Source organism: Adiantum capillus-veneris, chromosome 1, assembly GCF_014529385.1.
Source record: "Adiantum capillus-veneris isolate H3 chromosome 1, ASM1452938v2, whole genome shotgun sequence".
Lineage (NCBI taxonomy): Eukaryota > Viridiplantae > Streptophyta > Polypodiopsida > Polypodiales > Pteridaceae > Adiantum > Adiantum capillus-veneris.
Window position 1 is genome coordinate 58,304,819 of NC_140931.1, and position 144,179 is coordinate 58,448,997.

At 41.7% G+C, this 144,179-nt stretch overlaps 1 protein-coding gene across 1 annotated transcript; it reads right to left on the bottom strand.

Moving 5' to 3' along the window:
* Nucleotides 1-26,480: 26,480 nt before the first annotated feature.
* LOC147464856 (uncharacterized) lies at nucleotides 26,481-28,377 on the bottom strand. The gene has a single exon (XM_086516924.1). The coding sequence runs from the start codon at nucleotides 28,289-28,291 to the stop codon at nucleotides 27,008-27,010; it is 1,284 nt and encodes a 427-aa protein (XP_086373050.1). The 5' UTR covers nucleotides 28,292-28,377; the 3' UTR covers nucleotides 26,481-27,007.
* Between the last annotated feature and the right edge of the window lie 115,802 nt (nucleotides 28,378-144,179).

The following is a 144,179-nucleotide window of genomic DNA, read 5'->3' on the forward strand; positions in this document are numbered from 1 at the left end:
ATCCAATATTTCTTGATTCAGCAGAGCATTATTATACTCAGTCACCTTGTCCTGCAGATCACTCTGCATACTTTCCATCAAAGACTTCAAATTTTCAACTAGCTGGATTTAGAATTTCAGCCAAGCTGTTATAAATGTATTTGTCAGTAAGAGAAGCCTTCAGAGCTGTATGGTGAATGAACAAGGAGTTGAATTCAACTCTCTTCATTTTCAGCATTGTTTCAGCCCGTTCTGCAGCTCTCAGTGCTTCATTCCTTTGATTCTTGATGATCATTATCTCAGATTCAGCCTTAGCTAGCTTCTTGTTTAATAGCTCAATAACCCTCTCTGAATGAGCTTCCAGTACCCGATGTTGTATATTATGCTCATCTCATGTTTTCTGAAGCTTCTGAATCTGGTCTTCAGCTTCCTTCAAGTCAGCTTTAGTCTTTTTCACTTCATCTTTTGACCCAGCAGCCTCCAACAGTTGTCCCATACAGTTGACAATAGTATTCCAAGAAGACTGTATGAGGACTGAGCATTTGTCCTTTACTGTAGCTGGATCAGAATCAGTAGGCTCATAGACTGTTACTGGAGCCATGTAAGGTAAAGTTGCATAATCAGCTTTTCGTAGAAGAAGATGCCCTTTTAGTGGATGGGTCTGCATTTGCTGCAACCTGTCCTGTTTTACCAGGTGCAAAACTTGTTCAGTATTTGGAATAGAGACTCCACCCGGCAGAGTTGAAGAAGCTGGGCCTTTGCCTTTGTCCATCGACTGCTCTGCTTCCTTCTCAGAAGCTGTTGCCTTGGCCTGATCTTTTCCGCAACCAGTAGATAGCAACTGCACCTACTGACTGGTTAGGCACAATATTCTGAGCAGGTTGCTTCTCAGTTTGGCTCACTATAGCTTTTTCAGTATTCACAGTCTTGACTTGGCTCTCGATCTACCTCAGGAATTCACTGCTCTTTGTCAGTGTAGTCTTTGGCTTCTTCAAACTGCCAGCCTGTTCTTCAGTGGCTTTCCCTTTCAGATCTATTGAAGTAGTATGTCTATCCGTTGCTTCATCGTCTGAGGAAAAATCAATGTTCTTGGGCTCAGAAACCGGCTTCTCACTCCAAGCTTTTTTTATCTGCTCATGAGCATCTGCAGCAGTGGCCCAATACAAAAATTTCCAAACATACCAAGCTTTAAAAACATTCTGGGATTTTAACTTGGCAGTTTGCTAGAGCACATTGTGTGATAGGATTTGACAAAGGTTAATAGAAACCTTTGGATCCAATGTCTTGGCCAACATCATAGCAAAGAGTTTCTCAGATACATACGTTGGATTGTTCTTAAGGCTTACTGCTTCAGCCACAAACCTGTAAGCAGTGGAAGCTGTCAGTCCTTCTACTGGAACACCTTGACCACTTGCCTTGCGCTTACACTTAGCCGCCTCATCCTCCTTTAGGGCTATACTTATCTGTTGTGGAGTTGCACAGATGGTTTGGGCTCATTGGGCATCCGGAATGCAAAATCTATAGACTCTGATGTAACCGACACCTTTTTACCATTCACCATGGCACTTCCATCTTTAGCATCGAAAGAATCAAGAACCTGCTTTATGATGTCTGCGTCAAAAGAAATTCTTGTGGCTTGCAGAACAACTCAGAGATCCCATAGTTGCAGCAAAGCCATTGCTTGGTCAATTAATACATAGCGCTGAATTTTAATGTACGGTATGATGGGAAGGCTTGCCTTTGCAGCAGCAACTATGGCTTGGGTTTCCTCAAGAGACTCATGCATCTTGTCTGAGCGTTTTCTTCTACCCATACACTGTGAAGACGATGTAACAGGCGAAGGAGAAGAAGACTTACTTGATGCGTCAAAGCCGTACCGTGGTGTCGCTGGCAAAGCTAGCTGACAGTCAACTGTCTCTTCAGAGATGAGGTCTGCGGCTATAGCGAAGAAACCTCGGAGCTTGGCGATGGCAAATGAATAACGGGAGGAAAGCGTCACGCAGGGGATTTGTGAGGAAAAATGCCGACTCTTCTGACTGTTATACGTGTTCGTGCCATAAAAGCTCCACCACTCACCGCTCCTAGACTTGTGTGCATCGCTGCTGTCGTGGCAGACATGCATTGGACAAGACTGCTACCCATCCTCGAAATGATTACTATTGGCGTGCCATCTGATCGTTGGGCGCTTAAAAATTGAAAAGTGTGTTCCCACCGATACTGGGCTGGTTTCCAGTCTGGCTTGATCATACTGGTACTGATTCTAAGATCAGTCTGGTCTGGTTCTATTGGTGCTGGTTCTGAAATTGGGACTGGTTGCACATGAAAAAGCCCAAAAATATCTTATTCTGGTATCTCTTGCTTAGCAGTTCCCAGTTCCTTAGTACCTTGTTCTTGCCCATTCTCTCTAGCTTCTGAATAATAAAGCTTGATCTTTGCACCATTATATACTCCTGGAAACAATAATCCAGATAAATATTTCAGTCTGACTGTACCATTGGAGAAGACCCAGTCTACCTCAAATGGTCCTGCCCAAGCAATCTTCAGGTTTGGCTTCTTTGGACCCAGTCTAGACTGATATAGAAGCACCAAATCTCCTTTCTGAAATTCCTGAACCTTAATTCGGCGATCATGCCAGTGCTTCCTTCGTTGTTGAACAATTTCTTGTTCCAGCAAAGCCCGTTGCCTGAGTTCATCTAGCCGCATCATTTCATCTAGGCGCTTTTTCAGATTGTGGTTGAAGTCTAAGCCATACTTCACAGCCATTCTCAGACTTGGGATCACAAACTCCATAAGAACCACAGCTGTAGTGCCATACACCATTCTGAATGGTGTCATCCCAGTAGTGACCTTATAAGTTGTCCTATACGCCCATAGAGCAGTCTGGAGTTTCAAATCCCACTGCTCTGGTTTCTTTTGCACCACCTTAGTGAGAATAGTTTTGATTGTCTTGTTGCTACTTTCAGCCTGTCCATTGCATCTGGGATAGTAAGGAGTAGATTTCCGATGCTTGACTGAGAGCATATCCAATAGAATTTCCATAGTGTCATTGATAAAATGTGTTCCTTGATTTGACACAATCTCTACTGGACATCCATATCGGCAGACAATATTCTCAAATAGAAACCTTGCAGTTGACTTGGCTGTGTTGTCAGGAAGAGCCTTAGCTTCAACCCACTTAGTTACTTAACAAGTAGCCATTACTATGTACTTGTTCTTCCTGGGGATAACCTTCTTAAAAGGTCCCATAAAATTTAATCCCCATTTCATGAACACACCCAGTGGTTGTACTGGCGTCAAAGGAGTCATATCTGCAGCTATTGGTAGACCCATTCTTTGGCATATGTCACAAGTTTTACAAAAAATTCTGACATCAGCAATCAGTGTTTGCCACCACAGACCAGCTAGCAGAATCTTTTTGTAGGTTACTTCATTGGAAAAGTGTCCACCATATTCACCAATATGTGCTTCTGAAATCACTTGCATTCTTCCTTCCATAGGGACACAACGTCGAAGTATACCATCCACACCCAGTCGATAGAGTAATCCTCCGATGATAGTAAATTTCAAGCTTTTTATGATCAAAGCTTTCTTCAGGTTCTGCTTCCAGTCCTTTGGAAAAGCACCTTGGGAAAGAAATTGATAAACATCATACCATTCAGGATCCTATAGTCGACACAAACTCTCAATTTCCCATTCTACTTGGGAACGAAGACTATGGGGAATAGCCAATCACTACTAGCCACCTCTGTGATGAACCCGGCCTTGAGAATATTATCAATCTCCTCTTTGAACTTCTTTGCATAGTTGGGGTTCATTCGGTATCTTTGCAGTCGTACTGGCCTAGCACTCTAGCTTTAACGGTGTTCGGTGCTGACATACTTCAGGATCCACTCCCTTCAGGTCTATGGACTATAGGAATAAGTGGAACTTCATCATCTTGGATGGCCGTCAAGTCCACTATTCTAGCCTCCGCCTCAGCTTTCTTGCGCTATCCGATAAAGTTGGCCACTTTAGGCAAGGTTAGTCTGATATCCTTCAACTCTATAGTCAACTTCTGAATTCTATCACAAATTTTCACATGAATTTCTTCTCTCTCTTGGTCAGACTGATTGTCAGAGCTCGAAGAACTGGTATCTTCACACTACCATTCCTCTTTTGCAGCGCTTCCACTCCTTCCATCAACTCTCAGTTCATCATCTAGTCCTTGTACCGTAGCCAACATGGTCTCAGGTATGGCCGGTACTGGCTGATCCTTATCAGTTGATTGGGCTGGTATCCTCTGAATGACTCTAGCTTCAGAACTTTCTGGCTGCTCTGGTAGCTTCTTGGCCAAATCCTCCGTGATTTTAGCCGCTAGTTCCCTCTGCTCTTGCCATTCATCTACCACCTTCTCTTTACCTTTGGCCTTCCAAATTTCTCTTTGTTGAGTCCACTTGCTGCTGGTAGTATTGATTGGTGTTTCTGAAGTATCTGGAATTTCTTCAATAACTACACCCTTGTTTCTTGTGACTACCCTTACTGGGACTGGCTCTGGTGCCTTAGCCTCAATAGTAGTAGTTGCAGGTGCGTCTGGGCATTGGGCTGCAAAATGGCCATACTTCCCACAAGTGTAGCAATTCATACTCCTATTCTGGTAGTTGCCACGCCCTCTGCCTCGGCCCATACCTGTTTGGAACCGGCCACGTCCCTGACCAGTACCATTGGTACCTGGCCTCTCCTCTTGAGATACTTTGGTGAGTTCTACCTTCATTGGTTCAGTGTAGGCGGCCACTGATAGATCTCTGCCCTTCTTAAAGTGATGAATTCTGATGCCACAATTGTTCCATAGATGACCAAAAGCCTTACAGTAGGTACATTGTGGACATTCGTTGGAGATATGGTCCTTGGATTTTCATTTCGAACACCAAGTCTCCATCTTACGAACTGGCTGTCTTGTGTGGCTAATTTCAGCAATCTGTCTATCCACTTCTTCAATTTTCTTGGTCCAAGATCCCTTCTTTGACTTCTCCTTGGATCGTTCATTAGAGCTGCTTTCGGAGCTGCTGGACACCTCACTGGAATCATAACTTTCAGTAGTAGAGCTACTGCTATTGGACCGTCGCTTTTTGTGGCTCTTTTCCTTCTTGACCTACTGTTCCAGCTTCAGTGCCCGTTGGACCAAATCATTGAATTTCTTGGTAGGAGCTGGTACCTCCTACTCTCTTAGCTTCTTGCTTTTGAAACCATTCAGAAACCATGCCCTCAACCTCTTCTCAGATGGCAGTTCCTGTAAGTGCCTGGTTAACTCCTTGATCTTTTCCACATAAATTTGGACTAATAGATTCCGTTGTTTGATCTTATCTAGTTCACAGAGGATATCTTCATCCCCTCTGTTGTCGAAATATTCCAACCTGAAGGCTTTAAGAAACTTGTTGTATGATCTGAGCTGGCAGGCGGGGTAATGGTAATACCATTTCCTCGCTGCCTCCTTCAAGGTTTGCGAGAAATACTCCCCCCAACCATCTTCATCAATATTTTTCAGTTCAGCATACTGCTCAAAAGCCTATATGTGAATGTCTGGATCATCCTTCTTATCTCCCTTGAATATTGGAAAAAAAAAATTCAGGGAAGTTGTGTAATCATTCCAATTACCATTGATCCTGCCACTTCTCTTCTTGGATTCAGAAGAGTGCTTAGAAGGCTTCTTGCAATTGTCAGTGTCAGCATCCCAATCAAACTCTGTCTCTGTCTCAGTGTCAGTGTCTTCTTTGGTCTGTCACTAGAAGTACGGTGACTGCCTTTACTTCCCTTGGTACCCTCATCCCCCTGTCGGGACCGAGAACTCTTGGCTTTCCGTGCTTCCCTCTCTACCCGTCGGCGTCGAGAATGACTGGACTACTGTGAGTCCTGTGCCTCATCAGTCTGACTCTGCTCCTCCTGAGCCTCAGTGTCAGTCATCTTCTCTTGCTTAGGGTCAGACTCTCTTCCTGACTCCTCAGGAATAGGATCAACACGAATGGTGGATTTCCGGCCACGACTGGATTTAGGTGCCATTGCTGAAAACTTCCAATTGGGAGAAGAATCTTTCAGTCAACGAGCTTCAGCTCGAGCCACCGTGATCACCAAAATGGAATTGGAGCTGATCTCTTGAGACAGGTAATTCCAGTGTTAGAAGATTTCAGCTACTAGTGTGAGAAGATTCCAGACAGTAGACTGGACAGAAATCAGAAACTAGAGTGGAATTTGGATACTGGAATAAGAATCAGACTTATGTACTGGAAATAATGTTCAGATTCAGATTCAGATTTAGAGTACTGGACAAGAAGTAAGTGTGATTGGAATATCTGTCATGATTGGGATTACATTATGATATGATTTACAGAGAGAGAGTACAGCCGACAACAACTGTCAACGATTCTCATGTACAAGTGTAGCCAAAGTGCTAACCCAAATGATAACAATTGCCAACCCGATTGCAATGTAATGGGCCCTATTTATACACTTTGGATTTACTGTAGTAATTACCATAGTAATTACTAAGTAATTTGTTGTCCGTCTCATAAGAGAACGTTCCCACTTAGTGAAACTATCCAGCTGTCTACAGATAGGGAAGCAAAGGGCAGTGAGGCTGCCTTGAGCGTGCCCTCAAATTTTTTTATGCACCATACCAAATGAGACCAAATGAAAGACGTGCATCGCAAGGCATATGAGGATAGGAATAAGAAAAACAAGGAGATCTCTTATGAAGAAAACATGCCCAACGAGAAGGCAAGTCCCTGAAGAAAATAGGAACGTGCGGCCTATGAGGTTGAGTTACAATTGAAAGTATGCTTTTGAAATTTCAATGGCTACACCCATGGAATGCGAGGGTTGGCATAGATGAACTAGCAAGCAAAGCTGATGTTGTACTTCTTGTTGAAACTTGGGAGCATGATACACAAAGGATTAACATGTTGGAGGATTGCAATGTACATTCATTGAAATGGTCAAAGAATCTCAAACAACAAAGAAAGCAAGGAGGGCTAGCATGTATGATTAACAAAGGATTGGAAGATTTTGTATCAATTGTGAAAGATGACAAGCACAAATATTATGTATGGCTAAAAATTATGACACCAAAAAGAGCACCCATTTTTGTAGCCGGTTGTTACATTCTTTGTCATAATTACCCTTTTTATGCTTGCATGGATAGAGATCAACCATTTGTGTATTTAGAGGAGGACATTGATTATTTTGAAGGCAAAGAGGGTGTTATTGTCTTTGGGGATATGAATGCTCACACAAAAATATTGCAACATGATACTCAACAATTTGATATGCCAAACATTTCAAAAAAGTTGGAGAAAGTTCACTTATATGATCATACTTCAATGGATGAAAAAGAGCCAGGTCACTATGAAAAGTTACTTTTTACACATACGCAAGATCATGGGTATGCTCATTGCCAATGGTGTAGCTTTATGGAGTGGAACCGATGGATTTACATCTAGAAAACACAATGGGCACTGTGTGATTAACTATATGCTACTATCTGAAGCCATCATGTATCATAAAAAGTGTTTTACTTGGCCAATGGAGCCCCTAAATCAAACTATCAGACCTTATGTATTGACTTTACATATGGAGAAACAACTAAGCATGATAATTTTAGCCAAAGAAAAGATAAGTTGTCTCTTTGTATGAATTTTCAAACGGGCATCAATGTATATTGGAATGGTTGAGCAAAAGTTATGGATGACAAAGCTTCAATATGACGCACCATCAAAAACTAAATGGGAAGCTTTCAAGAAAATTATTTGTTCTTGTGCCAAAGATTTCTTTTCCATAAAGCATTTCCATGGTATCGACAAAGTTAGATCATGCAAAAGGTAGTTCGATAAAGAATGTCAAGATACTTGAAAGTCCTTGATAAAGATAATGTGAAGACAACTATCAAAGTCATTTGTATACATACAAAGCATTGATTCAAAAGAAGAGAACATGGGAAGTCAAACATCAAATTTCTTTAAGTCTAAGGAAAGGCACATGCACACAGAAGAGTTTGGTGAAACTTGAAGGGTAAGTGGCTTGAGAGTTTTGATAACTTGAGTCTTATGAATATATACGCACATTGTAGGCAACTATATGAGCAACCAAATGTTGAAAAGATGTCATTTTATGGTTCACTCCCATGTATGCCCTCTTTTTTTACGATTGAGGATGTGTGGGGCAGGCTCGAAAAGTTTGCCACCTGTAAAGCAAGAGATCTTTAAGATATCAAGCTGGAAATGATTAAATGGATATGAGATTTCACACATGATTGGATGTGTGATATGTTCAACCTTTCACTCAACATGGTATGCCTTGTGTTTGGAGCACTAAATGGGTCAAGCCTTCGCATAAAGGAGGGGATATAAAGAATGTAAATAACTACCAAACTATAATGATTGGGTTTCCTATAGCAAAGTTATTTGGGTGCATAATGGAGATAAAATTGAGTGATTGAGTTGAAAAAAATAGCAGGCGTGGAAAAGGACGAGTAGGTTTCCATCAAATGTCATAGCACCATTGACCATCTTGTCACTCTTCGTGTTCTCATGAAAGAAAGTCAGTTGAAAGGTAGTGATTGTATTGTTACTTTGTGAACTTTAAGAAAACCTTTGATACGATTCCACATAATAATTCGTGAAGAAGGATTGAATAACTTCAAGTGCCAAGTGAGTTTATGTTTGCAGTTTTTCGAATCTATGAGAAGGTGATATATCAATTATGCATGGTAAGATAAATTTTAAAAAAAATTGCAATCATTATTGGGGTTAAACAAAGATTTTCATCGTCGCCAACTCTCTTTGGTATATGCATCAGTCAATTGGAACAAATGATACTTTACTTTATGCAAGAAGAGGGCATTGAAGAGGTCACTATTTGCAATGCGGTAATCATGCTTTTGTTGTATGCAGATGGTATATAGGGCTTCTAGCACACACTTTAGAGGATGCACAAACGCTTATGGTTGTCCTTGAGAACTCTTGCTTGCATAGTGGACTGACTGTGAATGAATCCAAAAAAAAGGTTATGCTTGTGAAAACCAACCATAAGGAGAAGTCATGCATTGTGTTCAACAATGAGACACTTGAAGTTGTTGAGAAATTTCAAGTACCTTGGCCTTGAGTTTTCAGTCAATCACAATTGGTATGAATATGCTATGCATCGTTTGGAAGTTGAGCGTACTATACATTTGAGACATCCCATTGGGGCAATGGAGAAGAGTCAAGTTGATTGTGCACATTATGCTCTTTGCAAGTTCGAGAGTGTGAGTACCACACACTACTAGAGTGCTCAGCTTTTGGTCACATCCGAACTTGCTTCCTGTGAGGTCCCCACCCCGTCGTCTAAAACGGTGGATCTGATGGTAAACCTGGTGGCCACTAGATCTATAGCGGAAGCAAACAAAGTGCTTCAGGGTTCATCTAGCGGATGATCTCTCATCACAAAGTGAGTCGAGTTCGAGCCTACTAGCAATGAGATCTAGCTCCACCTCGCAGGAGAAGCGTACTTAACTTATCTAGCGATTCTAACACCCACCTTCCAAGAGGAGAGAAATCCCGAGTGCCTTTTTTCCCATGTTTCAGAGGCATGTACAGTTGAGACCTCGCCGCTCTTGGGGCAATGAGTACTACTAGTGTCGAGTTATAACACTATGGAGACGGAGAGTTCCCGACCAATCGGGACCACCCTTCTCATAGACATTTGGCAACCTGAGCCAAGTCCCCACTTTCCACCCCCACACTCACACTTCCTTTGTGTGTCTTAATTACTACCACAATGGTTGTTCAACATAAAATTCCTTGATTAAATTTCCGATTCACAAGGTTCGTTAAGACAGCCCTTCAACCAATATTGCAAAGTGGCACCAAGACAGAGTTCTAGTCAAAATTCTACTCAAACTTATTCATTAAAATTCCAATGTTCTGGAGGTACAACATCCCCCCTCCAGCGAGAGTTTACTCCTCCCGTTGTCGCCTAGCTGTCATACAACTAGGTATGTCCACCGCATAGAAAGCACGACATGGACATTTCCACTGCATAGAAAGCAAAACGTGGTTTCCCACCGCATAGAAAGCAAGTCGTGGGTAAAGGCCCTAAGCTAGTAACTCTAGATACTGCGAAATCGTCGCGAGCCGCCCCCTGTGATGAGTAGGGGGCCAGGACTAGTTCAACATTGGAAATAGAATGAACATGCCGAGCTAAATTTTCCCTAGTAGACATTCTTTCCTATTGCAAACAGTATATCCATCAACCATTCTTTCCTACTTAGACTTTAATATACAATTGAATTCAAATGCCGAGGTTTCCGTCGGATTTTCTCCAACATGTTTAGGGATATGTTCTTTCCTAGCTAAACGTATGCAATGATAAATTAAACAACTTGAATAAAATTGTGACCTACCTCCTCCATTTCTGCGTCAATGGCCCGTGAGAGGGCCGGTCCTTGGTCGTCCATGGGAGCTTTTCCTTTTCCATTCACATTGCTCGTTCTCGCCTCGCGGTCGTGGGCACCACCGAAGCGAGTTCTCTTTACCGAGGCCATTTTATACTCACTACTTAAATGATAAACTTGGAGAAAAGAGCTAATGTTCGAGAGCATCATAACAATCCAAATGACAAATTAGAATCATTGAACAATCCCTCTTATACGAGGGGGTTAGATTTTCCTTCGAGACATAGTAATTTTATGGATAATACTTTACTTGTCCTATGGGAACCGGCTCTAAAGTTAATCACTTGGCTTAGATGATTATAATTTCAGAATTTTACTAATTAAATTAAAAGAGAGATGAATTAAGCAAGCTCAATCACTTTCCTAATGCAATTAGAAAGATGTAGAATTACTGCATGCATAGGTGAGAGAAAATTCTCTTCTTAGTGGCTTAATGATGGATTAATTTTACCTTAATCACATCTTAATGTATGAGAAAATTGAATCTAACTTAGTTACACCAATTTTGTGTGGTAAAAGAATGAATTTCATCAAATCTACATCATTACCGGCTTAACAATTAATTACTATGCTGCCTAGAGAGAGAATTCTCTTCTAGTCATGTATTAATCATTGATTAAGAGTGATGAATGGCTGTATAATTAGCTATTGGATGATGATTATGTAATGGAATATAGATATGGAGAATTAGAGAGCAACTATTGGGAAACATAGCTAAGATTAAGCATAGTAGATGAGGAATTAAGAGAATGATGAAGAGGTTTACAGAAGAGCATAAATTAAATCATGATTATCGTGATTAGGGGCTCAAATCCTCCTGATTTTCTGATCCAAATGATTTCTCAAGACAAGAATCAGGCAGCACTTCCCTCCTTCGCTTCTCCTCCAAAAACTGTGTGTGCCGGCAGCACCTCCCCAAGGTGTGTGTGTGTGAGAGTACTGGGTGTGTGTGTGTGTGAGAGCATGTGTGTCTGTGTGTGTGTGAGCACACTCTTAAATAGGCTCCTTCAAGCTGAAAATCGACCAGCCTTGCTATTTGCATCTGGGTGAGCTCTCACATCATGCATAGCAAGTCTAGTTTCCTGCCTACCAAGTGTCCAGTTACCTAGTCTAACTGGCTCTCACACTCACTCTCAAGCTTGGAAACTCTCCCACAACTCCCACAAGACAAGAGGGCGCCCCCTAGCTACTAAAGCTGTCTTTGAGTGGCGTGGAACCTGTTCCCACACAGCCTCGAGCCCCGGTGCCTCCTCGCACAACTTTAAGAAAAAATTGGTTTTAGGCTAAAACGTCCCATACGAGTCGGAATTTAATGACGTAAATTTCTATACTAAGCTCTAACCAAGACGTACTGGTCCGAGTACATTCCATATTTAGCAGCCCCCGGGATCCAAAAATGCATTTTTTTCAAATTCGAGATACAAGTGCAATTTTTCAAGACGGTCAAAACTAAACAGGTCGGGCGACCAAAAACTTACTATTTTTGAAAATTATTTTACAAAAATTATTTTAATTTACATTTCGAAACTTTAAAACATTCTAAACATCATGGCATTGACAGAATTCAAAAAACTGCTAGAAATAGTAACTTTTTTCCAATATGTTCATTCCATGATACAAGGGTGCTCTTTTTGGTCGGGTCATAGACCTTACAACCTCCCCAACATGAAGAATTTGAGATGTCCTCATCGCAAGAATGTGTATGGGTAATCTTTTATGAGCGTTGGTTCGTCCTCCCAAGTTGCATCTTCTTCAGGGTAATCCTTCCACTTTACTAGATGCTCTGTGATAGTTCTGTTGCGTAACTTCCTTTCCCTTGTTTCAAGTACATAGTCAGGTTGGAGCTCGAGAACTCCTTGTGTTGGCATGACTATCTGATCGTAATCCAAGAATTGATCAGAATTAGGGATGTAGGGTTTGAGTAAGCTGACGTGGAAGACATCATGAACCTTCAAGTTTGCAGGTAACTTTAGCTTGTAGGCCTGGTCACTCACAACCTTAACAATCTCAAATGGTCCACAATACCTTGGGCTTAGTTTCTTGTATCTGCCTAGAGATAAGTTGCTTTTCTTTGGTCGGTCTCGCAGAAAAACCTTATCTCCTTCTTTGAAAGTTCTTTCCGAACGGTTCTTATTTTCTTATCTGCATAGTGCTTCTCTCTATCCTGAGTGGCCTGAATGTCTTGGCGAATAGATCTAGTCTGAGCTTCCATTTCTTCTAGCATCTTCCTAGAGGCTTCTACCCTGCTGGTTCGATACGAGAAGTTCAGTGGTGCTAAACAGTCCTGTCCATAAAGAGCTTTGAAGGGTGACATTCCAATGCTTCTGTGTTTGAAAGAATTATAAGCATACTCCACCAAAGGTAGATATTGTAACCACTTCTTTGGCTCTTGCGAACAATAGGCTCTGAGAATGTCCTCTATGACTTCATTAACTCTCTCAGTTTGCCCATCTGTCTGCGGATGATACGCTGTACTGAAGGCTAATTGTGACCCAATAGATTGGAAAAGAGAAGTCCAAAATTTTGATGTAAACTTGGCATCTCTATCACTAACGATACGCTTGGGTAGACCATGTAACTTAAAGATCTCCTTGATGAATACCCAGCTAATATCTGAAGCAGTAAAGGTTGTCTTTACGGGTATTAGATGAGCCACTTTTGTGAGCATATCAACAACCACGAAAACAGAGTCATAACCTCCTATAGAAGGTAATCCTATAACGAAGTCCATACTGATGCATTCCCATTTCATCTGGGGTATGTCAAGAGGTTGAAGTTGCCCTGGTAACTTGATCCTTTCAGCTTTTATCCATTGACAAGAAAGACATTGCCTCACATAGCGAAGTATGTCTCCTTTCACTCCAGACCAAAAATAACTCCTCCTGACAGCATGAAGAGTCTTAGCATAGCCTGGATGACCAGATGTAGGGCTATCGTGTGCTTCATACAGAATAGCCTTGTTTAAAGCGGGGTCTCTAGGTACACAGAGTCTATGTCTGTAGTAAAGACATCCTCCCATAAGAGAGTAATCTTTAGCTTCAGGTATCTTATTCTGTTGGACCAATGATACTATACGTTGGTATTCTGGATCTACCAAAGATGCTTCTTTGATTTTGTCCCAGATAGAGTTATTTCGAATAGAGATAGCTTCGAGAAAAGATTTTCGGCTAAGTCCATCTACAACTGCATTTTCCTTCCCTGGTCTATACTTTATGTCAAGGTCATATTCTTGTAAAAGCTCTATCCATCGCCGTTGTCGCATATTGAGAATAGGTTGAGTAAAAATTTAAGCTCTTGTGGTCTATCACTAGCTGAAACTTGCGCTCGAGAAGATAATGTCTCCATAACTTTAGCGCATGTATAGCCGCTAAAAGTTCCAAATCATGAGTAGGATAATTCTTCTCATGATCCCTCAGCTTTCGCGAAGTATACGCCACCGGTCTTCCTTCTTGAGTAAGAACTCCACCTAGAGCAAATTTGCTAGCATCGGTCGCTACTTCAAATTCCTTACTGAAATCTGGAAGCTTTAAAATAGGAGCTGAGACCAAGAATTCTTTTAGCTTAGCAAATCTAGACTCGTGCTCGGTCTTCTATTTGATCCCCATTCCTTTCTTCAGGAGTTCCATCAAAGGTGCAGCAATACGTGCATAATCCTTGACAAAAATCATGTACCATCCCGTTATCCCAAGAAATCCTCTTACTTCGCTGACGGTAGATGGTTGAGGCCAATCAACGATATCCTTGACTTTATCTGGGTCCACTGAAATCCCTTCGGCCGATATGAAAAATCCAAGATAATTGACCTTTGGTGAGCAAAAGGTACACTTGCTCTCTTTAGCATAAAGTTGGTGTTCTCGAAGAAGATCAAGTACTTTGCAAACATGTTCTTCATAATCTGTCTCGTTCTTAGAATAGATCAGAATGTCATCAAAGAAAACCAAGACAAAATCATCCAGATAAGGTTTGAAAATATCCTACATAAGTCGATTGAAGCTTGCAGGCATTTGTTAGACCAAAAGACATTACTGTGAATTCGTAGTGTCCATACCTAGTGTTGAAAGCTGTCTTTGGAATATCTGATTCTTTGATCCTGATTTGGTAATATTCTGACCTTAGATCAATCTTTGTAAACATTTTGGCGCTGTGTAGCCTGTCCAAGAGTTCGTCAATCCTTGGAATTGGATACTTGTTCTTGACAGTTACCCGGTTCAGTCCACGGTAATCTATGCATAGCCTTAAGGTTCCATCCTTCTTCTTCTGAAAAAGAACCGGTGCACCCCAAGGAGAAGTACTGGGTCGAATGAATCCTTGCTCAATGAGTTGCCTAAGTTGTTCCTTGAGTTCGATGGCCTCTGGAAGTGACATTTTATAAGGTCGCTTTGAGATAGGTTCACATCCAGGGATAGTCTCAATCTCGTGATCTACCTCTCTATGTGGCAGAAGATTGGTAAGGTCTTCAGGGAATACATCATCATACTCCCTCAACCAGTTTGGTCAAAGTGAGGTATCTGATTGGTCCACCTTGTTGAGCTTTACCGCATAAATTTGTTGCCCCTTTCTTAGTCCCATCAAAAGTCTGTTGGCCTTAACTAGAGTAGCCCTAGGTCTCCCGTTGTCCCCCTGGATTAAGGCTTCATTACCCAAGTTATCTGTAAAGGTAAAGTTTCCTTGTGCACAATGGATGTGGGCCTTATTTTGCTTTAACTAGTCCATCCCTAGTATCCCATCAAAGAATCCTAAGGGTAGGGTTTGAAATTGGGCAGAGGTTGGGTGTCCCCCTAAATCAAAGTCGATTTTTCCTGCAGAATGTTGAGATACTACTGCCTTGCCGTTTGCTAATTCTACGACTAGTTTGCTTGTTGGATACTTATCTAGCTTTAGCTTCCTCATGCATCTGGGTGAAAGAAATGAAAGAGTACTACCACAATCTATAAGGAAATTAACTTGTTCACCTCTGAGAGATCCTGGCGTATGAATGACTGCATATTGCTCGCAACCATTGGGGTTGTCAATTGTAGCATGCAAGGTTGCTCTCTCCACTGCTTCATCACCCACAGTTGGTTGTACCACCGTCGAATTCACTCTGGTGGTAGCTCCACGCCCTCGCCCTCTGTTCATCCTTCCACGTCCTCCTCTTCCATTAGATTGGCCACGCCCATGGGCATTCAAGGGTATGGCATTGGCGCTGGTTGCCTGAGTGTTCCTGGGGCACTTGGATCTGTAATGTCCAAACTCGCCGCAACCATAGCATTGAACATCTGGGAACTCCATGGTTGTGGTGGTAGCCACAATAGGGCGCTAGTCATATGCTTGGTTGACTGGTCTGTTATTCCAAACATTTGTCATTGCCCTCTTTGCCCAATGATTCCTCCTATTCTGATTAACTTTTTGTACTTCAAGAGTTACAGGTTTGGCCCTCAACAAGGCATCCTATAGTGTTGTCGGCCTGAGAGCTTCCAACCGAGTATTCAAAGGCTCAATTAGCCCTTGGCAGAACCTTGCTACGTGTTGTTCCAAAGTCATCTTAGGAGCATATCTCCGAAGAGTGACAAACTTTGCATAATACTCTTCGACAAATGAAGTTAGCTGCCGAAGTGAAAAGAACTCGTTCATCTTCAAGGTTTTATAGGCGGGTGGTAAGTAATGTCCCATTATTGCAGCTTTGATGTCTTCCCAAGATTGGGAAGATCCTTAATATCCAGGTCCCTGCAATGTTGCTTCCACCATATCTTGGCATCGCAAGCATGGTTTGATTCACGGGTTGGGTTCCCGCAGCTTCAAAGTAGTCGTCCATTGCTTCCATCCACACTTCCGCATCTCTCTCCACATTTGCCCCCTCGCCCTTAAAGAGTGGAGGTTGGGCTTGTTTAAGGAGGAGCTTCTTCTCTTGCGTTTTCGAGTAGAGAGCAGCTTCTGGCGGTGCCTACATGGATTATACGAGATTCTTGATACCATTAGTCGGATTTCAAAATAGACACAAGACTTTAAATAAAATTCAAGATCCCACTTTATCAAGAGACAGAGATTCAGAGACAAAAAGCACTTTATTGATGAAAAATTATTACAATCGAAAACCCTCAAGGTTTAGGATAACTGATGATCAATTTATTACATGGCTTTTTGGATTGCATATAAGATACGCCTAGCAAGTTGTGTTCACATGATACTCTACTTTATTCGTGAAGTAGTTCCTGTGAGTGGATAGTAAACTATGGTGTCGAGCCGGGATTCTTCTTTTGGTACTCCAAAAGTTCTGACTCTGTTTGCTGGGATTACATTGGTGACCTTCTCCAAAAGCCACTCGTTGAGGGTTTGATTGGTGTCGTCAGAGACAGTCAGGTCCAATCATGTAGGCAGCAAGTAGAATATCTCCACCACCCTCAACTCTTCTCCCCAACGTATCTTCTTCAAATCGGTAGCCAGGCATCCTAGCTTTCGAGCGTTGATGTAGTAAACCCCTCCTGCAAGTGTCCAATCAAGTCCCCATCCTCTATCGATGCGAGTGGAGTGTGGCGTATGAGCCTTCATCAGTATCTCCATGATATATCGCCTGAATAGGTAAACTGGGGATCGTCAAGCTTGATTGTAAATGAGCTCAAACACTTGGAACTTCCGATATTCTAGTACGGGGTCTTCCTGCAACACCAATGCAAGGAATTCGGATCAGCTACCTATATATTTTTAGTTTCTTATAAATATTCAAACAATACGACTTTATTTCTCTAACCTTGGCTCTGATACCAGGTGTGAGGTCCCCACCCCGCCGTCTCAAACAGCGGATCTGATGGTAAACCTGGTGGCCACTAGATCTATAGCGAAAGCAAACAAAGTGGTTCAGGGTTCATCTAGCGGACGATCTCTCATCACAAAGTGAGTCGAGTTCGAGCCTACTAGCAATGAGATCTATCTCCATCTCGCAGGGGAAGCGTACTTAACTTATCTAGTGATCCTAAGACCCACCTTCCAAGAGGAGAGAAATTCCGAGTGCCTTTTTCCCCATGTTTCAGAGGCACGTACACTTGAAACCTCGCCGCTCTTGGGGCAATGAGTATTACTAGTGTCGAGTTATAACACTATGGGGACGGAGAGTTCCCGACCAATCGGGACCACCCTTCTCATAGGCATTTGGCAACCTGAGTCAAGCAACCACTTTCCACCCCCACACTCACACTTCCTTTGTGTGTCTTAATTACTACCACAATGGTTGTTCAACATAAAATTCCTTGATTAAATTTCCGATTCACAAGGTTCGTTAAGACAGCCCTTCAACCAATATTGCAAAGCGGCACCAAGACAAAGTGTAAAGAATGAGGATGCAAGAGAGCTACACAAGACAAGCACAAAGCACACAGAGATGGAAAGCTTCTTCTTCTTCTTTACAGAAAAGAGAGTACAAAATGACTAAGTGCTAAAGCTGAAAAATAGCACATATGTACATGCGGTCACTAAGTGTGAACTCGCTAGAAGCGTACTAGGCTGGCACTATAAGTGTAGTCCAGCTGTAGAATCACTGGCAGAGATCCTCCGTGTCGGTCACCTAACGCACCAGTGAGTAAATGCCGTAAGCGGCCAAGACCCGTAGTGGATGCCAGCTCAAGGTGTAGAGCTCGACATCTCAACACTCCCCCTCGAGCTCTGCATGTTGCAGAGTCCAAGCATAGTCCGGAAACGTCGAAGCTTCTCAGCTCCGAGGGCCTTGGTAAAGATATCCGCTATCTGCTTCTCTGTGCTGACGTAGACCAAGTCGATGTCGCCCGCCAACACTCGCTCTCGAACGTAGTGGTAATGGACCTCTATGTGTTTGGTCCTGGCATGGAACACTGGGTTCCTAGCCAATTGCATGCTGCTGAGGTTGTCACAATGGATGAAAATTTGCTGGTCCACCTGCACTCCCAAGTCCTCAAGTAATGTGCGTAGCGAAGCTACCTCGCACGCCGCAACTGCTGCACCTCTGTACTCGGCCTCTGTGCTCGATAAAGCAACCGTAGGCTGCTTTTTGCTGCTCCAAGTAATAGCAACACTCCCAAAAGAGAACATGAAGCCACTCGTAGATCTCCTATTAACATGAATGCTAATGGTGCATCTGCTGCATAGAACAATGCGTAGTCAAGAGTACCTTGCACATACCTAAGTGTGCGTCGTACTCCATCCAAATGTGGCTTCCTCGGAAGCTGCATGAACTGACTCTCCAAGCCTACTGTGTAGCTCAAGTCTGGCCTTGTGATAGTCAAGTAGATTAGACTACCCACAATCTTCCTGTACATGTTGACATCCTCAACAACATCACCCTTCTCTGCACTCAGCTTTGCATTCACATCCAAGGGAATAGAAATTGGCTTACAATCAGCCATACCATACTTTGACAACATGTCCAAAGCATACTGTCTCTGTGATAGCCATACACCCTCTGGAGTCCTGATCACCTCAATGCCAAGAAAGTAGCGCAACTCGCCTAAATCTTTCATTTCAAACTCCTGTTTGAGAAGACCCTTCACATGGTCAATCTCCATAGCATTGTCACCAACAATAATAAGGTCATCTACATATATGGTAATGACCACAATCCCCACATCACTCTCACGTACATAGAGTGAATGATCAGCATGAGCTCTCCTAAAACCAATACTGACAAGATACTTGGCAATCCTATCATACCATGCTCTAGAGCCCTGCTTCAAACCATACAAAGCTTTGAGAAGTCTACATACATAATCTGGGTAACCTGGATCGACATAACCAGGTGGCTGATCCATATACACTTCCTCTTGCAACTCACCATTCAAGAAGGCATTCTTTACATCCATTTGATGCATAATCCATCCTCTAGATGCAGCCACTGCTATGACAGCTCTCACAGTCGTCATCTTTGCCACTGGAGCAAAGGTCTCCTCATAGTCTATGCCATACGTCTGTGCATAACCCTTTGCGACCAGCCTTGCCTTGTGACGCTCAATGTTACCATCAGCCTTATGCTTGGTTTTATACACCCATTTGCAGCCAATAGCTTTCTTGCCACTTGGCAATGGCACCAACTCCCATGTGTCATTTGCTTCCAATGCAGCCATCTCTTCATTCATTGCATCATCCCAATGCACATTTCCAACTGCATCCTCAAAACATGTGGGCTCCACATCCTGTATCACCTTAGCCATGTAGGCTTGGTGATGCGCTAGATACCCATCATAAGTCAATTTTTCTGAACTGGATTTCTGACTCTATTAGATCTGCGCGGTCCTAGGTCACTCCTTTGCCCTCTAGCATCTTCTTGTACTTTCCTTACACCAGGTGTCCTGACAGCCGGAATTCCAAATTCCTCATCAAGACTTTGTTCAGAACCATCTGAATCCATGTCTACATGTGAAAAACCTGATGATGCATCAGCCATAAAGGGAGGTTCATCAACCTTTTCCTTTCCTTTTCGTGATACATTCCCTGTACCTGTTGGTGGAGTAACCTGCGTATGTAGTCTACCATTCCATGGTTTCTCAACAGAGCCACGAGAAGAGGACTCTTGTGGTCCACTCAAAACCTGTGACTGTGGCCTCACATTTTGTACAACCACATCATCTTTTACATCAGCCCCAATAGTGCCATGTGCATTACTGTACCAGCTGCTCATCTCATCAAAGACTACATCTCTGCTCACTCGTAATTCTCGTGTAGTAGGATTGTAGCACCTGTACCCCTTTTGTTCAAGGGAATATCCCACAAGAATACATTTCTCTGCTTTAGGATCCAATTTCCTACGCAACTCATCTGGTACATGCACGTAAGCTATGCAGCCAAACACTTTCAAGTGTGTCAAATCAAGCTTTGTACCTGTAAACTTTTCTTCAGGTGTTACATCATGCACCGCAGCTGTAGGTGTCCTGTTCATAATGTACACAGCTGTATTTACAGCTTCAGCCCAGAAATGATGAGGCATGTTCTTCTCATTCATCAATGCACGTGCAACCTCTGCAATGTGCCTGTTTTTCCTTTCTGCGACCCCATTCTGCTGTGGAGTATATCTGCATGTAAACTGCCTGTGTATACCATGCATTCGCAGAAAATCTGAAAAATCATTGGAGAAGTACTCTCCCCCTCCATCTGACCTCAATGTCTTGATTTGCATATCTGTCTCCTTCTCAATCATGACTTTGAAGTTTTGAAAGTGACCAAACACTTCACTTTTGTTACGCATGAAGTAGACCCATACTTTCCTTGTATGGTCATCAATGAAAGAGACATAATACCTGCAACCATGTATACTTGTAGTATCGGTTGGACCCCAAACATCTGTGTGCACCACCTCAAGTGGCTTTTTACATACATTGCGCTCATGTGGAAATGAGCCCTTTGACTGTTTTCCAAACTGGCATGCTGCACACACTTTATGCATACCATCCACCTTGAATTTGGGCAAACCTTTTACAATCTGTTTTGATTGCATGCTGCGCAATCTCTGCTCATTGACATGGCCAATGCGTTTGTGCCAAATGTCAACATCAGCCACAACACCTGTGCCCTGTGCAAATAATGCAGCTTTTACCTCAGGCATGTCTACATTCAGCGTAAACATTCTACCCACACATTTTCCCTCTATGATCAGCTTACAGCCATTCTGGAAATCTTCTACATAACAGCCATTTGGATTGAAGCGAACCTGCAAACCCTGCTCAACCATTTGTCCAACAGAAACAAGATTCTTTGTAATGTTTGGGACATGAAGTACATCTGCTAAGTACTTTGATTTTCCATTCTTCGTATTTAGAGGTATGTCCCCTACATGAGCAATGGGGTGAGTTGTGTCATCTCCTATCTGCACATATCCTGACACATCTGGTTTGCGCATATCTCTAAACCACTCTCCACGAGACGTCATGTGATTAGAGGCACCTGAATCCACATACCAAACATCATCTTGGGAGGAATTCTTTGCAGCCATTATATTCATTACATGCTGCATAACAAACATGCGCTCGTTTTTGCTGTCATCTGCATCTCTGCTAGTAGATGCATAGTTGCCCTGTTCTCTCTTTCTACTTGCTTTTCCCTTTGGACAGTCACGTGACATGTGACCTCTTTCACCACAAGTCCAACATTCTCTACTATCTGGAGTATGTTGCTGCCTGCTTGATCCTGCACCACGACCTCTTTGACTCCCCTTGCCTTGAGACTGGTTTCCCCTGCCACCTGTATTGTTTTGATTTGATTGACCTTCCAGAAATTGGCCCCTGCAACCCCTTGGGCCTCGACCACGACCTCTACCTCTACCTCTGTTGGAGTTAGAATAGAAGGCCTGTTCACAATTATTTCTGCCATGAGAAGAAGATGTGTCAAGGTTCTTCTCCTCAAGAATAAGCATAGAAATCAAATCTTGGAACACGGGGATGTCGTCTCTTGTATTCATGGAAGACCTAAAATGTACATACTCATCTCCTAGACCATCCAAGCATGCACGGACAATGTCATCGTCTTCCACTGAGACTTTAATAGATTCAAGAGCCTCAATGATACTCTTGATCTTCAAAGCATAATCATTGATGGAGAGGTTGTTCCTCTTAACCTGATTTAGCTCCGACTTTAGTTGAAGCTTCGTGGCCTTGGTGTTCACCTCGAACACTCTGCCTAAGTTTTTCCATGCAATGGCGGGGGTTTCAGCATCCTGTAGATAGCCCATCATGCCATATGTGATGCTCATAGAAAGCCAATACATCACTTTGCTCTAGCCTTGTTGCCAGTCCCTCAAAGCTTTCCTTTGTTCTGTTGTAGCATTTGCCTCGGGAATCTCTGGTTCCTTTTCATTGTCTCCTTCTACATAGTCCCAATAACCTTTTCCTTTTAGGAAATTTGTTATTCTGAACTTCCATGCAGGGTAGTTATTTTTCTCAAGCTTCTCAGTAACAATCTGACTGAAACCGTCAGACATCTTGAAGCACCAAGACAAAATAGCTGCAATCTGCAAAAACCTGCAAATCTGTTGAACCTGCTATCGTGGTTCCTGTAACGCTTTCTACACTCAACGAGTGTCCACAATCAAGCGTTTCACAACCACTGTACTTGTACAGTAAATCTCTGTATACTGCACTTTGGAGACCTATTCAGAAACTTGTGCGAACGAAGGGATTGTGATGCTCTTGCTCTCTTAGCCTCTCTTGCCTGCACCATGCTCTGATACCATGTAAAGAATGAGGATGCAAGAGAGCTACACAAGACAAGCACAAAGCACACAGAGATGGAAAGCTTCTTCTTCTTCTTTACAGAAAATAGAGTACAAAATGACTAAGTACTAAAGCTGAAAAATAGCACATATGTACATGCGGTCACTAAGTGTGAACTCGCTAGAAGCGTACTAGGCTGGCACTATAAGTATAGTCCAGCTGTAGAATCACTGGCAGAGATCCTCCGTGTCGATCACCTAACGCGCCAGTGAGTAAATGCCGTAAGCGGCCAAGATCCGTAGTGGATGCCAGCTCAAGGTGTAGAGCTCGACATCTCAACACAAAGTTCTAGTCAAAATTCTACTCAAACTTATTCATTAAAATTCCAATGTTCTGGAGATACAACATCCCCCCTCCAGCGAGAGTTTACTCCTCCCGTTGTCGCTTAGCTGCCCATACAACTAGGTATGTTCACAGCATAGAAAGCACAACATGGACATTCCCACCGTATAGAAAGCAAGACGTGGTTTCCCATCGCATAGAAAGCAAGTCGTGGGTAAAGGCCCTAAGCTAGTAACTCTAGCTACTGCGAAATCGTCGCGAGCCACCCCTTGTGATCAGTAGGGGGATCAGGACTAGTTCAACATTGGAAATAGAATAAACATACAGAGCTAAATTTTCCCTAGTAGACATTCTTTCCTATTGCAAACAGTATATCCATCAACCATTCTTTCCTACTTAGACTTTAATATACAATTGAATTCAAATGCCGAGGTTTCTGTCGGATTTTCTCCAACATGTTTAGGGATATGTTCTTTCCTAACTAAATATATGCAATGTTAAATTAAACAACTTGAATAAAATTGTGACCTGCCTCCTCCATTTCATCGTCAATGGCCCATGAGATGGCCGGTACTTGGTCGTCCATGGGAGCTTTTCCTTTCCCATTCACATTGCTTGTTCCCGCCTCGCGGTCGTGGGCACCACCGAAGCGAGTTCTTTTTACCGGAGCCATTTTATACTCACTACTTAAATGATAAACTTGGAGAAAAGAGCTAATTTCCGAGAGCATCATAACAATCCAAATGAAAAATTAGAATCACTGAACAATCCCTCTTATACGAGGGGGTTAGATTTTCCTTCGAGACATAGTAATTTTATGGATAATACTTTACTTGTCCTATGGGAACCGGCTCTAAAGTTAATCACTTGACTTAAATGATTATAATTTCAGAATTTTACTAATTAAATTACAAAAGAGATGAATTAAACAAACTCAATCACTTTCTTAATGCAATTAGAAAGATGCAAAATTACCGCATGCATAGGTGAGAGAAAATTCTCTTCTTAGTGGCTTAATGATGGATTAATTTTATCTTAATCACATCTTAATGTATGAGAAAATTGAATTTGACTTAGTTACACCAATATTGTGTGATAAAAGAATGAATTTCATCAAATCTACATCATTACCGGCTTAACAATTAATTACTATGCTGCCTAGAGAGAGAATTCTCTTCTAATCATGTATTAATCATTGATTAAGAGTGATGAATGACTGCATAATTAGCTATTGAATGATGATTATGTAATGGAATATAGATATGGAGATTTAGAGAGCAGCTATTGGGAAACATCGCTAAGATTAAGCATAGTAGATGAGGAATTAACAGAATGATGAAGAGGTTTACAGAAGAGCATAAATTAAATCATGATTATCGTGATTAGGGGCTCAAATCCTCTCGATTTTCTGATCCAAATGAGTTCTCAAGACAAGAATCCGGGCACACTTTCCTCCTTTGCTTCTCCTCCAAAAACTGTGTGTGCCGGCAGCACCTCCCCAAGGTGTGTGTGTGTGTAGGTGTGTGTGTGTGTGTGTGTGCGTACTAGGTGTGTGTGTGTGAGAGAGAGCATGTGTCTGTGTGTCTGTGAGCACACTCTTAAATAGGCTCCTTCAAGCTGAAAATCGATCAGCCTTGCTATTTGCATCTGGGTGAGCTCTCACATCATGCATGACAAGTTTAGTTTCCTGCCTACCAAGTGTCCAGTTACATAGTCTAAGTGGCTCTCACACTCACTCTCAAGCTTGGAAACTCTCCCACAACTCCCACAAGACAAAAGGGCGCCCCCTAACTTCTAAAGCTGTCTCTGAGTGGCCTGGGACCTGTTCCCACACAGCCTCGAGTCCCGGTGCCTCCCCACACAACTTTAAGAAAAAATTGGTTTTAGGTTAAAACGTACCATACGAGTCGGAATTTAATGCCGTAAATTGCTATATTAAGCTCTAACCAAAACGTACTGGTCCGAGTACCTTTCATATTTAACAGCCCCTAGGATCCAAAAATGCATTTTTTTCAAATTCGAGATACGGGTGTAATTTTTCGAGACGGTCAAAACTAAACAGATCGGGTGATCAAAAACTTACTATTTTTAAAAATTATTTTACAAAAATTATTTTAATTTACATTTCGAAGCTTTAAAACATTCTAAACATCATGGCATTGACAAAATTCAAAAAACTGCTAAAAATAGTAACTTTTTTTCAATATGTTCATTCCACGATACAAGGGTGCTCTTTTTGGTCGGATCAGAGACCTTACACTTCCCTCGCATTTTTAGCCATGACTTAAACCTACACCCTTTCCACTCCCAGCAACAGTGTGGGCTCTCGGCTGCAACTCTCATCACCACAATTTTAAAGCATCGAGAATCACTTAGGAGCCATGCATACTACATCATATGTAACTTTGGTCCCATAGGTCATATTTGACCTCCGAGGACAATAATAAAATTTCAATCTCTCTCGCTCTGTGTATGTGTGTGTGTGTGTCACTCCAAAGACGAGACAGACTGGCCAAAGCATATAGAGTTCTCTCTCGTGCATGCATTGGTTGCTGGGAAGAAGTTGGGGTCTTGTGTACCATTTTGTGTGTGCTTGTCTTAGAGATAAGGCAAGGTATCTTTCTCCATATATTTGGCATGTTAGAGCATGCCTTGGAGAACAAGGAGAAATGGGTACAAATCTTTGAATCCAAGTGTGTAAACAGACCTTTCAAATCTTGAATCCAAGTTTTTAGTATGTAAATGGATCCTGTCAGTGAGGAGCCAGAGCATCTTTTTGTTCTAGAAAAGCCTTTGTTTAGTTTGTAAATGGTCCCTTCATATACGCTTAAGACTTTTAGTTTCCAATTTTTTAATTTAAAATGCCAACATGAGACTTCAGATTGTTTGTGATATGTAATTTGTGTGAGCACTTTTTAAACCTGGATACCACTATAACTTTTAAACAAAAGGAAACTCAGCTCTAAAACAAAACTGCTTTTAGAAAATACACAAAAGGGAATTGGGTCTCTACTTAGAAAAATGAGTTTTCTCAAGCACTGCCAAGATGCCTGAAGCTAGCTACACCCGAAAGCCAATCTTGTGGTTAGAGATTAGTGCCATTCATAATGAAATAATCAAGACCAATAAAAATAACTTAGTAGTAGGTAATAATGTAGAGAGGATGCACCAGAGTTTGATGAGCATTGAAATTTCCATACAAGAGAGCTCCTTGAAAGGATCGAGAGGAGCTAGAAGACAATTTGTGTGGCAAAACTCACCTAAATGACATGTGCATGTAGAGTTTCAGGACAAGCACGCCCATCAAACAGCAACATACTGTACATGTCTTTGACCATGCACATAGTAGATGCTCTATGTGCAATGACATGGCTAAGCATTCCAACAGAAAGGACAATCGACGCTCCCGACCTTATAAGAATAGGCAGTAGCATCTACTATGTACTCTACTACCAAACTGTATCTGATTCCCCCCCCCCCCCCCCCCCCCCCCCCCCCCCAACCACAAAAAAGAGAAAAGATCAAATGCAAAACATTTTGAACCATGCTCAAGTATATCTTTTCCAAAACGCTTTGCCATAGACTTCTTGCAGCAATAAAATATAAACAACTTTTCAAACACACAGCTCGATAGAGCATCATATCATGACCAACTAGGGCCAGACACTCTTTTCTTACAAAACAGAACTCAAAAGTATGATCCGAGAGAGAGAGAGAGTTGGCTTTTACTCGAGTAAAGGCACTCAACTCCAACCCCATGAAGTATATAGAACATTCATGATGCTCTCTCATCTTCCACCAAAGTGGAGCTCCTCCTAGGCAGAACCATTACATAAAAACTTGGATACATTTGTTTGTGACATCTTGCTGATGCACAGAGATCTCCAACTTCGTGATACGGGATCGCAAAGCACCCATAGTACTGTATTGTGTGCGGGAAAAAACATACAAAAAAGTTTTTCGGACAGCATTACAAAAAAGTTTTTTGGACAGCATTACAAAGCTTAGTTATACTGTCTCCATCTCAGTCACCTATGCTACGAGCACCTTTCTGTCGTACCTCTTCTATTCATTCCTAAAGCATTCAGTTGTTATTCGTACGCGGAACTATAAAGAAGCTCCCAGACTGTTCTATTTGCTGAGCCTGCTTGTTCACATTGGTGATTATGGTTTGCAAATGCTTGCTGCCTTCCTCCTTGATATGATGTCCTCCTTGCTTGATCTGTTGGCTAATGCCTTTGAATTGCTCTTTAAAATGGTCACGGCGCCGCCGTCGCCGCCCTCCAAGATGCGAGTCATTATGGCCAAGGCTGTGCTCGTGTGTGTAAGTGTCGTCGTCATCGGGGAACGATTCTACTATAGGCTCCGAATGATACGTCTCTATCAATGCCGTATCGCCGCCCATGTTAGTGATTGCATCAGCATCACCATTTTGAGCACCTTCATGATTGGCATCTGCATTGACGAGACCTGGAGTAGAATAGGAGGTTTCCAAGGTAACTGATGATGCATTATGTGTAGGATTATCCACACCCAAGGTATCTGCCAAAGGGGCGTATTCCGATGCCGCAAGTGGAAGGCTTTCATCAGGCGGCGGCCCATGGCCATGATGTGAGCTGCTATGGCCATGATGTGAGCTATCATGCCCATTATGTGAGTGCTTATGCTCATGGTGAAAAGGGCCATGGCCATGATATGAGCTGCTGTGACCATGGTGTGAATCATCATGCTCATCATGTGAAGCAACATGCTCGGGATGCGAATTACCAACGTCTTCATGTGAAGGGACATCATTCTGCTGTGAAGCCTCATTTCCTGTAGGGTAGATGTGAGGGGAGGGATGATACTGACCTGCTGTATAGCCATAGCCGGTTCCAAAAGGAGCTGGGGTCATCGGAGACTGAAGATGTATGAGACCTGATGTCGAAAAGGAGATGTCATTGATGAAGGGGACACGCAGAGGAAGCTCAGGGAGTGTTGTGCTTTTGTTAATCTCCTCTTCTTCGTGAGGACAAGCTCCCATATTGCTCGAAGGTGGGCTGGAGACCGGGGGTGCGATGACAATTTCAGAGACAGGTTTGCCTTCGTCCTCTGCAATGACTGGGCTTTCGAGGTCGCTTCTCGAGTGTAAAGGAGGCTGAGGATCCTTACTTTTGTCAGAGGTGGGTAGATCTTGGCCGTGAAGAGGTGCCGCAGCTGAGCTTTGAGTGCATTCATTTGGATCTGGGGATGGCAATGCCTCCTTAGCTTGTCCTGCAGCAACAGTACAAGTAGTGGTTGAGCTAGAGGGGCGAGGCGGTGATGGAGGAGAAATTTGAAAGAATGGAAGACACTGCAGACAGCTTCTGCAAGGAGCAAGCAGATCCATAGCTGGAGTGGGTGCGTCAGTAACAAAGAATGTGTGCGTGAGTGAGAGGGTGTGAAAGATGTGCCAGCAAGAGGCGAGGACAGATAAAAGAGGGTGGGATCTGGATCCGAAATCGTGTTTTCGCGGGCAGGCGACCGTGTTGGAGCTTTGTGCGTGTCCGTCCGTGTGGCCGTTTCTGTGTGCGCGTGTGTTGTGGTGGGTTCTTTTGAAGGTGGTCAAGAGAGAGAGGAGATAAGGAACACTTTCCTCTCTCCCATGTTTTTGTTTTTGGAGTCGGGTAGGGCACGTCCAGTCGCTCTCCTCACACACCAAAAAAGTGAACAAGAAGAACGACCAGGACTATGCACCCAGAAACTGAAGGCAGACGCTTTTGTCACTAGTTTCCTCTGGACTGCGAGAGACCAGAATTATGTACACTCTTAGGGCGATGACTGTTCCCTTAAGAGACCCATTTCGCCAACTTGATTTGGGCGTGACAAGGACCAAGTACCTCTGTTCAAAGGCCCAGGCTGCGGAACTTGCTTTCCTCTCTCCCATGCAACTTGTTGCCGCTTGTGTGACTTTCTCTCTCCCCCCCCCCCTCCCTCGCATAACGTAAAAGCGGAGGTTGTGCATGGAAACCGCTTTTTGTTGCTTTTGAATGGAGAACTTGAGTGTGAACGGCGTTAAAGGTGATAGGTTTCGAGTCCATAGCATGGAGAGCATATCAAGCGTGCAAGTCTAAGAGCATATAAGTGGGATGCATGTGTTGTAGGGACATTGAGAATAGCGGAATTAAGAGAACTATAGTGAGCATTTTTATGAGACTACTTTGAGAACATAGAGGGTGAACTTAATTAGCGGTAGCAACATAACCATTATACTTAATTAACTTGGCATGAACAATACTTTTGCAAGAGAAAGAATTAGAGAACTTGACAACAGGTGATGATCGAATTTATGTGGAGCAGATCGTCCTTCCAAAAGGCTTTTGTATTATAATCTATCCCATAGAGAGAGACTTGATACAATACAAGCTTTGTGTTCCTTAAGGCCTTGATGGTGCAATGAAGATAGAGAGCTTCATTCACCACAATTATGCACGTAACTTAGCTAAATGAAAGCATTAAATTATCTCCGGTCTCAGTCCCAAGACCTCAAACACCTTCAAAGGTGGAGAGAGCTAGCAGGAAATGAGGGTAGGGAAGAGGAATAAGAAACATTCATATGAAAAGAAATAGTTCTTCACTTATCATCACTCTTCTTGCTTAGCATAGCATAATAGCATAGTAATGAAGATGGAGAAGATGGCAAGCTTAAGCATTGAAGCATGGATATTGGTTGGATTTGCATTCTAGCCAAGAGTGTTGGTGTAGGCTCTCAACAAGCTTGGAGAAGGAGATGGAGTTCTTGCACTTTCACCAAGTGAGAATTAGCATGTGTGTGTGTGTGTGTGTGTGTGTGTGTGTGTGTGTGTGTGAGACAGAGAGAGAGAGAGTATACCCCCCAAGCACACCCCCAGCTTGCTTTGGTCAATCCATCCTTGTAGCTCATGCTTGCATTTGATTGGACCCATGTAATCCTAGCCAATCACATGCATAAAGGGCTTGAAAAATGCTTTAAACAAATACTTAAATAACTAAATTGTCATTGGACCCCTTTAGAGGTCAACCAAAACGCTTTAGGCACCGTATGAGGGCAACATGGGGAGAAACTTCACATGTGTCCTTGTTGCCTCTTTAGACTTGGCTTGCATGGAGTGAGTGTGTGTGTGTGTGTGTGTGTGTTCTCTCTCATGCCCCTACTTGTAGGGCTCGCCCCCCCTTGTATAGGGATGTGTTTGATTTTTTGGAACACCTCAAGCCGGGGGATATTTCCAGGCGAGCAAAGGGCTTTTTAGGAATCAAGTGAGCAGATTCCTAAAAATATTCTCTCTTCCTCCTTGTCAACTCTTTCGCCTTTTTCATATCTTTATCTCAGAGAGAGAGAGAGAGAGAGAGAGAGAGAGAGAGAGAGAGAGAGAGAGAGAGAGAGAGAGAGAGAGAGGTATTAGGGAGGTTGAGACATAGACAAAGATTTAGGGTTTAGGGTAGTGAAAACAATAACATCCATTAATAACAGAAAGTTACATTTTATTGCACTTGCATTACATAGGCAAGAAGAGTTCATCTTCTAGAAGGCCCGGTTTTAGGAGTAGATGTGTTGCATTCTTCAAGTGGCAAAAGAAGATTCACCACATTCCCTAGCTGCTGCGTCATTTCGTCCTCATCCTCCTCTGTGATGAGCCCAATCTTCTTTCAGCAAGAGAAAGCGAATTGTCCCTTCTCGACCAAGCTGAGTAATTAAGCTCCGCATATTGAGTTCCTTGCAGCAATGATAGAGGCGATACACATTGATTGTTGCCTTTAGAGCCTCCCTAAACTAGTCGGCTCCATACAACGCCTCTCCGTTGGGAATGGCTTCCATGGCATCCCACGCAGACTTGATTTTATTCTCAAGATAGTCGGCCATCGTGAAAAGTAATAGAGGTGTGCAATGGAAGCTACTGGAAGCTTTCACAAAAATAGATCCAAGCAATGGTAATTTATAGACATTGTGCAAATATTATATTACTTTATTCACAATTTGACAAATAAACAACCATTTCCCAAATTTGAAAAAAATTGCAAATCAATGTACCAAAATGTGGCCATCATAAGATAAAATTAGAAACTAGTACAGTTGTTCATTTTGTGAAGCATACTAAGAAAAAGTGAGAATTGACAAATGCTATGCATCCATGCCTGGATAGGTCCGCGTTCAGCTAAGTGCCCTGAAGATATCATCATCTGCCAGAATTGGTTCATGGATAAACATGTTCTCATTTTGGCTTAACCCTAGCACACGCAGATAAATAAAATACAAATGTTTGCATGCAAGATATGGTTTTTGCTTTGACACCCGTTCCATGAAGTCTGGATATGTGCATGATGGTTGGTTGCAAATACAAACTTTGTACATCCCAACATGACCATCTACATTTTGGTGTCTACTTTGAAGACCTCATTAACACCATCTGCTGCACATATCTCTTCTACGACCTTCGCTCTCAGGGCTAGTGCTAAACTGATCTTGCGAGCAGCATCCTCGAAAATGGAAGTCCGATATCGTACACGCACACCATCTTGCACTGCGGCTCTTGCACTGCCTTCAGGAGTGGATGTATCTTTTGACTTGAAAGGAGAGTTGGTCATATTTTGTGCAGGAGCAACCGGAGTTACATTAGATGTTCCTTCTTTGCTGAGCTCCACTTGATACCCCCCTTCATGCAATATTTGCACCTCATCCTCCGATAGGTTGGTGCCCACATGCACAGCCAAGTGTGTAGTGGATGCTGAGGCTGCGGCTCAATGTTCTGATCTACTATATGGCAATGCAAGACATGATCCGGACAAAACCAAAACCATTGACGCACCACAACATTTGGATTCTTTCGATATCCTTCAAAATATGGGGCCGGTATACCAAGGCTAGAACATGCAATACTGCATCCACACCTTCGTCCTCCTCTTAGCGTGTCGCTACATGTGACCCTACTACCTTGTGGAGTTCGATGTATGGCCCACATTGCCTCATTGACCCTGCACTCAACTACATACTGCCCACCAGAACCTATACTTCGTTTTGGGGTTTGTGATATCCCTTCTTCTGCAAAGTTGATCTTACGTGGTCTTCCACACTTCTTGCGATCTTTGGTGACCGACACTACAAGAGGTACTTAATATTAGCGATGCTCGCAGTGCGACGCTCAAATGTGAAAAACCACGGCGTCGCTATGAGTGTCGCTAAGTTACAAGTAACTTAGCGATGCTCATAGCAATGCCTATAGCGACGCCATCAGGGGTTTAAAAAATAACCGAGAGCGTCCGAAAACTCAGATCTCAGATCTGAGTTCTGAGATCTGAGTTTTCGGCGCGCGCTCAAGCAAGCAAGGTAACACATGCTCTCCCTCTCTCTCTCTTTCTTCTCCACACACACACACACACACACACACACACACACACACACGAGGAGAGGAAGGAGAGCTAGGTATGCTCCTTCCTTCCCCTCTTTCTCTCTCCCTCTCTCTCTCTCTCTCTCACACACACACACATTGTGTTTGAGAGAGAGAGAGAGAGAGAGAGAGAGAGCACATGCATAAACAAAAAATGCACACACACATGCATAAACAAAGAATGCACACACACATTGAGAGAGGAAAAGAGAGAGAGAGAGCATGCATAAACCAAAAATGCACACACACATGCATAAACAAAGACGTTAAAGATTAGGTTAGATGTAGACTTAGGTTAAATTATATTTAGGTTTATTTAAGTTAAATTAAATTAGATTTAGGTTTATTTTTAGTTAGATTTAGGTTTATTTACGTTAGATTTAGATTTACGTTATATTAGATTAGATTTAGGTTTATTTAGGTTTATTTACGTTAGATTTAGATTACGTTATATTAAATTAGATTTAGGTTTATTTACGTTATTTACCTGCTATTGAAGAGGGAAATGGCATAACCAATCTACCACACTTGGGTGATAGAAAGGTTATACCATTTTCCTCTTTTTATTGTTTAAGATAAGGTTAGATTTAGATTTATGTTAGATTAGATTTAGGTTTATTTTGAGTACACCGAAGGATTATACTGCCTACGCATTTGAGAGTGGCCGGAGTCTCAGCCACTGCGTCGGATATGCTTAAGAGTGACTCGAACACTGCGTCGGGGTCATCTAGAGGCCTGGATGATGAGCATTCATTGGACAGGGTTGCTATAGTTCATGGGAGGGACATGCCAAAGAGATACGTCTACCTCATCAATCGTATGTCCGATGAGACCATTATGATCCCTAAGGGGAAGCAAGTGATGGGCCGCATACAACAGTTGTGTAAACAGGTTTTTTGACACACTGTAGTCTGTCATGGTCTCTTGGAGGGATCAGGATAAAGCCTCTAAGATTATCTTATTGCGACGTTGCATCGGGGATAATCCCTTCTTGATGCAAACTCTTGCTGCGTCACTTTGCTGCCATCACCTGTCTGGATTGGTCTTCCTCTCCTCCCTGATACCAGAGACGATGCTTGGATGAGACGCATGCACGACGACATAAGGAGAGGAGTGGAGGGGTATCAGGGAGGAGAGGACGACCAATCCAGATAGGCGGTGGCAACAAAGTAACGCAGCAAGAGTTTGCATCAAGACGGGATTATCCCATCACCTGGGGAGTGGTGGTTGGGCTAGCTTCGAGGAGGATTTTGTCCCATCACTTGCGTCATGGATCGACGGGGTGGAGAGGTGAGAGTATTAAACTCTTGCATTGAAGTATTTGTATATGTGAGGCCCATTCACATCTACACAGCTAGTAGCCCCATTGGTATATCTTTTACCCTTCAATGGAGCGAATCACCACATGTTCAATTAGGTTAGATTTAATATTGAGTTTTTATATTAGAGTCTACCTTTGAGATTACAGTAAAATTAGATTTAGACGAACGGTGAAAAGATCTACTGTGAAAAGATGTTAAGATGCTGTGAAATGCTACAGCTAGAAAAGAGGCAAAGGGGTTTTGTCCACTACATGCAGTATCATGTAGACGTGGATGTGTAGATTTCTTGTACCCACAAATATAGGCATTGACCAATAAAGACGAGATTATAACCCGGTGGTTCTCATGTCCGTTCAGCTCTAGACCGAGGTGTGCGGGGATTAGACATGACTAGAGAATGTGAGGTAGTTTACAGTGTGAACAAAGAGAGAGAGAGAGAGAGAGAGAGAGAGAGAGAGAGAGAGATAAAAGACGAAGAATGCCAATAGAAGATTAAATTTGTTGTCCAGGTTATAAGATTTTTACCCTCATTATGAGTAGTGACGAGGATGTGGGGCCGTCCAATCGAAACACCTATCTCTCAAGGAGGGTCTTATGTCCTTGTAATCATTGCAAGCATGTTGTGCGACGGACAAGACACGTTTCTTTGCAGCACGTTCACGAATTTGGCGAGTTCGATCCATCTATTATAGATCGATTTGTTGCCAATTATAACTCGTCGGACTCTGGCGCTGGCCAACAGGCAACAATCTTGCAACCCAATAGACGTGTTTGCAGGCGCTTTGGTCAAGCAGCATATGTGAGGCCACAAGATGTAGCCTCTAATAGCTCGAGGGATGATCATGCAGACCACATTCCCAACGAGGTAATGTTTGAGCCTGAGATTGATGAAATGATCAAGACGATCATGGATTCAGAAAGGCTTATCTATGATGATATGAAAAGTGAAGCCGATACACCATAGTATAATGGAGCACGTGTGTCTAGGATGAAAGTGCTCCTGGTTCTTCTCAACATGTAGGCAAAGTTTGGATGGAGTGACACTAGCATCACAACGCTTTTCAGGTGATCTATTACAATTAGTTTACTTTAATAAAACTTTAAATGTATAATGATCAGATAGATTTTTACACAATTGTACCATTTTTTATATTGTGTAGATTGCTCAAAGAGCACATACTACCAGCTGATAATGTGATGCCAGATTCCTGAGAGGAAGCAAGAGAGATTTTGCGAAACTTGGGGATGGATCACAATTTGATCCACGCTTGTCCTAATGACTCCATTCTTTTCAGAGCGGAATACATAGACATGGAGAAGTGTCTGAAATGTGATTCCGAGAGATATCGAGAGATCTCCATGGAACAAAAATTCCGTAAAAGGTTTTGCGATATTTTTCTCTGCTTCCTTGCATCAAGAATTTCTTCGAATGTAAGTCCATGGCCGCCCTAGCATCATGGCATGAGGAGAATAAATCTTCGGATGGTGTGCTACGGATTCCTGCAGATTGCGCAGCCTGGAAACATATAGATGGAACATGGTCGGATTTTTCCAGGGAAGCTCGAAATTTGCGCTTAGGCCTTGCTATAGATGGCGTAAATCCATTTGTTCAAAGATCAACATCTTACAGTGTATGGCCCGTTGTCATCGTCAACTACAACATTCCCCCTTGGTTGACTATGAAGAAGGGGCACCTATGGCTAAGCTTGATTGTGCCGGGGTGATATAAAGTGAAGAATATGGATGTGTATCTTCGTCCACTATTGGAAGAGCTACAACAATTTGTGGATTGGCATAGAAGTGGTGGATATGAGCCGACACATAGGTCGACGGAATGCTTTGATCATAGGCATTCTAATGTGGACCATGCATGACTATCCCGGACTAACAGAATGCTCAGGTGATCTATTTACACTCCTCACTCTGACACTGTAAATCTTGGTTTTTCTCAAGCTGATCTATTATCATGTGTATACATGCAAGGCTTCAAACAAGCGGATACAGAGCATGTGTCACATATGGACCTAGACTGAATGCACGTAGGGCGCCCTCATTGAAGAAGCAAATCTACGAAGGTCATCAAGCATATCTTCCAGAGAATCATGTGTTACGCGACGGATTTTTGGGAAGAGAGCCACCAAGGATGTCTGCACAAGCATGGTTAGAGCAGAAGGAGATGTGTGATGACGGATTGCCCCCAGGGATGAAGAGACTATCTCTATGGTACGAGTTACCATACTGGCCCCGACTCATGATCAATCACTTGCTCAATCCAATGCACATATTCAAGAATGTGGGTAATCTACTATGGGACCATCTGACCGGCAAGAAAGATACTTTGGGAGCCAGAGTTGACCTTAGAAATGTGGATCGTATGGAGCAATATTGGCCGCAAACAGCGTCCGATGGATCGATAAAACTCTCTAAAGCACCATGGATTTTCACAGGAGCCCAAGAACGCAAAGTAAAAGAGACCATTCGATCTTTGCGGACCCCCACTGGCATAATGCACTCTCTCCGAACGTGTTTTACTAAAGAAGGAAAGCCTACCGGTTTGAAGTCACACGACTGGCATAAAATGTGTCAGGTATGTTCATAGTGGAAATTGTGTAACAAATTCGTGTGTGGACTTTAATATCATTGCTGCACGTGTTTTGCAGTTTATTTTACCGGTTGCCATTGAGGGATATTTGTCTCTTGACATCCGTAACACAATCTACAAACTTGCGAAGTTGGTGCAATGGATCTCACAAAAGGAGATCAACGTAGACTCCATACCATTCTCCAAACTAAACGCTGCGGAGGTTGTGTGCATGTTGAGAAACATTTTCCTACTACCATGCTAACCATTCAGGTGCATCTTCTTGTTCACATAGTTGATGAGGTGGAAATAGTTGGCACAGTACATTCTAGATGGATGTTCTTTTTAGAACGTTTCATGAAAACGCTCAAGGGATATGTGCGTCAGAAGGCACGTCCGGAGGGTAGCATGGCAGAAGGTTGGCTGGTATCAGAGTCCCTAGTGTACATTGGAGAGTGGCTAGACGAATTTGATAAAGCCCGGGACACGCTATGGCGAACCATAGATGATGAGCGCATATTTGGGATTTTCAGGTGCAATCTCGATGTTGAGAAGAAGATGACGGAAGATCTAGAGGCTAAAATCAACCGATTTTGCATGCTTCACAATCCAATGATGCAAAAGTGGATTTCACAATATGAGGATGCAAAGCAAGAGTGACAAAGGGCACGAATCGAGTGGAGATGGGGAAGACGACCACCGATGCACTATCCGACGGGTCTGGAGAGCCTACCAACATTCATGAGCTTAAGATGGTTGCACAACCAATTGAAAAGCGCACAATAGTGCGGTGAAGAAGTGGCTGAGGAAGAGTGGGAGTACTCTCGAGGTTGCGCGACCAAGGTAAGTTTGCAATGTACGACTAGTGACTTTCTAGATGTTTGAACGGCCACTCATAATCTTTGTTGGTTGTAGTATAAGTCATACACAGCAGCATGGTGTAAAGGTCGACATTTTAGGATGGAACGGATCAACAAAAAGCGTTTTACTCAAGATTGTGGAATCATGGAAAAATTTGAATAGTCTAGTTGACGACGGTCCTTTGATGTAGATCCTGTGGTGGTGGAACTCACTTACTTCAGCACGCTACAAGAGATTTTGAGGATCGATTATATAGGATTTTTTGTCGACTTGTTCGACGTGCAATGGTTCACAACGCTACTGTGCGTAGAGAAGAGTCTGGTTTTCTTGAGGTGGATTCAACTAAGAAATGGACTGACCTAAGAGACACTTTCGTACTACCGAGCATTGTGAGCAAGTAAGTATGTAAATAGTTAACATCCCATTTTAGAATTTATGTGCTTGGAAGCTCTCATGTAAGTTATGTGGCTCTGGCAGGTGATATTTCATCCTACAAAGTCTGCATCAAATTGGTGGTACGTCATAGAGGTAGCCCCTCGTAGTGCACGGACGTATGAAGGCTACCATGTGCCAATCACAACGGCATCAATGGAGGAGATCGGAGAAGATGCTCAGTCAGAAACCGTTGAGGTGGTGCCAGACGAACATCAAGCTGCTACTCTCTATGGGGTGCATGCAGAGGATCTACAAAATGAAACGGAGGACATCTGTTTAAACGGAGAGCTCTATATAGATATAGGAAGTTATGCTGAGCTATGTGAGGATGAGAGAGAGATCTCTTAAAGCCATAAATATTGTATTTGAACAATTTTGCTCCGTTTTGTAAAAACTCTGGCTCTCTAAGTACCTTCCATGTTGTATAACGCTCTTTTGATTTTGCGCTCACATCCTGGGAAATCCATGGCCACATGCAGCTCCAACACCTGGTTTTTCGACTACAAGATTTGATTGTGCTCTCTCTCTCTCTCTCTCTCTCTCTCTCTCTCTCTCTCTCTCTCTCTCTCTCTCTCTCTCTCTCTCTCTCTCTCTCTTTCGATTGAAAATTCTGAGTTATCGACTTACCTCTTCCATCACTCAAGTTGAATAGAAGAAGAACGCGTCATTGCGTCATTGTATTTATATGCGTCATTGCATCCACTCCAGGTACGTATGCTCTAGGTATGTTCTCACAAGCAGGGACGACGAGCACCTCCTCCTCCTCCTCTCTCTCTCTCTCTCTCTATCTCTCTCTCTATTTACTTGTCCATGTTTTCTACTCCATTCATTCAATATTAAGTTTAAATGTTCATGTGTTTAATGCAGGTATGGATGATGAGGAGTTTCTTTCTTCTTTGTCACCCCAGCAGAGACAATGGTACGTGGAGCGTCATCGCTCTGGCGCACCATCGCGCATTCCTACTCCATCTGTATCTCCCTCTGTTTCGGATCATTCAGCGTGCTCTGAAGCTTCGGTGTTGACGAGACGATCTTCACACTCATCTAGGCACCGACGCTCTAGTGGTGGCGGTGGTGGTTGTTATGGGGATGTCCCCGCCGATGCTTCGACACCGCCTCGTGTTCGATGAGGCTCTTTACCCTCCCCTTCTTTGCTCGCCCCAACACCAGCCACGACATCGCCATTGACACTAGGTTTTGCGTGGCTGACTGCGTTCCTAGCGGCTACACACCACTAGCTACTCCTCCAGGAGTCGCTCCAGTGGGGACACTCCTCGCTTCGGGGCTCAGACTCCAATGGAGACACCTGACATCTGTACCCCCATCGACACGCCGCTAGAGACCCCTACCGGGACACCCAGGTTCACGCGTCAGCGGCGAGAGGGCTTGCCTTACTCCGTCGACTTTAGCAGCGGTATCATCTTGGATGATGAAGGCAAGAAGGTGATTTCGCGCATGCGCGGTCTTTGCTCTCAGGTATTTAAACACTACATACTAAACAGCTGGAGTGAAGTACCGAATGATTTAAAAGACAGAGTCATCAGTATTCTTCATGACTAGTTTCCTGTTCCAACATGGGATGAGCGCTTCAATGAAGATGTGATGAAGGTTCGAATGCGCGAATACTGCAAGCACAAGCGTTCCGAAGTGCAAAAAGCAATCAAGCATGGGTGGAACATACCACATTGGCTGGCCAAAGAATATTGAAAGAATGCAAAGAAAGCAGCACGCGAGAATCTCGACAAGTGGAAGCAACAAAAGGAGGCAGCCAGAGCGCGAGTAGAGGCAGGGAGCTCGCACCACTTGGGAAGCGGCTGGTGGGCATCAGTTGAGGCCGATTTTGTACGTGTTTTTGCATTGCTCTCTATGTTTGATAGTTTAGGGTTTATGGGTTTTTAAATTCTAACATAATGGATTCTTTGTATGTTTTGACAGTGGTCGATGACAGGATGTGATCCCACACCGTACGAGCGCAAGTACGCAGGCAGGAAGGGCTTAAACGCCCTGATGGACATTCTGAGTTCTCACAGCGGCATGGTTAGTATTAGGGTTTACTCTTTTCTATTTGTTGTATTGTTTTATAAACGTCGCTATATGTTTATACTTACAAAAAGCTGTCTTATTGTTTTTTTTTGCAGAATCCGACAGATACGCCGCTTGGACGCGATGAGATGTCTGATTAGATGACGTCAGTTTAGCCGTAGCTAGATAGCATTAGTTTCTTTTTGTCATAGCTTACATATCATGAGACGACTTTTATACGTCTTTTTGAAAACCATGTATATTTTTTCAATAATGACAATGGTTTGTAACTATTACATTTGCAAAGTTTAACAATCAAGTGATTTTGCCTATGTGTACAATTGTCATTGATTTACTTTCATCAATTCAAGCTTATCAATTTTGTATCTTTATTTTGCAAACAATACTTACTATGGATGATGGAGTTAATTGTCTTGTGGGTGACTATTTTGAGTCTATATCTACTTTTGCATTTTTTTTCAAAGGTGAATCAATTAATGAAACATTCAATATGGTTGATGGGTGAATGCCCTGCCACCAAAAAAATTTCCTCTCGGGCGTCGCTATGAACGTCGCTATATCAGGCTCTGCAGCATCAGTATAAATGTCACTATAGATGGCCTTCAAACGTCGCTATAATCGTCGCTATATAGCGACACTTATAGCGACGTTCCCGTGTCGACGTTGTTGGCGATGCTCTTAGCGACGCCGGGGGTTATAAAAACCCAATGTATTTCCGTCGCTAAAAGCGTCACAAGAGCACACAACCTCTTGTAGTGTGAGTTGTACGCAGGCCTATGCCATGCATCACCTTCCACGTTGATAACCTCATTTGGCTTGCGTTTTTTCCTTGATGTCTCCTTATCTCCTGTCAATGGAGTTGGTTGTTTATACATTGGAGTGCCCTCATAGCCGCATTCACTGCTCTTATCACTTGGCTGGGACGTTTTTCATGGTGTTCCACAAGCTTTTGTATTGATGGACCCTTCCCAATGTGTTTTCCATGGCTGTATGAAATGGCCTTTGTGCTCTGTAAGATGGAACGTGCAAGGTAAGTTGTACATGCATCATAAAATGAAATGCGTTTATAAAAACCCTCCCCTGCTAGCCAACTGCCATGGTTGCTCTCCACAAGGTTAGTGTGTGGAGTGTTTGGTCCATTAGAGCTACTTTCTATGCATGTCATAATGCCACCCCAATGTGCAATACGAATTTCCCACCAACTAAGCCATGAATTCATGTATGGAATGTTACGGTCTATGCAATGACCGTTACACCACCATTGGCGTATCAGACGAGCCTCTGTTGCTACAGCCTCTTTTGTTGGTGCTTGCCTCCACTTCTCACACATTTCTTTGTGTGTGTGTGTTGAGAAGCTTGCACCACATACTTCATTGTGTGTTGATTCAAGCTTTGCTTCCAATGGAAAAGACAAAAACGCTCTCGACCGCTCATTGTATTGGTCTTGTCACCACCATTGAAAACAATTCGAACTGCATTCCAATTTGCTTGAGCTTCATCCGCCATGAAGCCAAAGAAATTAGCTTTGTCACACCCACACGATTACATTACTCATTGAGGCACTCCCAAATTTTTTTTTTACATTTCCATGTCTTCCTGTTTCATTTCACAAGTTGCAATAGTCAAAAGATCCTGCATGTTGCAGACAAATTGTTTTAGAGAGAGTCAAAGGCAACCCACAAAGCTGTTAAGGTGCACCATGTACCTTGGATCATAGACATGACAGGCCATAGTCACCCATTCGTTAACACGTCTGGTGTGATCAAACTGGATCCAAGCACGTCGAAGATCTTCATCCCGATCTTGTCTCATTCAGTTCACCAAGTCCACACCGGATGCTGGACCAATTGTGGACATTTTGAAGACATAACATTTCTCCCCCTCCGTACCTTGACCAGGAAACTGGCTTCCATGGAAAAATTCATATGTGCAATCTCGCTTCAGCTTTAGGAGTGCATCAATGCCGAAAGATTCTTTGTCAACCCCTCTATGTAAAATAGATACTGACCTTCGAAACCTAACAATGTTCAAAGTGTTTAGATAAAAAATAATTAGGCATAGATTTTTGCATCAAAATAAGAATCTAGGAAATGCTCATACCAATTATCTTACACCAATGGCCCTAGCTCCTCAGCGATTGCAAATAGTTGTTGCTCGCCTAAAATTTCTTCGTTGGTGTTGTTGCGAAGAAGTGTTGTACTTATAATTTCTTTTGCCAGACACATTTGAACCTTCCTGGCTCGTGCGTGTGGGTCAAGAGTCAAAATCCTTCGCACCATCACCTTGGTGTTGTCCGTTAGTGTTTTGGATGTGCCGCCACGCACATCGTGTCGATGTGTGCCACGATGAATCATGACTCTAGTGGCAGTCTCATCGGATGGCATGACATAGTATACTACACAATCACATGTTGCAATACAGAAAGCAATTGCCTTACAAAAGTGGCATGTAAGGCTCTTATCTCCAATCTTACAATATTGTCTGGGTGCAGCTGCCTTTTGTATGTACCCGTTGAAATGAATTGTATTGGGAATATGATAATTAACCAAGCGGGCACATTGTTCATTCATGCACTTAAGAGATCCTATGCAATGACTAAGACGCACTACACCTGAAAAAGCAATATTGGACGTTTGTGGCTTCGACCACAAATGAGGATCATACTTATGCTCCATTGCATCCATATGGTGCAACTTTCCAATGGTAGGTGGAAATTCTAAAACAAGATCACCATTGTAAGACCTTGAAATCTCTGTAACTTGTTCCACTTGTTGTATTTTGCATTAAAAGCTTTGTCAATGTGTTTTCTTTTTAGCCTATAAGAGTTTTTGTCTTGTACTCCTTTTGAAGCTATTTGAGAGCAAAACTCGCGGGGGGGGGGGGGGGGGGGGGGGGGGGGGGTGCATAGATCTATTAACTCCTTTTGATCAAATTGCACCTGTGAGAGGGACTATCCACAATGGCAATGGAAGTCGTGCTAGGTGAGCCTAGATATTGTATTTGATGGGATACGTTGACTTTGTATTTACGTGAAAGTTGTTCATCCAGTACATAGATAAATTCACCCAAATTGTTGAGCGTCCTCTCAAGAGGCAAATTCATTTCAATATCACCAACTTCGATGACTGCATCTAAAGTTGTAAATTGCATTGGAGAAATTAATTCTAAAAGAAATGATTCAGATATTATAAATTTACCATTGTAAAAAAGATAAGAAAACTCTTTACCCAAGAAAAATAAAGAGCAAGCCATAATAATATGCTAAACAAATAATTAAGCACAAGATCACATTGTATAAACTAACAAATTGCTTATATACTCACGTCTAATAATATAGCCGCTATAAATTTTAAATTAATATTATTTTATTATTTTAATAAATTAATATAAAAATATACAAAATATTTTATTTAAAAAATATTTGTTATAAAATAGAAAAATCTTATTATGTGTATTTTGATTGAGTCCTTGGCAAATGATAGGAAGAGTTCGATGCTATGTATAGTAGTAAAACGGAAGGGCTGCCATCAAAAGGGAGTTTTGACTACGAGTTGGCACCTGACGTATACGAGGAAAGAATCAATCTAGTGCTATTTCAGACGGAGCAATATTTTACGCGCAAAGGGCTTGAGATAGCCACCATTGCAAATCCAGAGAATGGCAACGAATTTTTTCAGAAATGTATATCATTTATAGGTTGGGACGAGAAGACCACCAAAATGACACCCTCGAGAGTGGCAGAGGTTGCGCGTGCACGCATTAGCCCGAAAGAGTAAGTAAATATCATTTAAATCATTCGATATCTTTCTCTTTTTATTATGTAGCAATGAAAAATAAGTCTCGCTTTTCCTTTGCTAGAAAGTGCCGCTTGCTTGATTTACTCCAAGGTGGTGATGCATCCTTGAAGGAGAATGGCATACGGTTGACGGAGAAGGCCTGGATTCAGTGGCTTCGATATCACGTGTATTGGTGGCAATTGGAAAGGTCAGATTTGGTGATTATGTGCACCAGCTAGCAATTTGTTGATAATCTAACTTGTGACTTATTATTTGCTGCAGGAGAGTGCTTGAGATGGCCGAGAAAATGGAGGTCAAGAATCATAATGTTGTTATCCAACACGAGAAGACTGAAGGTAGGCATGGTTGCACACTTGCCCACACATTACTGACATACAGACACAAGCACTTTGACAAGGCCTTCAAGAAGTGGAGTGCCCGGATCAAGTCCACACATGATCTCGAAGAGCAACCCCACTTTTCTTGCACGGCACGACACTTGTTGTACAGGTTTGACATCTTTAATGGACAAATTAAGAATGTAGTAGGATACACCAATCTTGTTCTTGGTGGCTCAAAACATTGTGGTTTGTCTTGTAGATGGTGGAGAGATGCTCTTGTCTTTCCCATTCCGGAGCACCCAGTGATGCATGGTGCATGTCAGAGAGAGAGGAGACGGGCTTATATCCTGACGAGTGGATAGACGACTTGCGGCCAAACGGAGCGTGGCTCAAGTGTCCTTGGTGGCTGGACTACCCGAACAAGGAGTACCCACCCAAAGAGGAAGCCCTATACATAGGTATCATTCTATATAGTTTTTACCTTTGCCATGCAGCAATACAACATGAGCTCAATAACTGTTCTTTTTTAATTAATAGCGGAGCATACTGCGTCACGAAAGAAAGTAGTTGTGATAGAGGATGCTCTATCTCCAAACACATCAAAGAAACCGGACACAAAGAAACATGCCTCAAAGAAAGACTCGCAAGCACCGTTGGCTGACCGGCAAGGTGGGAAGAGAAAGAAGAGGGTTGTTGTTTCCAGTGATAGTGAGAGTGAGCATGTGGTTGAGGAGTATTCTATAGAAGTCAGCGATAATGCTCATAGCCTTGGTGCTATGAGCCACAGTGGACCGACACTTTCCTTCACTCCAAGACCAGTAGGGGGCATCCATGAGTCCCCTCTATGTTCACCGTCACATGGCAGAGCTGCAGAGGACCTATCAGACATGGCCAGAGTTGTGGGAGATAACCATCTAGATACGTGAAAATGGTTACTGTTGTGTTGTTCTCTTTAGCATTGCTTGAAAGATATATTTGATCTTATGTTGCTACATACATATATGCATGTAGAGCCACGCCACCTTGTAGTGCATGCTAGTGTCAAGTGCTTGGAAAAAGCTATTCCAGATGTGTTGTGCAATGATAGGTAAGCCACGCTAATTTACAATCAAAGTTATGTCCACAATTTTAGTGCTAACAAAGATTGCGTGCAGTTCTATGCAGTCACTACATAGATTCTTGGGCTCTCTATCAGGAATAGGGGAGATGAACCCCAACTTGAGATTGGGTGGTGTACGTCTGATGTACATAGCCTTTCCCTTACACACTAGGCCGCATGCAGCTAGCACGGGTGGGATTCCTTTATGGAACCAATGGGATAGTGAGCTTGTGGATGCTGCATTCCTTCTGGCAACCGAGTTTCTTTTGGTTGATGGCATGGTTGTGGTGACATGTCATGCAGAACATCTGTCCATTGTCACTTTGAAGGCAGATAGAGCTCGTTTCCAGTTGTTGAGGATATTGTACATACGGCTGTCGGAGTCTAGCTGCACGACTATTCAGGACTATTTAGAGGGGGTATGTTATTTTTTGTTTTGATACTGAATAGTAACTTCAATGTTTACATTTCAAAATAATAACGTTTTACTGTTATTCGTAGGTTGGTACTTTGTTGCTGGTCATTTTTTCACCCCCTAGAACCGGTGGGTGTCGGTTTTCGAGGTATGATCGAGCGGATAGAGAGATTGCAGTAAATGTATGTGGCTTCTCTGCAGATGACGACATGTTGTGAGAGAAGCTACCAGGTGCAGATTCCACACAGTGACGCTTGATCGTATGGGCAGGCCTTATCATAGAGGTGTTGAGAGGAGTCCAACGTTTGCCAGGTGGTAGAAACTCTTTGGAAGTTTTTCTTCATGTTCCTATGAAATTATAGGTATAACAAATCTAAAGATTACTTTTTTTTTTGTAGATGGCTACTAGGTACCTTCATAGACATGGGAGATGCTGTGTTGGATTGTTTTGCAGGAGTGGGGACATTGGCAGCACAATGTTTACTACTACGTAGGCATTGTATCAGTTGTGAGAAGGATTGGTCAGTTTTCAGTGCTTGTCTAGAGCTCGACATTGATGTTTCATAGGAGTGTCAGAGCTCAGGTAGCTGAGCAACCGAAGCAGGTGACATAGCAGCTTCATTAGCTGGAGCCACCTTTCCCGACACCACTCAGTAGTCAGAGCGGGGCAGTATAGTAGCTCCGTATCCCACTTTCACAGCCCCAGTTTTGGCATGGTATGCAGCTGGACCGTCTCCCAATACATTCATTGCCTCCACATCTGAGGCCCCACTCGGAGTTGATCCATTGCCTCTTTTACTACCTACAGCCCCCCCCACATATAGTTCGTACCCTCTGCCATTTGGAGGAGTTCCCCCATCATTTGGTGCACTGCCCCTGTTGGCACGACCTTTGTTTCCTCCCAGAGCATATGGCCCCCCACCGCCCTTCTTTCATCCACCTCACCCATGATGTATCCCCCCCATAATATTTACTTTTGATGCAATGGAACACATAGATTTGGGGTTTGCTATATGAAATAGACCATAACTGTGTGTAAGGAACTTTTGTTTGTCTTATTAATAATGTATTGAATGCATCCATGGTGTTTTTTGTTTGAATGTAAGTTGGCCGTGAAACGACAATCAAATTTTAGTTGAAAAGAGAGAGAGAGAGAGAGAGAGAGAGAGAGTCGAAACAAAAGAGAGAGATAGATGGGTAGATTATCCCTTCCTTTGGAAATCCGCTTGCCCGATTCTTAAAAAGCGCTCGCCAGAAATTGCTCACTCAAAAATTGCGCCCCCTCAAGCACCTTAAGCACCTTAGTCAGCAAGCACGACAAGCACCTCAAGCTTGGATTGGGTTCCCACCTCAAGCACAACCCTAGCTTGCCTAAGGTCCTAGGTCTAAGGAAATTTAACACTAACCTTTAGAGGTCTTTAATGAAGCTAACCCTAAGGTTGAAATCATAGTCGTCCTCGACTATGAGGTAGTGGAGATAAAGCCTTAGTCATCAGTCTATGTTTCTTAGCGGGTAAAGCATCCATTTTTACCATACGACATCATTCCAAGATGGATGATTAATCCATTTGGGGCTTGGGAGACTTAGCTGCTGCAAGCATGTCTACTCTTGAGTCCATTTCATTCTCCCAAAGTAGAATGACAAATTCTCCTTGGTGTTTGAGGGATGTCGTCATCACAAACATGATTCTAAGCATGCATACTACTTAAATTTGTGCACAAGAAAAAGAGAATTTAGTCTTATAAGACAAAAACATTGATCATTTAAAAGAAACATGTACATTTGCTTACTCTAATGTAGCATTGTAAGCATTGACAAGGTTCATACTATCCTTAAGTTGTATTCCTTGCATCCATCTAGCATCTTCAAAAGGATAATTTTTGAAATTAATAAAATACCATCGAACGGATAATCTTACCTTGTCCTCATGCCGAAGGATAACTTCGGGTTGTAGCACCTCTTGTTGATATTCGATCTCTAGTGGGTCTTCAATAATTGGTTCATAGAATCTGGTAATTCAATGGCGTACTAGGTGACTTGTTAATGATATGTACTACTATCAATACTGCCTCTGTCCAAAAACCTTGAGTCATATTTTCATATAAAGCATAGCTATGAATCACTCTTGAATCGTTTGATTCATCCTTTTTGCAACTCCATTCTAATTGGATGTGTAAGGATCAATAATCTACCTCTTGATACCTCTCTTGCTACATAAATCCTCAAACTCCTTGGAGATATACTCTCCATCATTATCAATCATCAAGCTTTTAGCTTTGTGCCAAGCTAATTACAAATGCTAAGAATTTCTCAAAAGTAGTTATCATTATGACGCAAAGGATAACCCCACACCTTCCTAGTGGAATCGTACATAAAGGTCACAAAATAGCTAGCTTCCCTTAGAGATTTGGTCGACATAGGAAACGTCGCTATGAACAAGTTCTAGTGGCTAACACTTCGTATACAATGGTGATGAAGTATCCCTAGTCTGTTTTCCATAGATGCAATCTTCACACATAGAAAAGTTTTAAAAAAAAAACATTGGTAAGTAATCAAAACAAGCCAATGTTTTCATTCTCTTTTGGCTCATATGGCCTAGCCAGTTGTGCCACAACTCAGTAAACGGCAGCTCGACTATGGATATACAATCCTCTTTTACACACGAGACAAACATAGAATAGAGTGTTCCATGCTTTTGACCTCTAAGGATAATAAGGTTTCCCTTCCTAGTCAACCAAGAACCACTCCCAAAGGTTGTCGTGTAACCCAAGTCATCAAGATGACCAACACATATTAAACTCTTTGCTAACTTGGGGACATTTTTGGCATTCTTGATTATGTAGGACCAGCTTAATGTCTCTAACACCATGTATGTCAAGGTCATAATCATCACCAAGCTTCACTATGGAATGTGTATGTGCATGAGACTCTCTATGAGGTGTCACATGAAAGCTAGCTTCAAAGTCTATAACCCAATTTTAATCAAAGTTGGCATCTTTTGCAACAAGAGTAATTGGGCTAAGTTCTAATGTAAAGACTAGATTATATGTGGAAGCTAGGACCTCAGGCATATCCGGAGCCTTAGAAGACTCTACCATATTGAGCTCCTCAATCTTAGCTTTGCCTTTTCATCATTGTCAGATTTCTTGCTATTCTGAGACTTTTTCTTGTCTCTTTGCCATGCATAAGAGTCTTTGTTTAAATGCTCTTTCTTCTTGCAATGATAGCACCCAACATTTTGCACAGAACCTCTAGATTTTCTATGAGATTTTTTATGATCCTTGCTTTTCGCATAGTGTATGAGGGCAACCCCTTTTTCCTTTTCCACTAGCAACATACACATCCCCTTGCTGTTAGCATAGTGTATGAGGGCGACCCCTTTTCCCTTTGCCTCTAGCATCATACGCATCACCTTGCTTGGCAGGCTCTATAGACTTCCTACGAATGTCTTCACTGAGCAGACTAGCAGCTCATCATCATAAACCAATTTTCCCTTCGGTGTAGAGTTGCTTATGGATGTACAAAAAAATGTCCCATGAGGAAGGTAGAGGGCACAACAAGAAGAAGGACAACACCTCTTCGTCAAAGTCGAGTCCTTGTGACGTCAATTGGCTAAAAAGTACATAGAATGCATTAAGTGTTCATAAACTATGTCATCTTCTTTCATGCAAAACTCAAATAGCTTCTTCATCAAGTAAAATTTGTTACTTATGCTGATGCTTTTCTACATATTGCACAACTTTTTCCATAAGGATTTAGCGTAGCCTCACCCACAATAGTGAAGTACACAGACTTACAAGGTGTAGATGAATAGAAAACCTAGCTTTGACACCAATCATTTCCATTGTGTACCCATGTAGCCATCACCCTTTGGGGGCTCAAAGAATGGCTCTAATTTATGATTTTAGATTAAAACATCTTAAATCTCTTTCCGTATGGAACAGTTCATGTCATTGAAGTTCCTTATGTTGCAAATAACTTTCTCAAAAGAAGAGGCCACAACTGCAAGACTTGAACACTATGGCAAGAAAACCAAGAAACTATGGCGAATAACATGGGGAAGGAAGAATATCCTCTGTAATAGGAGAAAAATCTCAATTCAGAATTGTAGCAAAAAAGGTTATCAATGCATGAACTAGAGTCGCAGGAAAAATTGTGCAGTCTCCTTTGTACGGGGAGCCAAAACTCAACCCAAAATGTGCATAAAATCAATCATCAGCTGGCAAGAAGGTAAAATGTGCATAAATCAAGTCAAAGTGGACCAAATAGACCATCAACATGGCATCAAAGGCATATGTCCCTCTCTATACATAACCTATGGTGAGGCCTCATAAAAGGGGATCTCCAACTACCTTTATCATTGAAGGTATCTCAACATTCGAAAATACCTCAGCTCAAAGAAAACTTCACCAATGACCCTCCAAAAGTCTCAGTATACATGACAACTATAGTCCAGTATTAGAAAGGACTATCTTTCGAATTGAGTCTCAGAAATAGTCCAGTAACTTCCTAAACAACAAGCCAAAATTGGCTCCACAATTTCGTACAAAGGCACCGTCGGGAACTCAATGTACATGAGAGAACCATGCACAAATAGGCATCAAATGAAATGCGAGGACTAAACTCACAATCCCTATAGGAAATTCGTTATGAAAAGAGAACATTTCACAAATCCATGCCTCTAAACCCATAGACCATGAATAGAACTCCTATCGGAACTAAAAGCTCCTATAAAATCTATCACATGTAAAAGAGAAATCAAAGAAAATCGTATCCAACAAAACTTGTAAACCTATGCTTGTAATCAGCCAACTAGGTTGTATGCTTGAGAATCGGAGATTGAATCTTTGGACGAGTAACCACAAGTGCATACATAACCAGAAACATGGCAAATAAATGTCAAATCTATCAAACCCATAGAAAAACACCACTTAAATTCTCCACATATAGTGTCGTTGCCAAAAAAAAAAACACCTTTGCTGGAAAAACATTCTTGGCCAATTATCCAGAGTGATCCAAAACATTCTTGGCCAATTATCCAGAGTGATCCAATGCTCACCACCAGTAATGTTGCAAAAACTATGCCTCTAAGCTAGTGTGTGCTTGGAACCGTTGATGCTGAAACAAAGCCAATGCCAAAGAAAAATGTCAAAAGCCAGGCTTGTCGATGCCGAGAGCCGAATAAAAAACCAAAGAAGAACGCTTTGTCCAAGAGAACCTCTCTCAATCAAGATGTTTGTAGCTCTCCAATGTTGAGAGCTGAGAAGTTGATGGCGAAGTCAAGGGCCGAATGTCAAGATCCACCGCCATTATTGCAATCCAAAAGCCACTTTACAATTTCTTGCTGAGTGCAAAAGTGTGAGACGTGTGTGCGTGTCAAAATCACACACTCTCCTCTCTATTTACATAGCTCAAAGATGTGTGTGTGCACGTGTGTGTGTGTGTGTGGGTATGTGGTGATCCCTTCTACCGCTCCTCTGTCACGCGACTCTGCCTTGAGAAATCTCTACATTGCGCAGGCCCTACAGAGTGTGTCGATGACTGCAGATAGCTCTCGCCTACATGCGGCCCATCAGGCGGTTTGTGAGAGGTGTGTGTGTGTGCACGCGTGCGTGCGTCTGCATGTGTGTGTGTGTGTGTGTGTGTGTGTGTGTAGCATGAAGGTTCTCAAAGAGTGTGTACAATAGATCTTTTCCAAAAACATTTCTACAGCAGGAGCAAGGTTTATTTGTTTTTTTTTATACTAGGTCTCCTGAAATTAAAAAAAAGAGCGCGCGCGCGCGTGTGTGTGTGTTTTCTGGAGCGGATGGATTTTGGCAATTAGTGTATCTACAAGCACTAAAAATCTTTGGAGAATCAGGCTATGGATACTTTCTCTTATCAAAGATTGTATTCATGAGGATTTCAAAGATGCACGCCGAGCATGGGAAGGGTAAGGTCCTATCATGGAAGTGTATATTCCCATCCACGAGCTCATGGATCTTGTTGCTCAACATTCCCTTAATGCAGTGATTCTCTTCTTCTCGGCAAAATGCTTACTGCTCAGGATGTAGGCCAATGGGTTGATTCTTTACTCAAGAGGCAAGCAGCGTGAGGAGTTTAATTTGATGCGAGAGGGTTTTATGAAGTGCTACTCATAGACATGGATGCTCGAGATGCATTGCTTGAAATGTCTCCTCTCTTCTTCAATACACAAATAACTCATGTTTTGCCATGGGCTCTCACCAAAGACTATCAGAGTCTTATTCGTCTCATAAGTGTCCAATTTGGGTTGAGGTGGTGGATTTTCCCCGCCCTTGGCATCACTTTCTTTCCTTGTTGGCTGCTTAGCTGGGTAAGGTCGTTTGTTCTCCTAAGTTGGAGGCGAACACTAATTGTTTCTGCATCCTGCGGGACATGAAAATCCCCACTCTAGTAGGTATTTTGATTGATTCTACGGATTCGGTGGCCAAAAACGCCCTTTCAAGCTTGGACAAGTTGTGTTCTCCCAAGCGCCTTGGCGGGTTGAATACTTTGGATTTGCGCACTCATGTTCTGGCTAGGAAAGCTATGTTGTTACCAATCTTGGTGCAATAGCAACAACCCTGCACACTTATGGCGTCACATATGTGTGAGCATATTGCTACACCATCATTTGGTCATTGGTAGGTGACATATTGGGAGGTTATTTTTGGGCAGCTTCAAAAACACATTCCAGGATGCCCCTGTACTTCTTCTCTCATTATGGACTGGAAGGTTTTCACCTGGCATATGCAATGGCATGGTTGTTACCAATCTTGGTGCAATAGCAACAACCCTGGGTTGCACACTTATGGCGTCACATATGTGTGAGCATATTGCTACACCATCATTTGGTCATTGGTAGGTGACATATTGGGAGGTTATTTTTGGGCAGCTTCAAGAACACATTCGAGGATGCCCCTTTACTTCTTCTCTCATTATGGACTGGAAGGTTTTCACCTGGCATATGCAATGGCATGGTTGACCACACCTTCTTGGCAATTCCCTTCGATTGAAGAGTTTGCATTGGAGCAAGGCTTTCTCCTCGACTTTGGTTGAGCAGTCTCCTCGCCAAACCTATTTCCTTTTGCAAAAAGGAATATGCCAGGTGCATCAAGTGATAGATGATACTAGACATGTTCTTTCATCTCGTAATGCGGCAACTCACTTTTGCTTGGGGCATCATTACTCTTCTCTCTAGCAGGAGATTCAGAGGATGCTTGCTGTTTTTCCCTTATTCCTCCTTTGAATGTGAACTCACATTTCTTTTATTGGAATCTTGCTGACTTGAGGCTAGACTGCATTTCTGCTGCCAATGTTTCTGCTTTATTACAATCTGATGTATGGATTGTGCGGCATGGTAATCATCTATGGTCTCCAAATCAGCCTTGTGGTGCAGGAAAATCTTGGCTAGTATCTGGCAGAATCATCTACCTTTGAAGGAACGTATTTTCTTATGGTGTTGCTTGGTGGGAGTTTTACCTATTGGCAGCTTGTTGAGTGCTCGGCATATTGCATCTTCTCATTGTCTCAGATGTCATGATGTTGAGGGTACTGTGCCACACTTATTGTGGGTTGTCGGTGCTTCTGGTACTTCATTCGACAGGTGTCGAGCTGCTCTTCGATTGCGTTTTCCCTCTACCACAAACGGTTTTGGCTTTTTGGGGAGCTTCAATCTCTATAGTCTCAGTTTACAATCTTTTTTGAATGGGTCAGATTTTGGGTTTTGTAGACCATTTGGCACCATCGCAACTCTTTGATGTTTCACGGAATTTTTGTTGACTCACTTCCCTACTTCAAATTTTTGTTGGGTCACGCATTGCATTTTTCCTATGATGTTGGGGACATCACTCTTGATGCCTATATGATTTATTTTGATTGTTTATAGCCCTTGGAGCCCCATGCTGCTCCACTTTTTGTATCTTTTCTGCTTGGTGGGTTTCCTTGCTTTGAGGTTTCCCACTTGCAATTTGAATCAACAAGATTTTTTTTAAAAAAAGGGGTGTGTGTGTGTGTGCACGCGCGCATGCTTCCATACACTCCCTTCTTGCATTTTTCAAAGGATAGCGCTACTATGCTTTGTGCGTGTGTGTGTGTGTGTGTGTGGTACACATACCACATCTTACAAACTTCTTTCCCTTGCTATAACTTATTTTATTTATTTATAGCAAAATTCACAATTGTGAGTGAATTATATTGATCATCCCAAAAAATTACAAGAACTAGCCATGCTCGTGCCGAGCCATGACATCATCCAGAGACCATAATTACATCGGCTATCTGGGGAGCCACCCCTAACGACCTGCCCCCTTGCCCTTGATACACAAGGTTAATTATCATGTTCTTCACAAATCTTATGTTTTCCAATGGCGAAGATTTTCCCCTTTCCTAAGCATTCCGTTGACAACAAGGCACAGTAGTTCTAGACCAATCATTTAGATATTTCACTTTATATGCAAGGATGACAAGATAGTCAGACGTGGTCAGAATCCATTAGTAAATGCAAGCAATATAGTGAATCAAACTGTAATAGGTAATTCACATTTCAATTATAAAGTTCACACTAGCTGGCATGATGGCTTCACATACTATGCAACATACATTGGCTCAACTATTTCAAATGCATGTTTTAAACCCTGAAATACACATCAATATCTTGTAAATCCTAAGATTATGTCAACAATTCCTTAAAAATTGCAATAACAAAAAGAATTCATGAACCCCATGTCATCCAGGTCTCTTTCATATATACAAATAACCTGAGTGAAGAGAGACACCATTGGTACATCTGAAGTACCTATGGAAATAGTTTTCGTAAAGTATACAAGTAACTTTGGACATTATAAGTGAAGAGGGACACCATAGGTACATCTGAAGTACCTATGGAAATAGTTCCTGTAAAGTATATAAGTAACTCTAGACATTATAAGCAATCATGAAGTACCTATGGAGGTCAACAAAAGTACTTATGGGCATTATAGGCTCTCCTGAAGTACCTATGGATAGAAAAAAAAGTATATGTGAACATTATAGACAATTTTGGAGTACATATGGTAGCTCTTAAAGATACCCTATAGAAGTACCTATGTACCTATGCAATACCTATGCAGGTAGAAAAGTACCTTTGACACCACATTGTATTGTAGTGGCTATGGACACCCTATGTACTCTTGCATATCATAGGCACACCCAAGGGGCTCCAATAGAGTAGACAAGTAACTATGTGTTGGGGTAAAGGCATGTGGCCGCTTGCCCATGATTAAGACCCTCCACCTATTAACTCACATACAACATTTTACCCTTCTCATTTATAAAATAAAGGCAACACACTCTCTCTCCTTCTAGCGTGTTGTTTCCCCCAATTACTCTTTCCTTATTCTTCCCCTTCTCACACACATGAAGCTTGGAAGAAATAGGGGAATTTTGAACCTTTGCAATGCTAAGGCTTGGAGAATTAAGCATTGTTGGACTTCAACCTTAGGAAATTAAAGCTTGAAATACTAAAGCTTGGAGAAATTAAACAGAGCTAGAAATTGTAGGGCATTTTTTTCTTGCAAGGGTGAAAGTTGTGCGCGCACGCACACACACACATACACACAATCTATGGAACACATGCTGACAAACATTCTAGGATATCACACACCCAGGCCTACAAGGTGAACCCCTTGCTCTATGTTCGACAATTTATGCCCCAAATTTTTAGATCAGCTCCTTGCTTGCCATACTCAACTCAATGCTTGCATATTTAAGGTATGAACACATCTTTCGGCACGCGCACACACACACACACACACACACACACACACACACACACACACACACACACACACACGCACAAACACACAATACATGGAGCACAAGATGCAAGGCGTCAAACACTTGATGATATTAAGGACATACAACCACACAACACACACGGGCTTACACATTATAAAAAAAAGACGTAAGTTTTACTAACAGTTTTTACTAAAAATGACACAGGAAACAACATCATTGGCGGAGGAGTGAGGATGCATACAAAACGGACAAGATAATGGATTTTCAAGCCGGAAATCCCCTCTTTTGTTTTGCTTTTATTCTGGCATAGATAAGCCCCTTATTTTGTACCTGTTCTCCAGATGCATGTTAGCATCCTTGAATTTATCAAGTTTTGATTAATATTGAATGTAAAAACACTACATAAACCCAAATAACTGGTTTTTAGCCACTTAAGTAATGAGCACACGGACACAAAGGTAAAACGAGCATGGTTACGATATACTGGTTAAAAGTGTGCACTCTATGGTAAGTGACGCATGTGTACCTTGAGTTTATCGAGGTCTCACTGGCATGGTGTCTTCCAAATCCCAAGTAATTGGTTTTTTTACAACGGGAACACCTACAAATTTAAAAGTACTATTTAGCAGTTCATTTATGCAAAATCTTCTTACCTACTATAGTTACAAATAGATAACTGGCCATTATACATAAAAAAGAGGTTTTTATAATTAATAAAAGCTTAACAGCTTGCATAGCCTCTAACTCAGGCACATTGTATACTTGCTAAAACTAGGGGATAGACATACTAGTTTCACTGAATGCCAGCGCTGGCAAAACAAGCTACAAATGGTGTTAAAAAAGTAGCCTATAAGGCACCGCTCGAAGCTCCCTATAAAGCAGGGGCAGCGCAAGGCTTGCTAAACACACACGGTATTGAAACGCATGCTGCATACACAGAGAGGGTAGATAATACACACTTGACACAGAGACACACACACACAGTGTGGCGCAATTGCCATAGGCAATTGTCTGGCAAGTCACGGCCCACACACCACACAATGGCGCATATAAGGTGAAAGGCGTGGTTATACGGAATCGTTATGCCATCAAGCCACACGAGGCATCGTCTTCTCCCACACAAAGGTGCAACTCTCAGACTGCAGTAGAGTACAATACAGTAGAATGCATTTTTTTCTTGCAAGGGTGAAAGTTGTACGCGCACGTGCACACACACACACACACACAATTTCTTGTGTGCAGGCTTCACAACGCTAAAGGAGTGCAGCAAAATGAGCACATAGTGTGGGTAGCATGCATGCGCGTGCACACACACACACACACACACACACACACACACAATTTCTTGTGTGTATGGGTTTTGCATTGGCAAAGAAGTGCGAATGTAAGACACACACACACACACACACACACATACACACACACATGATCAAATTTCAAGCGTCGACATCGCTTGAGAGAGAGAGAGAGAGAGAGAGAGAGAGAGAGAGAGAGAGAGAGAGAGAGAGAGAGAGAGAGAGAGAGAGAGAGAGAGAGAGAGAGAGAGGGAGAGGTTGAGATACCGTTGGTGATACAAGTTGTTGGAGTTCTTGATTATGGTATTCTCGCCATAGGTTATGTATCTGATGGGATATTTTTCTTGATGCCACGTATGGTAGTTGCTTGTTAGTGATAGTTGATAGTTCATGCCTAGCTTTACTCTTTTGAGTTGATTTTATGCATTTTATGTGTCCTTTGTGTCAAGTTTTCACTCCTCGAACAAAGGAGACTCTGCCAAAAAAAAATTGCGAGTCTATTTATGAGTTTCATGAGGCTTTGAGCTCTGTTTGGGCTTGAGATTTTACTCTCATTATAAAGAAGGTTCTATCAAAATCTTGCCAGGTTTTCTCGCCATAACTTTTGGCAATTTTGTCATAGTGCGCAAGTCTTCCTAAAATGACATCGAAGGACATTTACAATATTAGAGAGTTCAATGGTGCAAATTTCTCTATATGGAAATAACGAATCCAAGATGTGATGATCCAAAAAGGTCGATTTGAGCTAATCTTTGAGTGTGGAGAGAGAGATGGTTGTACAAAAGTGCAATGGAAGATGCTAGATGCAAAATCCAAGTCCACTATTTGCTTACACTTAGCTGAATCTGTACATTTCACCATAATGGGTGAAGCTAAATCCTTGTGAGAAGCTATGCAACACGAATGAGAGCAAAAGCGCAAGTAACAAAGTGTACTTGATGAAGAATCTTTTCGAGCTTCGCATGAAAGAAGGTGACACAACTTTTGAACACTAGAATGGGTTCAATGTACTTTTCAATCAATTGGCATCATAGGTACTAGAAATTGACAACAAAGTGCAGTCCATATTCTTATTGTGCTCTTTATCCTCTTTATGGGACATATTTTGCATAACGATTAGCAACTTTGCACTTAAGAGCAAGTTTTCCTACGATGTTGTAGGTTACAGTCTACTCAAGCAAGGTGATGCATATGTTGCCAGTGGTAATGGTCAAAGAGATCACACTCATAACCGTGCCAAAAGTAAAGATTGCAAGAATTCTTGAAGAAAATCTAGAGTTTTTTTGCGCAATGTTGAGTGCTACCATTGCCATAAGAAAGGATACTTAAAGGAAGATTTTTGTCTATGGCAAAGACACAAGAAAATGTCTCAAGATAACAAAAATTCTGACAATGATGGCAAGGGAAAAGCTAAGATTGAGGAGCTCAATGTGCTAGAGTCTCCTAAGATTGTAGATATGCATAAGTCCATAGTTCCTCAGATGTTCTAGTCTTTATAGCATATCTTAGTTCAACTGCTCTTACTGCAGAAGATGTTAGTTTTGATCAGAATTGGGTCATAAATTCTAGAGCCTGTTTCCATGTGACACCTCATGAGAGTGGTTCTCTACGTATGCACACACTCGTGGAAAAGTGAAGCTCAGTGATGCCAATGAGCTTGAGATACATGGTGTTGGAGACATCAAGCTAGTCGTGCATAATGGCATGTAATTCATAGTCAAGAATGTCATACATGTTTCGAAGTTGGCAAAGAGTTTGATATCTATTGGTTAGCTTGACGATTTGGGTTACATGACCACCTTTGGGAATGGTTCATAGTCAATCAAGAAGGGAAGTCGTGTGATTCTCAGGGGTCAAAAACATGGAACTCTTTACTCTATGTTTGTTTCGTGTCTAAAAGAAGATTGTATATCCACAGCCGAGTTTCCATCTATTTTTTATGCCAAGGGTAGGACCGGGAAAGTCCAAGGGCCAGGATGGACATGCAGTCAAGGGGGTCTCTATGTTTAGCATGCCAAGGGCCTATATAGAGCATGGTTGGGTGGAGATTAGCATGTTCTAGTCCTCTCTGCCTTTCACTGGTATTATAGCTCAGGGGAAGGGAGAAGCTATGGAGGAGGGAAGGAGAAGGAAGATCGTGGCTTTGCATGTGTATTATCTCTTTCTCTCTCTCTCTCTCTCTCTCTCTCTCTCTTTCCACTTCTCTCTCTTGGTCTCTCGCCTATGCAAGGCTATGGAGATTTTTTTTTCTCTCTCTCAGCACGGCCATGGGCAAGCTCCATGAGGAAAAACCTATTCTCGATATTGTAAGGCAGGCATGGCCCCTTGAGTGGAGAAAGAGTATCTCGGCTACCCGCATGGGAGGGGCCGCCAAGCAAGGACGGGCCCAACAATCAACCAACACCAAACACGGCACTGTGGAGCTCAGTAGGGTCGCACAGGCCATGGGATGCACTTTCGGTTCTGCTTGAAGGGTCAAAGCGGGTTGTAGCGCATGCTCGGAGTGGATTTTCCCCTGTGCTACCTATGACCTGATGCCGCCATAGCTTTTGGTGAGCTTTCACATGTTGGGCATCCAATTGCAAGGGGTTTGGGCCAAACACCCTTACAAGGGAGCTTTCCCACATGCAAGCAAACCGTGTCCGGTTGTCATGGCATGCATAAACATGCAAGGGCCTCCGCAAAGGAACCATATTTGCATGGCCAAGTGCAGCAGGGACTTATATGAACTCAGCACTATCAGATTTGTAGGCAACCGGAATTCAAAATTGAGAATTCAAGGGAAACTTTCCAAGGCAATCACGGCAAAGCTCCACCTTGTTGTACACAATTTCTAGAACATGTGAAGGCACGGCCTTGGTCTCGGCTTTATTTGCGGTGACAACAGCTTGCCGTCATGTCCAGAAAGTGCCACTATACATGTTTAAGCTCTCAAGGAGGGCGAACCTTGAAGAAGAAAGAAATTTTAACTTACCACCAATGGCAATTCCGTAACTCATGCAACGCATGGTGTTGGTTGTGGATCATGATAGACATGCAAGTCGCAACCAAGCAAGTATAACCTTCACTGATTTGCAAATTGGGCAAGGCCCTTGGCAGACGGAAATAGGAAATCCTATTAACCAAGCACACGTATCCGACAAAACATTTATAGATTCTTTTCTGGATTGAGATACCTTTGAGTATTACGATGGCATGGCAAGTCAGTATAAGGAATTCTTAAGGTATGCATGGATTTCAATTTGTTTGGCAAATTTTTCATAATATGCTGCATAGCCTATCATGCAATATGGTGAGTGCACTTTAATATGCACTCCAAGCTAACTATTTTTACACATCCGTCAATCAAGGAAAATCTATATGGTCAGGGACAAGCCAAGCAGGTATGAGGTACATACCTTGCAAGTTTTTTTCTGCTTTTTAAATATGTTGCACAATCTGACAAGGTCGATTATCTATGAATGCTCGACACAGTCGACTTTCTCTTGCTATGCCATTGTAAATCGGCAAGAGTATCCGGTAGTTATGCACACTAGAACTACATGAGTTCTTTTGTGAAGCAAGGCTTCCCTTTTGGTATTTTGCATTGCAATTTTCATAGTTTGGAATATGCTCTTATCATAAGAACTTGGGAAAACTTGCCAAGATGTTGCAGGTTTTTACATCCCATGCGGGTGTATATGATACATACATTCACTCACTCGAGCAGATTCGAGCACACTACCAGAAACCTGGCCACAAGTGGGCGACAAGGTTAGTCAACTTTCACGTTATGTTTGTTTTTGTCTATGCTTTACTTTTCATTTTTGAAAAGATCACTCTACTGTGCAAAGAAAAGTGCTTGGGCAGACTCCATAAGAAGCCACTGTATAAAGCAAAGTGCTTTGCCTGTCTTCATGTGAAGCACTGCTTCTCTTCTGTGCCAAGGTATTCTCGATTGAATTCATATCGATGATAATGACACACATCTTTAGCACTCCATTTATATAAGATCATAGGCAACGTTGCACTATGATGTATCCATTCCAGCATAATCGTGCATGACACGGTTACCAACGGCTCATATGGCTGAAGCTATCATTGAATCCAAGGGCTTATTATTCAATTTTTTTCTTTGTATGCATGGCATACTAGAACAATGGCCGTATAACAGCCATCATTGCATACGCTTCCGCTGTAGCACTAGCTACTCTGTCAAGGACGAGCTCAGTTGTTGTTGTTTTCAAACATTTTGTTTTTATTCACAGGCAACGTACCATACAAATGTATCCTGATACAGTCCCAATCACATACAAGGTAAGTGGGTCAAGACGTGACTTATGGTACCTATCTCTATGAGGGCGTGATACAAGTACACAGTTGGATGCTCATAGGATAAGCAAAACCTCTATCTACGAGGGTGTGTAGTTGTACGCTTATAGGATAAGCTAAGACACAGACATGGTCTGCACGGGATCATCTGCAAGGGGCATACAACACATTCAAATAAGGGGTTTTCCTCAACCCAACATTCTCTCTCTCTCTCTCTCCCTCTCTCTCTCTCTCTCTCTCTCTCTCTCTCTCTCTCCAACTTCTATGCGGGAAAGGTGAAACTAGGCATGATTTTATTGAAATCTTTCTATGTCAATACGGTAATAGGAAGGGCTAGGAGCCAACAAAAAGGACTAAGAGCCATCTATTACCACCTATTTTGGCATGGCTAAACGCCATCTGTTTGTAATCCATAGATGATTGATTTCAATATCGAACAATCCTATCCAGTTAAGTACCCATCGATTTTAATGAACAAGCAAGAGTCTTGCCATTACTAACTTTTTGGGTGTTATTTTAACACTACACACTTTGAGTGTAAACATCAAGTTGAGTTTTTGAACATCTTAAACTCGTAAGGGCTTATCTCTACCAAGGTGTGTAGATGAACCAGCATTTTCAACAGCACGACTGTTCACAAAAACCTAAGATTATGGATTTTTGGGTCCAAAAAAGATCCAGTTGTGAATACGACTCCCACTTCAGTGGCGCTCCTATTAGCACTAAGAGTGCCTACATGAGTACAGTTTTGGGGTAAGACCCAGCTCGTGATTACTAAATCACTTAGTAAGGGTTGATGGTCAATTTTTGGAACTTTCACACTTGCACTTTCAAGGAAAGAAGCCCACAAGCTGCCAAGGGGTAGTGGACAAATTTCAACTTTTCAAGTTGATTTGAAGTTTCTTTTTACACGGTCGACTGTATTGGTCACCGTTCTCTACTAGTTGAGCAGTTTCTATATAGGGTCTCACCAAGGGCATTGACAATGTAGATTCTAACCAAGGGGTTTGGATTGCAAAGGCAACAACCATGGTCACATATGCAATACTACTTGAATTTTACTAATTAGTGCTCCCAGGTCTTTGCAAGCGAGACATTTGGGTAGGTGCTGAGGCGGTCTGGGGCGGGCAACAAGAAGAGTGGCCTCCAAGCACTCTTCTAGGCTCCCATGCTGCTCAATTGGGTTGGGGTTGGAAAAAACAACAAACACACACACAAACCCGCAACCTAACCCTACACAAATTTGGGGCACCACCTAGTTTTGGATGCGAACTAGGACGCGTAGAGAGAGAGAGAGAGAGAGAGAGAGAGAGAGAGAGAGAGAGAGAGAGAGAGAGAGAGAGAGAGAGAGAGAGAGAGAGAGAGAGAGTGCTCGCACTGCTTTGAAACGTATCGGCAATGATCAAGCAAACACAACTATATATTTAAGAAAGAGAGAGAAAGGGGGAGGGGGTGCTTGTTGCATTAATACCTTCTTACAAATCTGTCATGACAAATCAAAGCGAGATTAGTATTTGTTCAACATAGCTTGCGTAAATTTCACCACAACACATTACAAGAAAAGCCACCCCAATCACTACCTTAAGGCCAAGGGAGTCCTCTCCACCCTGTCGCCCTCTTACAGTATGTGGGATTTATGGCTAGATTGATGACAACACCAGAGACAAGCTATCAAGAACTTAACAAAAAACACCAAGACACTTACGCATCATTGTTGTCCATTACCTCACGTTGGAAGGGAGACAAAGTATCCAAGCTTAATCCAAATCCACCCTCCTTGATTCAGCAAACGTTGGGCTTACACTAGTAGGAGAAATGATAGATTTCCTACTCTCAATTGAATGATCACTCTCTCTCTTACAATGGCATAGAGTTCCCTTGCTAATCCCCTATCACAACACATGCACATGCATAAGACAATGAGATTCCACTCAAGAGCTCCTTCTAGAGAGGTTGAGCTTGGCTTCTCAAGCTATAGCATAGTGCTCTTGCTTATGGCTCCCCCCTTTTTGTGCTAGCTACACCCTCCTTTTATAGCAATTTTGAAAGCTAGGGTTACTCCTCTAACCATGGTTGGGTTAGATTTTCAGCAATTTATCTAATTTCTTTCGCTTGGAATTATCAAGAAGTTGGTGGGGAAAGAGAGAGGAGAGAAATGGAGGTGATAGGACTTTTCATAGTGGGTTAGTGTTAGTAGAGTTAGTATTAATTTACAAATGGAATTGGATATTTACAATGGGAGTATCCATGTAGGATACAAATAAGGAAGAAAAACTCTTAAGAGGTAAGAAAAGGTGGATTTCTTACAAGGTTGATGCTCCAAGTGTCTTGAGTAGGGCCAATTTTGACGCTTGTTGACGGTCCACTAGCTTTGACGGTACATTTTTTCTCCACTCTTGACCTTCCTTGAGAGACAAGGTAATTGAAGCTGAGTAATCAACCACCATGATGCTGTCTTTTAAGAGAAGAGGCTGAATTTTGTGGTTTTTTTGATAGATATGGGTAATTTGGAGGAGGAAAAATGAGACTAGGTGGTCAATTTTGGAATGGAATTGTGTGTGGGAGGTATGAGTTCACCATGGTTTCTCTTATTCTTCAAGGTTGAGGAGAAGGTGAGTAGGGTGCAGAGAGGAGTGGTGAGAGAGGTGGGGATGATGAGTGGAGAAGTGTGTGTGAAAGAGGAAAATGATAAAGTGGAAGAGAGAGTGTGGCTGCATAGCATGGGAAAACTGGGGTCCACTAATAAAATCATAGCTCACAGCTCGTAGCTCAAAAAAATATGAAAAAATTTGAGGCAAAAGTTCAGCCCACGAGCTACAACTTTTGTTTGTATCCCTTTTCAAATTCGGAGAGCAAGTGAACTTTAAAAATTCAGCAAAACCGACCGTTGTTTTCCACTGCACAAGGTCCTTGTGGGGTCTTTCTTTGGATGATTCTTTTGAATACCTCCAAGAGTGAGCCCTCCATAGTGCATGTATGCATGCCACCTACCCTTGACCTTATTTGGTAGGTCTATAATTGAGATTATGATATAAGTGAATAGTACAACTAAGAAAATCAAATATTGAGGGGTCTAAAAAATATGTACATGTCAAATATAAATAATATAAATGGAAAAAATATAAAGGGGTCAAAAGAAATCTCTCTCATCATAAAAAGATAAATATTTTTGGTGTTCTATTTTTTTAGAAAAAAAAACAAAATAGATGTAGGAAGGGAAAAATCACAATAGTGAAGAAATATACACATAAATAAAACTAGTTTTTTTTGGATTTTTGTTGGGGTAGAGTTACACCAAATATAAGAGAAGCTTACATGAAAATATTTCTATATGGAATAAAGAGTATGAAAAATGGTAAGAAAAATTGTGGTAATGGTGAGGCAATGTACAGAGCATAAATAACACACACCTAGGTAAAAATATTTAAATAAATACCAAAATAATTATGAAAAATCTTTTATTTAGGCCCTATATACAAAGAAATATTTACATACGCATGGGCCATACTATACTTATATTTTTTATATTTTTGGCTCAACTAGCCCAATGACTAGCTAATTGAGGGTTTTTTATTTCAGTAAGGAGATATGGGAAAAGTCCCCTAACTCACACACACCTATATACAATGAAAGGGTGAGGGTAACCACAGTGTTTGAGTGATTTGATAGGGTGAGATAACTCACTATGGCAATTACAGAGAGCCGAAAAACGGCTATCATTAGCCCTCCCCTAGGATGATGGTATATTCATGTACCATCATAAAGAATATTTTCCAAAGAGAGTGCTTCAGAGTCCTTGACAAGATCTTCATTGTTTGGCCCCTTGGAATTTTGGTTTGTGTTACACTCATGCTTCATGGAACAATACTTACATGGGATAGTTGCCTTTTGCTCTGGTAGATCCTTTGGTAGAAGGCAACTCAAGTAAGGCTTCAAGCGATAGCCATTTACCTTCCTGGAGTGCTCTTTCCCATTCAAGTCCATAAGTTGATAGTAACTTGAATTGAAAGCCTTCTTGACTATGTATGGCCCCTGCCATCTTGTTTCAAATTTGGCATCAAAACGATTATCGAGTCGATTGTCATACCTTAGCACAAGATCTCCTTCATTGATGCCTTTGTCCTTCAGTTTCTTGTCAAGCTTCTCCTTTGTCTGTGTGGCTTTCCTCTTATAGCACTCGTATGCTGCTTCTCTTTTCCACTCAAGCTCAACTAAGGTAAGAAGTCGATCCATCCATGCTTCTTGATCATCTTGTGCTGATTTTCCATGAAGTCGCATTGTTGGAATGTTTAGTTCAATTGGCTGTAAAGCCTCTTGACCATAGACCAAGTGAAATGGTGTGAACTCCGTGGCTTCCCTATATGTGGTTCGATACACCCACAAGGCACCATCCAAGAAGTCATCCCACAACTTGTCTTGTTTGTCACCATCTTTCTAATGATGCCTGCAATGACACCATTAGCTTTTTCTACCAAACCATTTGATTGGGGATAGTAGGGTGTACTGTGACAATGTAGAATGTGAAGTTCTTCACAGACTTCTGTGAGCAATCCCTTTCTAAACCCTGGACCATTATCAGAAACAATCTCCAAAGGTGTGCCAAATCTACAACAAATGTGAGTGTAGACGAATTTGCTCACTGTCCTCTCATTTACCTTTGCCACACTTTGTGCTTCCACCCACCTAGTCATATAGTCTACAGCCACTAGAATGTAGAGTTTACCATTTTTTGTCCTAAGCAGAGGACCCATAGCATCAATGCCCCACTTTTCAAAGGGTCCATTTGCAAGCACAATTTGCCTTGGACCATAAATCAATCTTCTATTCCCATCTACCCGACAATTGTGACAACTTTTACACCAATGTTGGACATCCACATGCAGACTTGGCCAAACATACCCCGCAAGCAAAATCTTCTTCACAGTTAATTCTTGGGAAAAATGACCACCACATGCCTCTTCATGCAAACCTTTTAGAATGGCTGGAATTTCCGCGATAGTTGGTACTCTTCTGCACACTTTATCCTTCCCTCTTTGATAGAGGGAGCCTTCTAGGAAGAGATACATGCTTGCCTTCTTCATGAGTCTCCTCTTCTGAGCTTTTGTGAAGTCTGGTAGAAACTCACCCTCCAAAATGTAGCCAATGATGGGAGCCAATGACTCCAATCCCTGGTACCTCGGCTGCTTCATAGCAGCCGCCACCATGATGACCTGCACTTCTTTCTTTACACATGCAACGGCTTGTTGTGCAAGTAAATCAGCATCTTCATTTTGTTTCCTAGGAATATGATATAATTGCACCTCCTCAAATTGATTAAATAGCCTCCGAATGGCATGAACTTTTGTCCTTAAGCTTTCATTCTTGCATGCCCAAATGCCTAAAATCTGTTTAACAATGAGAAGTGCATCTCCTTTTACCATGAGACGTTGTATCCCTTGGCCAATGCACATCTTCAAACCATGAAGTAGAGTGTCATATTCTGCTTCATTGTTGCTAGCTGAACTTGGTAGATTGAACTTCTCTTTCATGACCACCTCTCCACTTGGGTTGAGCAACACTAGCCCTCCCCCTGCTTTTCCTGTGGCTCGACAAAAAGCTCCATCAAAGAACAAGGTAAAAGCATTAGGAATAATTTTTGGTGGTGGCAATGGTAGGGTCTTTACTTCAGGCACCTTAATCTCCTTTTCATGCACCCTATAAGTGAGAATCCCTGCCAATTGTGCACGCACACTATCTTCTACCTTGAAAGAGTATTGAAACTCTTGCAACTCCATAATCCACTTTGAGATCCTAGTACTAAGATTCATTTGAGATGACACCCAAGGGAACAAATTCTCTGCGGTGAGGATTACAAAAGGTTTTGGGAGCAAGTAGGATCTAAACTTCCTTATCGCAAACATGAGAGAAAGCATCATGAGTTCTGCCTCCGTGTAGCCTCTCTCTAAAGCATTTATGACCCTACTAGCAAAGTAGATGGGTCGCATCCTTGTAGTGTGGGGATCTTGTTGTAGCAACACAAAACCAATTGTTTCCCTTCCAACACTAGAGCTAACAAAGAATGTGTACTCCCAACAAGGAGGCATGAGTGTTGGTAGCTCTGACAAAATGACTTTAATGTTACAAAAATACTCTTCAAGCTCATCAAACCATGCAAATTCTACTTGTTGTGTCAACTTTTGCAAAGGATGAAGCAACTCCGAGGCTAAGTGAATGAAGCGTGACATATACTTCACCTTCTGAATGAAAGAGATGACCTCCTTAAGACTCTTCGGTGATGGGAGCTCAATAAGAGCCTTTGCCTTTGAAGGATCCACCTCAATGCCTTTATAGGAAACCTTGTGACCGAGCAAGATCACTTCATCCTCACCTATGTGGCACTTGTCGGGGTTGAGTTGACCTCCCATGTCGTAGAGCTTCTTTAAACCTTCTTCTACCCTTTGTAGATGCAATGATTTTGAGCTATAAATGCAGAAATCATCAATGAACACCCTAATTGACTTTCCAAAGAATGCTTGAAACACCATGTTCATGAAACGTTGGAATGTTGCAGGAGCATTTGTCAGACCAAATGGCATGACTCTAAAAGCATAACAACCCGAAGGAGTGATAAAGGTTGTTTTCAATTGATCCTCCAATGCAATCCCTATTTGAAAGTAACCTGAGTAACCATTGCACACATTGTACTTCTCATGACCAGCTACCTCATTTAGTATCTCATCCTGGAATGGGAGGGGAAAGTGATCTCTTTTTGTTGCCTCATTGAGGGGACGGTAATACACACACACCCTCCACTTGCCATTTTTCTTAGGAGTAAAAACAACAGGAGAGACCCACTCTGAATTCTCCATTGGATAAATGAAACCTGCTGCTAGAAGCTTTCTTACCTCCTTGAGTAGAGCCTGCTCCTTTATAACTCCTGGCCTTCGTAGCTTCTGAGCTTTAGGTGTGGCTTCAGGCTTTAACTCAATCTTGTGTTGAACAACATCTACCCCACGCACGTCGGTGTAGTCTTTAGCAAAAAGCCTAGGAAACTTCCTTAGCACACATTTGAACTCCTCTCTTTCATCCTTTGTAAGTGTTGTTGATAGCATACCTTCCAGCATCCCTTCATCTTGAACACCTTCGTTCTCTTGAGGACCTACCTCCTCCAAGCCTTGACAAGAGGTCTCTTGGTTGCTTGGCTTAAACCTTACCCCCATGACTTCGATGGAAGACTCCTCTTCAGTAATGCTGCCGCTACTTTCTTCTTCTGAAGTGCTATCGGTCCAACCTTTTTCCGTCTCACTTTGAGATGATTCTTCATGGAGCTCCTCTTGGCGTTTCTCCTTCATGTCAAAGACAACCTTCTTATGATTGTCATTCCTGCAAATTAATTTCCCACTCTCCCAATCTTGCAAAGCTCACATTTTCATTAGCCATGGTCTTCCTAGGATAAATGGATAACCACTTCCCTTGGTCGACATAACATAAAAATCCACCGCTTTCTTAATGCCAAAGGCCTCTACAAAAACATTTTTACAAATGCCTACGCACCTAGCCTTGCTATTGTTTGCCATCTTGACCTTAATTTCAGGTGTCTCATGGATGTGCATGCCTAGTTTTTGCATGAGTCCCTCTGTCATGATGCAAATTTATGCACCCCCATCCACTAGACCTTTCCTAACCAATCTTCCTTTGATGTAACAGTGTAATGTCCTCATTCATTTCAGCTTGTGCAATTTTTACAACAGGCACACTCTCTTTTACCTTTCTCCTAGTGCTAACTGCCCTTGTTAAATCCCTCCTAACTTGTGGACATAATGCAAGAAATTGAGGCCATGAAATATCAGGACCCTTACCTCTCATGTCTTCCAACAAGTTGTACGGAGCCATACCATGTCCAAGAGGGAAGTCTTGGAGGTTGATACGACGTCGAGTCCTCTTGGTTTCCTTGGTCTCCTTTGCCTTTTTTCCTTGTCCATGGTCACTCTGTGATGTGACTCCTTCTTTCTCTTTACCTTTCCCTCGGCCACGCTTAATGCCATTGGCTTCCATGTCAACCTCATTTGAATTTGTCACCTCTACCACATGCACATTTGGATCTGGAAAAGGTGGAACTCCTTCTACCCCTTGTGGAGGTGGTCTTGGTCCATTTGGCCTTTGTAGAAGCCTTGGTTGTTGACCAGCTCCTTCTCCTGCATTCATCACTGGGTAATTCAAGTTAGGTCTTCCTGGCTCTCCACGGGGCCAAGGACAATTATACATCCCATGTCCAGACTCTCCGCAATTCCAACATTGCAAGACTCTCCTAGTTCGTGGCTCTCGCTCTTCAGACTTCTTTGCTTGTCCCTTTGGACCTACAGCTTGTGCAAGGTGAATTGACAAGCTGCTTAAAGATTCATTTAACTTCTCAATCACTTCCGCCGTTACCTCAGGAAGCTCCTTAGATGTTGATGCTTGTGACTTACCTTTGGGTCTAAGACCTTCTATTGGAACCTCCCCCCTTAAGCACTTGAGTTTCCTATATTTCTCAGCAGCCCTAGTTTCAGCTGCATCAAAGGTAGCAGGTGCACCCGCCTCAACTTTTACCTTAAGGTCAGGAGAGAGTCCCGCTATGAACCTCTCCTTCTTTAGAAATTCTGCACCATCACCAGGGTTAGCAACATTTCGTATCCATAGAGCCCAAAGACGTAGGAACTCTTGCTTGTACAAGTAGTAGTCATCTAAGTCTTTTTGCTTATGAGAAACAATGTCTTGCCATAATTTCTGAGTGTTTTGGGGATCAAAGAAGTATTTCTTGAAACGATTCAAAACTTCCGTGTAATTCCCTTTAACTTCCTCAGGCAAAGAGTCAAACCAAGTGCTAGCATCTTTCCTAAGGACCACCTCAAACATTTCTACACGTTCTTGATCAGTTACTATCCTCTTGATACGGCAAGACATCTTGAAATTCGCTAGAAATAATTCTGCATCCTCTCCAGGCTCTCCAAAGAAAAGAGGATATCCAGACATTTGGCGTTGGCTCTCCATTGAATTGATTTCAAAGTGACGCGTTTTTGTTTTTTCTTTCTTTAAAAGATTTACACAATAATATTTTCTAAATTGCAATCTATTCTACAACAAAATAAAAATATTCACATCAAATGACCTATGATTATCAATAAGAGGTAGAATGACAGGGTTTGTTGACGCGAGAATTTCTCCTACTCTTTGGGCACCAAACATGAATACCATACGTTGTTGAAAATGGATTTTTCTACTAATTGCAATGTTTAGCGTAATGTGTGGAGTGAAATGAAAGGGAAAAACCTGTATTCCTCGGCCATTATCCATGGTCTATGCATGACCTAATTCTTAAAACAAAACAAAAATATAGACGTCCAAACTAAGGTCGTACCTAATGAGAGGCAAAATAAAAGGATTTACTGATGCGTTTATCTCTACCAACCTAAGAGGACCTAAAATTCTACGAATTACTCGCTGAAATTGTAACTTAGTACTAACAATTATGTGTACCTTTTGCCTTGCAATGGGAATGAAGGGATCATACAAATTCTCGTGATTCATGCAAGCTACTTGATTATGCTAAAGGTTGAGCCTTCACAAAACATACACAAGCCTGTTCCTCAGTGGGGGCACCAATTTGAGGCGGTTTGGGGCGGGCAACAAGAAGAGTGACCTCCAAGCACTCTTCTAGGCTCGCATGCTGCTCAATTGGGTTGGGGTTGGAAAAAACAACAAACACACACACAAACCTGCAATCTAACCCTACACAAATTTGGAGCACCACCTAGTTTTGGATGCGAACTAGGACGCGTAGAGAGAGAGAGAGAGAGAGAGAGAGAGAGAGAGAGAGAGAGAGAGTGCTCGGGCTGCTTTGAAACGTATCGGCAATGATCAAGCAAACACAACTATATATTTAAGAAAGAGAGAGAAAGGGGGAGGGGGTGCTTGTTGCATTAATACCTTCTTACAAATCTGTCATGACAAATCAAAGCGAGATTAGTATTTGTTCAACATAGCTTGCGTAAATTTCACCACAACACATTACAAGAAAAGCCACCCCAATCACTACCTTAAGGCCAAGGGAGTCCTCTCCACCCTGTCGCCCTCTTACAGTATGTGGGATTTATGGCTAGATTGATGACAACACCAGAGACAAGCTATCAAGAACTTAACAAAAAACACCAAGACACTTACGCATCATTGTTGTCCATTACCTCACGTTGGAAGGGAGACAAAGTATCCAAGCTTAATCCAAATCCACCCTCCTTGATTCAGCAAACGTTGGGCTTACACTAGTAGGAGAAATGATAGATTTCCTACTCTCAATTGAATGATCACTCTCTCTCTTACAATGGCATAGAGTTCCCTTGCTAATCCCCTATCCCAACACATGCACATGCATAAGACAATGAGCTTCCACTCAAGAGCTCCTTCTAGAGAGGTTGAGCTTGGGTTCTCAAGCTATAGCATAGTGCTCTTGCTTATGGCTCCCCCCTTTTTGTGCTAGCTACACCCTCCTTTTATAGCAATTTTGAAAGCTAGGGTTACTCCTCTAACCATGGTTGGGTTAGATTTTCAGCAATTTATCTAATTTCTTTCGCTTGGAATTATCAAGAAGTTGGTGGGGAAAGAGAGAGGAGAGAAATGGAGGTGATAGGACTTTTCATAGTGGGTTAGTGTTAGTAGAGTTAGTATTAATTTACAAATGGAATTGGATATTTACAATGGGAGTATCCATGTAGGATACAAATAAGGAAGAAAAACTCTTAAGAGGTAAGAAAAGGTGGATTTCTTACAAGGTTGATGCTCCAAGTGTCTTGAGTAGGGCCAATTTTGACGCTTGTTGACGGTCCACTAGCTTTGACGGTACATTTTTTCTCCACTCTTGACCTTCCTTGAGAGACAAGGTAATTGAAGCTGAGTAATCAACCACCATGATGCTGTCTTTTAAGAGAAGAGGCTGAATTTTGTGGTTTTTTTGATAGATATGGGTAATTTGGAGGAGGAAAAATGAGACTAGGTGGTCAATTTTGGAATGGAATTGTGTGTGGGAGGTATGAGTTCACCATGGTTTCTCTTATTCTTCAAGGTTGAGGAGAAGGTGAGTAGGGTGCAGAGAGGAGTGGTGAGAGAGGTGGGGATGATGAGTGGAGAAGTGTGTGTGAAAGAGGAAAATGATAAAGTGGAAGAGAGAGTGTGGCTGCATAGCATGGGAAAACTGGGGTCCACTAATAAAATCATAGCTCACAGCTCGTAGCTCAAAAAAATATGAAAAAATTTGAGGCAAAAGTTCAGCCCACGAGCTACAACTTTTGTTTGTATCCCCTTTTCAAATTCGGAGAGCAAGTGAACTTTAAAAATTCAGCAAAACCGACCGTTGTTTTCCACTGCACAAGGTCCTTGTGGGGTCTTTCTTTGGATGATTCTTTTGAATACCTCCAAGAGTGAGCCCTCCATAGTGCATGTATGCATGCCACCTACCCTTGACCTTATTTGGTAGGTCTATAATTGAGATTATGATATAAGTGAATAGTACAACTAAGAAAATCAAATATTGAGGGGTCTAAAAAATATGTACATGTCAAATATAAATAATATAAATGGAAAAAATATAAAGGGGTCAAAAGAAATCTCTCTCATCATAAAAAGATAAATATTTTTGGTGTTCTATTTTTTTAGAAAAAAAACAAAATAGATGTAGGAAGGGAAAAATCACAATAGTGAAGAAATATACACATAAATAAAACTAGTTTTTTTTGGATTTTTGTTGGGGTAGAGTTACACCAAATATAAGAGAAGCTTACATGAAAATATTTCTATATGGAATAAAGAGTATGAAAAATGGTAAGAAAAATTGTGGTAATGGTGAGGCAATGTACAGAGCATAAATAACACACACCTAGGTAAAAATATTTAAATAAATACCAAAATAATTATGAAAAATCTTTTATTTAGGCCCTATATACAAAGAAATATTTACATACGCATGGGCCATACTATACTTATATTTTTTATATTTTTGGCTCAACTAGCCCAATGACTAGCTAATTGAGGGTTTTTTATTTCAGTAAGGAGATATGGGAAAAGTCCCCTAACTCACACACACCTATATACAATGAAAGGGTGAGGGTAACCACAGTGTTTGAGTGATTTGATAGGGTGAGATAACTCACTATGGCAATTACAGAGAGCCGAAAAACGGCTATCAGTGCTTTTCATTACGGATAAGTGAACCCTATGTTCAACCTTTAGGTACGCATCTGATTTGGTTTTGTTTCTTTTTGTTTGATTTTTCCTTGTAGGATGCACAAACTATGTTATCATCCATTTTTACTCTTAAGGGACATGGTAAGGTCATGTAAGAGCCAAGAAATTTGGGTTGTAGTGTCCAAAATATGTTTCTACCTTATGCATTTATAGACCCACTTGTAGGGTTTATTTGACAGATGTCACATGGGCTACAACATGGTCTAGGAACTCAAGGAGTTCGGTTTAGCCAGTGTGGAGCAAGGCTAATGAGGGTCCCTCTCACTCCCGTCGTAGAGTTTTGCAGTTACCTCCACGCATAAGTACATTTTGTACTTGAAAGATGTTCTTTTTTCAGACATTCTTTACATGAGACATATTCCACATGTGGAGAATATGAGTCTCTGGGACTGACAGTGGCGCCAATTATTTCAAGTATGTGTCACAAAAAAGTCCCTAGGTGCTGGCTGAATCTGTTTTATCAGCTGTTTTTAGTACGACGTGTCAGGAACAATTTCAGTGGCTAGAAATTTTCAGATACTCAGAATGACTTGTTAAAAGTACAAGTGCTGCTAAACAACATAAATGGATGGTTGTTTATACATATACCAAGGCTATGAGTTGTTAATTAAAAAGTTTCATTGTTTGTACTTAGAAGTGACTTATGTTTCACCTTTTATTATGGTTCAAACGTTTTAGCAAGGCTTGCAAATGATTGCAATAGAACGTATTTAGTTTCTTTTTGGAACTATTTACACTTCTCTTTCATGTGTGCTAGGAGCATCACATTCGCCATAAGTATTGGCACGGATGATCGTCGATATACAGGTTTGGGATCTGTTTTTTGCTAAATGCATACATACTAGGTGTTATGGGTCCTAGTGTTTAGCAAATGCTGATTTGGAGTGGCATGCACATTCATCAAATTGGTGCTATGAAGCATTTTGCACTCTATGTGTAGTATCTCTCCAAGATTAATTTTAGATCTACCAATCACCAATAGAGGTCATGACTCGGTTTGGGTGCCTGTGGATCTTTCCAATTAACCAAGATGGTTATGCATGTCATTGTTGATTCCTCAACAATATTATACAACATTGTGATCCGCGTTTACCAGTCATCTGGGAAGACTATCTGTAAATCGTGGGGAAAAACACCTCAGTACTATCAAGTTATCCAAGGGGATAGGTAGATTCAAAGTGTAATCTTGTGCTAAAGGATATGAAAAGTGCATATCTTAGCACCAAGCAATCCAATTAGTAAGAATTTATTGTTCTACTTGGAGTTTGCTTACCATAAGTTAAAGCATGTTTGCGACTAGGTTTAATCTCTTCATGTATACAGGTTCTCAACCTTGAACACTAGTTATGGTGGGGTTGTTTACTGATTGATGAAATTTGAGAACAAGTCAAGGACTTCAACTTGGTTGATGAGTTATGTCAGCAAGTTACTTCAATGGAAAGTGAAAAGAGGTACTCTTTCGGGTACAAGTTTATTGTGATAACTCGTTTAGCATGCTCATGTACGTTCTAAATGGAGTCTACACACTATGATTGGATAGGAATCGGTAACACAAGATGGTTGCAAAGGGACAACAATGTGGAAAATCAAGGTGTTACTCTTGGTTTCATTGAACCTCCTACTGAACCGTGTTCTAGACAAGCAAACAACTGGATCCATGAAGGATGGCACTGTGGAAAACATTAGTGTATCATCACTCTTGTTTTTGAGGACGAAAACGCTTCTCCAAGAGGGGAGTAATGTCATTCCAAGGGTAGGACCGGGCAGGGCCAAGGGCCAGGACGGACATGCAGTCAAGGGGGTCTCTATGTTTAGTAGGCCAAGGGCCTATATAGAGCATGGTTGGGTGGAGATTAGCATGTTTCAATCTCCTCTGCCTTTCACTATTGAGTTGTGGCATAGCCGGCTAGGCCATATGAGTCAAAAGGGAATGAAAACTCTAGCTCGTTTTGGTTACTTGTCTATGTTAAGTTATTCCAATTTTTCTATGTGTGAGCATTGTATCTATGGAAAAAAAAACTTGCCTGTGTTAATTTATTCCAATTTTTCTATGTGTGAGCATTATATCTATGGTGAAAAAGATGGAGACCACCTCATTGCCATTAAATAGGAAGCATTTGCAGCCACTAGAGCTTTTCTATAGTGACTTTTGTGGACCTATGCCAATCAAGTGAGCTAGCTATTTTGTGATCTTCATAGATGATTCCACTTGGAAGGTGTGGGTTTATCCTTTGCGACATAAGGATCATGTCCTCTACTTTTGGTTGACAATTCTTAGCACTAGTAAAAAATCAGTCTAGCAAGAAGATCAAAAGCTTGAGGATTGTGATAATGATGGACAATACGTCTCCAAAGAATTTGAGAATTTATTTAACAAGAGAGTACAAGTCTAGACATTGCATTTGCAGTGGAAGTAATTAATCAGCATATGACTAATCTTGGCAAGCAGCATTAGATAGAATTGAAACACATCCTTAGATACTTGAAGGGTATGTTGAGAAAGTGTTTATGCTTTGATAACAATGATACATCTATTGTTGATTACACACATGTAGATTATGCGGGTTGCAAAGACAATAGAAGATCTATGTCTGGCTACATTTTCATATTTGCAAGATGATCCATTTCTTGGATCGTCTTCAGCTACAGAGGCTGAGTAGATTTCAATATTAAATTCTAGCAAGGAGGCTATATGGTTGCCATGTTTAGTGGGAGATTTAGACATTCATGGGATTCCAATTTTGCATTGTGATAGTTAGAGTGATATTGCTTTGACAAGGAATCCCGTGTTTCACTCCAAGTCAAAACACATTGAGGTGAGGTATCATATCATTGGAGATGCATTGATGGTGCTTTGAGCTTGTCAAGGTCCACACTAATGGAAACTAGCAAATTCTCTTACAAAGAGCCTAGCTACGAAGTGGTTTTAACATTGCATCATTGCGTTAATCGGTGTAGGGTGAACACAATTGTACAAAGGTGAAGTTGTCATGCTTCATGGATGTACATACTAGCTTTATTCATAGACACTTATGGCCACATTGGCCTTGAAGTGGGAGTTTTTTGGGTAAAGGCATGTGGCCACCTACCTATGATTAACACTCTTCACCTACTAACTCACTAACCCTACATTAACCTTCTCATATATACAATAAAGGCAGCACATACTCTCTCCTTCTAATGTGTTGTTTCTCCCAATTACTCTTACCTTCTTCTTCCCCTTCCTACATGCACACGCAAGGGCACACTGTCTCCCTCACACTATGGACATTATAGGCACTCTTTCAGTACCGTGGAGGTCAACAAAAGTACATATGGAAATCATAAAAACTACATATGGGCATTGTAGGCACTCATGTAGTACCTATGGAGATCAAAAACATCTCTTGAGGACATCCTATAAAATTACCTATGTACCTATGGAGTACCTACTATGAAGGTTGATGTGCCAACGGACATAATATATAATCATGCACATTATAGGCGCCAAAGGAGTTCCTATAAAGTACACAAGTACCTATGGACATTATAAGCACTCTTGGAGTACCATTGGCGGTTAATAAAATACCTATGGAAATTATATAATCTCTTTAGGTACCTACAAAAATAAAAAAAAGTACATGTGGACATTATAGGCACTCTTGGATATCCTTCAACAACAACTCTTGAGGATGCCATATAAAAGTACCTATGTAACTAAAGACCACTTATGAGGGTAGAAGAGTACTTTGACACCACATTGTATTACAATCACGATAGACACCATATGTACTTATACACATCAAAGAAGTTCCTATGAAGTAGATAAGTACATATGGACCTTATAGGCACTTGGAGCACCTATGGAAATCAACAACTCTTGAGGACACCCTGTAAAAGTACCTATGTACCTAAGGAGTATCTATGAATGTTATCACTATTACAAAATTTGGATATTTATCAATTTTTGTTTATGTTTTATTCTCAAAAACCATTCAAAATAAGCAACGTAAATAGAAATCTCATATACCGACTTTTTTGAGAGTTTAAGTGAAAAAAGACCACTTCTATTTTTGGGGGCACACATGCAAGGATGAAGAGAGGAAGAGAATCTCATTTTATCATTTTTTCTTATGTTTAATTCTCAAATACCATTCAAAAGAAGCAATGTAAATAGAACTATCCTTTACCTAATTTTACTAAGAGTTTAACAACTACCTCTATTTTTGGGTGCATGCATGCACAAAGAAAAGAGAGAAAGAGAATCTTGAAATCGTGTCTTTGTGTACACCACACTTTTTCAATAGGAATCATCTTCTTGACCTCCATAAGGAACATTAGTGCTCCAAAAGTAGTACAAGCAAGTGATCTGCAATTTTACCCCCTTTTGAAGCTAATGGAGCCATCAAAATCTCCATCAGATCAAAGTTACAGAAGATAAATTTTTGTCCACTTTTATGCTGATTTTCTCTCTTAATCATTGCATACACTATCTTGATCGCATAGCTCATGCTCTCTTATCTTTCATATGTTTATCTTATTGTAATTCATTCTCCACAAGATGAATAAAGAGGTAGAAGGTATTTACTCAATCATAATGATTGAGGGGGATGGTTGGTACCAAGTGTGGTATCCTGTGTTTTGAATCTTTTTTATGTTGTTCTATTTATATATTGTGATTAATCAATCAATTGTTTTGTTGGATGTAATTTGATTCAATAAAATGAAGTTGTGTTGAAAGTGATGGAAATATATCAAGAGGTTAACATCAAATTGAGATCTTATTAAATTGTGGTTTAATTAAGCAAAGTAGTTCACCTTTTGGTGCAACAGTTCTCTTAGCCAAAAAGAAAAATGATACTTATCATTTGTGCATTGACTATAGAGTACTTAAAAACTCATAGCAAAGAATTGTTTTTGTGCTCATGTTGATGACTTGCTTGATAAGTTAAGTGGTGCATCCATTTTTAGTAAGATGAATCTTAAATTTGGATATCATCAAAAGTGCATATGATGGAAAGTGATGTTCATAATATTGCATTTCAAACATGATTGATCATTATGAGTTCCTTGTAATGCTTTTGGTTTTAATTAACACTAGACGAGTAACATGACACTTTTATGTCTATTAAGTGACCATTTTGCTTGAATTATTTGAAGAGATTAAAAACTAATTTTTAGGTTCTATATATCCACAAATTTGCCTTATGAGTTGAAAAAAACTTGACATTTTTTTGGAATATCGATCTCACCATTAACCTTACTCTTGCACAACATTTCTGAACCTAAACTGTGTGAAAAAATGGGGTTCAATTTTTGGTTTTTTTTCAAAGTGTTTTGCAACTATACCGCTCTAAAATTCATGCTTGTGAGGTTTAGATTTCTAGAGGATAAGCCTTAGTAGTTCTCAACATGTTCTGATGCTTCTAGGGAGAATTAAGTGTTAAACTTGAAAGCTATGACCAAATTACAAGAATTGCCGAATCCCGTTCTTTGGCCAAATTTAGCACTTTTATGATTTTTTTGGTGGCTTTCTTGATATTCAAATGCAATTTTGATTGTGTAAGTGACAATGTAACATAAAGCTAATCTTTGTTGAGTTTTGGGGCACCTAATACGCTATATAGCATACTATATGATGATGGTTGAGTTTTTCAATTGCAAGAAGAATATAAGACATTCTAGTGTAGCAAGTTTAGCTTTCTCAATATTGCTAGTTTCTCAAGCCAATTGTGTGTATTATGTACATACTAGTAACCATATCTAATCATATACTACAAATTTGGCTAGATATTGAGTAGTTTCTATGGGATTCTAGCGGTCATAATGCTAAACCCAGTTTTTCCATATTTGTTGTATTTAGCACCTCATCGTTGTTTGCAAGGTTCCACTTAGTAAGAGATCCATTATTCTTTTGACATGCTCCATGGCTCCTTTTGAATCCAAAGGCCCAAAGGGAACTAAGAAAACATGTATATAGTATCTGTATTGAGCATGACTATAGAAACTTTGATGATAGGTCCACAGTATGGCAAAAATGCAACTTTTTTGTACCTATTTTTTTAACCCAAAAACAATAGTGCTAGTAAATGTGGAAGCATAGAGACAAAGGGTGGTTTATCCAGGAAAATTGAGTCACTTTCAATAATCATGGGTACATGTTCTTGTTATATGGAAAGATTTAGAGCATGAAAAGTAGACTAAGAAATAATTGTAACCCAAGCAAACATTGAAAACTCCCCTTGCAACAGTCAATCACCAATATGTGATCATAATGTAGTGCTTATGGTGGATGTGTGGTATATAAAGAAGTGGAATCTCTCATATTTCACTTACATCTACAAAAAATAAGAATAACAAAATGAAATTTCACATCAATTTCCTTTGTACAAATCTCCCCAATGTGCTCAAGGTTCTAATAGATAGGTTTTGCTAAAGTTAGAAGAGTTTAGCTAATTAATGGTGTTTCTCATATTGGAATAGGTGAGCATAAGTCCATTAGATTGCTAATTGGTGGACCAGGGTAGAGCCCACAGGGTAGAGCCCAACACTCACACAAAGTGCATTGTGAGATGAGAGCACAAATCCTCAATGATGAAAAGCCTCTTAAAGGGGAAGTAGCTCGTAAAGCTTTCTTAGAATGCCTTAATAGATAGACCTACTTTGAGTCTTGATAAGTATCCATAAATTTTCTCTTTTGCACATCATATTGTTCTCAATGCTTTTTTAGCGTATTCATATATCGATGTCCCAAAATTGGATGTATAAATTTGACACTCTTTGGTGCGCCACCTACGCACTCACCATGCAGGACGACTCAACCATGTCAATGGCTCAACTTCAAGATCAACAACAAAGCTATCAACTACCAGTTCCATCTCAATAACCTCATAATTCAAGGCCCCATTACCCAAAATGCCTTTCCAATATCTCTACCACAATGGGAGCCTTCTACTTAGGCCTCTTAGCTTTAATACATCCTTTTTGGCTACTTTCAAGCCTATCCTCTAAATTGAGCTATCAAATACCACTTCCATCTCAATAACCTCATAATTCAAGGCCCCATTACTTAAAACGCCTTTCCAATATCTCTACGACAATGGGAGCCTTCTACTCAAGCCTCTTGGCTTTTTCACATCCTTTTTGTCTACGTTCTTGTCTTTCAAGCCTATCCTCTAAATTGAGCCTTCTCCAACTTGTTCTTATCATGTAATCAACTTCCTTTAAAGTACATTATATAAGGATCCCATGTGTAAACACCTCGTGTATACCAAGGTCCCTTGTTTTCCCATAGATTTTTCCCCCTTGGTCATTCAAGAATTTAGACCTTAATCAAAATTTGCTAATCAAATAAACCATTTTCAACTTATCCATAATAATAAAACCAAGCCTCTCCAAGCCATATGATACTAGAGTTCACAAGCTCTACACTATTACTTCTCAAATTCCCTTTAAAAAAATTGTAACAACTTTACAACATCAACACATTCAGCTCCCTCACAATGAGGAGCAAACAAAAAAATTTCTTCAACATAATACTCTTCTTGATGGAAATCCACCACTCAATAGCAAACATCAACTAGATTTGTGCAAACCTTTTGCAATAGTGCTTGAGGATGTGAACTTTTTAGAAAGGGGGGGTTGTGTAGTGATTTTCACACACTACACATTTGCAAGCTACAGTGGTCAAAGTGGTCGGATTGGAGTAGAATCACAATAGGTATCTACAAAATTATGTTTTCAAATAATATTTCTCATGCGATTTTTGCAATATTTGTGTTGTGGAATGTAGAACAAGCTCATTGATGAGTTCCAAGTTAAAAGAGCATGCGATTAGCAACCTTAGGTGAATGGTTATGTGATTGGTGTGCTCATTAGTTTTGAGCACCCCCACCCAAACAATGCATATTGTAGACTAAGTATAGAAGACTATTTGTGACTTGAGAAGAACCAAGAATCTTGAGAGCTTGGCTATGGAGTTTCTTGATCTTCTTCCTCACTCTTCCTCTCTACTAGAATTCTATGTTTTGCTCACATTCTTTGTGCGTTTAAGCATACTTTGTTTGCATCTTTTGTGTTTGCTTGTTGAGAATTCTTGATGTGTTTTTCATGCTTGTGGTTTATCTACACATACAAGTCCACTCATCTCCATGCACATGTGCATGTTGAGTAGTAGTGTAGATGTGCATGTGTGCTTACCTTGCTATGCATTGCATACTACATCATTCCATGTGTGTGTGTGTGTGTGTGTAAAGAGAGTGTATGTAGGTAGATAGCAAGTTTGCAAATATATTATGTGTGAGAGAGGTTGAAAGTGTGGTTGAGAGGAAGTAAGAGATTTCCTTGCCATTGCACCTCTCCAATAGCTTCTCCTCTCTAATAGGTGAAGCTTCCCATTCCAACCAAAGAGACCTGTGACATTTGTGAGATGTTCTCACACCTAGAAACATGCTTCTACAATTGACAATTTAGAGCATGTGTGTCCTAAGAATGACACACTATAGCGATAACACATCCACATGTTTGGTTAGCATGAACAACAAAACAAGCCTGGGATAGACTAGTTCTTTGTATGCAAATCCCAATTTGGCAAAAATTGCTTACATATGTAAGGAGTTAGAGTTTAAGTTTAGGCATGGTGAGGATGATATGGATGTTTTACTTGTAGAGACTAAAGATATCAATGAGCAATTAATCTATATTGACAAGGCCATCCTTCACATTACTCTTATGCCGATAGCTTTGCTAGATTCTTATCAGACTCTTGCCTCCACCTTTAGGCTTGTGATAGAGAATAAACCTCATGATGTGAAATGATGGGCTTGTATCTATGGTGGCCCAATCCAAAAAAAACAAAGCTAACCTGTTATGGAATTGATATGTTATTATTTATTGCAATTGACAGGTGGAAAAGACTAAATCGAGCTAGGCCTATGTGAATGGAAATATATACATATTGTACATTTTATTATTCAAGTGCTCTTTATGAGCTTTGGCCATTTATGACCGGCCGGTCAGTTTGTAATCACTTTGACCATTCAAGAAATCTATAAATGAAATACGTACAAGAGGGAAATGGTCACTCTTGCACGGGGGGAGATTGCACCCGGTGCTCATGTCTATTCTTCTCTCTTCTCCCTTGCCGTGCCGATGAAGCACTCCACTCTAGGAGGTGCATTCGCACGTGCCCTCTCTGTCTCTCCCGCTCTTTGTCATGTGCAATCTCAATTATGGTTATGCAATTCGTCAGGTATGCAAATTCACGGTTTCATTGCTTGTAGTATGTCGTTCTCTATATTTTGCAGGGCCACCACGTTCTCCATTTGCAGCAGTGGTATCAGAGCCATAGGCTATGCTCCTGGTTAGAACGTAGATCTGTGCAAATCTATATTAGAGATAAGTGCACTAACTGAATTCTTTTCTATTTTGTTTAACTCTATTGTCTTACTCCCACTTGATATAATTAGTTGTTCCTTGCAAAATTTTAGAGTATTTTAGTGCTAGCCTTTCAATAATTTGTAATCCATGAAAGAGATTTGACTCGTTGGATACCAGAAGTGCCATTTTTAATATCATTAGCAAAGCTTGAATAGTGTTAATGTATGCATAGAAGTATCGATATAACTCGTTAAGAGAGTGACTAGTAGTGTGTCCATCCGATTGTATATGATCAAGAAGAATACTTAACTAGCTAGAAGATGATGATGAAGAAGAAGTATAGGCTAGGGAGGATAAATTTTTAGATCGCAAGCAACCTTTGTGATGCTTTCTTTGTAAGAAGCACCTCCAATGGACCGTAGTCCCTTCGAAAGGATGGAGGGAATGGCCCAAGAGACCTTGCTGAGTATACCTAGAATTTGATGTAGAAGAAGAAGAATAAGATTTTCTTTCAGTAGTAGTTAAATTAATCCATGGAGCTACGTTTTCTTCTTGGACGTGGGATATTGCCCTAGGATACTCCAAAGGTCTCAAAGGAGAACGGTAGATCAGGGAGAGGCTTCTGCCCTTCTCGCTCTATGTATGCTCAGAGTCCCATGCATGAGGTCGTGTGTTTTTGAGAAGCACCTTCCACTCATGAAGTTAGGAAGAGCGACCCATAACGCCAAATAAACAGCATTAGCTCAAACACGAGCATGACATCTTGGCAACTAGCATCCGGCCAAATTGGAGGAGTTAATGGCTTGGCATCCATGCAGTCGTTCGGTGGAAATTTGTGATGCATGTAGAAACACAATCACCCAAATCTCTCTTAGCTCTCTCCCTAGTTGAATAATGACCACCCCACAATAGTCTCTCTCTCTAGTTTTGTTCACCCATCAAGCATGCACACCACTCTCTCTCCAACATCAACCAGTTTTTCCTCTCCTTCTCTACACAGGTGAACACCCACCCACTCTCAGTTGGCATCGATGCAAATCTTCTCTCTCTCTCTCTCTCTCTCTCTCTCTCTCTCTCTCTCTCAATTGGCATGCAAGGCGGCCCTCGTGCAGTACACATGCACACCAACTTACAGCCATTGACTTGCATGCAAGGCATCCACCCACTACATCGAGTCGTCATTTGACTTCCTCTCTCACTCTCTCCTAGCCTCTCTCCATGCATTCTCGCTTTCCCCCCCCACCCACTGACCCACCTCTGCATGGTAGTGCACCGTAGTGCAGACATTCACCTACACAGCCCTCCATACAGATTGGAATCGCGCCAACCTTTGCGGCTCTCATACTTTTTTGGTGGCCTGCATGCCTGTGCAATATCCACCACGCATAGACCTAACTCCAGCTACCCTCTACCCCTCCTTTTGGGCTAGTACTACACTTAGCACCCCCACCTACGGACCGCCCTTGCCACCCTCGGACCCTCTAGTCGATTGCGACCATTACTGGTGATCAAACCTCTCTAGTAGGTTGCATGTGAATTGAACTGATTGTGATTGCCGCATGTCCCGACCTCTTCAAGTTATTCGCTACCGCAACCTTGGACGTCTTGACTCACTAGTGGAAGAAAAATTCCATGAGCACTATTTGCCGTGCATATACACACATCACGTTCTCGGCTTCGTTGACATTAATAGTAGACAATCGGGCGGCTTGGTTTGTTGCTATGAGGGCATAACGGTTTGGTGTGATGGAAATCTGTCGACGGTATATGCTGGGATCCATCATTTTACAATGGCCCACATCAGTGCACAAAATGATTTTACCTATACTAAATTACCCTCGTGACTTCTTGGGCTCGTTCCCACTAGTTACTGCGTTCATGACTTCAGGGTTTCGAAACCCAGATAGGCCAAGAATACTGGCAAGAATTCACGTGGCATGAAATTCTTTAGATATACCATGGGCTGCTGATAAAGATCTAGGTCACCATCATTGACATGAAACAAGGTACCTAAGACAAGGCGACTGTGACATCTCAAAGAATATACAATGATGCTAATCAAGGAGTCCCAAGAAAAATTATCATTGCTATCATTATCTTGTCATTCATAAAATTGCCATATCTGTTCATGAGAATCGCCATGTCCACCAAGTTTCAGTCACAACTTGTCACTACCCATGTTTTATTTATTTATATATTTATTTTTTACTCTGCCCACAAACCATTGGCTTGATGATGATGTCCACTCACACCTATTCCCATTACATCAGGCATCCTCAGGCATTGCCGATGATGATGACCTGACGACTTTAGGTTTTTAGTTGTAATCCTTTGTTTCATGTTATTTCATTTTATCTTGTACCCAAACATTGTATTAAATCGATAAGGATTGTATTAGTTTGGTCCCATAGGCCTTTGGAAGATGGGTAATATAACATTTCATTTTGCTCTCGCTCTTTTCCCTCCCCGTACCGCTACTTAAAGCAACGACCATTGATGACGTTCTTCAGCGAGCAGTGCAACACTTTCTCCAACAATTTCGGGCAGTGACGGTGATGATGTTGGTTTTCTTCGATAGTTTTAGACTTTTAGTTTCAGAATTTTTCTTTGCTTAATTCTTTACCCAATCATTGGTTTAGATCCACAACGATTGTATTAGTTTGGTCTCATGGCCTTTTTAAGACATTTAATATAATCTTTCATTTCATTTCATTTTCTCTCTCTTTCCACCCTTATCAAACTGTGGGCTCTAACTTGGTCTTTGAGACTCCACACGAGAAGATGTGGTAGTCGATAACACACCGTATCAACAACAAAACGAGATTGAGGGTCATATGAGAAGCCCGTATGCATCAGTTTGCGGTAGATTGAATCCTCATGGACGTGCACTTATTTGTATGCAGTGCACATGGGTTACTTGTGTTCAATTTAATGTATGCAGAGTAGTTTTATTTATATATGTTCACCTTATGTATGTGAAGCAATCATACTTCAAAATGACGTAGTTACTCTCCCAATGTTGATGTCGTCCTAGCGTCTCTGCGTATTTTCTCATCTCCGGCAGAATGTCCAATTTCTCTTTCAAAAAGCAATGTTGTGATGCCACTTTGACAATGTTGAGCTCACATGCAGTTGTCGATTGCCGTTTATACATAACTAGCTTTCATCAATATATCCATCCAGCCGCAAAAAAAGACTTAGGCTGCAATTGTCACTTCTCACTCATGAAACTCACGGGTGTTCTTTTATTTTATTTTATTTTATTTTTATCCATAAAATTTTAAATAGATAGAGACCTTGGACGAGAATTCAAAGAAAAATAAAAAAATAAACAAAAATAATCAAAGAAATATTTTAGTAACTATCTTAGATATTTATGTAGCAATTTTGATAGGAACATATTTGATCCTTTTAAGTTGTCATTTTATTTAAGCATATGATTTATCATGGCATGATTTTTTACGGTTATAAACAGAAATAAAAGTTGTAACCTACAATCTTGTCAGCATTGTATTTGCAGTTGGTTAAAGTTTTATTTTTTTGTGGTTCGTAGCTCCACATTTCTTTACTCTTCAAAATTTTTGGAACATAGTGTGACCTACCCACCTCTATTTTGGTTTAAATGCAAGTGTACCATCAAGACTACACACACTTGAAGAGAACCGGTCAGCTTCCTCACTCTCGTGTCTTTTTCAAGACCACATCATCTATATTGATTAAATGCTTGATCAACACTGTTCATACCTGCCACACTTTTTTATATAAGGAAAGCTCTTTTATTTACATGCATTAACTTTTGAATTACTAAATCAACACTTTCTCACATTAAATGGAACTTCCATTGAGATCATCTCACATTGAGCTATGCAGCTACTCACATGACCCGAGATACCTTGAGTTAATAAACAATTTGTAAGTAGTGTGTTACTCAAACTTACTCCAATGTGGTGTCAAACAGGTATTCAAATTATATATATATATATTTTTTCTTTATGTCTTGTCTAGTCCATTGGTCACAAGCACATAGATTCGCCGATTTAGGCAGTGTGTCAATGCTCATCTTGGTGTAGATTCGCCGATTTAGGCAACACCTTGATAAATTACAGATTCATGATTTTTAAACAATATCAAATGCAGATTCGCCGATGTAGGTAGCATGTCTTATTGGTGTAGATTCGCCAATTTAGGCAACACCAATCACGAAATCATGCTGCAGTGACTGGCCACCACTGTATCTGGTATGATTTTGTTACCCAGGTATAGAAAATGAAAGATATTTTGGATTTGGATTTGGAAATGGGATTTGGAATTGGTATATGATGATTTTCTGTTGTGACAGTATATATGGAATTGGACTTGAGATTGATGAGATCAATGGATTATTGAATGATGAGTGTGACAAATGATATCCTGATTCATCAGGATATGATATATATTGCTTATTCTAGTGGTATGGGACACTAGAATAGGTAGTATGTGGATGACGACAGGCATATGCAATGTTGTTAAGTTTCACTATTTTTATTATATACTATTTTTTGACACATATTTCTAATCACTATTTTTGACAAGTCTCGTTTGCAGATTTCTTATTTTTGCAACCGAGGACAGTTGCTTTCCAACGGAGATGTATGTTATTATTTATTGAAGTTGACAGGTGGAAAATACTAAATCAAGCTAGGCCTATGTGAATGGAAATATATACATATTGTACATTTTATTATTCAAGTGCTCTTTATGAGCTTTGGCCATTTATGACCAGCTGGCCAGTTTGTAATCACTTTGACCATTCAAGAAATCTATAAATGAAATACGTGCAAGAGGAAAATGGTCACTCTTGCACGGGGGGAGATTGCACCTAGTGCTCGTGTCTATTCTTCTCTCTTCTCCTCTCTTCTCCCTTGCCGTGCCGATGTAGCACTCCACTCTAGGAGGTGCATTTGCACGTGCCCTCTCGGTCTCTCCCGCTCTTTGCCTCTCTTTGTCGTGTGCAATCTCGATTATGGTTATGAAATTCGTCAGGTATGCAAATTCACGGTTTCATTGCTTGTAGTATGTTGTTCTCTATATTTTGCAGAACCACCACATTCTCCGTTTGCAACATAACCAACATGTTATGGAACAATAATTTGTGGTTGTACAACATTTGTTGCCCCCCTCAAGGAGAAGGGCAACAAGGCTTCTAGGAGCACGGCTCCATGCATTGGATGCATAATCACTTCAAAGCCAATATAGCTTGCTAGTGTGTAGTCAAAATAAGTATGCAAAGTGCATTGAAAATACAATCATGCCATAGGGTGCATTGACTTTCTGACGCCAAGGCCGGTAATTTTAGAAAATCAATAATTATATTACCTTTAAGTTTCAATTTTGAACTCATTCACTTTTGCAGGACTTTCTACAATGTCAACTCGACAAGAAAATGTTGCTTTGATCAAGCAGAATTTGGCAATAGATAACACTTGATAGCTAAGTTGTAGATGCTATCTCTATCAATATTGGGAAAAATCTCACGATTCTCAATAAAGTGCATGATTCCGCAAGGCCGATTCACTATAAAATTTTGACAAGGTCATTTCTTTCCTGTTTTACATATATATGTCAACAAGAACACCTGTTAACTATGAGCACTTAGAATGCATTTTGTCTCATCTTTCTGATGGACTTATACGAAGCAGGGCTTCATTGAATAGCCTACGAACTTTGAGAAACTTGGCACGATAACTATCTGATATTCTCTTGGAGATCGGTATGACCCAAGTCACGATGGCATAAAGGGTACATCCGATAGCTCTTAATTTCTCAGCATATATGGCTACAAGCCAGCTTCCAAGCAATGGCCACTTGTTTTTGAGGGGTTACTAAATTTCAGGTTATGCTTGTTTTTTTGCAATTTAACCTTCCAAGTTCAAAAAGATTTCTCTACTTCATACAAAGCAAGGCTTCTCTTATGTACCAAGGTACTATTGATTGATTTTAGATCAACAATAGTTACACACATCGTTGACACTACGTGGATATAAGCTCGCAATTTTCATAACGATGCATTGTGATCAAGGATTTAATATTTACGTAATTACCAAAAAACTTGTGTGATCACAAGGTCTTATTGACACATTTACTTAATCACACTTAACATGATCACAAACAAGCCGATTAAGAGTAACCTGGAAACCCACAAAAAGCTCATCGAGCTATTTAATTTTCCATGCGGGCTTGTCGGGAAAATTGAATAGCTCGGCGGGCCCACAAAATAATATATATAGGGCCCTGGCCGGGCCCGTTGGGTGTTATTCTTTTAGCCATCTTCTGTTTGTTTGTGTGTGTGTGTGTGTGTGTGTGTGTGAGAGAGAGAGAGAGAGAGAGAGAGAGAGAGAGAGAGAGAGAGAGAGAGAGAGAGAGAGAGAGAGAGAGAGAGAGATGACCACCTTCACAGGTACGTCGAGAGGATAGAGGGAGAGAGGGGGTCGTGTGGGAGCATGCTCTGTGTCACAGTGCACGGCATTGGTGGAGTACATGACCACACGACCCGGGTATGTGTTGTGTGTGTGTATATGCGTTGTGTGGTAGCGTGCCTTTTGTCATATTGCACGGCAGTCATAAGGTACCTTACCACATAAATACGAGTGTATGCGTAAGCTGTTGTATGGAACAGTGCTTACCACGGGGGAATCTCCTTAGTGACGTGGGGAATATGGTGTCCGTGTGGTAAGTATTGGCTCATTGTTAGGTACTACATCAGTAATGCGGCGATTCTAGTATCCTTATGGTGAGTCAACTTCCCTTCCCCTTTTCAAAAAAATATATGGGCATTGGTCGGTAACGCGGCTATATGATGCTCGTATGCAAGCCATTATTTCTCTTTAGATTCGGGCGGCACTCGGTTGATAACACGGCTAATTGAGTGTCGTTCGTTAGAAGCATCTGTTTTTGCATAAATGTGGTGTTCAGGTCATTAACCCGGCCGTACGAACGCCATATAACTTGTATGTGCATGTGTAGTTAATTTTTTTTTCATATACATGTTTGAATTATTCGATATTGTTGTTTTTAAGTGTTCTTATGAAAATGTATACTAGCTAATCATATTCAAAATAATGTTTTATTCATCAATCATCATCACTATTCTAAATGCTACATTTACATAAAATCTATGTAAAAAATTATATGCACACAATTTGCATGTTAAATATTCATTTTTATCTGTTTAAAGAGCAAGACGTTCTTTGCCATTTATCATTGGTTTGTGTACTTTCAATGTTTTAAAACGAGCTAAAATAAAATTGACAGTATGTACGTCACAATGCATGTATCTTCTAAGAGGCATTTTTTTAAAAAATGAATTGTGATAACGTGCAAAATATAAACTCGGGTCTTATGTTCTATCAAAAATTTTTGATTTGTTTTTGGTTTTTAACATGTCTTGCTAGATCTGGAAAATTTTATTAGGATTTACTAATTTTTATTGCATTTTACACGAGTAAACATACTATTTTAAAGTCAAAATGATTATCAACATGAAGTGATTTAATCTTGCATAATGTTTTGAAGTCTTTAAGTCAGTGTACGCTTTGTTTGAACTAGTGTGAGAGTGCACAGTGAAAAATATAAGTAATAAATTCACAATTTGCTGAAATTTTTCAGGTTTTTAACCTGTATTGTTTGATCTGGATGAAGTTCTTAAAAACCACTTATTTGCTGTGCATTTTACACAAGTACACATTGCATTTTACATTGAAAATTGTTTCCAATGTGCATCAATATAATTGTGTATATTTCTTAAAGTCTTCAAGTCATGGTTATGGTTTGTCTGAACTATTGTGAGAGTGTTAGTGTAGTGTGCACCCATGAAAAATTGTAATTGATATGTTGTTTTTTATTGTCCAATGCTAAAATGGTGCCAGATCAAAAGAAAATTATTATGCGTGCCATTCGAAAAGAATGTATTTTGGCAATATCATCATGTGCTGCGAGGTGAAGGCCAATATGATTTTCTGATTCCAACATGCATTCGAGAAGTTTGGCAATATGAAAGTCTATTGCAGAGACTTAAAGGAAGATATCCCTCCCACCTATAATATGGAAAAATTAGAGCTCTGGGACAAATTATGGGAGGAACAGAAGGTCAAGATAAAGCGGGTGAAAGCTCAACACCAAACTTCCTTACCGAAGTGATTGAAGATGATCCAAGATGCACAAGTAGCAGTGGATCGCCGATCAGATGCCAGCGGTACCGACACAATCATGCACACGATATTGAATGCCAAGTACGCTCATTTGATTGGCATTCCCCACAAGGCCCTGGTAGAAGGTACAAGGGTTGGAGCAGGATCTTTTGGTGTGTGCACATTAGACACCATTAAAGGTATATCTTTCTTTCCAGAGCACATTACATATGCAAAAAAATGCTACAAGGGAGGGAGTGAGACTAAATTTGATAGCTTTCAGACATAGCAAGGAATGCAAGCACTTCACCCCTCCATTGTAAGATGCATTGGCTTTACCACCGAAGCTCCCTGGATCACAATCTTTCCATACTACAATGGGGACACCTTGGTGGACATGATGTGCCGCTTGCCATTCGCCCATGGAGCGTTCAAATGCAACATGCACAAGCTACAACACGTCTGGAGGTCATTGCCACCAACAAATCAACACTTACGAGAGATAGAGACTGCATGGGTCAAAGCAGTGCTTGAACAGATGCCAGCAATCTGTCATGCTTTAATTGATGGCGTTGCGGCTGTCCACTCGACTGATACAGTGCACAACGACCTGCACCCTTTCAACATAATATTGACTTTACTTGCGGAAATAAACCTCGCATCGACATCATTGACTGGGGCATGATGCTTAGAACACCAGGCAAGCATGTTTCAAATAATTATTTGCATCCGAGCACTCAAGCAGACTTTGCATTTTTTGAGGCACAATTAGCAAGGGAAGGAAAGATTGCAAAGCGACTGTGGATTGCTTCAGAAATATATGCGTAGATACGTATACAAAATCAAGCAACATTTATGCATTTAGTTATCTATTCAACATATTGATAGACTTCTAGAGTGCAGCTAGGAAAGTTTATTTCTCAGAATAAGTATTTTACCACCCCGATCAAGATGTCATGAGGGCCATTCAGACAAAAGTAGAATGTTGGATGAAGTTAAGAGAGCGGGAAACTAGAAGAAACGCATCAAATGTTTTGATATTTTTCAAAGATCATTTAAAGACAGACCCTAATCCTGTTCAATGACCGCTTGTTGAACTTGAGCCATCTTTTTACCCAGCCTGAACATTTTGTGCTATACACTTGTCTTGTTGTCTGAGTATTCATTTGTATTGAAGTCTATTATCGCCGTTTGGGTGGTTCACCTCATTGAGTCATGTCTTGTAATTTAATAGGATCAATTATCTTTAGTCATTTGCCTTGTGGTCCAATTGTTTCATTCAATTGTGATTTTGTTTTTTGCATCAATCGTGATCTGATTGAAGGGGCCTATGACGTGTTATGTAGTGGATGAGACCAGAGTCTTTGTGTATCTGTGAAACTGTTGAATCGTGAGAATATATTTTTGTCAAATGATATTGAATATTGGTCTATTTGTCCATTGCAGATCTAAGATACTATGGCTGATAAAGAACGTTGTTGTACACAATCAACGCCTTATGATCAACAACAAGCGGATGTTAATGCATTTTAGCGTATGAAATCTCTAGCGCATGGTATGTCGGCATAGCAAGCGATACGTACTGCTCGACAACTATCAAAATGGGAAAATTCAAACCACTTGCAATGGAAAGAGATCAATAAGAAGTAACCAAGGACATGCTCAAAACAATATGGCCATGTGAGGACGTGGAGATAAGAAAGGATGGTGGAAGGTATCAAAGTGCCTCCACGAAGCGATCAAATGCTGAGAGGATCTACTTGGAAGTTTGTGGCCATCCACTGCAAAATGCAGATTGTGTGTTATATTTTGCAAAAATGTTATATATTCATTTTGTGCAATAGCGACCATTAGACTTTTCGTTGAAGGAGACAATTGTTACCACCCATGATATCCGGGAGAGTTGTGTCACTTTCACCCGAGATGAGCTGGCATTGATAGTTGAAGGCATCAACCTACAGTTAAAGAGAGAGAAAGATTACACGACACAGCTGGCAGAGAAAGATGCAAAAATAACATGGCTTTCTATAGCCACCCAAACACCCTAACCACCACAGGTCCGGATGGAGAAAAGTATTCACTGCCTAAGCCAAGATGTTCAGAATCTGACACAGTGAGTGAATCCTCCACTTGTACAAGGGACACACATTAGTCACCTTGTCTTGCATCCAAATTTGGTCCCCTCATCTACTTTAGATGCATCTTCATCTTTCCAATGTCCAGATTGCTACAAGAATTTTGATGGATGGAGTGGATAGTATACATTGACATGTGGTCATTATTATCATTTCATTTGTTTAATTTGTCTAATGAAAAATAGTAGCCGATGCGTAATATGTTCACAAGATATTCCACAAGGAATATATTATATATTTGGCATGGAAAATGAGTATAAATTCAAACAAGCCTGCCAAGATACCCCTAGCACAATTAGAAATCTGTTTGGTGACCAAGATAACAATCGAGATCGACAAACTATGTATACTTGCTACTATGAAGCATTGTATATGATCAAAACACATTGAATATAAGCTATTTCAAAATGGTTTTTGACACAATCTCATTATACTCTCAAGCTATACTACATCTGTGAAGTTGTTATCTAGTTCCAATTTTGAGTGTTGTGGGTCGTTTTTGTAATTCAACTTCCACATCTATAATCAAATTCTCTTCTATTTTGTCTATAGTGCATTGAGATACACCGACATTGAATTCTTCTTCGTCTTCGTTTTTGACCATCATACAACCAGGTTGGCATTTCCTCCTCATAGCCAGCACTCTTGATGTGATACAATATCTTTTTGTTGCAAAACATATACACTAATTTTTCAGCTTTGTCTGCTAATAATCTATTGTGAATAGTGTTATGAACATACTTGTACATACTCTAGTTTCTCTCTAAACTTGAGTTTACTGCATATTGTGCCATTACTTTCATTGCAAGGGGACGTAAAGTCGAGTAATGCTCTCCACCATTCATCATTCATCATTCATCACTTCCGTGCAGGTTTCTCTTTTGCCATCGACTGTACAAAATCATTAGGACATTCTTTTGATCTAAATGCACTCATTTCTTTGATACAATCAATTTGGTCCTAAAAGTTGGAGTAGAACGTGTTGACCACGTGATAGAAATCACTGACCACCTCTGTATTAGACATCAGATCTAAATTCCAATACTATAGATCAAGCGTGTAAGCCACACTATGGAGTGGACTATGAGCGCTCTTCCATCTTGCATGAGAATACTTGGCCAAAATTCTTTGTTGTTTGCGAGAGAATGGTAGTCGCCACTCCTTCTCTGCTACAGAATCTTTTAGTTCCTTGGGATTTTCAAGACTCTGTTGGACTGGCCACCATGTCATCCACACTTTGCCCATATTTGGTGCCTTCTGATCAAGGTTGCAAATCACAAACATAACGGGCCTCATTACATGGTATGCATCCATTACACTCCTCCATCAAGCAGACTTGTTTATAGAGCCACGTAGACATTTAATCTTCTCTTTCACTTTTTCTTTTTGCTCAAGCTGCCATTCATCAAAAGCCATGCAGTTGAAAGTGTCAATCACAATGCACTTATTGTGGAAAAGTGATTCCAATGTATAAAAATGTGTGCAAAACCGAGTTTCAGTAGGAAGTTTCAAAATCACTGACAAGCACGTTCTGTACAAATCGAGCATTCTTTGTCGTTTCAAGATAAATTTCACAACTTGGCGTGCTGTGTCAATTATTTTGGCAAGCTATGTGGTTTCTTCACTAGTGTACCAATCCTTCAGCACCAAGTTTAAGCTGTGCGTATTATAACCACTGGAAAAATGTGTGGAAAGCACTTCTTTTATTAATTTGCTAGCGTTTTTATAGTTTTTTGCGTTGTCCCTAACAACTTGAACGACATGTTCAGCTCCGATTTCTTTAATTACATTAATCACGCCCTCAAAAATATATTTTCCACTTTAATTGCACAAGAACTATCAATCGCCTTTATGAACGTTTCTCCCCTTGGAGAAACCAACATTACATTGATCAGTGGTCTTCTTAGAACGTTTGAACAAATATCACTCACAATTGTGCATCCTAAAAGCGAAATATTCCTAAATATTATTTTGGCAATATTCCCTTTGACTTCAATGTAACATTTTTCCAAGAGAACATTTCATATCGTGTGATAAGAGAAGGAGCTGAAAATCCTGAGCCAAACTCACCAATTTTCTTCCAAGCGGCCTTCCAAGGATTATTGTCTACCATGACCAGAGCACTTCCAATGAAGAAAATTGGTTTGGCGAGTGTAGTTTGTGCTTCTTCTAGAGACTGCATCCGAAAAATTTGATGCAATGATTTTTGATGCATTTGACCAAGTCCACCTTCATTGTGACGCTTAAAAGAAACACAGCTTGACATTTCCTCTCCCTACGTAGGCTGTTCTCCAAGGTTAGTTGGTGTCACCACAGGATTAGCATAGTTAATATTTGGCTCTAGCTGCTCTTGACTTGCTTGCATCCATAACAGAGCTATATATTGAGGCGGTCCGGGGCGGGCAACAAGAAGAGAAACCTCTAGACACCCTTCAAGGCTCCCGTGCTGCTCAATGGGCCTGGGGCACAACACAACATAAACCAAAACAACAAACCCACAGCCAAATCCCAACTACACAAGGGGCACCACCTAGTTTAAGAGCGAACTAGGATGCAAAAGAGGAGAATCGTTAGAGCAACCCACAAACAATCAAGGAATTTACACTAACCCTAACACCAATGGAACACTCTCACACACTAAAACACGAGAGAGAGAGAGAGAGAGAGAGAGAGAGAGAGAGAGAGAGAGAGAGAGAGAGAGAGAGAGAGAGAGAGAGATGGTGTACAACTTAGCTTCAACTTTATATTTTGCACAAAAAGGAACTTAGAGCTTGCGGAATGAAGTGACAAGCTTTGGTTATAGCATCACTAGCACATTGTCTTAGGGTTATGGGAGACCTCTCACCATCCACCCTCTTACAATGGTAGCCAAACAATAGCCAATGAATCACAAGCAACAAAACAACAACCTTCAATGAAACAAATCACCTTATGAAGCTGAATGAGTTTGCCAAGCCAAATTGGAGGAGAAGCGTGAGCCTTTGGACATGAATTGCACCCAAAACTACCAATTCATTGATGTTGGGGTAGATACAACAATGGTAGGAAGAATATCTTCTACTCGCACTCACTCAAACTAGCTCAAGCTTTTCTATGCACCAAGGTGATGGTGTATAGAAAGCTTACTCTCTCTTTACAACCAAGATAGAACTGGCGTGTGGTACGCTCAATCTAGTGTGCAATGGTATAGTGATGTATTTTACAAGGAGGAATGGGTTCTATTTATAGGTTTTAGAAGCCTTGATTAGGATTAAGCCTAATCAATTTTATTAGGAAAGATCAAGGATTATGAATTTTTATGAATTTCAAATGAGAATGGGGTCTCTCTTTTCTCTTGAGTCACATGGATGTGGGCTCAAGTAAGAGAATTATTGATGTGGTGAAAGGAGAGAAACTTCCATGGGAGTGAGTGAATTTGGTTTACTTGTGCGGTTGCCTACTCCATATGTTGATAGTGTGGGTGCATTTTTACAAGAGAAGTTAGTTCTTAGTGGTAATAATCACTAGAATTGTTAGTGATACATTTACAATGGGTAGTACGAGTTGATTTGATGAAGGAAGAGGGGTGAATTAAAAGAGAATCATTGAGATGGTGAAGCTTTGAAGAAGCTTGAACTCACCCTTGTGTAGATTGTGAAAAAAATGACCGCTGGTCTTCTTCTTCTTCTTCGCTTCTTTACACCGCCGCCACGGTTGACCACCACGATGAAAAGAGGATTTGTTGATGAAAAATCCTCAATTTGCAGAAGTTATCATGGTTAAGATGCTGAATTTTAGATATTTTTAGGAGAGGTAAATGAAATTGTAACATAGAAGCAATAGAGAGAGACATGGAGAGGGTGTATGTATGTAGAGGTTCATAAAAGAACTATAGGGATGAGAGAGAAGGGTAATGGTGAAGAGGGTGGGAGAAGCCATGGAAATTGCAGGTTTGAGTGAGGGAAGGAGAGGGAGGGATGTGTAAGAGTGAGTAGGTGTGTGGAAGGGTGAGAGAAGACTAAGGGCTACTTGTGAGAAAAGTGGGCAGACTGGGGTCCACTCAAAAACTCATAGCTCACCGCTGGTAGCTTCAAAAATCATGAGAACATTTGAGGTGATTATTCAGAGCGTGGGCTACATTTTCTCTTTTGACCACTGCTCCAAATTCGGAGTGGAGATAGGTGCCAAAATTCTCATCAAAAAGCCTGTTTTTATGCCTGCAAAAGTCTTTTAGTGGCCCCCTCCTTTGTTGAATTTGTACAATGCATCCAAGAGTGAGCCCCTCCTTTGTCATATTATAATACAAAGCATCCAAGTTGCCCTTGACCCATGCATGGAGGAGGATCATTGGTGAATAAAGAAATATATACATGGTGGGACTAGTGTATGGACTATTCATGGACTTTAGCTCAATGAGCACATGGTGTTAGAATAATGAGTAAAAATAATAATAAAAGTATGGAGGAGTTATGGATATGGAAAGATATTGGAATCATATGATATGGTCCCTCCTTGAATTATTTTGGGTGAAAGAGAAAAAGGTATGCAAGTAAATTATATAATAAACGTAACCAATGAGTAGAAATCAATTTTTTGTTTTCACGAGGGTGAGGGTGAAAATGCGGGAGTGATTTGTATAAAGAAAAAATATGAGGTTAGAGTATGTACATATTGGCAAAAAATATAATTATGGTGTAAGAGGATGAAAGAAGGTGTACATAGGTTTAATAAAACACACACCTAAGTAGAAATATTTAAATAAAATACCAAAATAATAATAAAAAATCCCTATATTTAGGCCATATATACAATGAAATATTTACACACAAAGAGGCCATAATATACTTTTATTTTTTTATTTTTTTGGCTCAACTAGCCCAGTGATTAGCTAGCTGAGGGTTTTTAAGAAGATATGGGAAAAGCCCCCTAACTCACACACGCTTATGTACAGTGAAATGGTAGGGATAGCCATAGCATTTGGGTGAATTTGGTAGGGTGGAGTAACTTAGTATGGCAATTATGGAGAGCCGAAAAACGGCTACCATTAGCCCTCCCCCAGGATGATTGTATATTCATGTACCATCATAGAGCATCTTTTCCAAAGAGAGTTCTTCAGAGTCCTTGACGAGATCTTCATTGTTTGGCCCCTCAGAATTTTGGTTGGAGTTACACTCATGCTTCATGTAACAATACTTACATGAGACATCGGCCTTTGGACAGATCTTTGGTAGATCCTTTGGTAGAAGGCGACTCAAATAGGGCTTCAAGCAATACCCGTTTACCTTCCTAGAGTGTTCTTTACCATTCAAGTCCATAAGCTGATAGTAACTTGAATTGAAAGCCTTCTTGACTATGTATGGCCCTTGCCATCTAGTTTCAAACTTGGCATCAAAACGATTGTCAAGTCGATTGTCATACCCTAGCACAAGCTCTCTTTCCTTGATGCCTTTGTCCTTCAGTTTCTTGTCGAGCTTTTCTTTCGCTTGTGTGGCTTTCCTCTTGTAGCACTCATATACTGCTTCTCTTTTCCACTAAAGCTCCACTAACGTAAGAAGTCGATCCATCCATACCTCTTGATCATCTTGTGCTGCTTTGCCATGAACTCGCATTGTTGCAATGTTGAGCTCGATAGGCTGCAAAGCCTCTTGACCATAGACCAAGTGAAATGGTGTGAACTCCGTGGCTTGCCTATATGTGGTTCGATATGCCCACAAGGCACCATCCAAGAAGTCATCCCATAATTTTGTCTTGTTTTGCACCATCTTTCTAATGATTCCTGCAATGACACCATTAGTCCTCTCTACCAAACCATTTGATTGAGGATAGTAGGGTGTGCTATGCTGATGTAGAATGTGAAGCTCATTACAAACTTCTGTGAGCAAGCCCTTCCTAAATCCTGGACCATTATCAGAAACGATCTCCAAAGGTGTGCCAAATCTGCAAAAAATGTGAGTGTGCACAAACTTGCTAACTGTCCTCTCATTCACTCTTGCCACACTTTGAGCTTCCACCCACCTAGTCATATAGTCTATAGCCACTAGAATGTAGAGTTTACCATTTTTTGTCCTAGGCAGAGGACCCATAGCATCAATGCCCCACTTTTCAAAGGGTCCATTTGCAAGCACTATTTGCCTCGGGCCATGCACCAACCTTCTATTTCCATTTATCTGACAATTGTGACAGCTTTTACACCAATGTTGAACATCCACATGCAAGCTTGGCCAAACATACCCCGCAAGCAAAATCTTCTTCACAGTTGATTCTTGGGCAAAATGACCACCACATGCCTCTTCATGCAAACCTTTTAAAATGGCTGGAATTTCCTCGATAGTTGGTACTCTTCTGCACACTTGATCCTTCCCTCTTTGATAGAGGGAGCCTTCTAGGAAGAGATAGAAACTTGCCTTCTTCATGAGTCTCCTCTTCTGAGCCTTCGTGAAGTCTTGTGGAAACTCACCCTCCAAAATGTAGCCAATAATGGGAGCCAATGACTCCAATCCCTGGTATCTCGGTTGCTTGACAGCTGCTGCCACCATGATGACCTGCACTTCTCTCTCAACACATGTAACTGCTTGTTGTGCAAGTAAATCGGCATCTTCATTTTGTTTCCTCGAAATATGATATAGTTGCACTTCTTCAAACTGATTAAACATCTTACGAATGGCATGAACTTTTGCCCTTAAGCTTTCATTCTTGCATGCCCAAATGCCTAAAATCTGTTTAACAATGAGAAGTGCATCTCCCTTTACCATGAGACGTTTTATCCCTTGGCCAATGCACATCTTCAAACCATGAAGTAGTGTGTCGTATTCTGCTTCATTGTTGCTAGTTGAACCTGGTAGATTGACCTTCTCTTTCATGACCACCTCTCCACTTGGGTTGAGCAACACTAGCCCTCCCCCTGCTTTCCCTGTGGCTCGTCGAAAAGCTCCATCAAAGAACAAGGTAAAAGCATTGGGAATACTTTTTGGTGGTGGCAATGGTAGGGTCTTTACTTCAGGCACCTTAATTTCCTTCTCATGTACCCTATAAGTCAGAATCCCTGCCAATTGTGCACGCACACTATCTTCTACCTTGAAAGAGTATTGGAACTCTTGCAAATCCATAATCCACTTTGAGATCCTAGTACTAAGATTCATTTGAGATGACACCCAAGGGAACAAATTTTCTGCAGTGAGAATTACAAAAGGTTTTGGTAGCAGGTAGGATCCAAACTTTCTCACCGCAAACATGAGAGAAAGCATCATGAGTTCTTCTTCTCTGTAATCTCTCTCCAAAGCATTCATGACCCTACTAGCAAAGTAGATGGGTCGCATCCTTGTACTGTGGGGATCTTGTTGTAGCAACACAGCACCAATTGTTTCCCTTCCAACACTAGAGCTAACAAAGAAAATGTACTCCCAACAAGGAGGCATGAGTGTTGGTAGCTCTGACAAAATGACTTTAATGTTACAAAAATACTCTTCAAGCTCATCATACCATGCAAATTCTACTTGTTGTGTCAACTTTTTCAAAGGATGAAGCAACTCCGAGGCTAAGTGAATGAAGCGTGACATATACTTCACCTTCTGAATGAAAGAGATGACCTCCTTAAGACTCTTTGGTGATGGGAGCTCAATAAGAGCCTTTGCCTTTGAAGGATCCACCTCAATGCCTTTATAGGAAACCTTGTGACCGAGCAAGATCACTTCATCCTCACCTATGTGGCACTTGTCGGGGTTGAGTTGACCTCCCATGTCGTAGAGCTTCTTTAAACCTTCTTCTACCCTTTGTAGATGCAATGATTTTGAGCTATAAATGCAGAAATCATCAATGAACACCCTAATTGACTTTCCAAAGAATGCTTGAAACACCATGTTCATGAAACGTTGGAATGTTGCAGGAGCATTTGTCAGACCAAATGCCATGACTCTAAAAGCATAACAACCCCAAGGAGTGATAAAGGTTGTTTTCAATTGATCTTCCAATGCGATACCTATTTGAAAGTAGCCTGAGTAGCCATCACACACAGTGTACTTCTCATGACCAGCTACCTCATTTAGTATCTCATCCTGAAATGGGAGGGGAAAGTGATCTCTTTTTGTTGCCTCATTGAGTGGACGGTAATCCACACACACCCTCCACTTTCCGTTTTTCTTAGGAGTGACAACAACGGGAGAGACCCACTCTGAATTCTCCACTGGATAAATGAAACCTGCTGCTAGAAGCTTTCTTACCTCCTTGAGTAAAGCCTTCTCCTTGATGACTCCTAGCCTTCGTAGCTTCTAAGCCTTAGGTGTGGCCTCTGGCTTCAACTCAATTTTGTGTTGAACAGCATCTACTCCACGCACATCGGTGTAGTCTTTAGCAAAAAGCCTAGGAAATTTTCTTAGCACACATTTGAACTCCTCTCTTTCATCCTTTGTAAGTGTTGTAGATAGCATACCTTCTAGCATTGTTTCATCTTCCACTTTTTGGTTCTCTTGGGAACCTACCTCCTCCAAACCTTGACAAGAGGTCTCTTGGTTGGTTGGCTTAAACCTTACCCCCATGACTTCGATGGAAGACTCCTCTTCAGTAATGCTGCCGCTACTTTCTTCTTCTGAAGTGTTATCGGTCCAACCTTCTTCCGTCTCACTTTGAGATGATTCTTCATGGAGCTCCTCTTGGCGTTGCTCCTTCATGTCAAAGACAACCTTCTTATGATTGTCGTTCCTGCAAATTAGCTTTCCACTCTCCCAATCCTGCAAAGCTCGCATTTTCATTAGCCATGGTCTCCCTAGGATAAATGGGTAACCATTTCCTTTGGTAGACATGACATAGAAATCCACTGCCTTCTTAATGTCAAAGGACTCCACAAAAACATTTTTACAAATGCCTACGCACCTAGCCTTGCTATTGTTTGCCATCTTGACCTTAATTTCAGGTGTCTCATGGATGTGCGTGCCTAGTTTTTGCATGAGTCCCTCTGTCATGATGCAAATTTGTGCACCCCCATCCACTAGACCTTTCCTAACCAATCTCCCTTTTATGTAACAATCTAGCACAGGTGTAATGTCCTCATTCATTTTAGCTTGTACAATTTTTACAACAGGCACACTCTCTTTTACCTTTCTCCTAGTGCTAACTGCCCTTGTTAAATCCCTCCTAACTTGTGGACATAATGCAAGAAATTGAGGCCATGAGATATCAGGACCCTTACCTCTCGTCTTCCAACAGTTTGTATGGAGCCATTCCATGTCCAAGAGGAAAGTCTTGGAGGTTGATACGACGTCGAGTCCTCTTAGCTTCCTTGGTCTCATTTGCCTTCTTTTCTCGTCCATGGTCACTTTGTGATGTAACTCCTTCTTTCTCCTTACCTTTCCCTCGGCCACGCTTAAGGCCATTTGCTTCCATGTAAACCTCTCTTGAATTTGTCACCTCTACCACATGCACGTTTGGGTCTGGCAAAGGTGGAACTCCTTCCACTCCTTGTGGAGGTGGTCTTGCTCCATTTGGCCTTTGTATAAGCCGTGGTTGCTGACTAGTTCCTTCACCTGCATTCATCACTGGGTAATTCAAGTTAGGTCTCCCTGGCTCCCCACGGGGCCAAGGTCAATTATGCATCCCATGTCTAGACTCACCGCAATTCCAACATTGCAAGACTCTCCTAGGTCATGGGTCTCGCTCTTCAGACTTCTTTGCTTGTCCCTTTGGACCTACAACTTGTGCAAGGTGAATTGACAAGCTGCTTAAAGATTCATTTAACTTCTCAATCACTTCCGCCGTTACCTCAGGAAGCTCCTTAGATGTTGATGCTTGTGACTTACCTTTGGGTCTAAGACCTTCTATTGGAACCTCCCCCCTTAAGCACTTGAGTTTCCTATAGTTCTCAGCAGCCCTAGTTTCAGCTGCATCAAAGGTAGCAGGTGCACTCGCCTCAACTTTTACCTTAAGGTCAGGAGAGAGTCCCGCTATGAACCTCTCCTTCTTTAGAAATTCTGCACCATCACCAGGGTTAGCAACATTTCGTATCCATAGAGCCCAAAGACGTAGGAACTCTTGCTTGTACAAGTAGTAGTCATCTAAGTCTTTTTGCTTATGAGAAACAATGTCTTGCCATAATTTCTGAGTGTTTTGGGGATCAAAGAGGTATTTCTTGAAACGATTCAAAACTTCCGTGTAATTCCCTTTAACTTCCTCAGGCAAAGAGTCAAACCAAGTGCTAGCATCTTTCCTAAGGACCACCTCAAACATTTCTACACGTTCTTGATCAGTTACTATCCTCTTGATACGGCAAGACATCTTGAAATTCGCTAGAAATAATTCTGCATCCTCTCCAGGCTCTCCAAAGAAAAGAGGATATCCAGACATTTGGCGTTGGCTCTCCATTGAATTGATTTAAAAGTGACGCATTTTTGTTTTTTCTTTCTTTAAAAGATTTACACAATAATATTTTCTAAATTGCAATCTATTCTACGACAAAATAAAAATATTCACATCAAATGACCTATGATAATCAATAAGAGGTAGAATGACAAGGTTTGGTGACGCGAGAATTTCTCCTACTCTTTGGGCACCAAACATGAATACCATACGTTGTTGAAAATGGATTTTTCTACTAATTGCAATGTTTACTCTAATGTGTGGAGTGAAATGAAAGGGAAAAACCTGTATTCCTTGGCCATTATCCATGATCTATGCATGACCTAATTCTTAAAACAAAACAAAAATATAGACGTCCAAACTAAGGTCGTACCTAATGAGAGGCAAAATAAAAGGATTTACTGATGCGTTTATCTCTACCGACCTAAGAGGACCTAAAATTCTACGAATTACTCGCTGAAATTGCAACTTAGTACTAACAATTATGTGTACCTTTTGCCTTGCAATGGGAATGAAGGGATCATACAAATTCTCGGGATTCATGCAAGCTACTTGATTATGCTAAAGGTTGAGCCTTCACAAAACATACACAAGCCTGTCCTCCGTGGGGGCACCAAAATTGAGGCGGTCCGGGGCGGGAACCAAGAAGAGAAACCTCTAGAGACCCTTCAAGCCTCCCATGCTGCTCAATGGGGCTGGGGCACAACACAACATAAACCAAAACAACAAACCCACAGCCAAATCCCAACTACACAAGGGGCACCACCTAGTTTAAGAGCGAACTAGGACGCAAAAGAGGAGAATCGTTAGAGCAACCCACAAACAAGCAAGGAATTTACACTAACCCTAACACCAATGGAACACTCTCACACACTAAAACACGAGAGAGAGAGAGAGAGAGATGGCGTACAACTTAGCTTCAACTTTATATTTTGCACAAAAAGGAACTTGGAGCTTGCGGAATCAAGTGACAAGCTTTGGTTATAGCATCACTAGCACATTGTCTTAGGGTTATGGGAGACCTCTCACCATCCACCCTCTTACAATGGTAGCCAAACAATAGCCAATGAATTACAAGCAACAAAACAACAACCTTCAATGAAACAAATCACCTTATGAAGCTGAATGAGTTTGCCAAGCCAAATTGGAGGAGAAGCGTGAGCCTTTGGACATGAATTGCACCCAAAACTACCAATTCATTGATGTTGGGGTAGATACAACAATGGTAGGAAGAATATCTTCTACTCGCACTCACTCAAACTAGCTCAAGATTTTCTATGCACCAAGGTGATGGTGTATATAAAGCTTACTCTCTCTTTACAACCAAGATAGAACTGGCGTGTGGTACGCTCAATCTAGTGTGCAATGGTATAGTGATGTCTTTTACAAGGAGGAATGGGTTCTATTTATAGGTTTTAGAAGCCTTGATTAGGATTAAGCCTAATCAATTTTATTAGGAAAGATCAAGGATTATGAATTTTTATGAATTTCAAATGAGAATGGGGTCTCTCTTTTCTCTTGAGTCACATGGATGTGGGCTCGAGTAAGAGAATTATTGATGTGGTGAAAGGAGAGAAACTTCCATGGGAGTGAGTGAATTTGGTTTACTTGTGCGGTTGCCTACTCCATATGTTGATAGTGTGGGTGCATTTTTACAAGAGAAGTTAGTTCTTAGTGGTAATAATCACTAGAATTGTTAGTGATATATTTACAATGGGTAGGATGAGTTGATTTGATGAAGGAAGAGGGGTGAATTAAAAGAGAATCATTGAGATGGTGAAGCTTTGAAGAAGCTTGAACTCACCCTTGTGTAGATTGTGGAAAAAATGACCGCTGGTCTTCTTCTTCTTCTTCGCTTCTTTACACCGCCGCCACGGTTGACCACCACGATGAAAAGAGGATTTGTTGATGAAAAATCCTCAATTTGCAGAAGTTATCATGGTTAAGATGCTGAATTTTAGATATTTTTAGGAGAGGTAAATGAAATTGTAACATAGAAGCAATAGAGAGAGACATGGAGAGGGTGTATGTATGTAGAGGTTCATAAAAGAACTATAGGGATGAGAGAGAAGGGTAATGGTGAACAGGGTGGGAGAATCCATGAAAATTTCAGGTTTGAGTGAGGGAAGGAGAGGGAGGGATGTGTAAGAGTGAGTAGGTGTGTGGAAGGGTGAGAGAAGACTAAGGGCTACTTGTGAGAAAAGTGGGCAGACTGAGGTCCACTCAAAAACTCATAGCTCACCGCTGGTAGCTTCAAAAATCATGAAAAAATTTGAGGTGATTATTCAAAGCGTGGGCTACGTTTTCTCTTTTGACCACCACTCCAAATTCGGAGTGGAGATAGGTGCCAAAATTCTCACCAAAAAGCTTGTTTTTATGCCTGCAAAAGTCTTTTAGTGGCCCCCTCCTTTGTTGAATTTGTACAATGCATCCAAGAGTGAGCCCCTGCTTTGTCATATTATAATACAAAGCATCCAAGTTGCCCTTGACCCATGCATGGAGGAGGATTATTGGTGAATAAAGAAATATATACATGGTGGGACTAGTGTATGGACTATTCATGGACTTTAGCTCAATGAGCACATGGTGTTAGAATAATGAGTAAAAATAATAATAAAAATATGGAGGAGTTATGGATATGGAAAGATATTGGAATCATATGATATGGTCCCTCCTTGAATTATTTTGGGTGAAAGAGGAAAAGGTATGCAAGTAAATAATATAATAAACGTAACCAATGAGTAGAAATCAATTTTTTGTTTTCACGAGGGTGAGGGTGAAAATGTGGGAGTGATTTGTATAAAGGAAAAATATGAGGTTAGAGTATGTAAATATTGGCAAAAAATATAATTATGGTGTAAGAGGATGAAAGAAGGTGTACATAGGTTTAATAAAACACACACCTAAGTAGAAATATTTAAATAAAATACCAAAATAATAATAAAAAATCCCTATATTTAGGCCATATATACAATGAAATATTTACGCACAAAGAGGTCATAATATGCTTTTATTTTTTAATTTTTTTAATTTTTTTGGCTCAACTAGCGTAGTGATTAGCTAGCTGAGGGTTTTTAAGAAGATATGGGAAAAGCCCCCTAATTCACACACGCTTATGTACAGTGAAATGGTAGGGATAGCCATAGCGTTTGGGTGAATTTGGTAGGGTGGAGTAACTTAGTATGGAAATTATGGAGAGCCGAAAAACGGCTATCAATATCTGTTGTCTCTTGTCACCCTTTTAGCGAGCTCTTCTCTCAAAATCTTTGCAATTGTAGGTGCTTGAGAATGTTCACATTTCTTACAACTCTTTTTAATGCTACACAAAAAATGGTCCCTAATACGTGGTGCACCACCTGATTTTGTAGTGAAGCAAAATTTACATTGCCACTCCATATATCAATTGCATATGTTGTGAGCATAATCCCACTCTTTGCGAGGAGCTTTTTTATTCTTTGGCTTCTTCGTACCACTTGTGCCAACATTTTGCTCCATTGCTTTTAATTTAAAACTAAAGACATAAGAAGTAGATGTTCAGTTTTTAAAACATTTTTCTTCTTTTCAATACATATTTAAAAACCAATCTCTAAGAAAGTAATCAAATTTTCACAATATCAGATTTGCAATGCACTCTAGTCAATCCACATATCGGTCACCTATGTTGTGAGCAAACATACACATTGCAATGCACTCTCTGCACAACATTATAAATACAACAATGCTATGAATTTCTCAATGCAATTATTATTGTGATGATCATTTATACATCCTCTTCGATTTGCAAACAATAAGAAACATCTAATTTCAAATGCTACAAAGAATAATCAACTTCTACACTGAAAAAATGTCAATTATTTGAAAAACACACGAAAGCAATAATATCTGTGAGTGGTTATGTCATGCACTAACAATCTTTCATAATACATAATGCACTCTCTATATAAACCAATGCATGGAATAACTCAAAGAAATCTTCAATACAATCACACAATTGAGGACTACTCGTACCTAGTCAAGTATTGTAGCCCCCTTGTGCATCCAATTCAATATATAAAAGCTATTTTCACCCAATTAAGGATTTTCACCCAAAATAAAAAATCCCGGCAGGCCGTGAGGGAATATGCTTTTACCCGACGGACTAACCGGCTCTATGGGTTTTTTAGGTCATCATCAAAGTCACGTTAACAATTAACGTGATCATGTCTTTTTCTTGTGTAATTACTAGAGTTATTAACATAATCACATGATCGTGATCACGTCAGTGAAATCCCTAATTGTGATGTATCCGTGCCAATGGAATCGTGCAAGGCACGTATACCAAGGGCTCACATGGTTGAGACTGTCATTGAATCCAAGCGCTTATTATTCTAGTTTTTTATATGTATGCATGGCGTACTAATACCATGGACGTATGACACCCCATCATTGTATCCGCTTCCGCTATAGTACTAGCTATTATTGATGTCTTAAAACATCTTTTATTTTATGTTTATTCACAGGAAAAGTGCCATACTTATGTGGCCTGATATAGTCATGATCACATACAAGGTAGATGGGTCAAGATGTGACTTATGGTACCTCTGTCTACGAGAGCATTGTACAAGCACACTGTTGTACGCTTATAGAATAAGCTACCACACAACCATTGTCTGCACAGAGGCATATGCAGCGAGCATTCAATATAGTAAAATAAGGGATTTTTCTTAACCCAACTTTCTCTCTCTCTCTCTCTCTCTCTCTCTCTCTCTCTCTCTCCCCCCCCCCCCCCCCCCCCTAATTCTCTACGAGAAAGGTAAAATTATGCATGATTTTACTAAAATCTTTCTATGTCAATATGGTAATAGGGCTAAGAGCCACCTATTTTGAAATGGATAAGAGCCATCTATTTGTAATCCTATAGTGATTGCTTTCAACATCAAACGATTCCATCCAGTTGAGTACCCAATGATTCTAATGGACAAGCAAGAGTCTTTCCATTATTGATTTTTTGGGTGTTATTTTAGCACTATATACTTTAAGTGTGCTGATCATGTTGAGTTTTTGAAAGTCTTAAACTCATAAAGGCTTATCTCTACCAAGGTGTATAGATGAAGTAAGCATTTCAAACAGCACAACTGCTCACAAAAACCCAAGATTATTGAATTTTGGATCTAGAAAAGATCCATTTGTGAATACAATTCCAACTTGAGTGGATATCCTAATTTATCTATAGCACTAAGAGTGTCTGTATGAGTATAGTTTTGGGATAAGACCCAACTCGTGATTTTGGCACATGTTGTCACATGGGATAAAATATGGTCGATGAACTCAAGGAGTTCGGTTTAGCAAGTGCAGATTAAGGATAATGAGGGTCCCTCTCACTCACGTTGCGGAGTGTTTGCAGTTACCTCCACACACAAGTACATCTCGTGCTTGAATGATGTTCTTTTTTCTGACATCCTTACCTAAGACATATTCCACATGTGGAGAATATGAGTCTCTAGGACTCACACTGGCACCCTTTAATTATGTGTTGCAACAAGATCCCTAGGTGCTAGTCAAATTTGTTTATAAGACTATTTACGCATATCGTATCAGGAACAATTTCAGTGGCCAAAAATTGTTGGATACCTAGTCATACTTGCTAAGGTACAAGTAAAACAACTTTAATGGATGATTGCTTATACATGTAGCAAGGCTATGTCTTGTTGATGAACATGTTTCATTGGGTACCTAGGTGTGCTTGATTTTCACATTCCATTATGGTCCAATGTCTAGCCAAGGTCCAGGAATGAACATGGATATGCAGGTTCGGATCGGTTTTTCCTAAATGCATGGACACTAGGTGTTATGGGCCCTATGTTTAACAAAGGCCGATTTGGAGCGGCATGCATATACATCACATTAGTTGCTTATGAAACATGTTTCACTCTATGTGCAGTATCTCCATGAGATTCCTTTTGGATCTACCAATCACCAATAGAGGTCATGGCTCGGTTTGGGTGCTTGTGGATCTTTCAAGTTAACCAAGATGGCTATTTATGACATTGTTGATTCCTTAGCAATGTTGTACGACATTGTGATCCCCATTTATTAGTCATTTTGGAAGATTTTCTGTAAACCATGGGAAAATACACCTTAGTACTCCAAAGTATCCAAAGATGATAGGCAGATTACAAGTGTAACCTTGTGCTAAAGGATATGTGAAGAGAGTATGTTACCACCAAGAAATCCAATTAAAAAGCATGTATTGCTCTAGTTGAGATTGCTTACACAAGATAAAGCATGTTTGTGACTAGGTATAGTCTCTTCATGTATAAATCAGGTTCTCAACCTTGAACACTAGTTATAGTGGGGTTGTTTACTAATGCGATAAGGTAACAAGTCAAGGAATTCTACTTTGATGATGAGTTACGTCAGTCAGTTACTTTCATGGAAAGTGAAAGGCGGTACTCTTTTGGGTACATCCTAATTGTGATAGCTTGTTTAGCATGCTCATGTGAGTTCTAAATGGAGTCTACATGCTATGTTGTATATGAGCCGGTTACACAAGGCGGTTGCAAAGGGATAACAATGTGGAAAATCAAGATATTACTCTTCCTACCGGTCCAATGAACAACTAGATCCATGAAGGATTCCATTATGGAAAACATTAGTATTCTTATGAAGATACAACCACTTTTGTTTTTAAGGACAAAAACGCTTCTCCAAGAGGGGAGTAATGTCAGGCCAAGTCCCAAGGGGGCTCGATACGGCTAAGAGTTGAGGGCTTTGGCAGGCCAAGGGACAAAGGGCATAAGGTAAGGGGTCCTACTTACTAGAGCCAAGGGCTATAAGTAGGGAGGTTGGGAGGAGATCATTATGCCAGTCCACCCTTTGGTCTCACAGCCAACGACAAAGTATTGACCTTTACCTAGCAATTTGATGCAGTCTTTGGAGATGAGGGCTTCACGTCCTCTAAGCTACGATATGTAGCTATGCATTTTCAAAAGTTTTCCCAACAATGGTGGGCTAGTCTACAAGCTCATGGCGAACCTCCAAAGACATGTAAAGCTCTAAGAGATTACATAATGAAGCAGTTTCTTGCAAGCGATGCCAAAGACAAAGTTCTCATCAAGAACGGCGAAGCTTGAAGCTGTCTCCCCACGAGTTTATCCACAAGTATCTGGACAAGTTTTGGGATTTACATATCAAAGCTACTATCTACCAAAGATAGACTTTGGAGAACAAAAACAACAGTTTTGTGATGGGCTATCTGAAGACATGGCCTAGTATGTCAACTCTCAAAGACCTAGGATGATTGTTGAAGTCATACACCATACCATGGTCGCTTCACAAATTAATTTCCAACAAGGGTCTAAGAGGAATTCTAAGCCTATGGAAACTAAAGACCGAAGTGAGCCTAGAGGGAAGAACAATGCTCAAAATTCTTCTCAAGGCAACTCTAGCAACAACAAGAACAAAGCTAAGGAGAAATAAGTATACAAAGGTAAGAATAGACTCTCTCTTGAAGAGTTAGAGCGGTTTTTCAAAGACAACAAATGCTTCAAGTGAGGGAAGCAAGGACATGGCTATCGCACCTACCCCAAAAGAAATGCACTCAATGAGCCACCTAGGGCTTCTATGGTTGAAGCTTCAAAAGAGGATAGTCGTTGCAAAGGATCATCCCTTTCCTATGCTTGGGGAAAGGTGAGAAAGCATGATGCCTTTATCCTTTTTGACCTTGGCTCCACTCACAACTTCATACCAATGGAGTTGGCCACTAAATTAGGCATACAAGCTCATGAGATGGGAGATGCTGTGAATGCCGATGGATCTTTCAAGGGACAAGAAGCAACAATCACTCCCTTGATTGGGAAATTGAGGCTTCATGTCCAAAAAAATATGTTGACAAAAAGACTTCTTCATCTCCCCTCTCCAGCATGAGGATCTTATCTTACGGGCATCATGGTTTGATCACATGGTTGCCAGTATGAAGTTCCCTAAAAGGAGAATATATTTCAAGTACAAGAAAAAAAACATGTACATAGATGTTAGTGAGTCCGAATCGCACCATACCCCTTGTAAATACGCTTGCTTTTGATAAGTCAATAAAAAGATCAATTTCCATGTACATGATTTTTGCTAAGGAATATGTAAATGATCTAATGTTTTACTAGATAAAAATGGTAGGAATCAAGAGGAATTAGAGTTTTCTAATTTCCTAAATAAATTCCAAGATGTTTTTATCGATGATATCTTTGGAGAGCTACCTCCGAAACGAGGGATCTTCTACCCAAAATCTCATCACCTAATAAGCCTCCTTATCGAGTTTCACAAGCTCAACAAGAGGAGATCATGAGGCAAGTGCATGAGTTGGTAGAGAAAGAGATGGTGATGCCTAGCTTTTCTCCATTCTTTTCACCAGTCCTTCTAGTACAAAAGAAAGATGCAACATACCGCATGTGTGTCGATTATAGAGCACTAAATAAGATCACTATCAAAAATAGATTTCCTATGCCGTGGGTAGAAGATCTATTTGATACCCAGTGGTCAATCACTTGAGAACACATCACTATACTCCGTGAGTAAGTGAGTCAGCTTTTGCCGTGCAAAAGGAGAAAGTAAACTAGAGTTATATTGGGATGGAGAATCTTGTAATTCCTGTAATGTTTGTATTACAACAGTTGTACGTTGCTCTATAGAATTAAAATTGAGATCACTTTTCTCGTTAGATTTGTTAACACTTTGTTTATCATTAGAATTCATTGCACTTTGCATACCATTACTAGAATTCACCGCACTTTGCTCTTGAGAATTCACACGATTTGGATACAAGTAGTAACACAAAAAGACTTCATCTATTAAATCTGCTTTCTGCAAAATAGAAAGCTCGGCTATACATATAAGAGGTGCAAATGGTATATTTTTATCACCAAGCAAAAGCACATGTTTACCATTGGCCATAAATGATAAGGAGTTGTGTTCATAACTAGTGTGCAATGTGTTTCCTAAACCATGTAGCCACTCCCGTCCTAAAACTACATCAACATGATCCATGTTCATAACTTGGAAGTCAAGGATCATCGTATGATCTTGAACATTAAGCTCAACCCCTTGAACTACCGTGTCCCATACTTCTTTATCATTCCCAGACATCTGCTCCACCACATACTTGTGAGAGCAGGAAGTCTGTGTAAGCTTCAATTTCTTGACTAGCTTATAGTTCAAGAAGTTATGAGCTGCACCATCATCCACTAAAATACGAACACGTTGTCCGTTAATAGTGCCATGCATGCGAATCAAATCATGGGGGCCAAAGGTGTGGGATGCCACATTGAAGCAGGATAACAACACTTGTGCTTTTCTTCCATATGAAGAACCTCTATAGCATAATATTTAGGAGATGAATCTAATGTGAGGTGTTGCACCGTGTGCATGGCCTTTTCTTTGCCTTGCAAAAGAGGACAATCTTTCTTGTTATGTTGGTCCGAAAGACATTTAAAACACAAATTGTGTTTCTTTGTACGCTCAAAATCAACAGTGCTGAGAGACCCACGTGGAGTATCTCGTGATTGCATAGGCTTCTTAGCCTATTCTGGGCGTGAAGAGGTAGATTGTCTCTTATTCCTCTTGGAATGTGTGGGAGATCTACCTCGCCATTGGCTCTTAGCAAAAGTATTCTTAGAGTAGGGAACATTTCCTTTCCTCTCTTCGTCATCATCATATCTTTGGGCATGACTGATGGCTTCTTCCAAAGTTTTTGGATGTTGGGGCTTGACATGAAGACGATAGTCTTTGTCAAGACCCCTATTAAAACCCCGTATCTTTTGGAATTCATCTAGACCTTTAAGAGATAGACTTATTTCCACAACCGTCTTTATATCGGGGTGTGTCTCAATCTATGAATATCACTCCATTTGTGTAAGAACGTATTGACTGCATCCTTGTTGCGATCACGCTCTTCCCCGTGAAACTTAGGAATGGTGATATTCTTAAGTAATGCATTGCTACCTTCTCCATCTTCTGAAGCACTTGTCTCTTCGACTCTGTGAGTCGTGCGAGCTTGGTTTCCTTGAACCGTGCCACTTGTGGCTCCTTGATTCGTTTGTGAATTCATAAATTTCACAAGTAACTCCGTAAAATTGGTAACATTTGCATTGAGTGCAAAGAGGTTGCATTCAAGTACACCTGCAATTTTCCAAATTCTTGAAAGCATCCATATCTACAAGGCCATGATCTCCTAGATCATTGCCATCATGCATATTAGTGTTAGCCGCACCCGTGGTGCCCTGATTTTGATCTACATGCTCAAAATCAAACGTGTGTGTAGGTGGTAAATCCTCATTGGTCATGGTAAACACACACTAATGCAAAGAGAGAGAGAAAAAACGTCAACTTGTACCTTGTTAAATTGAAGTCTTTGTATTTTGTAGCTCCACGATTTGCATCGCATGAGAACCTCACCTTGCGGGAATTGGAGCGCTTCACGTGTCGTTCATTGTAAGAACACCTTTGTTGCCTCTTCACAAAAACTCGTCGTTTTTGTGAAGGCGTTTGCTCACTTTGAAGCTACCTCCTTGAGGAAAAAAGAATTTTTGGAGGAAAACTTGCCCTTCCTCCAAGAAGTGAAAAGGAAGGGTGAAGCTACTTACTTGAAGTTTGAAGCTTTCCCTTTTCTTCTAGTTTTCTATATTTACTTGCTGTACACAACAAGGGTCAATAGCTTGATGGTAACGTGTTGGCCTCTTATTTCATGGGGTGGGTTCAACCATCCTTCATGCAATGGTTAAGTGGGCCTTCCTACGCGCGTTGGAGAGGGGGAATGGGGGAACATGCCCAGCACAAACATAAGGGCCTCTCTATAGCTCAGGGTATTCACAGCACCCCTATCCTCTCGAGAAACACCTTCAAAGAAACACTTAGCACTAGCAGACCACCGCCTGCTCAATTGTCACTGTTCACACCCTCTACAAACCACCACACAAGATACACCTAATACCACTGCCTGTCTCCACCCTTACACACGCACACAACCACTCAATCTTGCTCTCTCACTCAAAACACCATTGGTCCGGGGGAAGGGCACACACTTCCACACAGTCGGCACCGAGGAGAACCATGAAAGAAGGAGAAAGAGAAGGGGGGAAGGAGAAACAACAGCAAGGGAGGCAACTGTGGCTTGATTGCACTTCAGAAAACATATACACAGGCTTGCAATGCCATCACCATGGCCATTTTCAAGCAAAAGTTACAAAGGGGCTAGATTGCTAGAGAACTCCACTTTGCAGGCTTCAAACGGCACCTTAAAAGGCCAAGAAAAAAGCCCCAAATTTGATTCATTTTGGAATTTTACAATTTAATTGGTCCATGGGGCACCCATTTTTGGTATCTTTTTGCACCGCCTTGCTCTCTCTTTCTTCTTCACTCTTTGCACTTGGGGGGAGGGGCATTAGCGATGTCGCTATTGCCTCCTAGCTCTTTTATTTTTTATTTTTCATATTTCACTTTTACCCTCTTTAGGCTCACCTTATGGTGCTCAATTTTGACTTTTGACTCTCTCCCTCTATCCATCCGACTCCTCCTTGGCCCCTTTTTCTCTTTGGCTTGGAGTTGTCCCTGCTCCTTTGGTCTTCCCCTTTGTCCAGCCACTTGGCCTTGCTTGGCTTTGCCCACTTGATTGCCCTCGAACTCTCTTTCGCGTTCTCCCTATGATCCTTGCCTGCTACTGTGAGACCTTTCCCTTACCTGAGGCGGGGAGGCAATAGCGATGTCGCTATTGCCTCCTCTCTCCTTCTCAAAATTTTGGGCTTCTAAGCGCCGCGAGACGATCCCCCACTGGGGCTGCCACATCATCATCGCCAACTCGCCGCCCGCACGGGCGCGCGCCTCCTAGCTGGCCAAAACCGCCACGCATGCGCCCTGCAACGCCGCCGCGTGCCACCCACTTCGACCACACAGCGCCCACAACACTCACACCATAGCCACGAACTCAAGGGGCTTACGCTCCGCACCTTGTGACACCATAGGAGTGACTACCCCCAGCCCATATAGGGCGCATTCTCCGGCATCTTTTTCGCATGTGGGTTAACCGCCCAGACCACGTGGCAGTTGCCTGTGAGAGGCCTCCAAAAGCCCCTAAAATCCCCCCATTTTTAAACCAAAAAAGCCTCTTTTGCTTGCATCGGATGCCCTACCATTCCCTGCTCTTTTACCCAATGGTCATGTCGCAAAGCCATGCCGGATCTTCACTATATCGGGCCAGTGCGATGCAAACGTGGCAACCCTTTGACTTTTCTGAGTCCGTCGTTCGAGGCTGCCAAAAAATCGAAAATGCATCTCCATGCACTCAACCATCCAATGCTCCGTTTTTCCTCCACATTGTAACTCGATGCTCAGGGCTCAGAATCACGCGCCGTCAATTTTTTCTTACTCTGCATGATGCATGCTACCCTTTAGAATCCGGTCGAGGCTCAAAAGACACCAGATGGCACATTTCCCAGTGCGGTTGAATGAGCTCAGACCCGGCCCTCGAAAATCTTCAACTTACCTTAACTTGCTATCCAGAGCTCTGATTTGCGATCCGAGAAGACAAGCATGCTTTAGAACTTGAGCACTACACACATATACACTGACATCAGCCCAGGCCACCTGTCCCCAGTTGCCCTGTCTGTCGGGGATCTGCTACACACTCTTTCCTTAGACTGCAATATCTTGAGCACCGGGCCTCCGTTTGACGAGCCGTCTGGACCGGCTTCTAGAGCACGCTGAGCTCTACATTCTAGAGCTTTGACTTGGTATTTTGGACATCTTCATCTGCCATCCCATATGGACTATCCCACGGCACTTTTGGCCTAAAAAACCGCATCAGGCATACTTTCCCGCTATCCTTTGGCTGCCTAGGGCCTTGGCACCTGCCCTAGACTTTTGCACTGCACTCGATTGCTCCCTTTGCCTGGCATAGACCACCTGCTAGCCTCGACCAACTTTGGTTGCACCATCATTGCCCAGCCCCCTCGTCGAACATTTATGTTTGACCAAAACCATATATACAGAACTTTGAAACTGGCACACCAAATTGATGATAAAAAACACTCACAAAACCATAACTGTATGTACAGACTATGTACAAAAGCTTCATCTCCTTCCTTTCACACCCTGCATGCTTTAGGTGGGTTGCCCACCCCCCTTGACTATGATTTGCTACACTTCAAGCACTAGATTCCTTTTGAAATACAGTTTGAGCCACACACCATTCACCCTGTTCCTAAGAAGCTTTTCATTTGCTCTTACCAGTTGATACGTCCCATTCGGAAAGGCCTTCTTCACTTTATATGGACCCGTCCACTTCTTCTTGAGCTTCTTCTGGAATGTGAAATCCAAATAGCTTTCATACTTCATGACCAGGTCTCCTTCCTCTATTTTCTTGTCCGGCAGGTTCTGATTGAACTTGGCAACCCGCTTCTCTCTTTGCTTTACATAGTAGTCCGCTGATGCCTCTTTGTCCATCTGCAAAGCCTCCAAGCTGGCTATCCGATCCTGTAGAACGCCTTGTTGAGTGGCATTGACACGCCACATACCCTTTAAAGCACCTAGTTGTGCATACAGTGGCAACACCGCCTCCTTACCATAGACAAGCTCGAATGGAGTGAAGTTTGTAGCCACTTTATAGGACGTTCTATACACCCACAGACACTTCTCTAAATTTGCTTCCCACTCAGCTTCCTGTTTGTACACATACTTCATTAACTTCTTGGCAATTTGACCATTAGCACTCTCAACTAGACCATTGCATTGGGGGTGATAGGGTGAGGAAAACCGATGCTGAATCTTTAACTATTCCACTAATGCACTCATGAGCTTGCTTCTAAACCCCTGACCCCTATCGGAAACTAACACCCATGGAACACCAAAACGGAAACATATGCTATCAAACACAAACTGAGCCACCACATTGGCATTTACTTCTTTCATTGCTTTGGCCTCAACCCACCTTGTAAGATAGTCAATGGCTACCACCACGTATTTCTTACCACTAGTAGACTTTGGGAGAGGCCTATAGCATCCAGGCCCACCCCACTTCTCGAAGGCGCTTTGGCCTTGACCCACCTTGTAAGATAGTCAATGGATACCACCACGTATTTCTTACCACTAGTAGACTTTGGGAGAGGGCCTATAGCATCCAGACCCCACTTCTCGAAGGCACTTTGTGCAATGATGGCGCCCCGTGACTCCGCTACCAGTCGTCTTTCACCTATAGTTTGACACTCGTGGCACGTCTTGCACCAGTAATGCACGTCCTTCACAATGGAAGGCCACCAAGAGCCTGCTCTAAGCACTCGAAACAGAACCTGTTGGGGTATAGGCATCTGTGCCTTGCAGCCATACAGAGGCTTGCAGGAGGTTTGTGGACAGCCATACAGAGGCTTGCAGGAGAGCTCTCAGGAGCTTCCTAGTGCTCACAGATCAGAGTTCCTCTACAGATCAGCCCACAGTGTACATCATTTTCCCTCTTCGGGCAAGCTTTGCAACGGCTACATCGGCGACAGGTTGGAGCTTGGAGCTTCCATAGACATGGAAGCATTGTGAGATTGATGCATTCAGCTCACGCATCGAGGTGGGAAGTGAGTTTCAGCCTTTCTATGAGCTCAAAGAAGCACAGAAGAAAGTCGTTCAGTTTTTAGCAGTTTGACATCAGTCTACTGTTTTGCTCATAACTTGAGCTACAAAGCTCCGATTCCAAAACTTTTTGGTTCAAAACGGAGCTGGCTTTGAGCTCTACAACTTTGTAGAAGGAATTGTTTTCTGATTCAGAGTGCAGGTGGGTCTGAAATTTAAAACACAAAGACTGTTTTTCATGACAGTTTTGGGCTCTGTTGTTTTCTTTGCTGCAGACAGCTTACCCGTGTACACTGCAGGTAGCAGGCACATATGAGGTGTTACAAGATTGGGTTTGACTCCCAGGTACAGGTTGAGTCTAGTACTCCCACAGGTGTTGCCAGTTGCAGTTGAGTGGTTCTTCTGCAGTGTTGTGGCTTGCATACATGGTGTTTGAGCGGGTAATGCTCTATGTATGCTTATGTGGTGAGCAGTAGATCTTGTGAGCAAGTGCACAGGTTGGTTATGGATGACATGTATGATCACCTGTGATACTCTTTGTGAGCATTTGTTGGACACAGGTTTGCAGAGCTTATGCATGTATATTGAGTGTAGTTTGATGCGCATTCATTGCTCATTGTATTGAGCTTGCAGGAAAATGGTTATTTGGTGTTGATAGCCCATTGTGCGTCGAAACTCTGGCGAAATTTTCCCAGGAGTTTTATGCGTATCATTTATGCGATCTAGGTAGAGATTGCAGGTTGCACTCAGCATTTGCGTGCGGTGTTCTGTGCAGGTGGGAGATTTGTGCGTATGTATGCATCGATACCGCACAGTGTGGGCTTGGTGATTAGCTCACAAATTGTAGTGTGGTACTAGAGCATGCGAGGCTTGTATTGACATTGCGGGAGCTCTATTTTGGAGTGTGTCTCACAGGTTTTACATTGTGTTTCTGGCCATATTTGTAGACAGTTTCCAGGTGTTGTTGGTGAGGTGGTTTTGCTATCTAGCTTGCTACTTGTGCTCATGGCAGAGACAGGTGATTGATCAGATTGTCACCTCTCACAGATGCGCGTGTTTGATGGGTCAGACTTTGCGGCATGGAGAGAGTGTATGCTTGATGCATTGACACAGCGAGGGTTGCATGGACCATTGAGTGGTGATGCAGGTAGACCCTCATGCTTGTCTAACGATCAGTGGCAGGAGCTAGAGGAGATGGCACTATCTACACTCTCTTTGCACCTTGCGGAATCTGTATATGCTCTTGTTATGTATGAGACTACTTCGAGACAATTTTGGCGCAGATTACATGATATGTATGATAGATCTGAGTCATCACGGACTCGTGTGAGACATGTACATTCACGAGTACGCCGACAGGTGACATGTTGGTATTGTGGTCATTCTGGACACGTTAGACGGCGCTGTTTTCGTCGCATGCGACATCGTAGGAGACATGGCAGTCTCAGAGATGTATGTAGTGATGCCATGGACTCACTTGCTTTGACAGTTGAGGCACATGTAGTGTCGGAGTATACTAGTGACGGGGATGTCACTTTTACCTCGAGCTATGCACGAGATGCTATACATGTGGATAGTGCAGTCCCTTCGCAGTGGTTGCTAGCCGCAGATGCTGTGTTTCATGTCACGTCGCATCGTGAATGGTTTTGTAGCTATTCTAGCAGGATGCTTGGTAGTGTACGTTTGACCGATGGATCGGTGCATGCGATAGCAGGTGCAGGAGATGTGAGACTGTCATTACCGAGTGGTGCATCTTACTTGTTACGACATGTTCGCTATGTACCAGATTTGACAGTGAGTTTGATCTTGATTGGTCAGCTTAGAGATTGTGGATGTCAGATTTCGCTACGAGAGCGAGATTTTGTGATGCATTTGGGTTCGCTAGTGATTGCGAGAGGTGCCAGGAGTGGTACAGGTTACCCATTGCATGTGGATCACGGGAGAGACGGTGTTGTCTCTGTGATCACGCAGCCAGGTAGACAGCGAGAGAGCAGGCGAGTCTATTTTGCTTGTGGGTTGCAGGGTACTTTGCATGGAGTGCAGAGTAGTGAGCTCGTTGTGCACACATTTGGGGCACGACTTGAGCAGTCACACAGAGAGGTGACAGAGTCAAACATGCATGCTTTGCTAGTGACTGAGCAAAGCAGAGAGTCAGTTGTGCGAGATACTTCTATGCAGGATAGACAGGTAGAGTGGTCTTTCTCTAGTGAGTCACGACAGGAGGACGTTGTGCAAGAGTCTATGCATATGGAGTTAGAGCATGAGAGCTCTAGTGAGTCACAGCAGATTGAGTGGTCATGTTTGCAGTGGATGATTGCAAAGGAGGCTGAGATGTCAGCGATTATGTAGTCATTCCTTTCTATGCTCGACAGTGAGCATGGGGATGTAGTTGTGCAGGATATGTCTTCCAGCAAACACCTAGAGAAGCTGGTTTGCTCTGAGGTTGCACGACAGGTTGATGCGTCTTTTGTGGACAGTCAGGAGATGCATGTGGCTAACACGCCTTGTCAGTCAGAGATGCCTATTGCCAGGGATATATATGTTGACGCATGCTCCGTAGAGCTAGCAGGGCCCGCTAGCATTGCATCGGCATTTGGTGGTCTCATGTATGAGATGTTAATCTTGAGACCAGATATCGTAGCTGCAGTGGGAGCATTTGCAGTTGGGGTTGTCAGCCGTTTGTTGACTGATGATGGCATAGTGCACGAGGGAGATATACAGGTATTGCGTACATACTTGCAGTACGTGTGCGGTGCGTCTGGTGGTGTATGGACTTACACGGGAGCAGGACAGCCAGATGCACACTATCACAGCCAGCCAGTGGGCATCGGTTGAGAGCGGTTTTCTCTCGCCTTTTGTAGTCTTTAGACTAGGTTCTCTTGCTTAAAGGCACAGTCGCCTTTAAGTGGGAGGTTGTTGGGGTATAGGCGTCTGTGCCTTGCCCGGCCGCCCAAAGTCTGGGCGCCCACTGACTTGTATACCTTATACATAGCATAAGTGTATAGGGGGCTGCTCACTCTTTGAGTCTCCCCACCCATATCTGTGTGTTGTGTGTCTCCTGTTAACCCTCACGGCACACGGACACCCTATGATCTATAAACATTGTATTATTTAGAGTCAGGTACCGGGCTTGTCGGACCAATAGGAAAAGGGTAAGAGTGATCGCCGATGAGAGGCGCACTCTAACTGGGACATGCTAGGGTTAGTTGGCTAAGCATGGGCGCCCAAGTGTGAATGGGGTGAGCTCACATAAAAGCCAACTAAACCTAAAATTCACTCATTCTCTCATTTGTGCAATAGAAGAGTGCTCTTGCTCCATCTCCATCTCCATCTTCTTCTTCTTCACCTCCTTGTGTGTGTGTGTGTGTGTGTGAGAGAGAGAGAGAGAGAGGGAGAGTGTGTGTGCGATCGAGCATTACGAAGGCACGACGGCGGTGAAGCGGTTGAGCGCGGCACGACTGCAGCTTCTTCTTCATCGCGGCGAGGAATCCACCACGAAGGCGAGCGTAGAGCGGTGAGTGACACACCCTTTGCTCTCTTGAGCTTGCTAGTTTAGGCTTGTTGTGTGCTTGGAGCCATTTGTGGCTCGCACACGGTGTATTGGCAAGTCCCTTGCTTCGACAGTGCGGCAAGGAGCGCACATTTTTGGCGCCGCTGCCGGGGAAATGCCCTACACTAAGCTCGGTTAAGCACTTTACGCTTTCTTGTGGTGCAGTTTCTATCATAGGAAAGGCAAGGAATGAGTGTGTGTAGTTGTGTGGAGATTTCTATTTTTTGCATTTTCTGCGTTTGCTGGCTTGCACTGCACATTTAGCATTTCTTGCGTTTCTGCGTTTTCTGCATTTTCTGGTTTGCACTGCACAGTTCTGTGAAGTTTCAATTTTCTGCATTTTCTGTGTTTTCTGGTTTGTGCACAGTTAGACGCACAGTTAGTTAATTAAGCAGGCTAGTAATTAGGTGAGACAGAAAGTAGGTAGGTGAGGTCAACGCGTACCAAAAAATAATAATAATAATAATTAATTAATTAATTAAATTTTTTGAAAAAAAAATCGAAAAAAAAAATAAAAATAAATTTTTTTCCGAAAAATAAAAACGTGAGTGAGGGGGAGGTTAAATTTTCGAAAATAAAAAACGTGAGGTATAAAAACGGACGGGTTGGTTTGTATAAAAGATAGATCGGGATCGGGATCATTATTTTTTAAAAAAAAAAATCGAAAAAAAAATTCGGAAATTTTTTTTTTTCCGAAAAATAAAAACGTGAGTGAGGGGGAGGTCAAATTTTCGAAAATAAAAAACGTGAGGTATAAAAACGGACGGGTTGGTTTGTATAAAAGATAGATCGGGATCGGGATCACAAGCCCAAGCCCAAGCCCAAGCCCAGGCCTCAATCCTTAGTCTTATGATATATACTAGACTCACTCTTATATATATACCCTACTCCCTCAAGAGGAAATGAGAGCATGTGGGGCAAGTCCTCCACTCTCCTCCCTTCTCTTCCCACTTGCACCCTTAGACTTGGTATTTAGAGCCTAGTTCCCCAGCTAGGAAAAGACTGTTTCGGGCTTTTCTGGAGCAAAATAGAACCAAACGGTGGGCTGTAAAGCACAGCGTGTCCCTCCTAGCGATACGCTTGTTTTGAGCTATCACACGGCCCATTCCACGACACGCTCTAAAAAATCTAGCAAAAAAACAAACAAAAAACATGCAAAAAACTAGTCACAAGGACTCCTAGAGCAGCATTTGGACACCTTAGGGTATCAAAAGCACATGCACTTACGCTCTAGGCGGGTGCTAGAACACGAGCATATTGAGGGTGCCTCTGTTCATACGGACACCGATTACCCATCCACGATAGGCTCTAGACCCTCAGCGGGGACACAAGGTAGCACCACCCAAGACCCTAAAATAGCCGCTAGTGATTCCTCCTCCGACTCAGAAATCATGGGAGCATACCCTACCCAAAACACTGAGAGGGAAGGCCATGCACCTCCCGAAGCTCCACAGCCTAGTACTAGTATGTTTAGCCGTTTCATGGAAACATTAGGTAGAGCTACTCGCTTGGAACCTGATGCAAATGAAGCACACGAAGGGGGTGGGGAAGTGGACTCTCCTTTCACATCGCACGTGGACCCCACACCCCCAAAGAGTGTCCATGTGGATATCCTGCCAACTTCTTACCAAGAAGGCCCTGTTGAGCTGCCTCCTTCAGAAGTTCCCTCTAGAGTATCGTTGGTGACAAGTAAAACCACGGGGAGCAACATTGCTTCTACCTCACAAGAAACCGTTAACACGTCGACTCTAGAAGGATTGTTCATTAACGATCATTGGACATACGACCTCCACACTGAGGTGTTGACAGATCTACACTCTGGCCACGCCTACCATGTAGGATGGATAGAGATTGTACAATCCACCTCTAGGGCCACGAGCATCGAAGATCAACAGAAAATGATCTGTAATGTTATCCATGGCATTATTCAATCAGAAAGGCAAAACCGAGGGGTAAATATACTCTCAACTGGCCCCATGAGATTTCTGGATACTAGCAAGGCTCAACAGCCTACTCTATCACAAATGGAGACTCCTCTAATGAGCCCCATGGACCCATCTTACGTCATTTCACCTGGGGTCTCTATGCAATCTGAGCCTCCGAGCGACAACTTTAGCTTCCCTAACTTGGCTCAACCCTCTATTAAGGAAAACACAGTGCTCACTCCAGGGATAAGCCTGACAGAGAATGTACCGATGACATCTACGGTTAGCGCAGTGCCACTACCTAGTGTCGTAGTACCTAATATGGGGCCTCGACCGTATGTGCCTCTAGCCCCTTATGCACACATGGCTCCCACACCTCCAATTGTACCACTTGTTTATGCTCCTCGAGTGCCGCTCCCTAGCCCATATCCGAGTGGACCTATGCCCGGTTATGTTCCATATCCTGCATCATCCACACATATGCCAAGATCGGTACCCGTCCCTCTCCCACATATGATTCCAAGAGTACCTCCACCGTCCCTGCCTCCTCACATAGGTGACTTGGCAGCGTTTGCTCAAACCATAGGTCGATCTATCTCGGAAAATATCCGTCATGCATCTGATAGAGAGCCTAGAAGTAAGGCAGTACAAATTGCCAAACTCACGCAAAAATTCAATGGGGGCGAAGATGCTAGAAAACACATTGAAGTGTTTGAACAAGTATGTGATTCCTTAGGGGAACGCAACGAACTACATAAGTGCAATGCCTTAAGCTTGACATTAAGTGGGAAGGCTGGAGATTGGTATACCCTAAGGGTGGACGAGAAAACAATCTACCCTACCCTTCGAAGGTTGTTTCTAAAGGAGTACATACGAGAAGGTGTGCTTTGGGGTGTAGCATCTCAGCTACAGAAGGCCGAATGTAAGGAAGGAGAGTCAGCAAGGGACTTCATTAGTCGTCTAAAGCACTTAAACTCTCGCAACCCTGTAAATGAGCGCTTCAACAATAACCAACCGCTTGATCGATTCATTCGAGGGTTGAGGAATGAAGGAATCTATAATGGACTAGTGATTAGAGGTATCACAACCTGGGAAGATGTCACTGCCAATGCAATCCAATTAGAGGACAACTTGATGATAGTAGGCATGAGGGTGTCTACTGACACGAGATCCACTAGCTCACAAGCCATTGAGTATGAACCCATGACTGCAAAACCCATTGCCAATGAGCCAAAGGTATTTGAGACATTCTTGACAGACCTCACCAAGGCAATCCAAGAGTCTCTTAAGGATAATCGACCCCCTCAAAATAGTCACATGTATCCAAGAAGGGAGCAACAATGGTGTTCCATTTGCTTAGGTCCACATAGCACTAGTGAGTGCCCTACGTTTAGAGTAAAATTTAATGGAACTTGCAACGCATGTGGTAGGTATGGTCACCAAGCTAAGGATTGTTTAATGATCAAACGTATGATGGCAAATAGACCACCTGTAGCCTGGACGGATGCACCTCGAGCTCCTGTATTGATGCCTGCTCCACCTGTTGAGCAACTACCGCAACACATGGTCCCTAGATCTCAAAATGTTGTACAAGCTACACCGCTACCACCTCCTGTGCTAGGACCGCAGCCCTCGCATCCAAGAGTCGCCCCTATGAACCAAGTGGGTTGCGAGCCAACTAATGCTTATGCGGATGGCTGTGAGGAGGAAATAGACACTAGTATTGCCTACGGACTTGATACATTGGAAGAGTGTCCTATATACTACATGGAAGATTGTTGGGGGCAAGTCAAGCCGGTTTATCAAGCTGCTACTCTCGCATCCAGAGGTTAAAATATCAACACCCAGGCTAGGAGGCCACCTCTTCAATGCTACGCGTGTGGTGGACCACATCGGGCAGCGGAGTGCCCTATTAGGCTGCAAAAGAATGCTGTACAAATGCAAATGAATCAAGGGAGCACGTCTGCAATGCCAATACTCACATGTAATCGTTGTGGCATAGATCACTTGATTGCCCAATGCCCCTATAACCCAAATGCGCCTAAAATCACAACCCTAAATTTAGTCGAAATTGCTAGTGTGACATCCCCAATACCACCCGTCGCACCCGCTTATGCGATTACACGGTCCATGCTTCAAGGGCCAGGCCATATCCTCAAAGAGAGAGATACCGCGTCAGTTATCCAAGCAAAGAAAAAGAAGACACGAAGGAAGAGGTCGCAAAATATGGGAAATTCAAAGCCAAGTTCCAAAAAAAACATAGGAACAGGAGATGACCCCGTGTATATGAATGACCTCGAGGATGATTCAGATTCAATCGAGACAATGGAGACTAGAACCAATACCACAAAGGGAAAGACCGACAAAGAAAACCGTAACATGGAACCAAATGAAAACCGAATAAGAGAAAACCATAAAGAGCCTTTGAAAACACCACAAGTGTTTCCAAATCCAATCCAAGACCCCCAAGATAAACTGCAGGGGCAAAAAGGGAAGAATCGTAAAAAGAAGATTGGGATGTACCCAAACCCAGTAGACGAGATTGAGCAGGTGAAACATCTAAGAGGTTCAGTGGAGGAGACTCAAAGGAAACTAGAACCAGAACCCATGCATGCCAAAATTCATGACACAGTGTTTCCCACGCAAGTTCATCCACCCCACATGAACCATAGACCGTTAGCCATATCTAGTATCATCCAAGAAGGGAGTGAGGACGGGACATCAGAAAGTGAGCATACACCCTTCTTGTTGGAAAGGATGTTTAACGAAGGAATACCTGATCCCATTGAGGAATATGAGATACCATCCTCACCAGTTCCTAGTCAAGGACCTACACCCTGCAAAATGCCAATGAATGTTGCCAAACTAGTGGACTTCATGTCTTCTGAGGTCCAAACCACGATCATAGCAAAGCTGTATGGAGATCCTGAGTTATTCCTTGCACTTCGAGCATTCCTTAACGGAGAGCTACGAACGGGATTACCGCAGTTTGCGCAACCAAATAGACCTGACTCGATTATGATTGATGAGGAAAATCATGTGCAATCACTTGACTTAGATGGACACGAGTCCGTGATCGAGGTACCCATTAACGAATTAGGGCAGTATTTTGAAGGCGACGAGTCTAATGCGACCCTACCCATCACTACCAAGGGATTAACTATAAAGGGAATTCTTGATGGTGGTGCGGGAGTTAGCATCGTTGCAAAATATTGTTGGGAATCCATGGGAAAACCCCGCCTCAGTGTTACTAACATTGTGGTAAAGATGGCAAATGGTACCATAGCCAAACCTATGGGGATGCTCAAGGATCTTAAGATCAAAGTTCTAGGACACAAGGTACGGCATACATTCATTGTAATGGATTTCTCTAAACACCTTATGTCATATGAAATGATTTTAGGAAGACCATTCATGAGGGAAGCACAAATGGTTCATGATTGGTCTAAAAATCATGTCTATTTGCAATTCCAAGACTATGTCCTTAGAGTGGATTTGGTGACTGGTAAGGTACACCCCTTAGGGAGTAAAACCATTATTGATCATCGCTCTGACACCACAGTTCACTCGGCCCCACTACAATATTGTTACACTTGTAAGAAGGATACAGACATTGGCCAAGATTCTCCTTATATGGATATCCTACCTGGGATGACTGAGTCGGACAATGTGGATTGGGTCCACCTAGCAGCAACCATAGACACTTGGGGAAATAGGGGGACGACCTGGGTAACACCTGAGGGGGATGAAATGCCTGTACCCTTAAATATGCTACAAGCAATGCATATCGCTTCCGACAAGACTCATCCTAATGTAACGAAGAAAACATACAAGTGGGTCCCTAAAGCTTCTTTAGTGACCATAGCTAGTGCTAAAAAACAGAAGCCTTGTAAGAAACGTACCACTCACTCCAAGAAAAGTAAGCAAATGTTGCGATGGATCCCTAAACGACTATTGGAAGCCCAAGGCTACTATCAAGGAAATGAAAAAATCTGGGTGCCAAAACGTAGATTGCGCTCTTACCTGTCACCTGACCCAAGTGAGCCCAATCTTATGGCTCCAAAACAAATTGAAAATCGTGGAAAGGAAAAAATCACGGAATGCGACACACCTAGTCCAGAGCTAGTTTGGGTACCAAAGAAAGAACGATTTGTTCCACCTAGCTCAGGAACAGGAAAAGCAAATGAAGCTTCTTGCTCTTCATGTAGTTCCTATACGGAAATAGAAGCTTCTACACAGCCTCCATCTATAGTAGTGGACCTCCATGAAGCTACAAAAGAATCCACACCTCCCAGTGTTCAAGAATCACCTGATGAACCACTTCAAGTTCGATCCTGGGAGAGTACCTTACCACCCTTGCAACTTGACGAGGCACCTAGGGTAATAGAAAACTACTGGCAAAAATCTCCACCTATTACCAGCTGGAACAATTGGTTTCAAAGGGTGACAAGCTCATTTCAAACGGTATGATCTACCTAAGGAAGGGGGGAGTGTTTGCTGACTGTCATCATTCATTTGTTTCCCTCTCAACCTCCCTCCCTGACCTCTATATCTCCCAATCTTAGGGAATGTACATATAAAGCTTTATACTCACAAAAAAAACAAAAAAACAAAAAGAGCAAGAGCAATTAGCAAACAAGTATGCACATTAAAAGTCAAAACATTGACTCAGACCTACACATGTCACATCTGGTACAGTGAAACAGAAACCTATGCCATAAAACACCTTTGATCCTCATCACTTGAGTGATGGAGGGTAGGTAAGATTAGTACGATAGGAGTGTTTCTGTTTTAGAGTTGAGAGATTAGCGAAGTTCTCTTTTCCCACCAGTGTGCCTCCTGGAGGTATTCCTTTTGTTTCCTAGTGTGTATAGGAGCGTGTTGCTATTGATTGGATTTGGACCTTCATGGAACCTTTCTCTCGTTCACACTTCAAATCAAGCGCGACCATCAACACAAACAGGTGTTTTATGTCCATTAGCATTGCCCTTATCTTTTTGCATCCATGTTTGTCTGCTTTGATTGTGATTGGTAGCATAATATTCAGCGCATTGGCTTAGTATCAAACATTTAATTCAATGTAATGTTTTGTCATAATCACTTGTCTAGGTTTAAAAATCAAGCAATCCGACTAAGCTAGTTTGACCAAGCTAGGTATTAGAAATCTTCTCTTAATACCATGGGGAATTCCTTCCTAATAAGCAATGGTTACTTAGGTTCTTAATCCGATTTAGGCAGCATTGTGTGAAATGTACTAGGGCTTTCTAGTGGGCTTAACCCTATTGACCTTTAGCTTAAGTATTATAAAGGGAGTTTACTAATGTGATGAGCCTGGGGAGGGTAACACTGTTATATGACCCCCCAAAGTTACAAAATTAAAATGCTGAAAATGAACAAACAAAAAATCAAAGTGCCACAATGTAAAATTTTAAGCTGGAAGAGAAATCCCTGCTTAAATTGGTACTTCACTCACATGTATCGCCTATGGTACTAGAGCCCTGGAGGTTCCCAGTATGGGCGCTTTTCCTTGAAAAGCAAAAAACCCAAGGCATACAAAATAAGCACACACATCATAATTGAATCAATGTGAAAAGACTTTGGGGGGTCAAAGAAAAAGTAATCAGTCAGGCGATGATTTCATGAGAAATTCCTTTTATCGTAGCTTAACTACAAGGTCTTCTAGGTATAGCCTCTAGTCAGCCCTCGAACATCAAATACTTGGCTCTCGCGATTAAACAACTTAATTGACCAGAAAAAATTGAGAAGTTACCCATGGTATTAATAGTCGAGCTCTAGTGCCTTTTGATTGTTAAATTAGCGACCCTGGACTTGTTTAATTTTTTACCTTTACATCTGTTTATGCATTTGATTATATTGCAATTCAATGTTTATTGCTGACAAATTGTCTAAAATTCTGTTACCAATCAATTAGTCTGTCTAAAATTGCATGTGATTTTTAATTGTATATGAGAATGCAATTACTGTGGCAATGTTGTTTGATTTTGCAGTGATTGAAGAAGGCTACGCACATCCATGTCGACTGCTATCCTATCTCGACGAACGAGCTTCAACTGGATAGCTTCCGAGGACGGAATCTACATCAGGAAGGGGGGCATGTTAACCCTCATGGCACACGGACACCCTATGATCTATAAACGTTGTATTATTTAGAGTCAGGTACCGGGCTTGTCGGACCAATAGGAAAAGGGTAAGAGTGATCACCGATGAGAGGCGCACTCTAACTGGGACATGCTAGGGTTAGTTGGCTAAGCATGGGCGCCCAAGTGTGAATGGGGTGAGCTCACATAAAAGCCAACTAAACCTAAAATTCACTCATTCTCTCATTTGTGCAATAGAAGAGTGCTCTTGCTCCATCTCCATCTCCATCTTCTTCTTCTTCACCTCCTTGTGTGTGTGTGTGTGTGTGTGTGTGTGTGTGTGTGTGTGTGTGTGTGTGTGTGTGTGTGTGTGTGTGTGAGAGAGAGAGAGAGAGAGAGAGAGAGAGAGAGGGAGAGTGTGTGTGCGATCGAGCATTACAAAGGCACGACAGCGGCGAAGCGGTTGAGCGTGGCACGACTGCAGCTTCTTCTTCATCGCGGCGAGGAATCCACCACAAAGGCGAGCGTAGAGCGGTGAGTGACACACCCTTTGCTCTCTTGAGCTTGCTAGTTTAGGCTTGTTGTGTGCTTGGAGCCATTTGTGGCTCGCACACGGTGTATTGGCAAGTCCCTTGCTTCGACACTGCGGCAAGGAGCGCACATCTCCTTCTCTCTCTCTCTCACTCTCCGTCTGTGGTGTTCCCCGATCCCCTTCAAAACCTGGTCTTTGCCCTGGTGTCTGCTCTCTTCGTGGCATTGCTCCAGTACCATCCCTATCTCCTCTTTGTATAGCACCCTTCTAAGCACTCCATCACGCCCATAGTTCATGAGATCTTCACCTACCAATGTGAATTTGCGGGCCTTTTGCACCACTCTTCTCTTTTCCAGCTTGGACAAACCCTCTGAACATTGCCTTGTACCCAAAAAACCTTCAATCTCCTTTAGAGTCTCCCTACCTGCATCAGTGGCTGGGGCCACATACAGACCTGCAACATGCACCTGCACTTTGCTGCTAGCTAGTTGATCCGCCTCTTGGTTCTGCTCGCTTCTCACATGCTTGAATTGGACTTCTTCAAAAGACTTCAACATCTTTTTGATGGAAAAGAACCAATGCTTCAAAGAATCGCTCTTTACATGCCATTGGCCTAACAATTTCTTGATAACTAGCAATGCATCTCCTTTCACCACCAACCTTGAAATGCCGAACTCTATGCACTGCTTTAAACCCAAATGCAGAGTGAGATACTCCGCCTCATTATTGGTGTGGACATCCTCTAGATCATATGCCTTTGAAAATATCGTTTTGCCGTGTGGGTCGTGTATCACCACACCTCCTCCTGCTTTCTGCACTACCCTTCGATATGCTCCGTCCAACCACATTGTAAAAGCATTCTGCCAGTCGGGTTCCTCCTTAGCTTCATCTCGTACCACTCTTGGATAGGCCGGTAAGTCGACGGCCTTACTGACGAGAATGTCTGCCAGGTGAGATTGACTCGTGTGATCCACCTTGAACTCAAACTCGAACTCTTGTAGCTCTAACACCCACTTCATAATTCTTCTCCCTGGCTTCAAATGTAGCACTACCTCTGGCAATAGATTATTAGCCATCAACACAAAAAACTTACGCACAATCAAATGGACTTTGAACCTTCGGCAAGCAAAGACCAAAGCCATCACCCATTGCTCTGCCTCGGTGTAGGTAGCCTCTCCTAGGCTAATCACCCTGCTCTCGAAATATATCGGCTTGTAAATTCTCCCTACCTTTTGCAGCAAAACCGCTCCAATAGCAATTGTGCCCACTGTCATAGACACATAAAAGTCGTCCTCTCGATTGGGAGGACACACTGCTGGCAACTGACACAAAATCTCTTAAACCCTATCAAAAGCCTCTTGAGCTTCCTCATCCCACTCAGAACCATCCACTTGCTGAGCCCTCTTTTGAAGAGGATGCACATATTGCGACAGCATCCAAAAGAAACGTGACAAATACTTCAACTTATGGACAAATGAAGCCAAACCTTGAGCATCTGATGGCGGCTCCATCAACACCAACGTCTTCACCTTTTGGGGATCCGCCTCTATACCGTTTTGCGACACCACACCACCTAACAGTTGTGCTCGAGACTGTGCTAGCTTGCACTTCTTGGGATTCAACTGACCTCCCTCTTCATCAAGCCTTTGAAAGCATAACTGGAGCTTCGATAGGTGCTCCACCCTTGAACTGTAGCAGCCGATATCATCCATGAAGACCCTAATAAAGCGGCCCAAGTATGGACCAAATACCCTGTTCATCCAACCTTGGAAGGTGGCGTATGCATTCACCAATCCGAATGGCATCCTACAGTAAGCGAAACAACCCCATGGAGATATGAACGTGGTCTTCAGCTAGTCTTCAAGCGCAATCCCTATCTGAAAGTACCCTGAAAAGACATCCATAATAGAGTATCTCTCATGCCCAGCCACCTAGTTTAGGCTTTCATCTTGAAACGGCAATGGATAGTGATTCCTCCTGGTCGCAGAATTCAATGGCTTGTAGTTGACACACACTCTCCATTTCCCATTCTTTTTAGGGGTTATGACCACTGGCAAGACCCACTCTTACTCCTTCATAGGATATATAATGCCCGCCTCCAACAACTTATTGATCTCCTACCAAAGGGCTTCCTTTTGAATTTCTCCTAGTCTTCTCAGCTTCTGTGCTTTAGACTTATGTCCCTCCTTAAGAACAATCTTGTGCTCCACCCCCTTTGCACCTCGCAAATGCTTGTACTCCATAGCAAATAGATTTGGATAGGATTCACACAGTTGAACATAGCCCTCCTTTTCCCCTTTGGTAAGGTCTTCACTTATCATACTCGAAATCTCCTCTATGCTTAAACCATGAGCTTGACACTACATACCTTCTTCTTTAGGTGGAGAGTCGTCTATGGTGACCACGACCAAGTCTGCATCTATCTTCAACATGTCATCCTCGCTCTCCTCTTCCTTTGTGCTAGTAGAGCCTTCATCATAGCCCGTCTCAGTCTCATACTCATAGCTTGTCGTGTCACCCTCATCTTTAACTACCATAGGATGAGAACTGCTCTCCTTGGTCTTCAAATCAAGCACAATTTGTCTGCCTCTCTCTTTGTCAGGCAAAGTGAACACTTTGCTCTCCCAATCCTACTTTGCACCTATTGCCAAAAGCCATGGCCTACCCAAAATGATTGGATAAGCATTATCCCCTGCCTTCATCACGAAAAAGTCTATCAGGCACTCTATGCCCATCCCCTTGACCTTCACATCCTGTGCCACACCGAGACACTTGGCTTTCGTATGATTAGCCATCCTCATGCGCACATTTGAATTGACTACTGCCTTGACTCACGTCTCTTTCATGGTTGCTTCCATCATGACACAAACCTGTGCTCCACCGTCTATGTAAGCTTGTACCTGCATCCTCTTCTCTATAATTGCATCCACCAATGGAAGAATGTCTGTGGGTGTTGAGCCAGCAGAGGATCACACCCGCATTTTTGCTCACACCCATCATTATGTAACCATTGATTGTAATAAATGTCTTTCCGACATTAATTTTGATTTGAGCCATTCATTAAGTAACGGGACTCAATTGAGTTTCCAGCCTGTAATCCCGACTTAATTTCACATGCTGATGTAAATAATTAGAGATGTTCTCACCTCCAAGGCTGAGGTATATAAGCCAAAGTTTTGTAACCTAAAAGGAGATTCAATTATTAATCAAAGTGAGTTTTTGAGCGCCGTGACTGTGTCTGAGAGAGAGAGAGAGAGAGAGAGAGAGAGAGAGAGAGAGAGAGAGAGTCTTATCTCCTTGCTACGCGAGCTACGGGGCTGCCATTGGAGAAGCGACACCGCCATTGTGTTAGCAACGGTGAGAGCTACCCACAGATACCAAGAGTGCGCGCTATCGGCTTCTACGTGTGGTAAGTTCCTACGAGCTTCGGTGTGAGTTTTCTTCCAACTCGTGTGTCGGAATAGAGCGTGCAGCATATCTATAGAACCACAACGAGTAGAGCTACACATTAGTACCATCGGGGTCAAGTTTCGGTCACCTGTATTTTTCGGCCTGTCTTCATACGCGTTTACCGCACGGAGTGGTTATAGGTTGATTTTGCAGTTCAAGTCTTTAGGGTGTTGTTCTTACCTAGTGTATAGACTTCCCCTTGAGTTTGAGATCGATTCAATGATTCTAGATCCTGTTTCGTATAGCATTCGTTCGTAGTACGGATTTCAGTCACTTGCGTATTTTAGAACTCAGATTTGATTTCCTTAGTAGTGATTGTCAGTAGAAGGTCGAGTAGGTGATTTGACACCCACCTAGTTGTTTCCATGCGCCTGCGGGTCAAGCTCCGTCCTCGTCTGACAAATTCTGTTGTTGGTTGAGTTCTTGCTATTTAGCTTCCGCTAGCGGCGTAACCGCCTTTACATTTGGCGCCGCTGCCGGGGACGAGAGCCCTAAGTAGGTGACCTTAGACTAATCCTACGAGGTGAGTCGTATAAACTACTTTGTATACTTTAGTTAGAAAAGATCTAGGAGTGGTGGACTCCGAAGGTCTCGAGAGATACTAGGAAGTGGGGTATTCCTGGGTCTTCCGTGTTGACAGTATTTTTAGTTTAGCTTAGATTAGATTGTTTTTGATGGTGTTTAAGTGGTTGTTGACATAAAAAGCATTTGCTACTCCTTGTGTGGTAGTAAATCTCTTTATATTTTCAATTGCGAAAAATCCATTTTATGATTAGAAGTAGCTTAGGTAGGGCCTGATTTGATCCTGATCTAGAGCTATCAATTGGTGTTCTATTAGCTTGATGTGTTTGATTGCATGTTAGATCACTGAAAAAGTCTCTTTGGTAGTGAAATATGCAATACACAAAGTTCAGAAAAAATTTCTGTGTAACTGATTGTTGCTGAGCACTTAAAAGAGCTATTGGAAGAGTTCTGTGCTGAAAAACTGGAAATCTGCAACTTTAGACATCATACGCGTATGATGTCTTAGGACCTAAACAGAGACTAAAATTGAAAATTTGACATTGCCAGAGTGTTTAGAAGGGGGGTTTACCCTAAGAATCAACTTAAAATAAGAGCATTAACACTCAAAGAAACCCAAAAAAGACAAGTCGGAGTCCAAGAAACGCAAAGAATAGGAAATTTTGGATTCAGATCTTGTTTTTACATTCAAACCTGACAAAAACACTTGAAACTCAATTATAAACATTGGAGAAGGCTTAAAACCAAAAATAGTCAAAATCTGGGAAAAAAGACATCATACGCGTATAATGTCTTTTGGCACATCCACTACTTATTTTTGAAATCTGACCTGACAAGATTGTTACAAACACTGTTGGAAGCATAAATATCAAGTTTGGACCCAAATTGATGAAAAAGACATCATACGCGTATGATGTCTTTGACCTAATTTTGGACATATTTTGATACTTTGCTAACACAGATCCATTGTAATAGCTCTCTAGAGGTTATATTTCAAGTTTCATCCCATTTGGATAACAATTGACCCAAAAACAAGTCAAAAGCAGAAAATTGCCAAGAAAAGCCTGAACTAGCCATAACTTGCTCAAACAGAGTTCAAACTGAATTTTGTGAGTGAACAGAGCATAAAGGGGTCACTGAGAGTGAGCATAACCAAAATAGTCAAAATCTATGAAAAAAGACATCATACGCATATAATGTCTTTTTCAGCATAACAGTAACAAAATTCTCACCTGATGAAACAGAAGATGTCCAACTGACAAGATTAAACAATTGACCAAGTATCAGTCAGTTTGGATCAATTCTGACCACAAAAACTTGGGAAAAACAAATTGCCGAGACGGAAAAGCTACAGTCCTTTAGGGGAATTGATGAATTTGAGATCGGGCAGGAATCTCCGGAATAATCAACCAAAACAAGGGGAACCATCAAGTGTCATATCAACCGAGGGAAGTGTAAACCAAAGTTGGGTGCAACCATTAGAGCCGATCTTTGAAGGAAGTGTCTCTGATACTTCTTCGGAGAGATCTTACGAGATTTTCACCGAAAACTTGGAACACTTGAACCTGAACAACAGAGAAAATATGGCAGCAGGATCATCAAACCCTTCCGCCACCATGAAGCTATTGTTCATAAAATACCAGTACGACAATGAGCAAGGTGCCAAGATCTACAAAGATGGAATGGACCGCTATTGTGTAAAGATAGAAGATAGACCTAGTGAGTTCAAGGACTTAGTGCCTGTGAGCTATAGCGGAGATAGATATCTAGATGACGAGGGTACCATGTACTTGGTAGTCCTAAACCCTAACATTGTGGACAAGTGGGGATTGATGGGCACCAAAGCCAAAATAGATGAAGAACTCGAGGAGAAAGCACCAATAATGAACTTCCCTAATGCGAGGTTAAGAAGAGAGAATGAAACTACAAGGATCAACACTGATAACATCTATGTGGGGCTGTACAAATATAATAATGGGGAGCAAGATCTCTATTATAGATGTGAAGAACCCTACACCAGAGAGTTGACAGACCAAAAAAGACTTTATGTCTTTACCTACACAGAGGGATCGGAAGTGAAAATTGCCGCTTACGATAAGTATGGCAGGCAATACTCAACAATGGGCAAGAAAGAATTAGAAGGATATACATACTTTGGGGGACCTCTACATCAGTATTATGTTACTTCTAGCTCACATAGACCAGCACCAACAACTGGAGTGCAAAACTCAATGACAACAGGAGGACAAAGAACTCAGGTTGCTGACTCTTTCAGCCAACCTCAGTACTCGAAGCCCGGACCAATGGGATCATTACATTCCAGAGAGTCAATGGAGACGAATCGAGGTAGTGCAGTTCCAATCCCCACCTATACCACTCCAGGTCCAAGGTTTGAAGCGGAACCATCACATTTACCTCCCAGTAGTAGATTCAGGGCAGAGGAACCAACAAGGGTAACCCATGAAGTTCATAGTGCTAGAGAAAGCTTTAGCCGAGACACAGGAGCAATAAGATTGGTAGCAGATCATAGACGTATGAGACCATCTCAAGTAGCCAAGTGTATGCCAAAGAAGTATGGTGGTTCAGGAGATCCGTATGCACATGTGTCACTCTTTAAGCAAGTCTTAAGAGCTGAGCAGATAACAGATTTCCATACACAATACGAGGGATTTGGTCTTACTCTAGAAGGTACTGCATTGACATGGTTTCAACCAATGAACATAGGGGGATTCCATGACATTGACCATTTGCTAAGAGAGTTTGCTGAGGAATTCTCAAAACAAGGGATTAAGCACAATACGGTCTCACAAATATATGCTTTTAAACAGAGAGAACACGAAAAAGTGAAGGAAGCGTCACTTCGCTTCAAACAATACATTGAGAGATGTCCAGTACGTGAACGACCACAAGATGACAGACTATCTGTTCTCTTTATTGAGGGACTGAGAAACGACACTCTCAAGAAGGACTTGCACTTGAAAGCTTGTACAAGTTTCGAGCAAGTAACGAGAGAGGCATTGTACTTAGTGGATAACTGTACGATTTATGGAGAGGTGTCAGCGGATACAGATTTTGCATCCAGTAGCTCCTCCTCCGTAGCGAGCGAGACTACCACTAAAAAGAATGTTCAAACAACAACCGTGCCAAATGTAGAGCAAATGATAGAAGATGCTCTAAAAAGGATGGCACCATACCAAAAACCATTGCCAAAACCACTGAAATGGTGTGCGATTGAGCAAAAATGGACAAATCACCCAACAGAGGAGTGTTATTACAACAAAGGGTATGTAAGGGAGCGCCAGTATGCACCTCCTGCTCAATTAGCACCACCTCAGATACATCCAGTACCTCGATACCCAACGGGAAATGTACCTGGACCTATGAGGATAGAAAGACCGCAACCGGTATTGGGACAACAACCACCTTTACCAGGAGCAAGACCAGTGGGCATTAGATATGCACCAACCTTAGAGAATCAAGAAGAACAAGCCTTAGTGCCTGTTCGAGCCTATTATGAAGAATCGGGTGCACACATGTCTCCGACAGTGTATTACCCACCAGAAGAACCAAAACAACCAGAGCCATGGGGCATGATGGGGAATGTTGGAACACCAACAGTTACAAGTGCTTCTGATGAAGAGAGATACAATTTGGACGCAAGAACCTTGATGTTCATAGCTCATGGAGGGTTAACAGGACAAAGACCATCATATCCACAAAGGACGAATCAAGCGAGACCAAGACCAGCACTAGGACCCTGTTACAAGTGTGGAGGTGACCATCTGATGAATGTTTGCCCACATACGGAAATCATTCGAATTAACGCGTATTGCACTGAGTGTGGGGTTACTCACTTCATTGAGGATTGTTCAAAGAATCCAAACAAAGTGCAAAAGACGACATTGAATATGCTAGAAACTATTCCTACCAGCAGTGGGTCTGAAAATGAAACTCTGATACCAACGCAAGTTGTTACTAGAGCTCAAGCTAAGAAAACCACTGGAGAACGTGAGAATGGAAAGTTAGCGACTGACGTAGTTAGTCAAGGACCGCGGAGTCAGAAAAACACATGGAAAGCTAGAAAAGCACGCATGAAGTTGAGAAAAGAACGTGAAGACGCTATTCTAGCTGAGGAACTAAAGCAAACTAAAGCTAGATTAGAAAAACTTGAGAGTCAAAACGGGAAACGAGAGATGAGCCCGGAAAGAACGAAACAAAAGAGTATCAAAGAAACAACGAGCTTAAGCTCCGGGGGATCAGTGCTAGTGGACAAGGTACACGAACCATTGGACGCACTGATGAGAGCTTACGAAGCTAGGTTAAGGAACAACCAAACACAAGAACAGAGGTGGATGACATACCCAAACGCGGAATTGGAAAAGCAGAGACTTGAAATGTGCCAGAGAATGATCGAGACTGCACAAGCCTTATTAGAACCACCAAAAGAAACAATGAATTGTGGAAAGGAAAACCCAATTCAGCAAGAGACTATCGTTTCACGGGTAGCTGAAAAGACTCCTAGTGCACAAAAGCCTGAAGATACACAAAAGGATGACCGCATAGTATTGAACACAACCGATCAGGAGATAGAGAGTTTTCATCCAGTCATACAGAGGATTTACGGAAAAGATGAGGATTACAATGAATTTTGGAAACAAGTGAGAGAGGCAAACTTTGCAAACGAGCTAAGTTGCCAAGCTAATCAGACAAATTGGGAAAAGGACATCAGGAATCCTCCCATAGTGGAATTTGAGGCAGGATCTCAAGTAGACTTGGATCTGCAATCTTACTGGGGAGATGGGGGCTCTGTTAGAACAATGGAGAGCAAACCTCATTCACTGAAAACCTTACCTTCATACTTAGGAGAGTATGAAGCAAAATCCGAGATTAGAGCACTTCCCTCACGAAAAATCTCATCAGAAAAAGTCATGGACTCGCAAGGATTGATAGAGATTTTGTCAACACCAGTGACATGCACTATCACTCTAGCTGAGCTTTTGAGGCTAAGACCACATATGTGGACCACTGTAGGAAAATGCTTGGAGAAATTCGGGATAAAAGATCCAACATCGAGACTGCAAGAGAGCATTGAGGAGCTGAGCAAGCCACAAAAGAACGCTAAGCCGGTACCCTTAAACAAGGTCGGAGAGTATTGCGAAGGTGAAGAGGGGAATACAACCTTACCAGTTGAATTCCAAGGAGTGAACACGATGGCAATACTAGACAGCGGAGCTGGGGTAGCCATTGCTACAAAAGAAATCTGGAAAAAATGGGGGAAACCAGCAATAAGGAAGACTAGGTTGAAACTCCAATTAGCAGATGGACACATGGAGAAACCTATGGGGTTATTAGAGAAAGTTGTAGTGACTTCTTGCGGCATTGAATACGAACATACTTTCGCCATTGTCGATTTTGGCAAGGAGAATAACTATGATATCATACTGGGAAGACCATTCATGAGACAGTTGAAAATGGTCCAAGATTGGGGCTACGATCACATATACTTGAGAAATATGGAAACCACTACACGTGTGAACCTGAAAGACCATAGCTACAAAGATGTGAACCGAACACCGGTAGAGGAGTTTGATTCAGCTACTTTGGCGGGATCCGAATTTCCAGCTTGGTTAGGTAAACCCAAGGAGTTATGGATGTGTGGAGCTTCGAAATGTGGAAGTCTGAAACGAGAAGAATGTGTTTTAGAAAGGGCTATCGAAGACGAAACTTATGTAGGAGAACCCTTTCCAGAGGATACGTTTGAACCATTAGAGTGGACACACATTCTAGCAACCCTAGATGTTTGTGCAATTCCGGATGGTCCCACAACGAAATTTTGCGACAAGGACGGGTACGACGTGGTTCCGTATTTCATGTTGAGAACTGTACTCAAAAAAGAAACTGAAAAGAACGATACACTGGAAAAGGAAGATGAAGAAGAGGTGTTTCACGACATTCCCGATCATCCTGAGTGGGGAAATGAAGCAGACAACGAGTCAACGGATGATTCCAGCGGAAATGAAGAAACTATAACGGATGTCCGATTTTATGATTTTCCGAACCAAACTAAACAACGCCAGAAACACTATAGAGCAAAGAAAAAAACAAAAGGGGTTAGAACCAATCCGATGCCTAGAATAAGAGGAAAAAATCAATTCCTAATGCTAGTAAAGGCTGAAGATTGTGTTAAGTATAAGATTTCTGAAAGAATGAGAGGCAGAGATCAAAAGAGCTTACGAAAAGACAAAAGAGGCTCAAGAAATCAAGTTCAAAATAATGGAACGGAAACTGAAACAGAAAAATCAGAAAAGAACAAGCGCAACAGAGAATACACGGAGTCCAAGTTAGAACGTAGAAACAAGTACAGAGAGCTCAAGAAAACTCTGAAAGAAGTTTGGACTACAGAAATTGAGAGTGGAGAGGACAAAAACGCCAAAATCAAGGAAAACATGGATGTTCCCTCTCACTATAGGAAATTCACAATAGAGGATAGGAAGGTGATATTAACCCCACCTATTCGAGAGAGGAAGGAGAACGAATCTTATGACGGACCGGAGGATGCAAAAAAAGTTGATTTAGCAGCTCCAGGTGAGACGCCTAGACCGGTGTACATAGCCACAGATTTGTCTCCAAGCGAGGAAGAGAGACTTTTGAGTCTTCTCAGAGAGTATAGGGATGTGTTTGCATGGTCTTATAAGGACTTAAAGGGAGTTGACCCATCGATATGCCAACACACAATCCCACTGAAACAAGACGCAAAGCCTAGCAGACAGAGACCATACACATATAATGATACGTTTGCTAAGCGAATCAAAGAAGAGATAGATAAGCTAATGGAAGCTGAATTCATATACGAGATTGAACACACTGATTGGGTATCTCCGATTGTGGTAGTACCTAAGAAGAACGGAAAACTCCGAGTGTGTGTCAACCTAAAGAAAGTGAATGCTGCAACAATCAGGGACAATTATCCCCTGCCGATAACTGATCATGTTCTAGAGCGTGTATCAGGGAAAACAGCATACTCCTTTCTTGATGGTTTTTCAGGATATAACCAGCTAGCCATAGCATTGGAAGATCAACATAAAACAGCTTTTGCAACGGAGTGGGGAATTTATGCTTATCGGGTTATGCCTTTTGGTCTAACCAATGCTCCCGCAACCTTCCAGAGGCTGATGACGCATGCTTTCAAAGAATACTTAAGGCTGTTTCTCGAAATATACATGGATGACTTATGTGTACATTCTCTACTGAGAGATGAGCATCTAGAACACCTAAGAAAAGTATTTGAGAAATGTAGGACATATCGCATTTGTCTCAATCCTGAGAAATGTGTGTTTATTGTCCGACAGGGCAGAATTCTGGGACATATTGTCTCACAAAACGGAATATCCACGGATTTAGAGAAGATAAAAGTTATAGTGAATATGCCTAGACCAACCAATGCGAAACAAGTACAGAGCTTTATGGGACATTGTGGATATTATAGACGATTCATTTACATGTACGCTATAATAGGCCAACCACTTTACAGGCTAATAGTGAACTTTGAATGGACAGAGGAATGTGAGGAATCATTCAAGAAATTGAAAGAGGCACTCATTACCGCTCCAGTCTTGAAATCACCAGATTGGGAGAAGATATTCCATGTGCACATAGATGCTTCGGCATATGCAATAGGATGCATTCTAGCTCAGCCAGAAGAAGGAAACATGGATTTTCCTATCTGTTACGCCAGTCGACAGCTCAACAATGCAGAGAAGAATTACACCACAACAGAGCGAGAAGGATTAGGAATGATCTATGCTGTGAAGAAATTTCGGCATTATCTTCTAGCCAACAAGTTTGTGTTTTTTACGGATCACCAAGCCTTGCTCTACCTAGTGAATAAACCATGCAATACCGGGAGAATAGTGAGATGGTTCATTATCTTACTGGAATTCGACTTCACGGTAGTAGTAAAGAAAGGAAAAACACATCTTAGAGCTGATCATCTTTCGCGATTGACGAATGGAGAAGACCCTATAGGAGTAGATGACGACATGCCAGACGAGTACTTGTTCAACATAGAAATGATACCTAAGTGGTCTCAAAATGTCGTTGACCTATTAACCTATGGAGGAGATTTCGATAGAAGAGAATACAACCTGAAACATATTGCTATTCAGCAATCCAAGAATCTTCAATTGATTGCAGGAAGGTTGTATCAATTGGGAAATGATCATGTTTTACGACTATGCATCAATCCTGAGGAATATAATATATATCTGTGCGAAGCACATGTTCAGGAATGTGCATTTCATTGTTCAAGAAGGAACACATATAGGAATTTATTACAATTGGGAGTCTATTGGCCAGGAATGAAAGAAAGCGTACATGAATATGTCACTGTATGTATTGTCTGCTCATCAAAACCTCCAGCTGAGTATTCGACATTATATCAGACAATGATCGCTCCAGAATGGAGTCAGTATATTGTTGAATATCTCACAAATAGAACTTTCCCAGAAGGAACGTCAAAAGCTCGTCAGAAATCTGTAGAGACAGAAGCTAGAGATTACGCTTTAATAGGAGATCAACTCTATAAGAGAGGTAAAGACAACCAGCTTAGGATTTGCGCATCAGAGTCTGAGTATGTGATGATCCTGGAGCAAGCTCATGGAGGAGTAGGTGGAGGCCATTTCTCAGGTGATAAGACAGCAAAACTTGTCTTAGCCGCAGGAATATGGTGGCCAACATTACATATGGACGCTGAGGAATACGTTAAAAGGTGTGATGACTGTCAGCGGACCAAAGTACCACTTAAAAGAGATGATATGCCGCTTAGACCAATGATGGGGGCAAGAGCTTTTGCAAAATGGGGGATTGATTATGTTGGACCCATTTCGCCTCCTGCATATAAGACTCATACACAATACATCATTGTGGCTACAGACTATCTAACAAAGTGGGTCGAAGCAAAGGCAACTCAAAAAGCAGATGCCAGGACCACGGCACAATTTCTATATGAATACGTCTTTGTACGATATGGATTGCCAATAGAAATTGTGAGTGATCGAGGCACACATTTCATAAATGAAGTGATAGAGATCCTTCTAGATGAATTCATGGTAATCCATAGGAAATCAGCCCCGTATCATCCACAAGCAAACGGACAAGCTGAAGCAACAAACAAAACCATATGCACGGTCCTCACGAAGATTGTATCTAAGTCGAGAACTGACTGGGACCAAAAGTTGCATTCAACATTATGGGCATATAGGGTGGCGTATAAAACATCCATAGGAACGACCCCATATAACATGGTTTTTGGGCTAAATGCTATCTTACCAATAGAATTCTTGATTTCAACCTTAAGGGTGGCTAAGGATCTAGAGTGGACAGGGCACGAGCTCTCTGATAGAATAGATGACCTAGAAAAGCTAGATGAGCTTCGCCTAAAAGCAGTAGCTTCTATCTACGCTCAAAAAAGGCGACAAAAGGAATTTTTTGATAAGCATGTGCGGACTAAAGAGTTTAAAGTTGGGGACTATGTCCTAGTTTACACTCTGAAACAGCATGCTAAGAAGCTTAAAAAGCGAGAGATGGGACCTCTGGTGATTAAAGATCTATCACCAAGTGGAGCCGTCAAGCTTGCTACATTAGACGGAGAAGAAATGCCCAATTGGATTAGTGGATGCAGAGTGAAAAAGTATCTGTTGCCGCTAACACAAGACATGCTTCTCAAAATACATCAAGAAAAGCTGCGTGTCCAGAAAAAGAAAAAGATTGTGGAGGAAGCGCAAGCCGAGGCGAAGGAAAGCATGGAGAAAAGAAGACTACTGCGTCAGAAACAGCGCAATGAAGGAGCAATGCGAATAAACGCAGTTAGTATAACAGAAATGGATAATGACAAAGAAGAACCCATCATTGAATGCAAAGTAGGAACCAACCAAATCAAAGTCAGAGCACTATTGGATTCAGGAGCTCAAGCTAACCTACTTTCACTCAGTTTGTATAGACAATTGACAAATGACACTAAACTAACTACTGCCAAGCAAGAGTTAAAGAGTTACTCTGAGAATGCAATCAAAACTGTCGGATGCACAGTTTTACATATACAGATTAACCAATATGTGTATCCTCATATGTTTTACGTGGTTGAAGACCACGCTACACAACATCCATTATTGCTAGGACAACCATGGCAGAAGCAATACAATGCAATGATTGACTGGAGTTCTAAATCAGTGCTTATCAAATACGAAGGTGAAAGTCAATCAGTTAAGTTCACCAAAGGAGCAGAGCCAACTCCAAAAGAAGTATCCAAGAGGGCGTCCACAAGAGCACGCCGAAAACTAGAAATAGTTTCAGAACCTGAAGAGGCCGTGGACGAGCCGCTCAAGAAGAAAGTGAAGAAGAAGGCCGATCCCAAGCAGACCAAAAGTCAAAAAGCCGCAAGAATGGAAAGGCTGGTGGAGCAGTTTAGAGCGGAAAGAGCTCTAAAGGGGGACTTCGAAGAAATGTGGGTGCCAGACCCCAGTAAAGTCGGAACCAGCTCAGCCAGGCCACATGTTGATCAATATGATCAATATATTAGAGCTTATGAGGAGTCGGAGGCCATATTGGAGCAGAATCCTGTCGAGCCTTATACTGAAGAGGAAGTACAGCTTTTAAAAGCTGAGCTGCAAAAGGACGACAAGGGGAAGAAGAAGCAGAGGAGTCTACTGATCCTCAAGAGAAAGACGGGCAAGCAA

Bases quoted from the DNA above. Each gene is read 5' to 3' on its own strand.
- LOC147464856 (XM_086516924.1), bottom strand. From the start codon at position 28,291: ATGGATCTGCTTGCTCCTTGCAGAAGCTGTCTGCAGTGTCTTCCATTC.